At 41.2% G+C, this 121,896-nt stretch overlaps 1 protein-coding gene across 7 annotated transcripts; it reads left to right on the top strand.

Annotated features, from left to right (window-relative positions):
- The first annotated feature begins 7,911 nt into the window (after window positions 1-7,911).
- APTX (aprataxin) lies at window positions 7,912-66,590 on the top strand. 7 transcript variants are annotated; one of them, XM_067744578.1, is made up of 9 exons: window positions 7,912-8,147; window positions 15,214-15,350; window positions 16,656-16,702; window positions 16,924-17,226; window positions 17,830-17,889; window positions 18,719-18,945; window positions 24,684-24,787; window positions 26,100-26,282; window positions 66,494-66,590. In XM_067744578.1, exons 1-8 carry the CDS (start codon window positions 7,927-7,929, stop codon window positions 26,252-26,254), a joined length of 1,254 nt encoding a protein of 417 aa, XP_067600679.1. In that variant the 5' UTR covers window positions 7,912-7,926; the 3' UTR covers window positions 26,255-26,282; window positions 66,494-66,590. The 7 variants fall into 7 exon arrangements, with proteins under 7 accessions (XP_067600679.1, XP_067600678.1, XP_067600680.1 ...); XM_067744577.1 differs by lacking the exon at window positions 66,494-66,590 and adding an exon at window positions 35,789-37,800; XM_067744579.1 differs by lacking the exon at window positions 66,494-66,590 and adding an exon at window positions 35,768-37,800.
- The last annotated feature ends 55,306 nt before the right edge of the window (window positions 66,591-121,896 follow it).

The raw sequence follows: 121,896 nt of genomic DNA, 5'->3' as shown, positions 1-121,896 counted from the left end.
GAAATCGCAGGTAGGTCAGTATCTGAAGGGCACTGACAAGTTCAGGAGAGTAGAAGAGCTCAAAAGTGAGTCTGTGAAAGCTGAGTCTGTGCTGGAACTGAGCTCCCAGCACTGAAAGTTCCTTAAAGGGAGGGGCTGGGTCTGGCTTGTTGCCTTCTCTGTCCTCAACACCTAGCTCACTGCCAAATACAGAGGAGGCACTCCAAGCGGTTGTTGAATGGATATAGACATTGAGGTTTGAAGAAACTGCAGGTTGTAAACCATTCCCTCTCTTTAAGATCCTGGTGCCATAAAATAATTAGAATGACTCTTTAAAAATTATGTACCCTTTAAAAAATATGTCACTCAGGGCTTCCCTGGTGGCGCAGTGGTTGAGAGTCTGCCTGCTGATGCAGGGGACACGGGTTCGTGTCCCAGTCCGGGAAGATCCCACATGGCGCGGAGCGGCTGGGCCCGTGAGCCATGGCCGCTGAGCCTGTGCGTCCGGAGCCTGTGCTCCGCAGCGGGAGAGGCCACGACAGTGAGAGGCCCGCGTACCGCATTAAAAAAAAAAAAATGTCACTCTGTGGTGGTTGGAGGTGGCAGGGCTCAAAAAGTCACTCCTCTGATTAAAATCCTTTGATGGCTTCCCTTCCCACCTAGATATCTACATGGCTTCCTTCCTTCTTTCAGGTCTGTACTCAAAAAAAGGCCTTCAACAATAAACAAAGTATCCTCATCACTTTCTATCCTGCTTTTTCTTTATAACATTTATCCCCACATGACTCGTATATTTCTTCTTTTTTAAAAAAATTTATTTATTTTTGACTGCGTTGGGTCTTCGTTGCTGCACGTGGGCTTTCTCTAGTTGCGGCGAGAGGGGGCTACTCTTTGTTGCGGTGCGCGGGCTTCTCATTGCGGTGGCTTCTCTTGTTGCGGAACACAGGCTCTAGGTGCGCGGGCTTCAGTAGTTGTGGCACGTGGGCTCAGTAGTTGTGGCTTATGGATTCTAGAGGGCAGGCTCAGTAGTTGTGCCACATGGGCTTAGTTACTCTGCGCATGAGGGATCTTCCCGGACCAGGGATTGAACAGTGTCCCGTGCATTGGCAGGCGGATTCTTAACTACTGCGCTACCAGGGAAGTCCCTATCCGTATATTTCTTTTTTATGGCCTGCCTCTCCCCACTAGATTGTAAGCTCCTTGAAAGCAGAAGCTTTGTTTTGTTCACTGTGGTATAGGCCCTGGCACCTAAAACAATGCCTGACATGTAGAAGCTGCTCAAAAATACTTGAATGAATGAAAAAATGTACCAAGCAATGGAAAGCTAGAGCTTCTCTGATTTCATCTGGCTATAGGCCAAGACCCTGGAGAATCTTGGCCTCTAGTGGGATGCAAGTGTCCATGTGGGCTCCTAAATCCATGTCCCTCCTACTTGACCAGAGGGAAGAACTGATCTTGACAGTGCCAGGAGCCCAGGCCCTCCTGTTCTGGAGTTACTGTTAACTCTGTGTAATTGTGAGGTTGAGGGCCTGGATAGTACAGGATTCATATGGTTTGGGAATGGTACCAAGGGCAGCTGCATCAGTCTTTAAGTTAGCTAGAGTACTTTTCCAGCTTCCAACCAGAGAACCTTGACTGAATGGGTTCAATAAATTGAAAGAAACCCCCTGTGTTGGGTATGTGGATAGGCAAGGAAAAAGTGGTAGATAGGATTATGAGGGATAGATAACATCTCATTCAAAAGTAAGACTAAAAGTTACTGAGTTTAGTCAGATTTGTGTTTTGAAATATTTTCTCTAGTTGCATGTAAATGGATTGGAGGGGGCTGGAGTGAATTAGGGAGAAAATAAGGAAGAACATTCCAGAGGAAATAGCATGAACATCAAGGAATGCAATAGAGTATTACAGCTGCGCCAGGGCTTAGCAGGGATAGTTCATCTATCTCTCTAGAGTACTGAGGAGGAGGGGATGGAAGGGTAAGAAGTTCAGCATTGCTCATATAAGGCTGGCAATGAAGAGATGATAGAAGGTAAGCAGGATAAGTTAGAATTAGTATGTTTATAAGAAATTTCAGAAGAGCCCACCACAACATCTGCAATTTACACAAATAAGAATTGATGAATTGAAATGAAAGTTCTAACAGGAACCATCAATGGTATGAATGTTAGTCCTTGGGATTACAGTGACGATCCCCTAAACTCTTGCAAAGTTAGATTCTTGAGAGAGTTAAGCTATGAAGTCAACACATAGTGGGAGAGGTTAACTAGTATTGAAAGTAGGAGTTGAAAACAATAAAGTGTAAATTATAGGTGGAAAATTTTAAAGTAAATTGCAGGGTATAGTTTATGGATACATTAGCATGTTTACTCTGTGATGTATAGAACAGAACTTCTCTACTGGTGCGCCAATTATGGGTGTGACTCTAAGAATTTAAAAAGATTATCATTAAAAACTTAATCAGAAATGACATAGCTATTTCACCATGAAACCTAATGTCAAAAAGGTAATATTCACAGAAACATGGTCAATTTTCTCATGAAAAATTTTAAAATATTTTATTTGGATATTTAGCCAGAATCAATGTTATTTTCTCAAATGGTCTATTTTAAATTTTTATCACATATAATTATAAAGAAAATATAATGATTTTTTTAAACCAAGTTCCTCATAGACCTTAAGGTGACCCCAGTATGATTCGCATATATAATTTTATCTTTGTGCCATGACATCAAAAAGTTGGGAAGCAGTAGGAGTTACTAACTTACCTAAAAAAGAGAAATAGAATATCATTAGAAAATATTTAGGGACTTCCCTGGTGGCACAGTGGTTAAGAATCCACCTGCCAATGCAGGGGACATGGGTTCGAGCCTTGGTCTGGGAAGATTCCACATGCCGCGGAGCAACTAAGCCCGTGCACCACAACTACTGAGCCTGCGCTCTAGAGCCTGTGAGCCACAACTACTGAGCCCGTGTGCCACAACTACTGAAGCCCGCGTGCCTAGAGCCTGTGCTCTGCAACAAGAGAAGCCACTGCAATGAGAAGCCCACGCACCGCAACAAAGACTAGCCCCTGCTCGCTGCAACTAGAGAAAAGCCCGCACGCAGCAATGAAGACCCAATGCGGCCATAAATAAATAAACAAACAAACAAACAAATTAATTAAAAAAAAGAAAATATTCAACAGGAGTGTATAGGTTGTATTCCCCCAGAAGCATACACAAGGCAAGGATTTGAGTGCAATTAGTTTGTTTAGGAGATGATAGCAGGAAGGATCAGTAGGGGAGTGGAGAAGTGAGACAGGGATGGGAGGGAAGTAGTACCCGTGGGTTAATGCACAGGTTACCCCTCTAGACAACTGGGGCTGGAGAGCCTCTGGGAGACAGAGTAGTGTATGCTTCAAAGTTGTTTCGCCCCAGGGGTGTGGAAACAAGTTTACCCATTCACTTCTTTACATCATTTTCACTACTGCTCCCAGGAGTGTAAATCCCATCCCTTCTGGCCTGTATGCAGTCAGAGAAGGCTCTTGGGGCCGGAGGAAGCCTTCAGGCAGAGTCGTAGGTACTTGCAGTGAGAAGTTTTTGGATATGTGAAAGATGCAACTACATGTATAGCTCACTAGGTTTTGGTCCTATCCCCACTAAGTGACTTTTGTTATTTGCCATCTGACCTAGGTTGGCCTACAGAGAAGAATATGTCTTGTCTTATCCAGTTGCTACTGCCTCCAAAATAGCTCTTAAATCAGTCCACTTCTGTATTCTTGTCCAGGCTGCCAACATCCTTTGTGCTACATCAGTAAACTCCTAACTGCTCTCAGCCTTTCTGTTCTCATCCTCCCTTCCAATCTGTTCTTCTTCACAGCAGCCACAGTGATCTTCATAAAATGAGAATCAAATAATATCACTCCCTGGCTAACTCTTTAGGGTTTTTTCATTGACTATAGGATGAGCTTACATACAGTTCCTGAATGGTTTACTATCTGACCCTCACTCATATATCACCGTTTTCCTCTTACGAACTACTCTTGAGCTCCATTGGATTTCTGTCATGCCTGAAAGAATATGCTAAAAGCCCTACTGTAGGGCTTTTGTACATGCCCTTTCCTCAGTCTATATTATAGACCTAGAATATTCTTCTACCAAGTCTTGTCTGTTTCATTTTCATCTTTCTGGACTCAGTTTAATTGTCCTTTCCTTAGATAGGTCTTTCTTGACACCCCTCCCCAACCCCTCCCACTCTACCCTCTCTCCTGCAACAAACAAAATTTCCTAGCTATATTTTCTCTCAGAACTCTGTATTTTTCCTTTTGAGAAAATCTCTGAACCAGACCACTGCAGCCTCCCCAGGTTGGTCCTCTGGCTCCAACAGCCTTACCCTTAGACCAGGAGTCTCAAAGTATCAAAGAAAGAAGGGCCTTTAAGGGACGGGACAGATTATGTAAATGAGTGGGTGGAGACAATGGCAACTAGAGAGCACTTGGCAGCCACTCCAGTTCCAGCTGTTTGTTGCCAGAATTTGCTGGATTTCTTTCCCAAGAGACCAAGAATCCTGATTTTCATGCAAGATTTTCTAATTTCTAACTGTTATAATTAAAAAAAAATTACCCCCCCTGAGCAAAATAGCCAAAACAATCTTAGAAAAAGGAAAAAAAAAAAACAAAGTTGGAGGTCTCACACCTCCTGATTTAAAAAGTTATTATAAAGCTACAGTAATCAAAACAGGGTGGTACTGGACAAATGGAATAGAATAGAAAGCCCAGAAGTAAACCCTTGCATATGTAGTCAAATGATTTTCAACAAGTATTCCAAGACCATTCAATGGAGGCAAGACAGTGTTTTCAACAAATTGTGTTGGGAAAACTGGATATCCACATGCAAAAGGATGATGTTGGATGCTTACTTTATACAATATATTAAAAAAAAACTCAAAATGGATCAAAGACCTAAATGTGAGACCTAAAACTGTAACACATAGGGGAAAAGCGTCCAATGATTTCTTGGATATGATACCAAAAGCATAGGCAGCAAGAATAAATATAGATAAATTGGACTAGATCAAAATTAAAAACTTCTGGAGCTTCCCTGGTGGTGCAGTGGTTAAGAATCTGCCTGCCAGTGCAGGGGACATGGGTTCGAGCCCTGGTCTGGGACGATCCCACATGCCGCGGAGCAACTAAGCCTGTGCACCAGAACTACTGAGCCTGCCCTCTAGAGCCTGTGCTGCACAACAAGAGAAGCCACCGCAATGAGAAGCCTGCGCACTGCAACGAAGACCCAATGCAGCCAAATAATAATAATAATAATAAATTAAAAACTTCTGTGCAGGGCACAGTTGACAGAGTGAAAAGGCAACCTATGAAATGGGAAAAAATATTTGCAAGTCATATATGTGATAAGGGGTTAATATCCAGAAGATTAAAAGAACTTCTACAATGCAACAACAATAAAATAACATGATTTAAAAATGGGTAAAGGACTTGAATAGGTATTTCTCTGAAGAAGATATACAAATGGCCAAAAAACATGGAAAGATGCTCAACATCGCTAATCATTAGAGAAATGCACATCAAAGCCACAGTGAGATATCACCTTACCTCACACCCATTAGGATGACTGCTATTAAAAGAAAAAAAACCGAAATAAGAAAATAACAAGTGTTGGCAAGAATGTGGAGAAATTGGAACCCTTGTACACTGCTGGTGGGAATGTAAAATGGTGCAGCCGCTATGGAAAACAGTAGGTGGTCCCTTAAAATATTAAAAACAGAATTATGAATCAGCAATCCCAATTTTGGGTATATATACAAAATAATTGAAGGCAGGATCTCAAAGAGATACTTGTACAACGATGTTCACAGCAGCATTATTCATAATAGCCAAAAGGTGGAAGCAGAGGAATAGTGTGGTGTATACATGCAATGGAATGTTTTTTAGCCTTGAAAAGGAGAGAGGTTTTGACACTTACAAGTGAATTAACCTTGAGGACATTATGCTAAGTGAAATAAGCCAGTCACAAAAAGACAAATACTGTATGATTTCACTTACATGAGGTATCTGGAGTGGTCAAACTCATTGTAACTTAAAGTAGAATGGTGGTGGTTGCCAGGGATTGGGGGCGGGGGAAATGGGGAGTTGTTTGAGTTTTGGTTTTGCAAGATTAAAAAGTTCTGGGAGGCTTCCCTGGTGGTGCAGTGGTTAAGAATCCGCCTGCCAGTGCAGGGGACACGGGTTCGAGCCCTGGTCCGGGAAGATCCCACATGCCGCAGAGCAACTAAGCCCGTGCGCCACAACTGCTGAGCCCGCGTGCCTAGAGCCCGTGCTCTGCAAAAAGAGAAGGCACCGCAATAAGAAGCCCGTGCACTGCAACGAAGAGTAGCCCCCACTTGCGGCAACTAGAGAAAGCCCGTGCGCTGCAACGAAGACCCAACGCAGCCAAAAAAAAAAAGTTCTGGAGATAGATTTTACTACAATGTGAATATTCTTAACACTACTGAACTATACACTTAAAAACAGTTAAGACGGTAAGTTTTATGTTATTTGTATTTTGCCACAATTAAAAATTGAAAAAAAAATTTTATTTGAAAAAAACAAACCAAACAAAAAAACTCCAAAACTCTGAGTATACTAACAAAACACATTTATCACAGTGTGTGGTTTGAAGCCTTTGCCTTCCATCAATGAATTTCAAATCTAAGCATGTACAATATTAGGATAACCTGGTGGGCTTGTTAAACATATTGCTGGGCCTCGCCCCCCAGAGTTTCTGAATCAGTAAGCCTGGGGTGAGGACTGAGAATTTGCATTTCTAACAAGTTCCCAAGTGTTTTGAGGCTACTCCTACTGATCTAAGGATTATATTTTGAGGGCTACTGCATTAGATAATACCACAGGCTTATTCTCTATTAATCTCTATATATGTGTTTGTGATAAATCTTTGGCTTTGGAGTCCTTGAAAATTTTGTGCCTGCCATGCCCTGAAGCCGTGCATTATGCCATGTGACCCTGCTTCTTGGGCCGGTAGTATGCTATAGAGAAATGGCTAGACCTAATAGGCTGGACATTTTTGCACAGTATATGTTGAATAATCCAACTAGACCTAATAGGCTGCCCAATTTTGCACAATATATGTTGAATAATCCAATTAGAATAATCCAATCCAGTTTTGAATGCAAGACACAGGCAGGTCAGGTTGAAGTAGAGGCTAAGAGAAGCTTAATTCTGAGGAAATAACTGGTCAGGTCACCAGAATAGCCACTCTTTACCTCGAGCAATGTGAACCACATTCTACTGCCATGAGGCCTGCGTGGCTGCTGAGAAGCTTCCTGTGCTCCTCCACTTACTGGTGTGACCCTAATATAAACCTGCATCTTCTCTGCTAACAACTGCCAAGTCTCCCTTCCGTGTTTCCTGGAAGATCCTCCCACTCTGTTTTTATAGCTCTGATATCGCCATCATACCATTGAGTCTCTGCTTTTCTTTGGAAGGAAACAATATTCCAAATGAGAGAGGAGTTTTTCCATCTGCCAGAATGCCTTCGAATAATTGCAATATATGACTCTTAGGGAACATACTGGAATTGCCGTAAAAATCGGTAAACACATTTCATTCCAGCATCCTGCTTCTCCCCTCCCTGACTGCCCCTCAGCCAGTTCATTTAGTGAAGACAGCATTAAAAAATCTTAGCAGGTTTCTCCGCTAAGGTTTCTCCCCTCCAGTCCTTTCTACCCCAGAATAGGAGAAAGCAGATTGTAGCTTTGAAAGGGGGCGGCCACAAGCAGCTACTGTCTACAGCGCAAAAGGTGGCCTTAAAAGTAGTGAGCTTTTCCTTATGAAGGGAATGTCAGAGGCTGGACGGCTGCCTAGAAACGGCCACCGAGAGAAGAGCAGCCTTAAGTCTCTCCCATTTCAGAAACTAAGAGGTGGTGATGGGGTAGCAGCTCTCGCATAGAGAGATGCTGAGAAAGCTCGTCCTCTTTGGGATAACTGCCAAGATCCAAATTTGGACCGTGGCCCAATACAGGTCCAAGTGGGGCGGGCACTTCCGGATCCGGGCATCGGGCGAGATCCTGTCAGCAGGTAATCACTGGTTGCTCTCCAGTCTGTCTCGCGACGTCATCCCACAGCGCCGGAAGTGGAGGAGTAACGTGAGCTTGTCAGCCTCCGCCGTTTCTAGGTAAGGCGGTTATCGGCCTACCTCTTCTGCCTGCCGGGTTGAGAGCCGTGGGAGTGGGCCTCAGGTCGGGTCCGCTGTTGCCTGTTAGGTGATGTGCCCTGAATAACGCTCTCACGGCTTCTTTCCCGGCAGGCGTTGCAGCATCCTCCGGCTCCAGGGCTCTAGGGCTCTGGGCTGCCCATTTCCCGTCTGCCGTGTTTTGGCGGCGCTCATGTTGGCCTCCGTCCCACTTCGCGTTCGTTCACCTGTGCCCCTGACACCGGTACCTAGCTTGGAACACAAGCAGAGGAAAGATTAGAGAATGGGCACTGTCCAACCCAAGGAGGCGGCGCAGCCTGTCAGGAAGGACATTGTTTTCTCCAGAAACGCTCCATGAGAGGAACTTGAGGGCCCTTCACAGCGTCCTCAACAGGCCTTACACGAAGACCAGAAGAAGCAAGCCTTTTCTCATGCAGACCAGTGATAGCGGTTCAACAAAGCAAGGATATAATTTCTATGTGGAATTAATGTGGTCCAGGTTTGGAGCCTTTTGAGAATTTGATTTATATTGGGCGTCATTAGAACACTTGAGACAGGACTCTTCACGTGGGAAGACACAACAGATTTGTGCCCTTTCACCTTAGTTGTGCTCTCGGATGATCTTTTTACATTTCCTTAGCTCCTGCTTTCATCCTACCTTCACTATTAACAAGAATGATAGTAGTGTTGAATGCTTGTTTTTTGCCAGATACTGAACTTTTTCTTCTTAATTTAGCCCTTGTGACAACGCTGTGGTGTAGAGCACTAATTAATATCGTTTTACAGCTGAAGAAATAAAAGCTTAAATAACTGGCCACAAGTCGCACAGTCCGTAGGTGGTGGAGGCAAGATTTGAACTTGAGCAGTTGGATTTCAGAGGCTTGGATGTTATCCACTATTTTATATTGATTTTCCTCAACTGTTTATCAAGTTCTCAAACACCTTACTCTATTGTTGTCTACTATTTTAGGGAGAAAATTGAGGTTGTCAGGTGGGCTCTCCCTCAAATTTCTGCCTCTGCCTTCCCTTCATACAGTCATCTAGCTTTACACCTATCTTTACCTTTCCTTCAGTATCAGAGGATGAGCTGTCTCCTGATCAAAGCAATTTCCTTTATTTTTGCTTCTGACCTTTCTTTTATACTTTCACCTATGAGACCTTGTTTTCATTTGTCTTTTGTGCCCTTGTCTATGTCCCAGTTATGTATAAACAAGGTCAGGTTTCTCATATCCATGTGTGTGTCATCACCCCACCCCCCACGCTCCCAAGCCAGAAAGAAAGAAAAAGTTCCTAGTGATCCATCTTCCTTTGGCTCTCATCCAGTAACTCTCTTCCCCTCTCATCCAAACTTTTAAAAGAGTATTCTAAATTCTGTCTCCAACTCCACCTGCTGTTCCTTTCTGCAGTCTAGCTTTCAGATCTGTCATTCCCCTGAAATTTTATCCTGTAGTCACTAGTGATTGATTATCAAACCAGATAGACATTCTTCAGTCATTACTGGATTCCTTTGCTGCTTTTGAAACTTGATGATACCTTTCACTCCCTACTCCTTTGCTTCTTAGGACAATACACTCAGCTGATTTATTCAACAAACATGTACTGTGATATAGAGATGAACAAGTCAAAGTGCCTCCTTCCTTTAAAGAGCTTACGTTCTGGCTGTTTTTCCATGTGCCTCTCTCACCAGTCATTTCTCCTGTGGATAGTCTTCTTCCTCCTCTCCTAAAATGTTGGGTGTTTACAAGGCTTGTGACTTTGGCCCATTGTTCTTTTCATTCTGTACACACTGCCTAGGTGAGCACATCAACTAGCTTGGTTTTAACTCCCTCCTGCATGTTCCCAAATCGAAGTGTCCGCTTAGATCTCCTCTGAGTTTCGTGCTCACCTCTGACTACCCTGGACAGCTCTGCCTGCGAGTCCCACAGACTGTTCAAATTCTGTCTTCTCTGAACTTACTCTTAGCACATCCATCACTAAATCTTGTTGATTTTGCCTCCTAAATATTTCTCAAATCTGTGCTCTTTTTTCCATCTCTATTATTGTCTTACTTTGGACCTTCTTTCATCTGAAATATGATGGCCTTCTAACTGGTATCCCCCCCTCTAGTCCTGTATCCGATGTTATCTGTTCTCCACACTACCTACCCTCCTCCCCCAAATGATCTTTGAAAACACATCTGACTGAGTCAAAGTCCTGCTAATAATATTTAAGGGGATCTGTCTGTTCATTCATACAATCTTTTCTCTCATTCAGCAAATATTTATTGTTTACTAAATTGCAAAATCCATTAGAGCTTCTAACGTTTGAGCTTTGCAGCTGGTCACCCAGGGCTCTGCTTCATCTGGACCAGCCTGCATCTCCGTCCTCTTTTTTTGCCTCATACTTAGGTTGCAGCAGTCCTGAACTGCTTCTTCATGTGCACTGTGCTGTTTCTTTGTGCACTGCCCTTGCTGTTCCCTTTGACTGGAATCTTCTCTCTGATTCCTTTCTCTTCTTCCTGCTCCTCACCTAATTAGGCTGCCCACTTTCACCTAATTAACCCAGTTAATGTATAGGTCTCATTTTAGGCCCACCTCTTATTGGAAACCTTCCTTGACACTTCCTTTCTCCAAGTCTAGGTTGGATACTCCAGCTTTGTGCTCCCACAACACCCTTTGCATAGACCAATCATTATACTTTCCACATTTGTTACAATTGTTTTTGAGTCTCTCTCCTCCACAAGACTCTGAGCCTTTTGAAGGCAGGTATGATGTATAATACCTGCATCATACAATACAAGTGAGATGTGTTACCTCCTTATTCCCAGCACCAGGGTGGCATAAGGTACATGGTAGACATGCAGTAATTTTGATTGAATGATCAAATGACTGAAGACAAAAAGTATATGATGTAGTGATTATGAACCCATTCTCAGGAGTTCCCTGGTGGTCTAGTGACTAGGATTCTGGCCTTTCACTGCCGTGTCCTGGGTTCAATCCCTGGTCGGGGAACTGAGATCCTGCAAGCCATGCAGTGTGGTCAAAAAAACCCCAAACAAGACAACAACAGCAACAAAATAACCCGTTCTCTGGAATAATTCAAATCCTATCTCTGGCACACATTGGCTGTGTGACTTGAACATGTTACTTTTCTTTTCTAAGACTTAAATTTTCCTTAGAATGAGAGTTGTGAAGATTAAATGAGATGATGTAAGTAAGACATTTAGCAAGTGCCTAGCACACGGTATGCACTTGATAAAAGTATGCTGAAGACCAGCAGATCCACAAGTACAAGACCAGACCTAGCCTAGGCCAGTGACTTCCAGAGATCCTTCCTCCGAGTTTCCTGAATGGATGCAGTCTGTTTACAAGGAGATTATAATCTCATTTGGCCAGTGGGATTACATCCATATTTCATTTTCAGAAAAGGTAAATCCGACCACACGCAATAACAAGATGTAGAGAAGAGAAGAGGAGATGTAGAGGAGAGAAGGCTCTGTGAAGGCCTCAGGGAGGAGGTGGGACTTGGAGGTTGAGAAGAATTTTTTGTTTTTTTAGGAGGAAGGGAAGAGTATAATTCAGTACCAGGAGAGCATATTCATAATGACTTACTTGGGAGACCTGATGTAGTATGTTATACCTGAAGGATGTATGTGAGGGGAAGGAAGGAGAGAGAGGGATGGGTAAATGGGACTAGTTTTATGAAAAGAAGTGGGAGGTGAAATAAGTAACCTCTGTGGGGTTAAAGTATGAGTCTCAACTTCAAGCCTGAGGGATTTGGGATTGATCAGGGCTGTGCTGGACATTATGGTAGCCCTCAGCCACGTGTAGCTATCGTAACTTTAAGGTAAATTTTAAAAAAGCTAAGTAAGAAATTTAGTTCCTCTGTTGCACCAGCTACATTTCAGTTGCTTGATTGTCACATGGTGGCTACGTTAGTGTTTAGAACACTTATATCATTGCAGAACATTCTTCTGGACAGCGTGTTCCAGGTTACCAGATTTCTGGCCTTGTGCGGCCCATCAGATCACATGGGTCCCTTAAGAAATAATCAGAATTTCTTTCTGACCAGTCCCTACAACTCTGGAGTGAAAAGTGTGGGGCTGAAAAGTAGAGAATTAGGATTTACCCACATAAATGTGGAGATGGGGTTGCTCAGAGAGAGTAGCAAAGCACCCCACGTAAGAGGAGCTAGAGGAGGGGAGAGAGAAGGAAGGCAGGAGAACCTGGATAGGATTATTATCTGGTCATTCACTTGCAAATATTTATTATATTCTTGCTGTATGCTAGGTATTAAGTGCTAGGGGTATAGTGGAAGGAAAAATGGCCTTGACTTCTGCTGTCATAAAGCTTGCAGTTTATGGAGTTTTACTGGATGAGTTATATTGAAGATTCAGGAACATCCATCCTTATGTGCTCCCCATATTCTAAAATGCTTCATTCCTAGAAGTTGGAATTGAAGGCTGAAATGGGCGAAGATATTGCTTAAGGTTAGTTACATAAGCATCCTGTAGTCACTGCTTCAGTTTCTCAAGGTGTAGTAAATAGAAACATTATAACTTCAGAACTTTAGAGGGAATGAAGCATGTGAATGTATGTTTGTGTGGGGCAGGAGGGGTAGGTCCTATTATCCTGCAAAAGTCAGCCATGCTCTCAGCTGTCCTCTGGATTCCCTCCTGTCCCTGCTATCCAACTGTTCTCTTTTCAGGCTTCTTTTATTATTACTGTGAGTAGTCAGTCACCAGATGACTTATTTCCCAATGCTTGATGAAGACATACTTCATTTCTCAGTCCATTACCTGCTCATTCATCAGTTTCCAGCAAGAGCAAACATGCCCCTCTGAACACATAGTGTTTAGAAGTGGGACTTGCCTGTAGCACCATCATCATTTGAGGCTCTGGGTTTAGGATTTTAGATTTACAGCTGACTCTTCATGCACTTGCATCAGCTCCCTCACAAAGGAGTTGCCTTTTAGACCTAACTCTGGCCCACATTAAATTTATTAAATGACTCATCTCTGACTCTAGATTTCTCCACTCCAGCCTGCCTATACACAGCATCATTTCACCTCACTCTGCAGCTCAGACCCTGGCAGTTGTCTCCTATGGATTGTTAAATCTCCACTTTTTGGCCTAGTGTTCTTTCAACACCTTTGCCTTCTTTGGGTGGCTCTCTGGGGCAGCTCCTCTGGGTTGGCCAACTAAGGTCTGCTTCTCACCCCTCACCCATGGCTTGTCATTGCTGAAATCTGTACCGTCACTTGTGCTTTTTGAAGTGGAATGTCCACTCCCACTCCTTTTCTTTCTTATCAGTCCCCTTGGCTCTTGGCTTTTTCTACTGGGCAGTTTCCAAAGCCTTTCCTGACTGATCCTATTTCTGTGACTGCATGTCTTCAGCACTCATTTGCTCACTCTGCTTTGCGTTATTCTGTCTTTGCAGATGGTAGTGAAACTCTGATTTTGAAAAATCTGGTTTCTTTTATCTCCCCTTTGGATACAAAGCTTGTGCAGAGCGGCTGATTGAGTGTTGCCTTGCCTGCAAGGGGTGTTTCGCAAGGAGAGGGTATTTGAGGCTTGAGCATTAGTAGGCTTTTGGAGTCTAGGGAGGTGTCCCAAAGATCTAGTCTGTCCCTCCCACAGTTCCCTGTTCTGCCCCTAGGTGATCTCATCCTCTCTTTTTACCCTAACTTCTGTGACATGTTGATGCTTCTCATATATATACATTCAGTTAAGGACAGATACTTCCTTTTTGTGTCAGAGCTGGTCATAATTCTTACAACTTTAACAACCTTGTGGCATTTACCTTTATAAGCCCCTGATTCTTTCTCTCCGCTGAAACACTTTGTTTTACTCGAAACTGTGTCTCCTGAATTGCAATTCCCAAGACTCCAAATAACGCACTTTATAGTCTAAAAAAATACACACACACACACACACACACACACACACACATACTTTCAGTCCCTTCCCCTCCTTGAGCTTCATACCCGTATATCCTAGTGTGACTCTAGGATCTTCTGCAGGCAACTTAATCTAATTGCGTTTCAATCTGAAATCATCTCTTCTTCACTTATCATTTATCCCTAAATTATGTCTCCAGTGTTTTCCTCATTTTGGGTAATGAGTACTTCCAAATTAGAAACCTTCACTCCCTTGTTATTCCCCAAATGCAGTCAGCAATAAGTCTACCTTCACAATTTCTCCTGGCTCTTTTTCCTCTCCATCCTCTTTCTTCAGGCCTCGTCCCTCTCCCGAATTTCTTCTCTTTCTCTTCTACTGATATCCTACATGACCATAAAAGTTGTTTTACAAAAGAATATCAGACCCTCCAGTAGTGTTGTGCAGGTTGTGTATTGCACAAAGGTGCTGCATTCACACTTTAGAAATTGTAGGTTTGTATATTTATTATGACTATCTTCTGGCAGATGGCAGTAAAATGTGTTGTTCTAACATCAGTATGTTTTGACAGTTAAGGAATGGAAACCTTGATGCCTATGGAGAACATCCTCTGTTCTTATGTCCTTAGCTCTCTGCCAGGCAAGCTTCTCACCCTTTAAAACTGAGCGTGAATATCCCTTCCTTGTGAAGCCTTTTTTGATGCTCCCTACAAGAGTTAGTCTTTCCTTTCCCTGGGCTAAGGCCATATTTGGCTACTCCCTTCTTATAGTAGATATTACATTATATTGTAATAATTGATATATGAGTCTGCCCCATTGTACTCCAGGCCCCTGAAGGCTAGGGACAATGTTTCATCATTCTTTGATCCTCAGCAGGTAGCTTAATGTCCAGCACATAGAGTATATCAATAAACATAACAAATATTTGATTACATAGCATGACTGAGGCACAGAAGTAAATACTTTACCCATATTGTTTTATTTAATCCTCACAACACCTTCATGAGTCCTGTCATTATCACATTTTACAGGTGAGGAAATTGAGACTAGGGAGGTGAAGTCACTTGCCTCAAGATGAACAGCTGGTAAATGGCATGTGTGGTGGTGCTGGGGTGTGGTCCTGGAGGACCTGTGCTAGTTTTTCCAGCGATTCTCTTGTGTTTTGTCTCTCAGACTAAAGATGCGGGTGTGCTGGTTGGTGAGACAGGACAATCGGCACCAGCGAATCAAACTTCCACATTTGGAAGCAGTCATGGTTGGGCGCAGCCCCGAGACCAAGATCACTGACAAGAAATGTTCTCGACAGCAAGGTAACTGGTCATAGGATTGTGGAGATTACCATGTTTGGTTCCCTCAGATGGTGATATAATCAAAGATGTACATTTCCTGGATGGTACTGATGGAAAACCTTTTGTGTGCCATAAACAAAACTCAGGAACTGAGCTCTTTTAGCCAGTGCTAGGGCCCCATGCACTCCTGACTCCACCCTCTGAAAGTGGTTAATATTCAGTGTTGGGAGCAGGCAGGTTCTATCCTGTACTATGGGTTGGTGGAACTGAGTTCTGCACTCTGCTTTGCCCAGGGAGATTCCTCTTTGGGCAGTGAGACAATTGAATTCTGGGATTTCCAGTTTGGAACCATGTCTGAGAAGTGATGGGATGGTTTCGTCCTTTACATTTTGCCACACACAGAGGGTGGTATCTTTAAAAGACTATGACATCTAGCTCTTGAAATGCCTTTCATGGGATTTAATGAAATGAAAGTCCTTAGGAAAAATCTTTACCATGTACCTCATTTTTTACCTGTAAACTCCAGACATGCTCACTGCTACCAGGCCTCCCCCTGCAGTGTGTTTGCCATGGTTCCTAAGGCTTGGAGTCTGCAGCACTGATTATGGTTTTTCCCACATGAGTTAATCTAAATGGGAAAAAGAAAAATGCCATGCTTGAGCTGGCTAAGCCAAACATACAGAAGCAGACTCTGCTTCTTGCTCTCTGTCTGCCTTGTCACAGCAGCAGCTGTAGGGATGTGTAAGTCAGCCTGTCCAGAGGCTTTTTGTTCATGTATCTGAACACAAGTATTTAGTGTTACTACTTCCCACATATGCTCAGACTGTTCTGTCCCTGCAATCCTTTTTCTAGAATATTCTTTCTACTCCTCCTACCCAAGGCCAGCTGAACTTCAGTTTTCCAGGAACGTATCTTTTAACTTTTTCTCTGTTGAAGGCATCTGATGGTTTCATACAATAGTGGAAGTCTTGATTTAATCCTGAGATATAAGAGCTTGTGAGAGAAATGGGTCCCCTTTCCTGACTGCAGAGTCTGTGATCCTGAGTGGGCCAAGGGCTCTGGAATAGGGAGACTTGTAGGGATTCAGTGAAGCTGCCTTATAAAGATATTAGCAGTAGCTAAGGGAGTATGTACACTGTTGGGCATTTTATGGAAGGACCTGGAGCCCTAGCCACCTGAATAATGGATGATTTTGCTCTTAGGCCTTTGAGGAAACCCTTGTCACATTGCCTCCTGGAGTGAGGCTTCATTGTCTTGTAGGGAGAACAGGAGCAAGTGCCTGGTTCTTCATGGCATTTGGGTTTAACTTTTTTCAATCTCTTTCAGTACAGTTGAAAGCGGAGTGTAACAAAGGATATGTCAAGGTAAAGCAGGTATGTCTATTTGTAACTTGGATTTCCATGTTATACTTGATGATTTTCTTACACTGTTGACTTTAGAATGTCTGTGCCAGCCAATAAAGGGTTCTCTGTCACGTGTGGAAGTGGCAGAGTAACGGAAGTGAATATTAAGCACAGTGCCTGGCACATAGTAAGTGGTGAACATAGGAGTAGCTATTTGCTATTATTATAATTATTTTCTGATTATTCCATAGGTAGGGGTCAATCCCACCAGCATTGACTCACTCATAATTGGGAAAGACCAAGAGGTGAAGCTGCAGCCTGGCCAGGTCCTCCACCTGGTGAATGAACTTTATCCATATATCATAGAGTTTGAGGAAGAGACAAAGAACCCTGGCCTGGAAACACACAGGAAGAGAAAGAGGTCAGGCAACAGTGATTCTGTAGAAAGGGATGCTGCCCAGGAAGCTGAGGCCAGTACAAGACTAGAACCTGGGAACAACTCTAGCCAGTGCTCTGTGCCCCCAAAGAAGGAGAAAGATGCATCCACCAAAAAGGTGAGGGTAGTGTGCTTGATAGATGATGTGGAGATTAAACGAGGTGTAATGACTACTTAATTGTTTTGTACGCAGTAAAGCCCAGACATGCCTAAGGGGTTATTAACCATGATGAAAGAGTCACTTGTTTGTGTCACCAGTCAGTTGGGTGAATATCCCTTTATGTACTTTTCTCTTGAATTTCTGAGGTAAGCCCCTTGAAGGTAGGGTGATAATGGCAGTGTGCTTAACACTGAGCTGCTAAAATGGGTCAGTGTATATCTATAGAAGGTTAAGATTGGAACATTCTTCATAGATCATGTGATTCACATCCTGATGTCAAAGTGGAAACTTAGGCTGTACATGGAGTGGGAGAGGGCAAAGAACATGCAGTTCACACTCTGGTGTTTCCAGCCTCTGTCTAGACATGCAGCTCTGAATATGGTAAGAAAATGGGGATGGCTTATGATTCATAAAGGAAAAGGTTGAGGTAAAGAGATATAGTTTAATTCTTAAAGACTGACCTTATTTCCAAGTTTGGTTGGACTTTGCTGATGTCCAGTATTAACTACTGACAAATTTAACTATCGCATTTGTGATTTACATTGCCCCTTTTTGCTCTAGGAATCATTGGGCCACTGGAGTCAAGGCTTGAAGATTTCAATGGAGGACCCCAAAATGCAGGTCAGAATAAAATTTTGGCATTGAAATACATTTCACGTTTTAAATGATCACTTCACAGAGTTCATAACTACAAATGAAATCCAAGGAAATTAGTCCTTCTGAGTGAGATTCGTTTTACTGGGCTATTTTGTGAGATCAAGTGGCTTTTCTCATTGTCAGTAAGTTAGCAACTGGAGTTCTTTGGAGAGAAGCCAAGTTTTTCAAATGAATATCCCTTCTGCCTTGTTCCTCCTTCTTCCTTCTTCTTCTGGGTACTATTATTATAAGGGAAGTTGTGTTAACCTTAGTGTGGTCTCTTTCAACAGAGTGTCAGATAATGTATAGTGACTGTAGTTACTGGGCTGCCCTGGGATTAATAGTCAGGCATCATCCTGGGAGGAGTCTGAGTTCTTAAATTACATCCTGGGGTGACAAGGGGCAATCTGATAGGGCTTCTTGGAACACACTTGCATGTATCATGTGGTCTCCTGTGTTAGAGTGAGAATAGTGCATTTGAGTTCATGCCTGCAGGGGTTTTACATCAGATCCTCAGGAACTATGTGCCTCTTCTGTGTGTTCTGTGTAGTGTGGTGACTGAAAACGCAGACTGGGGTCAACTAGATCTGTGTTGGAATTCTAGACTTCCCACTTAGTACTGATAACTATGTGACCTGGCACAAGACACTCAACTTATCTGAGTCTCTGTGCTTTCATTGGTCAAAATCGGGATACTAAGACCTTCTGCACAAGATTGTGGTGGGAATTAAGTGAGTTAATGAATGTGACTGTATCTGGCACACACAAGATGCACTGTAGATGTCCGTTTCCTTCTCTTGTGCCCCTCTGCTAGGTTTACAAAGATGAGCAGGTGGTGGTGATTAAGGATAAATACCCCAAGGCTCGTCACCACTGGCTGGTCTTACCATGGGCCTCCATTTCCAGTCTGAAGGCTGTGACCGGAGAACACCTTGAGCTCCTCAGACACATGCACACTGTGGGGGAAAAAGTGATTGCAGACTTTGCTGGGTCTAGCAAACTCCGCTTCCGATTGGGCTACCATGCCATTCCCAGCATGAGGTAAGCCTTGTGGGGAGTGCTGGTGTGTCCTGGTTCTATCTAGGTGGACAGATGGATTCAGCCTGGGTCTGCTGACTGTGCTCATAGCCCTGAGGTCCAGGGGAGTAGGGTGGGGTGTTTCCAAGGCAGGTGGGCTGAAACTTCAACCCTCCTGCCTGACTTGCTCATAAGCCTTGAGTTCCTACTTCTGCTTATAATTCGATAACTTACAGTTCTTTGTTCTTCTCAAAGTGTAAACTCTGATAGCCTAACTTATGAACTAGATGAAGCAGCTTCATTGCCTTCGGGTGAAGAACTGTGGTCAGTGGCTTTTATCAGATTTTTCAGAAGCATCTATAACCCCTAAATGATTAGGGGCCATTGCTTTGAAGGAGGCAAGCATCACTGAATTCTTTCATGACAGCCTAGTAGATCTAAGATTTAAAATAAAATGAGAAAAAAATGTAGAGCCTGTTTTCCTTTGGCTCATACCCAGAAGGATTCAGAAATTAATGATTGATTCTTTTCAAGGAATGAAAGCAAGGCAGATCTCCAGTTCTTTTGAGCTAAGCAACAAGATAAGCAGAGTGATTGGGTTTCTGAGTCTTTATCTTAGGCTGTTTTTTTTTTTTTTTTTGGTGGTAAAATACACGTAACATAAAATTTACTATTTTAACTATTTTTAAGTGTACAGTTCAGTGGCATTAAGTACATTCACATTGTTGTGCGACCATCACCACCATCTATTTCTAGAACTTTTTTCATCTTCCTGAATTACCTCTCATTCCTTCCTCCCCCTAGCCCTTGGCAACCACGATTCTAGTTTCTGTTTCTATGAATTTGACTTCCCTAGGTACCTCATATAAGTGGAATTATACAGTATCTGTTGTTTTGTGGCTGGATTATTTCACTTAGGATAATGTCTTCAAGGTTCATCCATATTGTAGCGTGTGTCAGAATTTCTTTTGGTTATTTTATCTAACCACCTAACAGTCTTCACAGTTTATTAGGTGGGTAATTATGACTTAGATTACTGGTTACCTTAACAAGTGAAATTTTTGTGCCACATTTTTTCCCCATCAATACTCTTTATTTTAAATTGAGGCATAACTTACATACAATAAAATGCACAATAAGATCTATAGTTTGATCAGTCTTGATGTATATGCCATGTAACTGTCACTGTGATCAAGATACAGAACGTTTCTATCATCTCCCAGGAAGTTCCCTTGTGCTCCTTTCTTGCAGTCCTCCCCTCAATCCCCACGTGTTGTTCTCCTTTCTTTCAGCATAGATTAGTTTTGTCTGCTCTAGAACTTCATATAAGTGGAATCATACAATGTATCCTCTTTTTCTATCTTTTTTTGGTCAGCATAATGGATTTTGAGATTCATGCATGTTGTTGTGTATATCATGGATATACTTCATTTTTTTGCTCTTGTATAAATACCCAGAAGTGGAATTGCTAGGTCACAGGGTGGAAGTTATGTTGTATCTCATTAAAAAAATATTTTTTAATTGTTAAAACCTTATTCAAAAATTTAGGGCAAAAAGTCACCCATAATCCTATTTCCCTAATACTGCAGAGCTCATGACTAACAGCCCTTGATCACAAAGCCCTTTTCACGTAGTAATCATGGTGTCCATACCCTTTTTTAAAAAAAATTTTTAATTGGGGTGCTTCCCTGGTGGTGCAGTGGTTGAGAGTCCGTCTGCCGATGCAGGGGACACGGGTTTGTGCCCCGGTCCGGGAGGATCCCACATGCTGCGGAGCGGCTGGGCCCGTGATCCATGGCCGCTGAGCCTGCGCGTCCAGAGCCTGTGCTCCGCAACGGGAGAGGCCACAACAGTGAGAGGCCCACGTACCACAACAAAAAAAAAAAAGAAAAAAAATTTTAATTGGGGTATAGTTGCTTTACAATGCTGTGTCAGTTTCCGCTGTACAACGAAGTGAATCGATTATATGTATACATATATCCTCTCCCTCTTGGACCTCCCTTCCCCCGCCCCCATCCCACCCATTGAGGTCACCACAGAGCACCGAGCTAAGCTCCCTGTGCTATACAGCAGGTTCCCACTAGTTATCTATTTTACACATGGTAGTGTATATATGTCAATCCTAATCTCCCAATTCATCCCAGCCCCTGCTTCCCACCCTGTGTCCACACGTCTGTTTTCTGCATCTGCTATTGTGCTAAGGAGAATGCTAAAGGCAAGAGCTGTGACTGGTGTGGGTGGGAAGCAAAATGACCAGTAAGTAAAGTTTCCAGTTACATATCCTTTTATGATCACTCTTTTTTTTGCGGTACGCGGGCCTCTTACCGCTGTGGCCTCTCCCATTGCGGAGCACAGGCTCCGGACGCGCAGGCCCAGCGGCCATGGCTCACGGGCCCAGCTGCTCTGCGGCGCGTGGGATCCTCCTGGACTGGGGCACAAACCCATGTCCCCTGCATCGGCAGGCGGACTCTCAACCACTGCGCCACCAGGGAAGCCCTATGATCACTCTTTATGATATCATTTTGAATAAATTAAAGATAGGAAGGAAAAGGTAATAAATTAAATATTTTTTCTATTGTAAAAGTAATATATTTTCAATTTAGAAAATATAAAACTGGAAGTATGAAGTAGAACAAAGATCTTCTATAATATCACCACTAATTAAACTCTAGACCTTATTCAAATTTCAGCCATTTTTCTTTCCATTTTTTTTCTGCTCCAGGATCCCACATTGCATTTATTTGTTGTCTCTCCTTAGTCTCCCTGATCTGTGACAGCTCCTCCTCCTTTTCTGGTTTTCATGACCTTGACACTTTTTATGAGTACTGGCTAGTTGTTTTACGGGATGTCTCTCAATTTGAGTTTGTCTGATGTTTTTTCATGACTAGATTAAGGTTATCAATATACCACAGAAATGATGTGTGTCCTTCTCAGTGCATCATATCAAGGAGTGCATGATGTCAAGATGGTTTGTTGCTCGTGATATTCACCTTGATCACTTTGTTGAGGTGGTGTCTGCCAGGTTTCTCTACTCAAAGTTACTGTTTTTCCCTTGTAATTGATGAATATCTTGGGGGGAGATGTTTAAGACTATGCTACTATATATTTTCTCCTCAAACTTTTGCCCAGTGATTTTAGCATCTATTGGTGGATCTTGCCTGCAACAGTTATTATTATGGTGTTTACCTAAAGGTAATTTTATGTTTCCCTCATTCCTTCTAATTTATTAATTGGAATTACTCTGTGTGGAAGAACTGTCCCTTCTCCCCCATTATGTATTTATTCAATACACGTATGGACTCATGGATATTTATTTTAGTCTATAGGATTTAATTTAATCTATCTCTGTTTATTGCTCAAATTGTTCCAGCTTTGGTCATTGGAAATTCCTTTAGATTGGCTCCTGTATCACTTTGACATGCCCCAAACATTTTTTGAGCTCTTCCTTATTTTCTGACTCCTTATTTTTTGGAACAAGATGTTCCAGGCTTATCTTATATTTTTCCTGTTCTAGCCCTGGAATGAACCACTTTTCCAAAGAGCCCTAGTTCTTTTTAATGGATAATGACATTTATAAGCCAAGACTAGGGCACGAGGTTTCTGTAGAGAGAAGTGGTTGGTTCCAGAGTGTCTTTGCTTCTAGGTTCTCTTAGAAGATGAAGCCAGGAAATACATGCATGAATCCTTACCCACACAGATACATGCACCTCTCTGTTTATTTCTCTGTTTACCTACCTGTACATGTGTATGGAAAGCCATGAGCTCATGCTGATACTTCTGATTCCAGTCCAACTCCACCGGTTCATCCTTGTCTTCCTGTTTCCTTTTTTGTGACTTCTTTCTCCAACAGTGAGAAATTTGGCTCTCTTTAGCTACAATTAGTTCACTTATTTGTTCAGTCCTAGTATACACATAAAATAGTTGCAGAATTGCTAATCCGCACCCAGGTGAGAAAGACATTTTACTCACTAGAGTACAGACTTTGTATATAACGTTCTTTTTATCTTTACAGAATTCAGTCAAAATACTGTTTTCCAAGCTTAACTAGGTAGTTATTTTCTTCCCGACCCCCTTCAGTGTGGTTCCCTTTTTATTTGTAATACAGTTAGGTTTATTTGTTACTGCTTATATTCCATTTTAAATTCCCACACGGCACTGGTTGGTTTTGATGATTTGTTGGGAGAATGTGAAATATTACTGATTCTAAGAGTCAAAGCTATACAAAAAGTCATCCTACTTGGTTTAACAAGTCCAAAAGCAAACTCTTGGTTTTCTTCCTTAAACCTGCTTTTCCTGAAGCTTCTTCATCTTAGCAAGTGGCACCTCCCCAAACCTACATCCAATCCATTAGTTGGTCCCATTGGTTCTATTCCAGAATATATTCAAAATTGGATTGCTTCTTGTCATCTCGACTGCTATAGCTCCTGTCTAAAACATGATTATTTCTGGCCTGGACTGCTGCAGCAGCCTCCTAACTGGTCTCTCTGTATCCATCCTTACCCTTTCTACAGACCTTTCTCCACACAGTAGCCAGAGTGATCTTATCAAGTGTCAATCAGATAACAGGACTCCCCTGCTTAAAATCCTTCAGTGGTTCCCAGTGTAATCAGAATAAAATGCAAACCCTCTGCCAACCTATAAGACCCTTTATGATCTGGCTTCTACCTAGTCCCTGCTCCTTGTTTCCAGCCATTCCAGCCATATTTCCTTTCTGCTCCTTGGTTGCACCAAGCCCTTTTTCAGGGCCTTCACACTTGGTCTCCCCACTCCCTGAAACACTCTTTCAGATCTTTGCTTTCATGACTGCTTTCTCAGCTCAAATCACTGCCTGGGAGAGGCCTTCCCTGGACACCCTAGCTACTTAAAGAGGCAGCCTCTACCCTCAGGCACTCTCTATCCCATTCCCCTGTTTTATTTTTTTCTTAGCAATGTTAACATTTTGAATTTTCCTTGTTTATCTGTTTACTTATTTATTATTTCTCTCCCCTCATTAGAATATAATTTCTGTAAGGGCATAGGCCTTTCCCATTTTGTTCACTGCTAAATTCCCAGTGCTAGTACAGTGCTTGGCCTGAGTAGGTACTTAATGAGCCGTAAATAGTCTTTTTTTTTTTTAATTAGGATATAGTTGCTTCACAATGTTGTGCTAGTGTCTGCTGTACAGTGAAGTGAATCAGCCATATGTATATACATATCCCCTCCCTTCTGGTTTTCCCTCCCCTCTAGGTTACCTCAGAGCATCGAGTAGAGTTCCCTGCGCTATACAGCAGGCTCTCATTGGTTATCTATTCCATACATAGCAGTGTATACATGTCAATCCCAATCTCCCAATTCATCCCATCCCCTTTCCCCTCTCAGTGTCCATGCATTTGTTCTCTACGTCTGTGTCTCTATTTCTGCTTTGCAAATAAGATCATCTATACCATTTTTTTAGATTCCTTATATATGCATTAATATATATTGGGTTTTCTCCTTCTGACTTACTTCACTCCGTATGACAGTCTCTAGGTCCATCCATGTCTCTACAAATGACCCCATTTCGTTCCTTTTAATGGCTGAGTAATATTCCATTGTGTATATGTACCACATCTTCTTTATCCATTCATCTGTCGATGGACATTTAGGTTGCTTTAAATAGTCTTAAGTGAATGAATGAATGAGTGGAGTTAAATGGAAACACTATCAATATTTTACATACCCATACTTTTTGTCATTTTGATTAAGCTAGGTTTAATGGTCAATCTTTGTTTGCTCTCAACTAGCCATGTACACCTTCATGTGATCAGCCAGGATTTTGATTCTCCTTGCCTTAAAAACAAAAAACACTGGAATTCTTTCAATACTGAATACTTCCTCGAATCACAAGGTAAACAGTGTTCTTTGGTTTTTACATTTGTTTCATTTTCTCAGTTGTTCTTTTTTTAAAAAAATTAATTAATTAATTTACTTTTGGCTGTGTTGGGTCTTTGTTGCTGTGCACGGGCTTTCTTTAGTTGGGGTGAGAGGGGACTACTCTTCGTTGCAGTGTGCAGGCTTCTCATTGTGGTGGCTTCTCTTGTTGCAGAGCACGGGCTCTGGGCGCATGGGCTTCAGTAGTTGTGGCACGTGGGCTCAGTAGTTGTGGCTTGCAGGCTCTAGAGTGCAGGCTCAGTAGTTGTGGTGCATGGGCTTAGTTGCTTGGCAGCATGTGGGATCTTCCCCGATCAGGGATCGAACCCCTGCATTGGCAGGCGGATTCTTAACCACTGCCCCACCAGGGCCCTTCTCAGTTGTTCTTATACTTGATTCATTTGTTTCCCAAAATAACCTGGCTTCAAAAACCCATGTACAACTTTGTGTTGCCTGTACAGAGAGCCCCACTGAAAGAAACTGGGTTATTTGGATTGTAGTAGGATTGCCACTTTGCTGTGAGCAGCCTTCTTGGGGGACTTAGAATGCTGTTATGTCAGGGTCTAAAAATGATTGTTTATTTTAACAATGGGGGACTTCAGAGGTTGTCCTGAGAATTATTGGAGTTCATGGATCTGAAAGCTCTAAACAGTTATTTCTTCCTTCTGCCAGCAGCTAGGGGGCTGCCTTCCGTCAAGAGTGGTTACTTAACAGGGAAAGGCTGTGTATACAGAAGGAAGCATTTCCCAGTGTGTATACTGTGGAACTTCATCATGCTGGGATGTTAATGATGACAGCTCCCATTGACCAAGGGCTAACTAGGGGTAAAGCCCTGTGATAATTAGCCTTTGACATAGTAACATGGATTGCTTAGAGTGTATCCTGAAGGAATGTAACCATCTCAGAAATAAGTTGCTCAGATTTAGAACCTGACTGAGCCCATTTTCCCAATAGTGAATGTAACCTCAAGTTTACTAGCTTTAAGGATACCTGGCATATTTGGGAGTCAGATTTTCTTCCTTCCTTCCTTCCTTCCTTCCTTCCTTCCTTCCTTCCTTCCTTCCTCTCTCCCTCCCTCCCTCCCTCCCTCTCCCCTCCTCCCTCCTCTTTCTTTTTTCCTTCCTTCCTTCCTTCCTCTCTCCCTCCCTCCCTCCCTCCCTCCCTCTCCCCTCCTCCCTCCTCTTTCTTTTTTCCTTCCTTCCTTCCTTCCTTCCTCCCTCCCTCCCTCCCTTCCTTCCTTCCTCTTTTTTTTTGTATCTGGCCTCTAAACTCTATTTCCTTGCTTGCAGCTGTGATTGAGATGGTACAAGAGGCTGGCAGAGTGACTGTCCAAGATGGGATGTGTGAGCTCTTGAAGCTGCCCCTCCGTTGTCATGAGTGCCAGCAGCTGCTGCCTTCCATTCCTCAGCTGAAAGCGCATCTCAGGAAGCACTGGCCAAAGTGATTCTGTGGAGCCTGAACTTCTGCAGCAGGTGTGGCTGATTGTTTAGACCAAATTCCTGACACCTGTTTTGGATTGTGTGTGAACTTTTATTTCTTGAATTAAAACATGCAATTTTTTTTTTTTCAAAGCTTGTTCTATTCCTGAGTGGCCACAATATGGGGTGACTTGAATAGTTCAGGAATTAGGAATTAGAGTTTGTCATGGATGTGTTCTTTGGTGAGGGTGGCTGAGATAGACCTGGCCCACCATCTCCAGGAGCCACATCAGGTCTGACTAATGGGAACAAAGCCATGTTCAAACTGATCAAACACAGGATATAGAAGCAGAGGGCTGCTTCTATTTCTGTTTCTTACATTTATCCTTCCTCCTCAGAGGCAGGTGGTACCCTTTCATCAGAGCAGCCAGAATGGTCTCTTATTTATCCCGAAGGCACTGATTGGTCTTGTTCTCTGATCTTAATCTGGTCTGTAATATTCTCTGTCTTTCCCTCCTTCTTAGGGAGACTTAGTTTCTTCTGTCCCCTTCATTGCTTTCTATCCCAAACCACCCAAATGCTCCTTTTCCCAGGAAGTCTGTCTCATCAGTTCTCCTTCACTCTGAGCAAACAGGCTAGGTGAGGGGGTAGAAGGATGGAGTTTTCTTCTAATATCAGGAATTCCTGGATGGTATGGAAATACTCAGCCGTATGTTCATCACAGTTCAACTGTCAAGTCTTCTTGGTGTCTTGCTTAGATCTGTTGTCTGAAAATAAAGTTCATTTGGGGTCTCTCTTAGGTAATTGAAAACTATCAGGAGTTAGCTAATAGTCACAAAGTCAGCTCTGATGCACAAAAAGATAGTTGTTGAATGAAAAGTTGCACAGAACCCCATTGCTTCACCTTTCCCTCAGCACAAATTTGGATGGAACAGTTGGATTAAGTTACTTTTTGGATAACATCAAAACTAAAGGTGAAGGGAAGTCTAAAACATTATTTTTCATCAGTTGTTGATCTATTTGGCGGTGTGACATTTTTTGCTCTTGTTTGTAAAAAAAGAAAAGAACATCTTAACAATAACTTCTTTCTGAAGAGAGAAAAACCTCAATCCACAGAGACCACATTTGACCTGTGTCTCTCACAAATAAACAAGATGCCACAGTGGTTTTTTGGTGAGCATGGGTATAGTCATAATTAGTAGTAATTAGTGATTATAGCAGCTAACGCTTGTCCAGCTCCTTCATTTCTGGTATTATGTTAAGTACTCTATCCAAATGATCTCATTTACTTCTTACTCTATGTAACTCTGGGGTAGCTACTATTGTTATGCCCCTTTAAAGGATGAAGATCTAAGAATCTGTAAAAGATCCTGGGCTCCAAAGTTGGTCTTGGTTCTGGTGCATTGAACTCAATATTTTCCCTCTCAGCTGAACAGTAAAATGCAGTACTAACCAGCAGAAGTCATAGACCCGCAGGGGCCTTGGGCCTGTGCTGACCAAAAGTTTCCATGGCTTTCGTTGATTTCTCTGAGGCTGGTCATTTCCTTTAAAGCCCGTTTGTCCACCATTTTTCGTCTCTGTCCTCTGTTCCTTCTGCATTCCAGGAATGTAGTCCTTACTAGCCCAGCTTATCCATAAATAGTTCCTTATCCAATAAATAGTTCCTTCTGTCTGGCTCAACTCTGGACCTTTGAGCCTGCCCAATTGTCTGCTTCCTCTCCTGCAGTGGTTGCCTCCTTACCCTGTGGCCCATGGCCTTCTCCCTCGACCCTGTGGAGGGGATGTGGCTTCATAGCTTTTCCTTTGGTGTCATCACTATGACTCTTTCTAGAATCATGGGCTTGTTGGTTAAGAACAGACTCTGGATTCAGATCTGGGTTCCAATCCTGGCTCCAGGTACTCAGAGCTGAGGGATCTTAGGCAAGTTACTTATTTTCCCTGAACTTCAGGGTTATAAGCATTAAATAGAATAATCCATGTAAAAGATTTATCGTAGTGCCTGGCACAGAGAAGGGCTCGATAAATGGTAACTGAAAGCTCTGCTTTTATTTTGGTGGGGGGAATGGTGGGGATTGGGAAAGAGGGTTCACTTGATCTATCCCCTTCTTCACATCTGATGCCTTAGAACCCAGAGAAACTCTCTTTCTAAAGGTATACTCCATGGACTCCTGAGACCAGAATTACTAGTTTCCTTTTAAAAAATATAAATACCTGGGTTCTACCCCAGAACTATTGAATCACAATCCCCTGGATCTAGGAATCAGCACTATATAACAAAAATTCAGGGTGATCTTTATTCATACTAAATTTTGAGAACCAGAGTATAAATCAGCCTTTGGCTTCAAAACACCTTGCATTTCTGAAGCTTCCAGATTAGGCTGTGTCTTGCCAGGGCACATACTGTATTTTCTGGTTGGCTTTCTGGGCCAGTTATGGGTCTTCCTTCCCTTTGCAGGGTCAATGTTATTTCAGGATCCAGGAAGACCTTGGGCAGTAGATGAGGGAGAGTGACTGGCTGTAGCCACCAGCCCTTCCTTTCTGCAGGGGTTGGAGGGAGCCCCTCTGGCCCCAGGTTCTTAGCCAAGTTGAGCTGATGACTGCTCCTCTTCAATGGCTCCCATTCCCCTCTTCCTGCCCAGGGGTCAGTTTCAGAGGCTTGGCTTGGGACCCTGATGAATGTAGCTAGCCATAGACTCAGAGCATATATGTTTTTTCCTCTCCTGGGTTTGTCTCTTTGATATCCAGGGATGAATAGTCCCTTCAGGGACCAGGCCATACTTGGGATGGTCATTAAGGGTCTCTACAGGTTCAGTGACATTTCCTGGAGTTTCATCCCATACATTGGATATGCCTAGATATCAGAGATTCAGGGCTCATCTGTGACAGAATTGGCCTAACTGCCTCTCTCTGTCCCAGTAATGCCAACGTGGAGACTTCCACAGAGTTCTTCCATAGACTAGATTAAAAAAAAATACATGATAGGGAAGTCCCTGGTGGTCCAGTGGTTAGGACTTGGTGCTTTCACTGTGGTGGCCTGGGTTCAATCCCTGGTTGGGGAACTAAGATCTTGCAAGCTGTGCAGCGCGGCTGAAAAAAAAAAATTGATGAAAGCCATCAAGCCTACTCCCCAGGATAATGTATATATACACATTTTATATACATTAATAGGGAGTTTATAAAGTCCCTGAAGTGCTTCCATAGACTCCCTAGTGGTCGGGGGACCTCAACTTACGAACCTCTGCTCTGGTGAAAAGGTTCGTCACATGTCTGGGATTTCAGGAGGTGTCTGCAATCACTGCAGAAGACAAGGGGCCAGATCCCATCTCCAGGATGTTTCTGGGATGCTTTCCTTTGGTCTCAGTGCTCCTTCCTCAGCCCTTTAGTACATACACATCCTGGGGGCCTCTGGCTGGAGTTGGAATCCGGACCCAGGAACTGCTGGCTGCAGTTTAGCCACCACACTCAGGCAGGAGTCTTGGGAAACAGGGAAATCCTCAGTGGGTCTGAGGGCTTTGGGAACCTTGGCTGACACTCATCATAGGCTATCTAAAAGGCATTGAATTGGGACTTCCCTGGTGGTCCAGTGGTTAAGACTCCACACTTCCAATGCAGGGGGTGCGGGTTTGATCCCTGGTTGGGGAACTAAGATCCCACATGCCGCACGGTTAAATAAATGAATGAATGAATGAATGATTGGCATTGAATCTGCTTTACCAAAATGAATGTCTAGGGGAAAACTGTACCGATTATCTGCACCATGATTGTATCTCAAGACTGAAGACCCAGTACAGCTTGTAGCAGCTTGTACTGTTAAACTAAGGCAGAGATTTTACTGAGGCCCCAACCAGTGCACTTGAGAATTACAGAACATTTAACTAAATTTCAGATAAAGTGCCTAGTGAACTTTAAGAAATAGATATTGCAGAAGGATTCAATTTAATTTTCCACCTAATGAATAATGTTATATAGTTTAGCATATCAGTATTAAAATCAAGATGAGAATATTTGATAAACTGCAACCAAGGAGAGACTGTATCACAGACAGTATAATATGTGAGAGATAATGAAGGAAAATTTGGAAGTGAGGTGGCCACCTCTAAATTCTTTGTTCAGCCAGGCTACTCAGTGAGCTTGAATAATAGATCTTTTAGAAGAACAAACGTAAATAATGACTTGGAGGGGCCAGAAAAAGGATGCAGAATATTGAGGTGTATAGGCTCCATGTCATCCCCTCCCCCAGGTGGGCTATTGTTGACATTATCACTAGAAAAAATTACCTTTCTTTGCCTGTTTAACCCAGATTTATCACTGCATTGCAATTGGGTGGAGTCTTCTCAAGGTACAGGGCATACTGGCATGAAAAAATAGACTAAAAGCATGTAAATCACATTTGTGATGCCAGGTCGTAGGATTTTCTCCATTAGGACTATCCTCTTTTATCTTGGCCCCATCATAGCCAGGCAAGACAGAAGTTTTATTAAAATAAAGCAGTTTAATATGGATGGATACTTTAAACTCTAGTCAAGAAGGGACATTTACAATTGAGTTCTTCTCTTGCTGAAAGATAAATTAGATAAGATGTGACAGAGCTGAACTGGAACCTGAAACTAATCAAGTGAATGTCTTAAATGGTGGCATGAAGAATAGGCTTTGAACAAATCATAAGTTGGAGCTGGAGGAAAGGACTCTCAAAGTCCATTAGCCTCTCTGAAATGGAGTAATCTATTATTTATATCTTAATCTGTTAACGTTTTTTTTTTTTTTTTAAACAAACAAGCTACCACCAAGGAATGAGCTTTGGGTCTTAGAGTCTCCTAATGAGTAGGGTTCTGATGCTTCCAACTCAGGGAGGGGCTGGTAGGTGAGCAATATGTAAGCAATTGTGAAATGACTCATCAAATCAGTGACATCCTCAAATGCCTGAGAATTCCTCTCTTGGCAGTTGCTATCTACCCAGACCTCAGGGAAGGAAACAGGCTGGGCATGGGGCAGTGGGAAAGGAGTTCTAGGATTCTGGGCCACTCACTACTCAATTCCTTTTGCCTGTTCCATTTTGCAAATTTATTTTGAGACCATCTATTTCAACTTTGTCATTTTTTAGAAGGCTACTGGGACTTGGAGGTTTAAAGGGTTCATTTAGCAATTTAAACCAGATCTTGGCCTGTATTGGAAGTCTTCTTGACTCTTCCCAGATGCGCTCAGGGTACTGATATCTTATTTAAGAATAAGGAATGGCGTCAGTGCTAAATCCCACTTGTTTCTTGTCTTGCATATTTTCTTTATCTAAAGGTAGAGTAGGAATAAAAGGACTTAGGCCTTGCGCTCTAGAGCCCACAAGCCACAACTAATGAAGCCCATGTGCCTAGAGCCCGTGCTCCGCAACAAGAGAAGCCACCGCAATGAGAAGCCCGTGCACTGCAACGAAGCGAAGCTCCCGCTTGCTGCAACTAGAGAAAGCCCACGCACAGCAATGAAGACCCAACGCAGCCAAAAATAGATAAATAAATTAAAAAAAAAAAAAAGGCTTAGGCTTGTATTTGAAGCTCAGCTCTGTCACATGTTAGCTGTGTGACACTGGAGTAATTTAACCTCTCTGGACTCAATTTTATCATCTGTGAAATGGAGTTAAAATGTGTAATCCCCGATTGACTGTGAGGATTAAACAAGTATGAATGTGAAAGGCCCAGGTACAGCACTCATCAATCCTGGTCTTCTCTGCTAAACTAACCCCACCTGACCTGTGAGGCCTCAGTGAGTATTCTCTCCAGCAAATTCTTTTTCCCTTCCAGTCTTGGTTTCTCATATTTAAAACCAGGGCTTTGGACTAGATAATACTTAAAGTCCCTCCCAGTAGTAAGAGGGACTTATAACTTGCTTCAGGCTCCAGCTGGTTAGCTTCTATTGCTGTGTCCCTAAGGTCTCCTTTTTTTACTAAGATCAAAATTGGCAGATGAGCTTTCTAAAATACAGAGATTCTTTACATCCATGCCCTTAACTGTTAAGTAAGTTTTAAAAGAAGTCTTCATCTGCCCCAGTTTATGCTGATTCTGGACCCATGGTGGGGAGCAAAGGGCATAGCTGAATCTAGGGGTTTAAGTGACATCATTAGAACTTTCCTTTTCCATCTCCTAGTTCTGCTTTCCTGTGTTGACTCTCTCCAGGGAGCAACAAAAATAGCCATGGGCCTCAGAGAGAGAGACAGGACAGTCCTTTTCCTTGACATTCCTGCCCAAGTATAGAAAGGACCCTGAGTCTTCTGCTTAGGTCACATACTCATCTCTGGACTAATCAATGTATCTCTTAGGAGGAGACGTACTCTGGCCATTTTGAGGAACAGGACCATCTCGAGGCGAGATGGGTGGAGGGCCACAGGACTGATGGCCCCGCCAGAATTACACAGAACAGGGAAGAGCAAGTTGCAAAACAACAGATATTTACCACTCACATGGACTGCACAAATCATTCCAAAATGCTGGTAGCTCCCTTAGCCCTGTGCCATTGTCATGGGATCTAAGACTAAAACGGAGGCAGACAATCCTGGGCTTCTGGCAGCTACAGGTTGAAAGTTGACACAACCCACTGCCCCGACCCCCAGCCTGTACTGTTTGCCTTGATTGGAGAAAAAACTATCATATTCAAATTGAATAGTTTCTCGCTAAGGACCTTTTGCAGAAACTTCTCCAGAAGCTGTAGGATGCACTCTTACAACACTGGCTAGAGTTGCTAGGGTCCTGAGGCACCTCCATGTCCTGGCTCACTAGTAGACCACCAGCTCTGCTGCTCTTTCATTGGCTGCTCTTTCATTGCTGCTCTTTCATTGGCTGCTCTTTCAGGGGTAGGAGGCCGGGACCAGGGCAGAGGAAGGGGCTTTGGGAGTTGCCTGAAAAGCCAGTTGAGCAGATGGATTCTTTTGTGTGTGTGTGTGTGTATTGATTCCTTCTTTTCTTCCTTCCTTCCTTCCTTCCTTCCTTCCTTCCTTCCTTCCTTCCTTCCTTCCTCCCTTCCTCCTTTCCTCCCTTCCTCCCTCCCTTCCTTCCTTTTTTTAACATCTTTATTGGAGTATAATTGCTTTACAATGTTGTGTTAGTTTCTGCTGTATAACACAGCGAATCAGCTATAAAATGTTCATGACAGAGCAAGGGGAGGAAATAGGTAAAATACTAAAATGTGATCCCTCCAGCTTGTCAGGCATTAGGGAAGAGACCCAAGATTTTGGAGAAAGGCCCCAATAGGCACCCCTATCTGAATACCCCACCTGAGAAGCTGTTAGTGTATGTCTCATGTGAATGAGTAAAAGGCACCCTCTGCAGGTGGATGCTTTTAGCCCACACTCACCCCTGAGTCTGGGGCTCATGTAGGTCACAAATGTGCAACCTTACAGGATGGGGACCCTGTTTCTTACCAGACCATGAGGTTCTCTAGAACAGATGCTATTTTCTTTGGTTCTCTGACATGTACCCAATAAAATTCAGTGTACCTGGAACATAATAGGATCCCAATAAAATTTTGTTTTTTCTCCACTCACAGTGAAACATTTATTGGGTTTCTATTATGTGCCTGGTATCATGCTAGAGGTTGACGGTATGTATTTACATTTTAAACAATTCCAAAAAATGCCTGAGAGAGAGAAGAGTGGAGCTCAAGTATAACGTTTCCTCACAGTATCAGTCATAGGGATCTGTACCTGTTAGAAAAACTATGAATCCTGCCACAAGTGGAACAGCAAAGAACAGCATGTCCTACAGTAGGTCTGAGGGTATAATAGCATACTAAATTCCATTGTTATTTATAATAACAAATGTTTTTTGTTAGTTTTACTTTTTAGTTTCTAATTTCTTCTTTTTTAATGTATTGGAGTATAATTGCTTTACAATGGTGTGTTAGTTTCTGCTTTATAACAAAGTGAATCGGTTATACATATACATATGTTCCCATATCCCCTCCCTCTTGCGTCTCCCTCCCTCCCACCCTCCCTATCCCACCCCTCTAGGTGGTCACAAACCACCTAGCTGATCTCCCTGTGCTATGCGGCTGCTTCCCACTAGCTATGTATTTTACGTTTGGTAGTGTATATATGTCCATGCCACGCTCTCACTTTGTCACGACTTACCTTTCCCCCTCCCCATATCCTGAAGTCCATGCTCTAGTAGGTCTGTGTCTTTATTCCCGTCTTACCCCTAGGTTCTTCATGACCTTTTTTTTTTTTTCTTAGATTCCATATATATGTGTTAGCATACGGTATTTTTCTCTTTCTGACTTACTTCACTCTGTATGACACTCTAGGTCCATCCACCTCACTACAAACAACTCAATTTCGTTTCTTTTTATGGCTGAGTAATATTCCATTGTATATATGTGCCACATCTTCTTTATCCATTCATCTGTTGATGGACACTTAGGTTGCTTCCATGTCCTGGCTATTGTAAATAGAGCTGCAGTGAACATTTTGGTACATGACTCTTTTTGAATTATGGTTTTCTCAGGGTATATGCCCAGTAGTGGGATTGCTGGCTCGTATGGTAGTTCTATTTGTAGTTTTATAAGGAACCTCCATAATGTTCTCCATAGTGGTTGTATCAATTTACATTCCCACCAACAGTGCAAGAGGGTTCCTTTTCTCCACACCCTCTCCAGCATTTATTGTTTGTAGATTTTTTTTTTTTTTTTTTTTTGCGGTACGCGGGCCTCTCACTGCTGTGGCCTCTCCTGCTGCGGAGCACAGGCTCCGGACACGCAGGCTCAGCGGCCATGGCTCACGGGCCCAGCCGCTCTGCGGCATGTGGGATCCTCCCGGACCGGGGCACGAACCCGCGTCCCCTGCATCGGCAGGCGGACTCTCAACCACTGCGCCACCAGGGAAGCCCCTGTTTGTAGATTTTTTGATGATGGCCATTCTGACTGGTGTGAGGTGATACCTCATTGTAGTTTTGATTTGCATTTCTATGAGCATAGTATCTGTTATGGATCGGAATTAGTGGAACATAAAAGTGTTCATATTTTCCCACATAACATTCCAGATTATCAGTCTTTGCTAACAAACAAGGTGATAAAGGCTATTGGGGTTTTCCATACCTTTTCTATGAAGTGTCTATTTTTAGGGGGATTATTATCTTTGGCCACCAGATGGCAACATTTGAACAATAAAGTCTTAATTTGTCCTTTTTTTTGCAGCGGGGGGGGGGGGGGGGGGGAGGGGGAAGAAGTTTTATGTAACTCTTTTATATTTTAGAATCAGTGTTTTAAAATAAAATATAGAGGGGTTTTAAAAAAAAGGTTTATGTGTGTTTAACTGATCTCCTAATTAAGATAGAAGTTTGACAGAAAACCAGGGTGTAGGTAAGAATATAAAACACACATGATTGATAGAGGAGGTCATTTGGCTTGGAGATTAAATAGACTCTAAAATTGGTTAGAGCCATGGTTGAGGTCTGATTCTGGCACTTAACAGTGGAGGGTCTTGGACATGTCAAGTGCATGGTAGGCATTGAAAAATATGCTATCTCGTTTCCTCCCATTTCTTAAGTTGACCCCAAGGTTAGTAACTCTTGTTCCCATCACAGGTATACCCGGAAGCAGCACTGGGAACAGACATTTCTGCTGGGCATGTCTTTGAAAAGTGGCATCATTTTTACATTGACTTAATTGTTAATTTTCTGGTGGTTCGATATTAGAGGAAGTACTGTCAAAGTGAGATGGTGATCCACAGAGAAGGTAAAGGGCTGTGTGTGCATTTTTCATGGGCCAGTTTCCCCCAAAGCCTCTTTCTGATAAAAGAACCTAGCTTCACCTCTGTCCTCCAGCTCTTTCAATGCTTCTCTCTTCTAAACAGGCAGAATAAGCCCCAACCTCAGATAGTACCAGAATATTAGAGCTGGAAAGAACTTTACAAACCAGAGCTCCTGACAGTTTGAAGGAGTCACACAGGTTCTGAGAGGTGAAAACTATGGAGTCTCTCACTGTACATACATTTTCATACACATCAATTATCTATTGATTTCTTAGGGCAGAGGTTCTCAGCTGTTGTGCGTGTGTGTGTGTATGTACATCCCTTTGACCCTGATTATTTTGAACCATCTGGTAGGGCATTTTTCCAAACCACATACAGAAATTAACTCTGCTATCAATGGGAAAACATCTAATACTGTGTTTTGCGGGCAGACAAATGTTTAAACTCTTGCCTCAAGAGTCTGTTAAAGTTCTTTAGTCTGTTAGCCTCTGATATCCCATTGAGTCATCTGGGACACAGAAGTGATTGTTTCAACACGAGTGACAAAGTTAAGTCTTTATTAAACACCAAGAACGCTTATATTCCCAAACTCATGGTGGGAGAATATATACTAAAATGTTAATTAGTGGTTTTTTCTGGATTGTGAGAATGTGGGTAACATAAATTTCATTATGTTATGAATATTTCTAATTAGCTACAGTGAATATGTTTTTGGGAATGTGAGAAAAACCAAGTTTTATTTAAAAAAAGTAATAGGTCACAAGGGAATGCAATCAACATTCAATTAATTTATATTAATAACTGATAAAGCCAAAAATGGCTAATAATTTTAACAAGTCATATCACTTCTCCAGTCCTCTATAGATGGAAAGACATCCTGCAAGTCCAAATTCCAAGCCTTTAACAGGTCCAGTTGGGCCTGAGAATGACACAGATGAAGATAATTCATGTTCTGGATGATTTCCCTATCACTAGATTAGAAGACTAGATTTTCTCTGTTTGCCCACAACCTCAATCTCTGTTTCTTTTACATAGATATCAACTACATTTTGTTCAAAATTGTTGTACACAGCAACTTCCTATTTGTATTTACAAATGTCTTTCAGCAGCCATTGAAGTCCCATGATTTCCCTTGTGTTATGTTGATGTGGCATGTTATATTAGGTTTCCAAATATTGAACCATCCTTGAGTTCTGGGAATGAACCCTCTTGGTTCCTGAGGGCTACTTTTTCAGTGTTCACTTAGACTCCAGGAAACATTTTTGATGGGGTGGGACAGGGAGATAAAGTTTTTAGGTTAGTTCATGTGTGAGTGCTTTGTGGCCTGGAAGCCAAACTTCAGACATAAAGATCAGGAGAAGTGGAGGAGCAAATAGGACCTGAAAATCAGGAGGAGAATGGTCAGGACTTTGGCTTCAGTTATCCTTTGTGGTAGAGAATTCAAGTAATGAGAGAAGTGGAGAGGCAACAAAAAGAAGTCAGAGAAGCTAAACCAAACTACACAGTGAAAAGGGAGGAAGAGAAAGAATATACAGGAGGTGAACATTTGGAGAAGACCTTGAGTCATTTGGGAAGTGGGAACTTTTTTGAGTGTTCGGGAGAATTAGGGAAGGGAGGAGGAGATTTTGGAGAAGGGTTACTCTCCCTAATGTGACCTGGATCCCCTTTAATAATTTTTGAGAGTTGAAAGCAAAGATTATATACGTCATCTTTTTTGGGGGGGAAATTTTGATTTCTGTTATTTTCTTTCCATTTCTCATATCTTGCATTTTGTGTTTCTTCCTTTTTTCTTGATCGCATTTGCTGAATGTTTGCTTATATTATAAAGTGATATTTTTCAGAAAAGTAGTTCTTGCGTTTGTTACTTTCATGATTGAACTTTTTAAATAATGAAAATATTTACTGCTATGAATTGATTGCTGGATTGGATCTGAGACTTAGGATTGGATCTGAGACTTACGGAGACTGCCTTGGCTGTTGATAACAAGGAAATATGTAATCTAATTTTAAGACCTGAACCATCAGATTTCCTTGTGTCCATTGAGAAGGCATATGTTCAAGATGCTAAAGTGGAAGTGGTACGTTTATCCCTAGAATTTGTTCCTTGTACATGTCACATTTCTTATGAGTATTTTCTTATAAATGAGTAGTTGTATTCGGGTGCTCTCATCTCCTTTCTCCTTACCTGTACCACAGCAACGAAACAATATGACCTAGGCAAGGATCTGCCATTAGTCTTTTATACTTTACTGTGATTCTAAACCCCAATATTCTCTCCTTCAGATAGGAATTTGCATTTCAGTTCTATTTGTACAACAAAAAATTTTGTCCCCAGTTAAAGGATTTTTAATTTTAATGAAGTGCAACTTATTATTCATCCCCCCCCACTCCCCCTGCCCCAACTCCTGTTGTAAAGTCATCATCAAACCCATTGTCACCTAGATTTTCTCCCATGTTATCTTCCTGGAGTTTTAGTTTTGTATCTTATATTTAGGTCTATGATCCAGTTTGATTTAATTTTTGTGACAGGTGTAAGGTCTGTGTCTAGATTCATTTTTTTTTTTTTTTTGGTGCATGTCCTGTTACAAGAATTTTTTTAAAATTATTTATTTATTTATTTATATTTTGGCTGCATTGGGTCTGTTGCTGCGCATGGCTTTCTCTAGTTGCGGTGAGCGGGGGCTACTCTTCCTTGCGGTGCGTGGGCTTCTCATTGTGATGGCTTCTCTTGTTGTGGAGCTTGGGCTCTAGGCGTGTGGGCTTCAGTGGTTGTGGCATGCAGGCTCAGTAGTTGTGGCACGTGGGCTCTAGAGTGCAGGCTCAGTAGTTGTGGTGCACGGGCTTAGTTGCTCCGCGGCATGTGGGATCTTCCCGGACCAGGGCTCGAACCCGTGTCCCCTGCGTTGGCGGGTGGATTCTTAACCACTGCACCACCAGGGAAGCCCCTGTTAAAAGGTTTAAAGCATTATCTGATGGGGAAATTTTTTAATATAAAATAAGCATCTCTTTCCTCCCCTCCCAATGTCCCACTTCTCTGATAATGAGAATCTATAATTAGAAGAAATTTCAAGGGAAAAGAATACAACTGCTAGCAGCAAGCCATGTAAATTAGGGAGACTAGAGTGAGAAACCTCCACTCCCCCTCCAGCTGTTTGTTTTTCTTCCTCTGACAGTTGGTGGGGGTGGGGTTTGGAAGCCGCTGCCTTCCTGGGCTCAGTGTGCACAAACATTTCTAACTCCAGCATAACCTTCAGCAGAGGCCCCTCACCTCTTGCCTGTGCCTGTCTGCCAGTTCACAGGTGCCATAGAATGGAAGCAGTGTTCAGAAAACCACGCATTTGCCTCCGTATCGCTGTCCCAAGCTCACTTCAAGATTTTGGGGAAAATGAGCAAGGGCAGCCACCACCCATGTTAAGTGTAAAAAGTCAGTCCTTTGTAGAAGGCATGATTGAATTGTCACAATTTGGAAAGAACTTGTCACAGTGTGTGATCTGCCCAGAGGCACTCTCCAAAACACCGCAAAATCCTCCAGGAATCCTTTTTGAAACTCCAGTTTGCCAGGCTGACCTGCTGAGCATACTGTTCTGTAAAGGCAGAGCTTGTTTTCCAGTTACTGGTGGTGGGAGGAATACCAGAGTGGAGTCTACTTTTTGAGAAAGAGATGACAACTCATTTGTGAAAGGGAGATGGGCATAGGGAGCGTTAGGCTGCCCAGGTGTGTGGGAGAGCAGTGAGGACAGGCATGTCTTTGGGGACAAAAGGAATTCTCAAGCTGGGTTTGCCCTGAGAAATAGAAACTGTTCTCTTCAAGATAAGATTTTTCCCCTCCTCTGGGGCCTGGAAATATGGTCTGCTGGGTATAGAGGGAGGCACTAAATAAACAGCACTGAGGCTCCCTTTGTGACAGTCACCAACCTTGGTAACAATGCCGTAAGGTAGGTGGGTTCAGTTTCACTTTGCTTGAGGAATTTAGTTTCAATTTGCTTGAGTGGTTCTGGGAATTCCCTGGCAGTCCAGTGGTTAGGACGCTGTGCTTTCACTACTGTGGCCTGGGTTTAATCTCTTGTCGGGAGGAACTAAGATCTCGCAAGCCGTGCAGCGCAGCCAAAAAACAAAACAAGAAAAAACTCAGAATGGCTCTGTCCCAGACCAAGGTAGTGGGTGGAGAATAGGGAATTAGAAGCTAGAACTCTTCCCAGGTGCCTCCTTGCGTATTCACACAGAACATCTCCCTTAAACCGGTTACTGAGCTGTAACGTTCAGTCAAAGTATGTTAGAAGGCAAGTTGAGAATGACCAAGCCTGGCTGAGCTGAAGGCAATGAGTGTGAAGGCTGGGCCATCTTATTTGAACAACCTGACTTCTTCCCTCAGTCCCCTTCATAAAAGCATGTGCTTCCCATCTCCATCCTTCCCTTCTAACCCTGTGAACAGAGAAAGGTGAAAGTATAGCTGAAAAATGACTTACTCCAGTAAAACCTCTGCTGCTATTGAGCAAGGGGAGGTGGAAAGGGCAGAGTAGAGAGACCCAGCATGTTTGGCTGTTTGGGTCCTCCCTGCTCTGGCTGGCTTTTCGGAGTCTCAGTTTCCTTTATGGTAAAATCAGGTGTTAAAACAGTGAGAAGTAAGTGAAATAAAGTATCTAAAGTGTCCAGTACAGGGCCTGGCCCCGTGGATTTAAATTTCCTTTTCTTCCCCCCAGCGACGAGGTGGAATGGACGGGCCTGCCTGGAAGTAGGTACCAGGCAGATGTGGACCAAGTCCCCCAGGAGGGGGCGGAGGAGAGTGGGCGGGGTAGGGGCCCGGGGCTGCGCCTCAGCCCATGTGAAGCTCTTGCCCACTTCCTCCCTCCCCTCTCCTCCCATGGAGATGGGCTGAGATAGCAGAGCCACGTCTTTGCACTGAGTGGGGGGAAGGAGCCGAGCCAAGATCCTCACCATGAGAACGCCCCTGGGGCTCTGAGGCATCCTTGGCTTGTTGGTGTAGGCCAGAGGCTACCCATAGGGGCTCAAGCCAGAGGAGGTGGGGAACGGAGGAGACCGTGACCAGGAGGGAGTCCTGGGTCCCAGATGGCTGGGGTTAGAGGAGGGTAAGCCCCAAGCCCTCCCCCAGGCTCCTGCTGGAGACTTTGAGGTCCCCTCACCCCCTTGCCAGGGTTTGGTGTTGGGGACGACCTGGGGCAGGAGTTGCCAGGGTGGTGGTAGTGGTGGTGGTGTGGGCACCTCCCTGGGGTTTGGAGTCATGGAGGGCTCAGAGAGGTCTTCTCAGAGAGCAGGAGCTGCTTGCTCATCGCAGGGACCCTTGGCAAAATACCTGTACCTTTTCTATCCTCAATGACCAGTACTGATTTTTCTTAGTCTCTTGTGTTAACCAAAACAACCCACATCCTAGTCGCTGGGTTCAAATGCCAGATCTACCACTTAGCAGCTGTGTGACACTGGCAAGTTGTTTAACTTCTCTGATCCTCAGATTTCTCACCTGTAAAATAGAGACACAGTAGGTCTACCTTGTAGGATTGCTGTAAAATAATGACAGTTAAACACTTGGTACATGGTCACTAAATAACTATGATGATTATGGCAAATAGTTGTCTTCTAAGGAAACTTTCTTGTAGATTTGGTCTAATCTATTCATTGGAATTCTTGGTTTCTTTTCTGATGTAAGGAACTATACAACATGCAGGTTCTCTCTGCTCTCCTGCCCTTTCCACCTCCCTTGCTCAGTGGCAGCCGGCTTAGGTGAGCAGGTTAAGAAAAGATTCATTTTGGTAGATGCCAAATATATCTTAGGACCAAGTAAACATTCTTGACAAAAGAAGTCACTTTTAATTCAAAAGAATTTTGAGAAAGGAAATAATTTAGCTCCTCCTCCAAAGATAGGAGCTAGCAGGGTAGTTTCTATATTAATTAATAAACTTTTATGTTTTTAAAGTGGAAAAATAATCTGACACATGACAATTTTAGGTGAATTCACTTCACAATTGTTTGGAGCAACAGTCAACTTCAAGATTAAACTTTCACTCACTTGGCCAGGTACAGATTAACACTCCAACTCATTTGTGGTGACTAAGGAAAGTAAACATTTTGTATAATTGTAAACACCTATCATTATCATGGTATCCACCTTCTGGGTCCTTTCCTCCTGTTTTCTGTGTATTCTATCCCTACAAAACCTGTGAGGTTTTAAACCAATGTGACTAATAGCAAGGACAGTCAACAGGGCATCCTCTCTCCTTCTGTGGCTCATTTTTTCCTGGATGGGGCTACTCTATACACATAATATAATTGTGTTTTTCACCTTATCTACTCCTTTAAAATCTGAGGAGGACTTATCAAAATGAAAAGCAAAAGACCTTTGAAGATGAATGATGCAGGCAGATACTTTGGACTTTGTACTGTAATTAAAATTGTTTCTGAATTGCTTTTTAGTTTCTCATCACTGTATTCATATGGCTTCTGTTTCTTGAGAGAAAAAGCTAATTTTTGTCTTTTTAACAGAATTACCTAATTGCACAGTCCTTTTCAACTGTACAAAAGCCCACATTAACAATAAGCCAAGGGAAATAATTATGACTCGCAGACTGGGAAGAGGTAAATGATCTGATATGTATTTCTTGTGCTTGAGGAATTTAATTTGACATCAACAGAAAGAGCATTTTTCTGAAGAAAAAAATCTTCTAACTTAATTCACAGTGTACTTAGCTATAGACAGTTCTATTGACAGAATTTGTTTAATATTTTTCTGATTCATTTGATGCTTAACAAAGGGCTTTAGCTCTTGCCTCTCAATTCATTGTTGTATGGTTGTTTAATCTTAATATTTATTGACTGGTGGGATATATAAAATAATGATAGTGAGAGATTTTAGTATGTATATATCAAAATTGGACATCTCCAGGAGGCAAATAATAAGTAAGGATATAAAGGAATTGAATGCTACAATAAGTAAATGTGTGTGTGTGTGTGCGCGTGCGTGAACACGTGAGCACCCAGGTGTGCACTCATGTATAGAGGAGAAAGACTCACATCCTTTGAATAGAGAAAAGATATACTCCCCCCATATGTTCATGGAACATTTAAAATAGTTGATCCCATATTTGACAACAAAGAAAATTTTGATACATCTTTGTGTTGTTTCATTTTGTGCAACAATCGTGTATTACATTTATAATGCAAAAAAAACACCAAAATAAAAACAAAATTAAAAAAATGTGTTTGTTCTATTTCTAATGTCTAGAACAATGTTTGGCACATATTAGGTACTCAATAAATGTTGGCTGCATAAATAAGCAAATGGCTTTTAACATTCGTTGAATACCTACTATGTACTAGGCACCAAATATCAGGCATTGCCTTTTGGCTGTGTGGCCTAAAGCCATTTGAGTTAAAAGGATTTGGGTATATCACAGAACAAACCATGTGCACTCAAACATAACTAAAAGATCACAAGTCTGCAGTTATTCCTTTAGCCCACACCAGGGGCTCTATTTGTTCTCCAACTGCATCTGCTGAGGTGGTTTACTTTCTATCTTTGATATACAGGTATACATTTCCCACACTTCATGTAATAATTTTACAGAGTGAGGGAGGTGTGATAAGGGCATATGGAGTAGGGAAAGCTCTCTGATACTGAAGATGCTGACTGCATTAGGTAACTCTGACATCCTCTCCAGCTTTACCAAGACTAATTCTTCCATCTCCAGTCACCCTGGCTATGTTATCTGTTTACTTATGATCATTTTTTACTTGTTATCTGGAAATAGGTTCTTTTTTCTTTCATTTAAAAATGCTTCTTTTCAAAATATTGGCTTAGTTGAACGGGCTGAGTTTCTGCTGTAATTGCTGACTTAATTAATTGTAATAGGCACCCCCTACTGAAGTACTGCTCACCATAACAAGCACTTTTTTTTTTTTTCCAATACGCGGGCCTCTCACTGTTGTGGCCTCTCCCATTGAGGAGCACAGGCTCCGGACGCGCAGGCTCAGCGGCCATGGCTCACGGGCCCAGCCACTCTGCGGCATGTGGGATCTTCCCGGACCGGGGCACGAACCCGCGTCCCCTGCATCGGCAGGCGGACTCTCAACAATTGCACCACCAGGAAAGCCCCAACAAGCACTTATTTTTGAAGACATTTTCAATCAAGGAAAATGAAGAGCCCGTAACTGGATTAGGCTATTCACTGTTTTTTTATTAGACGTTTGCTTACAGTTTGGAAATGTTTGCTGCCCATAAGCAAAATTAGCATCAGTATTAAAGGTAGTACCTTTTTCTACCCAATAATGTGTTGTGCATCTTCTTTAATAGTAGGCAGAATAGTAGGGTGTCTGTGTGTTTTTTCTCTTTTTTGTTTTTTAAAAATGATCAGTTATTGAGAGCTTGGTATGTGTTGGGCACTGAACAAAGCTCTTTAATTAAATTATTTTAATCCTCACAACAATCTTATTAATTAGGTGTGATGAAGAAACCAAGGCTAAGTGAAGATAAATAATAAAACTAATGACAGAAATTCTCTCTGGCTTCAAAGCCCATGCTTTTAACCACTGTGCTATGCTTCTCCTGTCTATTGCACGGTCATATTCTGGAACTTGCCTTCTTCTAGAACACCTCCATTTTAGAAGACTCAAGTAAAACTCAAGTATCCTGATCTCAGCCCTCAGTTTTTTCATAGTTTCATTTCTACTATCTCTGTTTTTCAGCATCAAGATTTCCAGTCCCTTGCTCTTTCCACTTCCTCCCAGTTTATCGGTCCCATCTTGGGCTTTGTTTCTTCTCCATGAACCCTCATGTTTGATCACCTAAAATATTCTCCCACAAATACCCCTTTTATTTTTATCCTACTGCTCATCCCACTCTACTGTATCCCAACCCTGGATCAGTGCCACAATTTGCTTCCTTTACTCCTATCTTCAGATTAGTTAATCAATGTTGGAAAAAAATATCAGTAGATCTTGCAATAAACCTTGCAGATTGGCACCCCCCCACATCTATGGCCTTGAACCCTTGTTGGGCTCTCAGCACTCTCCTTTCTTTCTGTTGATTGGCTGTTGTCAGGTTCCTCCTTCATTGTCTTCAATAAATATTCGATGTCACTACCACTGTCCTTAAGTTCTCACTTACCTTACTCTTAGCTGACTATGTTTTCTCCTACTTGATCAAAAAACTGAGGCCAGTAAGAATTATCTTGCTCACTTTCCATCCCCCTCACTACCGCTCGTCTACATGCATACAATTCCTGACTTCTTTCCACAGGATAAGGGGATCCCTCTTCCTGTTCAAATCCAACTCCTCACCTTGACCTCAGGTCTAAGATGGAAGCATCTGCACTCTGGGCAGTAGGATGTAGAGTCAAGGACCCAAACATACTGTTTCTTAAGAAAATTCCTGGACCCTCCTTCATGACCCTTCTCTATAACTCCATGGCCAGCATTCATTCACATGCCATAGGTGACTAAGCTCTAGGGAGGTTGTGAAATATAATCTTTATTTTGTGTAACTACACGCCTCATTAAATAATAAAATTTTATTATTATAGAAGCAGCATAGAATGAGAATTGGAGATATTGAACAGTCTCTGTCAATGTTCCTTTGCACGTGAAAAAAATTGGGTTACCTCTCTTTTTGTTCTTGACATGTTACTTATTTTGCAAATACTTAACAAATTTAGACCTTTTAACTTTGTTTATGGTGTCTCTCATCATACAGAGGTTTAAAATTATGTAGCCAAATCAGGCATTCTTTCTTTTTTCTTCATTGTTTCTAAATTTTATATTTTGCATAAGTAGGCCTTCCTCATCCATATGTTCTCATATTTTCTTTTGGTACTTTTATACTTTTGTTTTTGACTTTAGGTCTTTATTACATTGGCATTTATTTTGTGGTATAGTGTGGGTAGGGATCCATGTTTATTTTTTCAATTTTTAGCTAAATACTACAACTCACTTATTAAACAAGGCTTCATTTCTTATTCACTTGAAATGCCACATTTATGATGAGCTAAATTTTAATACACACGTGAGTCTATTATGGACTCCCTATTCCACTACTCTTGAGCTGTTTGTTACTAAACTCATACCACAATTTTCATTAATATTATTTTGTAGAATTTCTTTATTCTTCCTTCTTTTTCTTCTCCTTTTCCTCCCCACTTCTTCTCTGTTCTCTTCCCTACTACCATTTCATCTAGCCAAGCTTGTATGAGGCTTCTGTGAAGCTGAGGCAAACTGACACAGTATCCAGCTTTATTTCCTTAACCATGGAATCTTTGTCCCTTCCCTACTCATCACTCCCCCATTCTTTGTTGCCCATCATTACCCCTCCTAGGTCTTGCTGAGGTTGGAAGGATTGTGGCTTGAGGTTAAGGCTTGTTCTTTACACTTCCTCTTTCTGATCCTTTGGACCCAGTGTCTGTGTAGAATCTATTTCTCTTTACTGCTGGATTTAAAAACTTTCTCTAAGTTCTCTGAAGATGTGAAAACATCACTTGACCCCAGTATATGTGGATTCACCTCTTCCTTTATTTCCTCTTTTATTTATTTTCTTTGACTGAGACTCTTCTCTGAATTAGTGAGACGTTGAATCTCAGAGTCATGTAGCACATGAATGAGTTTTACATGATGCTCAGTGGTCCCATATGGCCATATGGCCTTGGAAACAGTTTGGTACTCAAAGTTTGTCTGAACTTGTTCTGGGTGCAGATAATATGGAAGTGCTCGTGTTTGTCTCAGATGGATGAGAAATAGGCATGCCTCTCCCTAGGGCTCTCCCTCCTGGGGCTCTATGCACTACTTTGCTGCCACCAACCTTGACTTTCTCTATGGTCATGGCTTGTTTGACCAGTGTTCTTCTTCAACATTTTATTGAGTCTTTAAAAAAAAACCCCAAACCCCAAAACAAAACAAAACAAACCCCAAAAACAAAAGGGACTCCCCTGGCAGTCCAGTTGTTAAGCAAGTTCATTCCCTGGTTGGGGAACTAAGATCCCATGTGCCTGGTGGCACAGCCAAAAATACCCAACATTTTATTGGCTCTTATACAGTTACTGTTCCAGATGAACTTTCTCTCCAACTAGTCAGATTTTATTAAAAAATCTCATTAGGCTTTTGACTTTGATGGTTTTTAATTTATCATTTAATGGGAGGCATATTAACCATGTTAACCATATTGGATCATCAGAACAGATTCTGATGACAGGAGCTGGGGCTCTAGTGGATATTATGAGTGTGTGTGTATGTTTATAGAATGCTGGTGGTGGTGGAAGATAAAACACGGAAGGCTTTCCTTTATAGTGTGATTTCAATAGGAATTTTAGAGGAAAAAGTAAATTTACTCTGTTAGCTCTGATGAATTTTATGAGATAAAACAATCTATATGTAAAAAGGAGTCAAGGCCGAATAAGCCAATACAGTTTGATTTACATCAAAGTGCTAATATATTATAAAGTCACTGAATGCACATTGAAGAGTTGCCATAGTAATAGTGATTTTCATGAAATGATTTTGGATACTAGATTCTTGAGTGATGGCATTCCTTGTTATTTGCTTCAAGGCATCTTTAGCTCTCTGTCCTTCTCTCTCGTCTCCTTTGAGGATAAACACAGGAAAGGGACCAGTACCTGGTACAATTCTTTGATTTCAATTATTTGATTTAAAATTTGAAATCAATTTAAAACTAATCTAAGCAAAAAATATATTTATTGATAGGATTAAAGGATGGTTCACAGAGTTGAAGGAAATGTGGAAGAGGGGTCCTTCAGAGGGGCCAGGAATATGGAGCAACTCTAAGAATGGGAAGCAGTAATCATGACATAGCCTCCTCAGGGCAACCAGAATGGTGAGTGAGCTCGTACTGTTTTCAGTCTTGTATCCTTATATTCAAGGCTCAAATTCTAGGAAGTTTCTGATCTGCTCTGTTTAAAAAAAACTGTACATCTTGCCACTTAGAGATTGGTTCAAGATGGCACAGTAGAAGGACATGCACTCATTCCCCCTTGTGAGAGCACTGGAATCACAGCTAACTGCTGAACAGTCATCAGCAGGAAGACACTGGAACTCACCAAAAAAGATACCCCACATCCAAAGACAAAGGAGAAGCTGCAATGAGATGGTAAGAGGGGCACAGTCACAATAAAATCAAATCCCGTAACCACTGGGTGGGTGACTCACAAACTGGAGAACAATTATACCACAGAAGTCTACCCTCTGGAGTGAAGGTTCTGAGCCCCACATCAGGCTTCCCAACCTGGGGGTCTGGCAACAGGAGGAAGAATTCCCAGAGAATCAGACTTTGAAGGCTAGTAGGATTTGATTGCAGGACTTCGACAGGACTGGGGGAAATAGAGACTCCACTCTTGGAGGGCACACACAAAGTAGTGTGTTCAGTCTCCCATAGGAGACTGAACCAGACCTACCTGCTAGTGTTGGAGGGTCTCTTGCAGAGGTGGGGCATGGCTGTGGCTCACCGTGGGGACAAGGACACTGGCAGCAGAAGTTCTGGGAAGTACTCCTTGGCGTGAGCCCTCCTGGAGTCCGCCATTAGCCTCACTAAAGAGCCTGTAGCCTCCAGTGCTGGGTCGCCTCAGGCCAAACAACCAACAGGGAGGAAACTCAGCCCCACCCATCAGCAGACAAGCGGATTAAAGTTTTACTGATCGCTGCCAAACAGAGCAACACCCAGCTCTACCCACCACTAGTCCCTCCCATCAGGAAGCTTGCACAAGCCCTTAGATAGCCTCATCCACTAGAGGGCAGAAAGCAGAAGCAAGAATAACTACAATCCTGCAGCCTGTGGAATGAAAATCACATTCACAGAAAGATAGACAAAATGAAAAGTCAGAAGACTATGTACCAGGTCAAGGAACAAGATAAACCCCAGAGAAACAATTAAATGAAGTGGAGATAGGCAGCCTTCCAGAAATAGAATTCCGAATAATGATTATGATCCAGGACCTTGGAAAAAGAATGGAGGCAAAGATCAAGAAGATGCAAGAAATGTTTAACGAAGACCTAGAAGAATTAAAGAACAAACACCTATAAGAATTAAATAACAAACAGAGTTGAACAATACAATAACTGAAATGAAAAATACACTAGAAGGAATCAATAGCAGAATAACTGAGGCAGAAGAACAGATAAGTGACCTGGAAGACAGAATGGTGGCATTCACTGCTGCGGAACAGAATAAAGAAAAAACAATGAAAAGAAATGAAAACAGCCTAAGAGACCTCTGGGACAACATTAAATGCACCAACATTTGCATTATAGGGGTCCCAGAAGGAGAAGAGAGAGAGAAAGGACCGGAGAAAATATTTGAAGAGATTATAATCGAAAATTGCCCTGACATGGGAAAGGAAATAGCCACCCAAGTCTAGGAAGCGCAGAGAGTCACAGGCAGGATAAACCCAAGGAGAAACATGCCAAGAAACATAGTAATCAAATTAACAAAAAGTAAAGGCAAAAATTATTAAGAGCAACAAGGGAAAAATGACAAATAACATACAAGGGAACTCCCATAATGTTAACAGCTGATTTCTCAGCAGAAACTCTACAAGCCAGAAGGGAGTGGCATGAGTGGCATGATATATTTAAAGTGATGAAAGGGAAGAACCTACAACCAAGATACTCTGTCTGGCAAGGATCTCATTCAGATGCGATGGAGAAATCAAAAGCTTTACAAACAAGCAAAAGCTAAGAGAATTCAACACTGCCAAACCAGCTCTACAACAAATGCTAAAGGAACTTCTCTAAGTGGGAAACACAAGAGAAGAAAAGGACCTACAAAAACAAACCCAAAACAGTTAAGAAAATGGTCATAAGAACATACATATCGATAATTACCTTAAATGTGAATGGATTAAATGCTCCAACCAAAAGACACAGGCTCACTGAATGGATACAAAAACAAGACCCATATATATGCTGTCTACCAGAGGTCCACTTCAGACCTAGGGACACATACAGACTGATAGTGAGGGGATGGAAAAAGATATTCCATGCAAATGGAAATCAAAAGTAAGCTGGAGTAGCAATACTCATATCAGATAAAATAGACTTTAAAATAAAGAATGTTAAAAGTGACAAGGAAGGACACTACATAATGATCAGGAAGAAGATATAACAGTTGTAAATATATATGCACCCAACATAGGAACACTTCAATACATAAGGCAAATGCTAACAGCTATAAAAGAGGAAATTCACAGTAACACACTAATGATAGGGGGCTTTAACACCTCCCTTACACCAACGGACAGATCATCCAGACAGAAACTTAATAAGGAAACACAAGCTTTAAATGACACAATAGACCAGATAGATTTAATTGATATTTATAGGACATTTCATCTGAAAACAGCAGATTACACTTTCTTCTCAAGTGCACATGGAACATTCTTCAGGATAGATCACATCCTGGGTCACAAATCAAGCCTCTGTTAATTTAAGAAAATTGAAATCATATCAGACATCTTTTCCGACAACAATGCTATAGGATTAGAACTCAGTTACAGGGAAAAAATGTAAAAAACACAAACACATGGAGGCTAAACAATACATTACTAAACAACTAAGAGATCACTGAAGAAATCAAAGAGGAAATCAAAAAATACCTAGAGACAAATGACAACAAAAACACTACGATCCAAAACCTATGGGATAAGCAAAATAAGTTCAAGGGGGAAATTTATAGCAATACAACCCTACCTCAAGAAACAAGAAAAATCTTAAATAAAGAATCTAACTTTACATTTAAAGGAACTACAGAAAGAAGAACAAAGAAAACCCGAAGTTAGTAGAAGGAAAGAAATCATAAACATCAGAGCAGAAATAAATGAAATAGAAACAAAGAAAACAATAGCAAAGATCAATACAATGAAAAGCTGGTTCTTTGAGAAGATAAACAAAATTGATAAACCTTTAGCCAGACTCATCAAGAAAAAGAGGGACAGGACTCAAATCAATAAAATTAGAAATGAAAAAGAAGTTACAATGGACACCGCAGAAATACAAAGCATCATAAGAGACTACTACAAGCAACTCTGTGCCAATAAAATGGGCAACCTGGAAGAAATGGACAAATTCTTAGAATGGTATAACCTTCCAAGACTGAAGCAGGAAGAAATAGAAAATATGAGCAGACCAATCACAAGTAATGAAATTGAAACTGTGATTAAAAATCTTCCAACAAACAAAACTCCAGTACCAGATGGCTTCACAGGGGAATTCTATCAAACATTTAGAGAAGAGCTAACAGCCATCCTTCTCAGACTCTTCCAAAAAATTGCAGAGGAAGGAACACTCCCAAACTCATTCTACGAGGCCACCATCACCCTGATACAAAATCCAGAGAAACATACTACAAAAAAAGAAAATTACAGACCAATATCATTGATGAATATAGATGCAAAAATCCTCAACAAAGTACTGGCAAACAGAATCCAACAACACATTAAAAGGATCATACACCATGATCAAGTGGAATTTATCCAAGGGATGCAAGGATTCTTCAGTATATGCAAATCAATCAATGTGATACACCATATTAACAAACTGAAGAATAAAAACCATATGATCATCTCGATAGATGCAGAAAAATCTTTTGACAAAATTCAACATGCATTTATGATAAAAACTCTCCAGAGAGTGGGCATAGAGGGAACCTACCTCAACATAATAAAGGCCATATTCAACAAACCCACAGCAAACATCACTCTCAATGGCGAAAAACTGAAAGCATTTCCTCTAAACTAGGAAAGAAGACAAGGATGTCCACCCTTGCCACTATTATTCAACATAGTTTTGGAAGTCCTAGCCATGGCAATCAGAGAAGAAAAAGAAATGAAAGGAATACAAATTGGAAGAGAAGAAGTAAAACAGTCACTGTTTGCAGATGACGTAGTTCTATACATAGATAATCCTAAAGATGCCACCAGAAAACTAGCAGAGCTCATCAATGTATTTGGTAAAGTTGCAGGATACAAAATTAATGCACAGAAATACCTTGCATTCCTATACGCTAACAACGGAAGATCAGAAAATGAAATTAAGGAAACAATCCCATTCACCATTGCAACAAAAAGAATAAAATACCTAGGAATAAACCTACCTAAGGAGGTAAAAGATCTGTACTCAGAAAAGTGTAAGACACTGATGAAAGAAATCAAAGATGACAGAAACAGATGTAGAGATATACCATGTTCTTGGATTGGAAGAATCAATATTGTGATAATGACTATACTACACAAAGCAATCTACAGTTTCAATGCAATCCCTATCAAATTACCAATGGCATTTTTTACAGAACTAGAAGAAAAAATCTTAAATTTGTATGGAGACACAAAAGACCCCAAATAGCCAAAGCAATCTTGAGGGAAAAAAACGGAGCTGGAGGAATCAGACTTCCTGACTTCAGACTATACTACAAAGCTACAGTAATCAAGACAATATGGTACTGGCACAAAAACAGAAAGATAGATCAATGGAACAGGATAGAAAGCCCAGAGATAAACCCACGCACCTATGGCCACCTTATTTTTGATAAAGGAGGCAAGAATATACAATGGAGAAAAGAGAGTTTCTTCAATAAGTGGTGCTGGGAAAACTGGATGGCTACATGTAAAAGAATGAAATTAGAACACTCCCTAACACCATACACAAAAATATACTCAAAATGGATTAAAGACCAAAATTTATGGCCAGACACTATAAAACTCTTAGAGGAAAACATAGGCAGAACACTCTATGACATAAATCACAGCAAAATCCTTTTTGACCCACCTCCTAGAGAAATGGAAATAAAAACAAAAATAAACAAATGGGACCTAATGAAACTTCAAAGCTTTTGCACAGCAAAGGAAACCATAAACAAGAGGAAAAGACAACCCTCAGAATGGGAGAAAATATTTGCAAGCGAAGCAACTGACAAAGGATTAATCTCCAAAATTTACAAGCAGCTCGTGCAACTCAATATCAAGAAAACAAAAAACCCAATCCAAAAATGGGCAGAAGACCTAAATAGACATTTCTCCAAAGAAGATATACAGATTGCCATCAAACACATGAAAGGATGCTCAACGTCACTAATCATTAGAGAAATGCAAATCAAGACTACAGTGAGTTATCACCTCACACCAGTCAGAATGGCCATCATCAAAAAATCTACAAACAATAAATGCTGGAGAGGGTGTGAAGAAAAGGGAACCCTCTTGCACTGTTGGTGGGAATATAAACTGATAGAACCACTATGGAGAACATTATGGAAGTTCCTTAAAAAACTAAAAATAGAACTACCATATGACCCAACAATCCCACTACTGGGCATATACCCTGAGAAAACCATAATTCAAAAAGAGTCGTGTACTGAAATGTTCATTGCAGCTCTGTTTACAATAGGCAGGGCATGGAAGCAACCTAAGTGTCCATTGACAGATGAATGAATAAAGTTGTGGCACATATATACAGCGGAACATTTCTCAGCTATAAAAAGAAACGAAATTGAGTTATTTGTAGTGAGGTGGATGGACCTAGAGTCAGTCATACAGAGTGAAGTAAGTTAGAAAGAGAAAAACAAACACCATATGCTACCACATGTATATAAAAAAAAAATTGGTTCTGAAGAACCTAGGGGAAGGACAGGAATAAAGACACAGACATAGAGAATGGACTTGAGGACACGGGGAGGGGAAGGGTAAGCTGGGACGAAGTGAGTGGCATGGACATATATACACTACCAAATGTAAAATAGGTAGCTAGTGGGAAGCAGCTGCATAGCACAGGGAGATCAGCTCGGTGTTTTGTGACTACCTAGAGGGGTGGGATAGGGAGGATGGGAGGGAGATGCAAGAGGGAGGAGATATGGGGTTATATGTATATGTATAGCTGATTCACTTTATTATAAAGCAGAAACTAACACACCATTGTAAAGCAATTATACTCCAATAAAGATGTTAAAAAAGATTAATCTCCAAAATATATAAACAGCTCATGCAGCTCAATATCAAAAAAACAAACAACTCAATGAAAAAATGGGCAGAAGACCTAAATAGACATTTCTGCAAAGAAGACATACAGATGGCCAAGAAGCACATGAAAAGCTGCTCAACATCACTAATTATTAGAGAAATGAAAATCAAAACTACATCAAAACTCACACCAGTTAGAATGGGCATCATCAGAAAATTACAAACAACAAATGCTTTAGAGGGTATGGAGAAAAGGGAACCCTCTTGCACTGTTTGTGGGAATGTAAATTGATACAGCCACTATGGAGAACAGTATGGAGGTTCCTTAAAAAACTAAATATAGAATTACCATATGACCCAGCAATCCCACTACTATGCCTATACCCAGAGAAAACCATAATTCAAAAAGACAAATGCACCCCAATGTTCATTGCAGCACTATTTACAATAGCCAGGTCATGGAAGCAACTTAAATGCCCATCAACAGACCAATGGATAAAGATGTGTTATGTATATACAATGGAGTATTACTCAGCCATACAAAGGAATGAAATTGGGTCATTTGTAGAGACGTGGATGGACCTAGAGACTGTCATACAGAGTGAAGTAAGTCAGAAAGAGAAAAACAAATATGGTATATTAACGCATATATGTGGAATCTAGAAAAATGGTACAGATGAACCCACTTGCAAGGCAGAAATAGAGACACAGATGTAGAGAACAAACATATGCACACTGATGTGGTAAGCCGGGGTGTGGTGGTGTTGGTGGGATGAATTGGGAGATTGGGATTGACATGTATGCACTAATATGTATAAAATAGATAACTATTGAGAACCTGCTGTATAAAAAATAATAAAATTATATTTAAAAAAACCTGTACACACATACACATACACACTTGCACACTTGTTTTTCTTGTAGAAAGGATTCTTACAGAGATATTCTCATAGCGGTTTGCAACCTCTTTCAGATTATGAATCAGGGATGGCCATACAAGAAATGCTAGTTTCAGGGCTTCCCTGGTGGCGCAGTGGTTGAGAGTCTGCCTGCCGATGCAGGGGACACGAGTTCGTGCCCCGGTCCAGGAAGATCCCACATGCCGCTGAGCCTGTGTGTCCGGAGCCTATGTCCCGCAACAGGAGAGGCCACAGCAGTGAGAGGCCTGCGTAACGGAAAAAAAAAAAAAAAAAAGAAATGCTAGTTTCAAATGGAGAAACACATTGTGCTTGAACAGTTTTACTTCTATGTACAGGTTTCTTAAAACTTGTCTTTCTCTGTCGTTTTCTTTTACACTCATAAATCTATGTCTTCCTGCTGTCTTATCTTGTTTTTCTTCATTTCTGAATTTTCATCAGTGAATTTCATTCATGAGGGTGTTCTGTTTTATTATGTTCTCTTCCAGAAACCTCTCCTGTGGCATCTCCCCCAGCCTTTCCTCCCTCATAGGCAGTGTCCAGAGTGCTACGTATTTTTAGACCCCATTTCCCCCCTTCCTCCTGTCCTATTTCCTTAGTGTCCTCCTTTTAAGACTAAGTATGAAAACTATTCCCAGAAGAATCATGGCATGTGGAGCATAGCTGCCTGAACGAACACACACACCCACGGCATGAGGCTGAGCTGTCCCATCACACCTGAAGATTTATGAACACGAGAACAAATGCTTCTTGGTGCATGCCCCTTGGTTTGGGGTCAATCTGTTAAGCAGCATTCTGGGGGCAATAGCTTACTGATACATTACTTTCCTAGCAAATGTATTTTCATTTAAACTGGAGTATTCTGGAGTTCATGCCTTAATTCTTGTGAATGTCTTATAGAGTTTCATGCAGGGTAGAGAGAAAGTGCTGGGCAGAAGGTGTCTTGTGGGATCCCCTCAGTATACACCAAGAGGCAAAAGCCTACTATGTGCATGTTGGTTTCACACACTAAATGATCAATGTTTTGTGAAGTAGATTCTGGAAAACCTTTATAACACAGTGTAGTTATCCAGAGTTTTTTTCCCAGCTGAGTACATTTTCATCATGATTCTAGTATAGGTTAGAGTGTGGCTCTGGTTAGCATAAGCTCCTTTGATGGGCTCTTGAAACTCTGCTTACTATGGTCTCCAGCAGGTTTCCAGGCAGAAGTGTTCCAAGGGGAAAGTCATCAGCACTTTCCTGGAGCCTGCCTGGTCTATGAGATCGACTCTGAGCTCAAGACTCTAGTTTGTATTTTTAGTCTATAAAGATCAGTGTTTATATTAGTGTTTATTAAGAATCCCCTTATTTGTGGCAGTAGGCAGTATATAGAGGAGTGCTTATCTGTCATCCATGACTTCCAGGAGCTTATACTCTGAGAAGACAGTGTGAATTTTAACATCTTTACTGTTTTTTATGCTTACAAAAAATCTGCTTCTTATAAAATATAAAACACATAAATAAATGGCATTGTAAGTAAAATTTGCCACCACTCCCACACCTTAGAGAAAATGACTCCACATTCCTTAAGGTTTTTCTATGCATGTACAAAAATACGCCTTTTTTTTTTTAACAAAAATGGGGTTACACTCTAAATGCTGTTTTGCAGCTTGTTTTTTTTCCTACCTAACAATATATTGCAGACCTCTCTCCGTGTTAGTTACTATTCTAGTTTTGTTATTTTTTATTATTTAGTTTTCTTCACAGTTAGAACTATTTGTAAAGTGATTCTCTTTGAGGCATAATTTTGTTTTCTTTTCTAGGATCATATCCTAAACCAACATACTTGGTTTTTTGTAACTGCTAAAAGCAGTAAAAACTTGGAAGAAAAAATTTCAAAAAGATATTGGATAACAAAAGTCAAGGCTAGCAGGTCCGGGTGATAGAAATTCACAATCTTTACTCAGGAGTGGGCCTCAGTCTGAGCCAACTTTTTGCTTTTACTTCACACTCAATTTTTTTTTATCTTATTATAAATCCTTAGTAGAAGTAGGACATTAGAGGGGAAATGAACTGCTAGAAACCTGTGTGATGACAGCAGCAAGAAGTGACAGGTGCCATTCTGTTCGGAGGAAGGATTCAGAAAAGACATTTCAAATGACCCAAGGGTTTAAAAAAAAAAGATAGTGATCTAGAGCATTTTAGTATAGAGGGAAACTATCAGTAATTCCTCAAGAGTTCCTGACCACAGTCCCAGGAGGAGAGCTGATATACATCATCAAGCTCCTGAGCCATAGGAAAAGTTTCATTATTGCCCCCTCTGTTGAAACAGAAAAATTGTTATGCATCAATATGTGTAAAATTAAAAAATTAACTGTTTAAAGGGGAAGCTCCAGTTATATGAAGAAGATATCAGCAATTGGGCAGCCCTTTCTTTGCCTATGGAATAAACCCAATTGTCCGTTCTTTTAATTGGGGTAGGGAAGCAGTGCGAGCCCCCTTCCTGGGCTCCCTTGCAGTTAGGTTGGCCATGAGACTGAGTTGTAGCTACGGAATATGAGCAGAAGTGAAGGGCACCTCATTCAGAGCTGGCTCATAAACAATATTCTTCTCCATTTTCTCCCATCTGCTGGTGGGACTTTGATGTTCAGGGCAACCCGAAAATTCATGTGTTGAAGATGGCAAGGGCCTTCATCAACCTGGCTTCTCTCCTTTTTCCTTATCCCAGGCTGATTGGACTTCTAAATAAGCAAGAAAGTAGTTTTCATTTTGTTTGGCTATTGAGAAAGTGGGCTTATCTTTCTTTACAGTGGTAAGCATTACTTTTGCTAATATAGAGTAACACAGTCCTACCCCAGGAAACCTGGCAATCCGTGGAGATAGTCCAACTCCACTTGATTGTATTTTTGTGTGTGTGAAATCTCATTACCACTAAAATATGGTGACAGATGAACCTGGTGATGCCTTTGACATAGTGTCTTCCCCATTGTCCAATGACTGATGACTAGAATCCTGCAGGAAGCCTAGTTTTCTAGGTTTGGGTGTCACTAAGTCACTGGTTTTGGTCTTGAATGGGGTCTCAGTGGGCCTGGGTGGACTTCGGTCTTACGGCTCTTGCACTTCCCTGGAAACAATTTGATTCAAATCTTCCTTTATGACTTACAGCATAGTTTTGTAATTTTCTTTCAATCTATATCCTCCACATTTCTTCTTAAGTTTATTCCTAGTGGTTATTCTTTATGTATAATGAGATCCTGTTGCACTTGGAGTGCGATTTATATTTTTCATCACATTTTTGGTCTATTGCTAATATAAAGGAAAGTTAGTAATTTGTTTCATAACTAGCCCCTTAGTGAATAGTCTGATTAGTTCTAATTAGTTCTGATTGATTTCCCAAAGTTTCTAGATAGAGTATCATGTGATAATTCTTTCTTCTTTCTGATAGTTATACTTGTTGCTTTTTATTGCCTTCTTCCCACTCCCATTTGCCAAAATATTCAAGGCAATATTAAATAATAGTTGTAATATTGGATATCCCTGACTTCATCCTAAAACATATCTATATTTGTAAGAGGCTTGATTTCTCGTTTTCTGTTTTTCTATTCAGGGATATGTGAATTTTTTTAAATGAAGGAAATTGTTCTCTAAGTTTAATGCCCTGTGATGGATTACAGAGCATGGAAATTATCTGTGCCTTGAAAATGTGTTATTTTCAGATTATGTCAACTGGGTTGTTAGAAAAACACATAAATCTTTAGAAAGAAAGAAAATTATGATAACAGAAATACATTTTTCCCACTTAATAATAGAAGTCAACTTAGCAGTAAAGTGCTTGTTAGCTAGATTTTGAAGGTTCAAGAAAAGTCTCCAAGACAGATGCATTTGCCTTGATTGAACTATCCTCCAGCTCCTGACACCCAGGGAGAAGATAAGAACATTTTTAGTCCTAAAAAAATCCTGTTAGTTCCTTTCCTGTAGCACACAATAAACCCTTTGTTTAATTATTGTCTCTGGCACTTACGAACTATCGTTTAGATAAATTATGTTGTTTATATAAATTATATTATTTTAAAGTGGTTTTTAGGAAGAGAAACAATGAATTGTTCAGTGTCGTAATGATTCACAGTAAACTTCAAAGACCTTCCTTAAAGGCGAATTGCAACCAACATTTATATAAAAACGTATTCCTCATTTCTTCTACAATAGTAAATTAAAGAAAAAGTTCTCTGGGACTTCCCTGGCGATACAGTAGTTATTTAAGACTGTGCTTCCACTGCAAGGGGCATGGTTCGATCCCTGGTAGGGAACTAAGATTCCACATGCCGCTCGGTGCGGCCAAAAAAAAAAAAAGTTCTCAACGGTTTTGCCCCCTGAAACCTGAAACTTAAACACAATGCATAGGGTGAGATAATTACATGATCATAGATAACCCCAAATTGCAAAGTAAACCAAACTCATTAAGTCAATGTACAAAATGTATTTAGTGTAAGCTTATTTGGCACATGTTAACATTGAGAATTAGGCACACACTTCTGAGTTATGTGCATCACCCACTTTCCTCAGCCCTATGCTCTTCCCACCTCCTTCACTCCCACCCTTCCTCTGAGAAACCCACTCATAGAGGAACCCACTGAGCCTCATCTCCCATTAATTCACTTCCTTGACTTCTTTCTTCTTTTTTTTTAAATTTTATTTTATATTGGAGTATAAGGGTTTTTTTTAAAGGTTTTTTTAAAAAAGAATTAAAAAAACATTTATTTTATTTTATTTTTTGGCTGTGTTGTGTGTGTTAGTTGCGGCACGTGGGATCTTCACTGAGGCATGTGGGATCTCTCATTGTAGCGTGCGGCCTTCTCTCTAGTTGTGGTGTGCGGGTTTTCTTTCTCTAGTTGAGGCACGCGAGCTCAGTAGTTGTGGCCTGTGGGCTTAGTTGCCCTGCGACATGTGGGATCTTAGTTCCCTGACCGGGGATCGAACCCGTGTCCCCTGCATTGGAAGGCGGATTCTTTACCACTGGACCACCAGGGAAGTACCTGGAGTATAGTTGATTAACAATAGTGTGTTAGTTTCAGGTGTATGGCAAAGTGATTCAGTTATACATGTATAGGTATCTATTCTTTTTCAAATTCTTTTCCCATTTAAGTTATTACAGAATATTGAGCAGAGTTCCCTGTGCTATACAGTAGGTCCTTGTTGGTTATCTTCTTTAAATATAACAGTGCGTACATGGCTTGACTTCCTTCTTTTCTCTCTCCACCAGTCACACCCCTGCCCCTCACCCCAGGGCTATGCTATGCTTGAAGGCAGTTGAGGCCACTTGCGTTTAGCCATAAGGTTTTTAATTAGGAGAATAAAAGAAATAGAGGATAGTCTGTTAGGTTTAAGAGAGTGTTCTTCAGTGGACAAAGGGAGTAGTGTAGGTCAGGGCAAGTTGAAAAATCCTCTCTTTTGTTCTGCTGGTGTGCTATGAAGTTCTTCTCAACTCTGTGAGATTGTTTTAACCTGATGTGGGCACTCTGAGGGGCTCCAAGTCAGTGAAGGGTGGGAAAGGCTTGATTCACCCCAACAGCCTCTCTCCCATCATTGAAATTCTTCTCACATATTAATCTGGTTATTTTCTTTTACATTTGCACAGGGCACCTATGGCATGAGTCACAGTAAGAGACTCATCATAAGAATGTGCCAGATTACAAAATAGATTTCCTTTCTCCCACTAATGGCAGATTCAAAATTTTAAAATTACAGTGACTCAGTAGGCTTAAGAGCATAATGTTTGAAGCCCCATACTTTTTTTTTCTGCTAGTGTAAACTGCATTTTTTTTTTCCGGTTGCACCGCGCAGCATGCAGGATCTTAGTTCTCAGACCAGGGATCCAACCCACACCCCCTGCAGTGGAAGCATGGAGTCTTAACCACTGGACCGCCAGGGAAGTCCCTGAACTACATTTTTGACTATAAAATTAATTAAAATTGTTATTTAATTCAGGCATTCTCAAATTTAAAACAATTGTCCCTACAGAGCTGTACACTTCAAATTGAAAATGAAAGGTGCAGTTACACCATAAATGGATGCAGAAAGGGGATCACAAATACAAATAGCACATGCCACTTTACTGCTAGTGTGTGGAGTGTGTGTGTGATTTCTGTGGCATGGGTGTCTTGTAGTATATGTGCATATATGTGGTGGATGTGTGGTTTGTGTGTTGGCTATATATTATATATATGTGTGTGTGGTGTATGTGTGTGTATTTATGGTGTATTTTTTGGTGATAAGTGTGTGTGTCATGTGTGTGTGTATGTTTGCGTGTGGTGTAAGTGCATTGTTTGTGTAGTAGGTGTGTGTGATGAATATGGTGTGTGTGTGTGTGTGTGTTTGTGTGTTCTGCAGGGAGCTGAGACCCAGGGCTTAGAGTTTTTGTTTTTAAAAGTATCTCTGCATTGAGATCAATTGGTAAAGTCTTTTCAAATGTTTCATCTCCCCAGAAATCATTTGGAAGGTGTTTTCTTAAGCCCAAATATTTGTTTTTTAGGAGGAAACTTCAAATGTTATAAACTGCTTTAAGTGAAAACCATTGATGCAATACTTTATCAGCTGATACTGTAGTTTAATTCAACAAACAAAGCCACTTGTATTAAGAGTTGTACTTAGAGCTTTAAGAGGTCCCATCTCCTCTGCGTCTGACGTGAACTCCATTTCCCCTGTTCAGTTGCAACCGCTTCTTTCTCTTTAGAGGCAGTTGTGAGGGACGATGTACCTCATTTTGGCATCTCTCCTTATTGACCCTGTGCCATCACTTGGGAGACAGTGTAGCTTTAAATGCTAAGAATGGGAGCTCTTGAGTGAGGACACATGGGTCCAAATGCCAGCTCCACCAACTGGGTGAGGGCTTAATCTTGATGAGTTTCCTCATCTGTGAAATGGGGTGATAGTGGTACTTACCTTGCAGGGTTCTTGGAAGGCTTACATGAGATGATGATGTAAACATAGTGCTTGGAAGATAGTAAGTGTTCAGCGAACACATGCGTTGATGATGGAGTGGATCTTGTATGGGTCTGGCTGTGCCGCTATAGATATGGGGGGAGTGGAAGCTGCTAGTGGACCATTTCTCCTAAGATTTATTGTGAATTTATTCCATTAGATTTATGAGTGACCTCTCAGCTTTTGCATCAGGGTAGCCTGATTTCTTGGTGGGGTTAATAATGCATCATTTAATGAATGTTCACAGGGGATTTTGAATATGCCAGTGGTTCTAGGTCTGGTCCAATGTTAGGGCAAAAAGTCCTCTGAGCAAAAGTGCTCTCCCTCACATGTTGAAACTAGCTACCATCTGTTTCCTGCTCTGGAATAGGTAAGTGTCTCAGCATCAGATAACTGTATTTTGAGAGCATTAAAACCCCCACAAAACTCTGGCATATTATATAAGTTACTCTGATTAACATGCAGTTATTTGGCACAATTTTCAGATGAAACTTCACATTTTGTCCCTGCTATTTCTGGGCCTCGATGTAGACATTAAAGTTTGAGCAGAGTATCCAGTAGAAGGCTCTGGGTGCTGAAACAGAAGCTGTGGATATGGGGTGTCTGCTTTTCATTTTTGTTTTTTCCATCCTATTTAATGGGGAGGGTCTTGGGCCCTCTCCTGGTGTGAGGAATGCAAGTTGTAGATTCTGGAGGTATGTTGCGGGGGCGGGGAAATACCTACACAGAAATACCTAGAAACTTAAAACCTTGTCTAGCACTGCAGCTGCTCCCAAAGAGTTTTGTGAAGATGTGGAGTGCCTGGGGGCTGGAAAGATGCCAGTGGGGACAGTTGCTGCATCCACCATGCCAGCATCTACTCCTGCCCGCTGGCCTTCATGTTTAGTGCTGGGCTTTTTGCTGAACGTCAAGAATTAATGGTGAGGGGGCAGTCCTGCCAGATTTCTATCAGAACTTTACATCTCCCTCTCTCTCTTTTTTCTGTCTTGTCTCTATAACCTCAGTCTAGACATCAGACATCCCACAGGGTTGTCTCTAGGGTTCCCACCTCCAGGTAGTTCTCAAGCAGTGCCTTTACTGTTTCCATCCCTTTAATCCCAAATTGATCCCGCCTCCCCTCAACCCCCTCCACTCTGCCAAGGGGTCTTCATTATTTCTCTAGCAAGATTTGGATCAATACCTTCACCTTTCTTCAAGGCCCACCTCCAGGCATCCTCAAATTTCTTTCCTTCCCTTACTTCACTTCCCCTCCACCAGGTTTACCAGGGCATTTTCTTGGAGAACCTTTCACCTCTTCTAGGTTTTCTGCCACTAAACTTTGTGTCAGGCTTAGCTGTGCCTGTGATGTCCTCCCAGTCCAGCTTACCAAGTCAAGTTCTCTTTTATATAACATAACTCCTGCTCTCTCACTTCTAACAAATTTTTGTCCACTTTCTGAAAGGGAAATGACAATTTTCTCTAGACCCTAGCTTATTCACTTGTAACCAAAGTGTGGTTGTGCTATTGATCAATCAATGAGTGAAGAAGTCAGTACATTATGAATATTATTGAAACAGATTCACTTTGCTGTACACAAATCAACTATACTCCCATAAAAATAATTTAAAAAAAAGAGTCTTAGGACCTAAAAGGAAAAAAAAAAGAATGTTATTGAGCAAATATAAGTTCTACCCCTTGATATGTGCTTGAGGGCATATGAAGGACAGTTATATATAGGTCAGCTTTCAAGAAACTTAGTCATGTTAGAGAGATAGTATTAACACACATGAATCAAAAAAACAACAGAGGACAAGTATGTATTGATTTTTATAGTCTGCCTACACAAAGGAATCGAGATGGTTTATAATAAAAGATAGCTCTATAAAAAAAACACAAAAAAGATAGCTCTATAAAATGTTGCAATAATGATAAAAGATCAAGATTCATGTAATGGAGAGATAATTAAAAAGGAAACCCAATTTAAGGTAAATTGTTGGGCTTGAGTACAAAATTAAGAATTGGGCTTCTTGGAAGTTAAGAAAAAGGGAAACATGATGAATCATATGATTTCTGTGTCTCATAAGAGGATACGTATCAGTTTGCAAATATTGAATGTTTTTTGGTACTACATACTAAGAAGAATCCACCCATTTATTTATTTATTTATTGTGTACATATGTGTTCCAGACACCATGAATATGAAGATATACAAGAAAAACAAATTCTCTGACCTTATGAGGTTTATAGTTTATTGAAGAGAGAGAGTCAACAAACAAGTAAATAAAGTACCATCAGATAGTAGGTGAATGCTCCGAAGGCAAATAAAGTGAATTAATGTGGTAGATCATGCTAGGAAGTCAGGAGAAGAAAGGTCCGTCAGAGAAGATGGTATCCGAACAGATACCTGAATGAGGAGAGGGAGTGAGCTCTGCAAAGACCATTTCAGGAGAGGGAACAGCAGGCTCCAAGGCCCATAGGTAGGAAAAAACTTGATATATTTGAGAAACGACCAGTGATACTGGAGAAGATCTGCACATAGTGGGGTGGGGGAAATAGCAGTGGTGGGGCAAGTGGCAGGGGACTGGTAGGAGATGAAGCTAGAGAAAGTAGCCATGTATGGCTTCGTAGAGATTTGGATTTTTTCCTCAAGTGTGATTGGGGAACTGTTGGGAAGTTTTGAGCAGGGAGTTATGTCATCTTTTAAAGTGTCTAATTCTAGTTCCCACTGGCTACTGTATGGAGAATAGAACATTGCAGGAGGCAAGAGTGGAAGCAGAGACCAATTGGGAGGCTGTGGGAAAAGTCTGGGTGAGAGATGATGGTGGCTGGTCCAGGAGGAAGCTGGTGGAAATGGTATTAAGTGTTCAGATTCAAGTAGAATCAACAAGACTTGCTGATCAGCTGCATGAAGGAAGTGAGAGAAAGAGTGGATTGAGATTGCTTTAAGTTTTTGGCCTGAGCACATGGATCAATGAGGGTCCATCTTTTGAGATAATGAAGACTGGGCATAAGCTGGTTTGGGGAGCAAAAATAGGAGTTCTGTTTTGGACATGTTCAATTTGAGTTATTTATGAGACAACTCAGTTGAGATGTGAAGTGGACAGTGGGATACATGAGTGTGGAGCTCAGGGAAGTGATATACATTTGGACATCAGCAGCACACTCACGTTGTGTTTAACCGTTTCAGTGGAGCACTTAACATAATAGACAAGGTTTTCAACGGGGGAGAATATAGAAACATCTTTCAAAATGGCCACTTGATGACTGTATTAAGGCTCTTCAGAAAAACAGAACCAATAGGATGTGTATATAAAACAAACATTTAGTATAAGGAATTTGTTCATGTGATTATGGAGGCCGAGAGGTCTCAAGATCTGCATGTGGCAAGCTGGAGACCCAGGAAAGCCAACATGTAGTTTCAGCCTGAGTACAAAGGCCTGAGAATCAAGAAAGCTGATGGTGTAAATTCCAGTCTGAAAGCAGGCAGGCTCTAGACCCAAGGAGAGCTGATGTTTCAGTCTGAGTCCGAAGGCAGGAAAAGGCAAGTGTCCCAACTTAAATACTCAGGCAGAAGGAATTCCCTCTTACTCAGCCTTCTTGTTCTAAGTTCTTCAGTTGATTGGATGAGACCCACCCACATTGAGGAGGGCAATCTGCTTTACTCAGTCTTCCAATTCAAATGTTAATCTCATCCAGAAACACCCTCACAGACACACCCAGAATAATGTTTGTCCAAATGTCTGGGCACCCCCAAGGCCCAGTCAAGTTGACCCAGAAAATTAACCATCGCAGTGACAGTAGAGCATTACATCAAATTATAATTCTATGAGGAATGTGGGTGGCTAAAATAGGGAGTTTTCTGGTGATCTAACTTGTTATAGGGTTAGAACCTTTAAATTCCAGAGGCTTGCCTGGTTTACATGTTAATGGTGGTTTTTCCCGATCACGAAAAAACTTTAGTTTTTTTCTAATAGTACTGTAGATTGTAGACAGAGCTGAATCCCGTGAGCCTGCCATAATGAATACCAGGCAAAATAAACTAATGGACCTAGTGCATGAAGTTAATTAATTAATCAATCAGTCCATTAGGCATTTATAAAGATTTTTAAATTTGCCAGATAATACCATTAGGTCGTAGGCTATTTGGGAGACCACCACATAAACAGATAAATTATGATTCAGCAGGGCTAGTGCCTGGACACGATGAAGGTGTGAGGAAAAGGCTAGGAAGAACAAATGAGGAAGAGACGATTCTGATGGAACAGAGAGTGGTGGCCAGGGAAGGATTCACAGAGAAAGAAAAACCAGGCTTTGCTAAAGGAGATGAAGGAGGCAGAGGAGTGGCATACAGAGAAAGGTGTGGACGTCTGGGAGAGCCTGAAGTGTCTAGGCAAGAGCAACAAGTTCAGTGTGACTGACGTGTAGGGTGCACAGTATAGAGAGGAAGGAACTCAGATCAGCCGGGCCCAGAGGGTGGAGGACCTTGCATTGCTGCCTAAGGAACTTGTCTCCACCTTTTGCGGGCACAAGAATCACCTGGGGAGCTCATTAAAAGTGGGGATCCTTAGGCCTCCTCTCCAAGGAGATGGATGCAGTCACTCTGGGGCTCAGAAAGCAATAGCTTAATGAGCTCCCCAGCTGATTCCCATGCATCTGGTCCACAGACCCCATTGCTATGGGCTATGAAGGCTTTTAAGAACAGGGAGTGACATGACCTGATTTTTTTTTTTTTAGGAATATAATTCTGCCAACTGTGTGGAAAATGGACCGACTTCACCAGCAGGGAAAACATATAGGAGGTTGCTGCAGGCATCCTGGTAAGAGGTGAGGAGGACTGGGGCTAAAGTGTTGGTGGAGATGAAGGAAAGGGCTAAATCTAAGAGACCTATCTGAGTTAGAATACATGGTTGACCTGAGCAGGAGAAGGGCTGAGAATAATGAAGGTGGATTCTCAAGTGTCTAGCTTGGAAAAATGAGTGGTCAATAATCGCTGACCCTTGGTAACTATTTGTTGGATCAGTGAATGAATGAATAAATAATAGGATAAAAAGTAGACGAGGTGGAATAAGAAAGGAAAATTCCATTTTAGATGTGTACATTTGAAGGCAATACAAGAACTATATAGATCTAGTAGTTTGTGAAGAAAGTTCATGCAGGTTTGGAGACATGGATTTGGAAGTTGTTGGGATAGAGATAGTTCTTGAAGCAATAGTAGAATCTGAGACCACTCAGCAAGAAGGTGTAAACCTTAAAGAGAAGAAAGGCAAGGATCTGAACCTTTGGGGGTATTTAAGGGGCAGACAGAGGAAAACTAGCTGGCAGAGAGGGTAAAGTGGCCGAAAAGAGGTTAGAGTATTGAGGGAATTCCCAAGCGGTCCAGTGGTTAGGACTCTTGGCGCTTTCACTGCGGTGGCCCGGGTTTAATCCCTGGTCAAGGAACAAAGATCCCACAAATAAAAAAGAAGTTAGAGGATTGAGAGGAGGTATGTTTTGAAAAGTTTTGAAAATAAAGGGAAGAAACAGTTTCAGAAACTATGTGTGCATGTAATATGTGAGTATGAGTGAATGTGTGTGAGTGTGAATGTGTGTGGGGGGTGGGTGGGTATGTATTTGTGTGTGTGTGTGTGTGTGTGTGTGTGTGTGCGCGCACGCGTGTGTGGTAGAGAGGTATACTGAGAGTACATTGTAAATCTGAATGTTGAAATATGTTCTACCAAACTCTTTTTTCTAACATAGTTTTCCAGTAGATTTGCTCTCTTTTAAGGTCATTCCTTGATTCATGATTGAACAGCCAGGTCAACAGCATAAAGGAAGTTAGTAGTCTTCCTATATGCTATAGCTGGAGGGCAGTACTTATTTCAAGTAAGAGCTATTTCAACTTACTTAGACAGGAGGTGGGCTAGGACATATCAACCCCCATCCCCACAGCATTTGTTTCTTTATAGCATTTAGATTAGAATTAGCTTTGTTTGGATTTCTTTTTTACTGTTAGGCTTCTACAGTTTTGAAGACATATTAACATACCAACCAGTAGATACGAGGGTGCCCATCTCTCTTTTTGTGTGTAAAAATTATTATTTAAAAAAATCTCTGCTAATATGTTTGACAAGACAGATAACTCATTTTAATTTTGATTTCTACCCCAGGCAAACACTTTTCAGGTGGTTATTGAACGTTTGTATTAATATTTTTTTCTGTAAACTCTGTTCAGGATTGTTGCCCACTTGTATTTTGGGTCTTAGAGGTCTTTTGGATTGATATTTGTATGTTCATTACCTATTAAGGGCATTAATAGCACTTTGTTATACTTGTTATAATCATTTTTCCAAACAGTCACTGATGCAGTGGTGGGAGGGGACTGTTAACAGTCTTGAGAGCAGGCTCTCCATCAAATTCAGAGGCTCACCAGCCAGGCTTCTTGACCTCTGGCCCTTGCACTTTTGTCTACATTTCTTAGAGGTTCTCCAACCAGGCCCAAGAAGGTCTCCTTACAGAATCAGTGTCCTTTGGAAACAAGGGTTCTCCTTGAAAATAAACTGAAGGTGAGCTTGTGGATTGTACCAGCTGTATGATTTACCTTCCTTTCTTCTCTCGCAAAACTCAGGCAGATATACCTGGAAATATTGTGGCACCTGGAATGTTGGGTTTCCTTGAAGCCCTGTCTAAAAGGAAGACATGCATGTATTCATGTATGTTGGATAAACAGGAGTTCAGTTATTTAAATATAGACTTTATGACTTCCTCCAAGGTGTTAAATTTATCATCAGATAATTATTTAAAGAAATTAAATCTGAGCTATATTGGGGAGGGGGGAGATGAGAGTTACTATTATATCATTTTTCAAATCTTATTTTCTTATGGTTTATTTTTGGTATTTTATTTTTGTTATATATTGACCTTGTTTACTGGTAAATTTGATAAATTCATTAATTTGTAGATTGTCTTCTCTGATAGAGGTGTTCTTAGTATTGCTGTTTCTTCTTCCTTAAATGGAAGAATTCATCAGTGAAACCAACTAGATATGGAGATTCCTCTGTGGAAAGATTTTAAAATGATAGATTCGGTTTCTTTAATGGTTAAAGCATTATTCAGATTTTATGTTTTTTCCTATATCAGTTTTGATAAGGTTTGTTTTTCTAGGAGTTTGTCCATTTTATCTAAACTGTCAAATTTATTGGCCTAAAGTTGTTCTATAATTCCACTGGCATCTCTGATGTTTGCAAACTCTGTAATGAGGTTTCCATTTTTATTTCTCTTATTGGTAAGCTGTACCTTTCCTCTTTTTTCTTGTTTGGTGTTGCTTAAAAGGATGGCCAGTTTTATTAGCCTTGAGGGGAAATCAGTGAAGGCGAGACTGTCTTCCCTAGGCCTCCCTTCTTCAGGAATCTTGGCAGTTTAAGTCCTGGCTGTGTTGGCAGGCCCCGATTTTATTTTCCCTCCCCAAGTCTATGAGATTACTGGCATCTCTGCCACTAGCATCCATTCTCTGCCTGGCTTCTCATCACTCTCACCCTCCCTCCTGCCCTCCCACCCTCACTCCCTACAGCCTCTACCACCCTAAGAACCATCATTTCCCTGAGGAAAAAAAGAGGTAAACAGAATATTGGACTCACTTTAGCGAGCTTCCCTTTTCTTTGGAATCTTGGCCCTTCAAATCTTGGTTATTTTGACAGCTCTCTGATATCTTTAAACAGATGGCTAAAACCCCATAACCTGTAGCTATCACCCTCCCATTCCACCTTCCCCCCATCCCTAAGCAAACATTAATCTACTTTGTGTACTTATAGAGTTACCTCTTCTGGAGAGTTCATGTTAATGGAATTATATAAGATGTATTGGTAGTCTTCTGTGACTGGCTTCTTTCACTTATTTCAAGTTTCATCCATAGCATGTGTCGGTTCTTTATGCCTTGGCAAATTGTTGTAATCCTTTCTAAGCCTGAATCAGCTTTCAACACTTTATCCTTTGCACTTTCAATGTCATGAAATATCTGAGAGTTCTCTTAACCTGAGTTTTTTTTTGCCAGTGTCACTTCCTCTGGGACATCTTCATGCTTTTGTCACAGTCACTTTCATATTGAAGAGCATCATAACTACCTGCTTTAACTAATCCTTACAACCTGGGTTCAAATTTCACAGCAGCATCCTTATTTGTGCTAACCACTTCATCAGATAGGTTAACATTAATCAATTCATGCCAACATCTGAAATGATGGAACCTTTTACTGGCAGTAAAAGGTTCTTTTTTGGTCTCCCTGTAATTAATGTTTTCTTTCAGTATGGCAGCTAACTTTAACACTTTGGCCGGAACGCTAGCTGACCTGATTTAGATTATTTTTTTATTGCAGCCTTCAATCTGTAGTAGAAATAGTAGTGCTCCATTTCAGCCATAATTGGTTTTCTGTTGCTGCTACAATTTAAACTAAAATATTTGGAAGCAACTTTACCTTGTGTTCTATATTCATTGAATTTTGTCAACACAGTTAAGACCATAGTTTCATGAAAGCCTAGATCTCATCCTACTTTGCTTTTCTTTTGCCATTTTTCAGATCCTCTAGTTGCATCCAGTTTCACTTCCAGCATTACCACTTTTTGTTTCTTTGCTGCACTTTAATCTTTTTTGTAAAATATTTCATGAGTTTATCTCTGGGAGACAAGGAGCTAACACAACTGTACTCTTTACTCTCTGTGAAAGAAATAACAAATGCACAGTGGCCAATTGCTGACGGCCTTGGAAAGAAGTGATGTGAGCAGTCACTGATTGTGATGCCCATCTGTTACTTATGGCATGATTTGTGGACTGAAGGTTAGCAGCAAAGTTTGTATCTTATGTAATTACTCAGGTTAATATACGGTGGTAACTGAAATTTGTACATCTTGGGACTGTGCAAAGCAAGGGATGCCTGTGTTCTATTTCAGTGCATCACTTACCTTTAAACTTCATCTACTTAATACTCTTGGGTCTCAAACTAACTCTGAATGTTTTATTTGTGTCAGAGCCTTGAGGTGGTACCATTCTGACCTTTGGATTTAAAAATTATAGTAGAGAAGACAATTCCTGTGATTATCTTCTCAAAATGAGGGCTCCCCTGGCCTGCTACCTCCACTAATGAGGCCTTGAGCAGCTCTGCCTCTGACATATGTCATTTTCTTCTGTGGACAAGACAGCAAATCCTTCTCTATCTCTGATGTCTACTGTCCTCTGTCTGTTTCTCTACGTTCTTGCGATTTAGAACTGCCCTCTAGAAACACATGGCAGCCCTCACCTGGCTTTATAGCTCTTGCCTTCCAGCCAGGATGAAAGTTTTGCCTGAACACCCACGATGGAAGCCAGCTAGATGCTGCCTTTCTCATGAATAACTCATAAATACCAGAAGCACTGTTTTCCCTGAAGAATGCCCCATAGTGGCTGTTACAACCTCTCTTTCAAACCTCAGGTCAGGGCTTCCCTGGTGGCGCAGTGGTTGAGAGTCTGCCTGCCGATGCTGGGGATACGGGTTCGTGCCCCGGTTTGGGAAGATCCCACGTGCCGCGGAGTGGCTGGGCCCATGAGCCATGGCAGCTGAGCTGGCGCGTCCGGAGCCTGTGCTCCGCAATGGGAGAGGCCACAGCAGTGAGATGCCCGCGTACCGCAAAAAAAATAAAATAAAATAAAAACCTCAGGCCAATCTGTTTTTTCCCCCTTTAAGAATCTAGGATTCAAAAACTCTTCTGTAGTATTAAACATGAGCTTCAAAGGCTCACAAAGGAAAAAGCATTCCTGAAGTTCTCTCTCTCTTTTTCCTTTGGCACCTTTGAGACATTTTCAATGTGACAAAATAGGTTTTAAATGGATCCAGAGAGATTCCTTGTGCTTCTTTTGTGCCTCCAAACACTTAGAACATAGGAAACATTTAACAAATGCTTGTTACTTTATTGGTTGAAATGACAAGCTACAGGCATACTTTGATTTATGCCTAAATTTATTTCTGAAAATTGATTTTTTTGAGGATGGGGAGGGAGACATGATACTGGATTGGCAAGAGGGGAAGAAAACTTGCCCTGAGAAGATTCATAATGTGGATCCTCCTAACAGTGGCAAAATATCTTTTGTTTAAATCCATGTTTTAAATATTTGCTTTAAATGTGATGTCTATCTATTAGTGAAAAACCGTTGCAGTCAGAATAAAAAGATAAGGGCATGAGACTTGGGAAAATGTATTGTGACTTGTTCCCTGGAGGGGAAAAGTGTAAAAACCAATGGGAATTTCTCCTGGAGACATGCTTATGGCCAGGCTGTCAAGCCCTCTAACTTGTTAGACGTCTGGGGTGTTTTCCTGTTCATTTTGTCTCTGCTATGATCTCTATGAATTCAGCAGACACCTAAGTGTGCATGTAGTGAGAGTAGCCTCCTCCCTTCTGCTGTTACTTCTGAGCAGCCCAAGGGCTATTTGCAGGTAGGGACAAATCCACTAGGTGGTCTTGGCTTTGTTTTCTCTAGCGCCTAGCAGAGAAGGGGACTATGCACACAGTGGGTGTCTAGAAGTGTGCAAGGAGTGATTAAATCATGTAAGATCCACTCTGGGAGAATCAAATGTCAGTTAGAAGATCAGTTCAGGGCCCAACAAGGAGGATCTGAGAGCTCATAGTGCCATGTCATGAGACTGGATTCAGGAACAACAAGACTCTAGGAACTTCTTTGTGACATGGTTCATTACATGATTCAGATGGTCTAAGGGTAAACTGGCAGCTGCACACAGGTGAAAGTCACACATAATACCAGGACAAATTCCACCCCAAAACAGCAGAGTTCAGGAGTTCCTCAGTGCTTACTTAATTTGGTTTTTGCTCATTCATGTTAGTTTATGTTTTAGAGGAAGAGTTTCTAGAAAGTAGGGTTCAGAGCTGTATGGGTTGAACTGTGACCCCACCCCCCAAATTCATATGTTGAAATTCTAACTCTCAGTACCTTGGAATGTGACTGTATTTGGACATAGGGCCTTTTAAAGATGTACTTAAGGTAAAATGAAGTCATGTGGATGGACCCTAATCTAAATATGACTGGTGTCCTTAAGAAGAGATTTGGACTCGGAAATGCACGGGGGAAGATCATGTGAAAACACCAGAAAAAGACGGCCATCTGTAAGCCAAGGAAAGAGACTTTGGAATAACTAACCCAGTTGACACTTTGATCTTGAATTTCTAGCCTCTAGAACTGTGAAGAATTAAATTTCTGTTGTTTAAGGCACCCAGTCAGTGGTATGTGTTATGACAGCCCTAGAAAATAAATACAAGGTCTATTTAAATTTCTATGAATAGTATCAAGTCTCAAGACCATATGTAAAATAGTTGCATTTAATGGAGCAAGCAGAAATACAACAGATGGACAGAATTTTTTTTTCCCCCTTTTAATGGCAGGTATGGCATTTAAAGGCTAGGAATTGAATCAGGCAGGGTCAGACAGGATCATAGATTTATTATCTTTTATTTTACATCTGAAGATCTTTCACCTCTCCCAGAAGCAAGTCTTTGGTGGGATGTGGGGAGCAAGAGGGACTTCTGGGCCACTCTGATGCCATTAAGGGTTTAGTAGAAGTTATTTTGAGAAATCACTTTGGAGAGAGGTTTAGAAATGATGATATCTACGATTATTTAGCTAAACAGTGGTTTTAAGTGGCACGGGATATTGCTGCACCTTGATTTTATCAATATCCTGAGAAAAATAAGGTTGTAATAACAGAACACGCATTATGTATCTATTTTTTGCCCCCATTCACTATTGTGGGACCTTTACCCTGCTATCAGTCTCCTTACCCCTCTTCTTTGTTTCAAGTGATTCCCAGGGAGAGATTCTCTCTCTCTTTTTTTTTTTTTGTCTGTATCAGGTCTTAGTTGTGGCCTGTGGGATCTTCGTTGAGGCATGCAGGATCTTTCGCTGTGGCGCGCAGTCTCTTTGTTGTGGCACGCAGGCTTTTCTCTAGTTGTAGTATGCGGGTTTTCTCTCTCTAGTTGTGGTGCACAGGCTCCAGGGTGCGTGAGCTCTGTAGTTTGTGGCACACAGTCTCTCTAGTTGAGGCACATGGGCTCGGTAGTTGTGGCATGTGGGCTTAGTTGCCCCACGGCATGTGGGATCTTAGCTCCCCAGCCAGGGATTGAACCCACATCCCCTGCATTGGAAGGCAGATTCTTTACCACTGGACCACCAGGGAGGTCCTGAGAGAGATTCTCTTATATCCTCTTGAACACAGGCCTCTCATGATCTCTATTACTGTCTATCTAATTATCTATCTTTCTATCTATAACAATTTAAAGACTTGTTTGATATATTTCATAATTTTTAAGTTAGTTTAGATGTTTTAGTTTATTTTTACATATTTTATGAAAAGACTAATATAACCACAATAAAAGAAAGTTTGGAAAGCAGATAAAAGAAAGAAATCACCCATAGTCCCATCATTCTAAGACAATTTTTAGCATTTGATTGATTTTCCTTTCAACCTTTTAATCCTATGCATAGGAACTTTTCTCCAAAAGCTGGAATTCTAATATATATACATGAGTTTCTATGCACCTTAAATTTTTTTTTTTTTTTGCGGTACGCGGGCCTCTCACTGTTGTGGCCTCTCCCGTTGCGGAGCACAGGCTCCAGACGCGCAGGCTCAGCGGCCATGGCTCACGGGCCCAGCCGCTCCGCGGTATGTGGGATCTTCCCGGACCGGGGCACGAACCCGTGTTCCCTGCATCGGCAGGCGGACTCCCAACCACTGCGCCACCAGGGAAGCCCCAAGACTTAAATTGTTATCATGAGGCTTTGTCAATGGTTTAACAGAATTTTCTTAAGCATCATTTTAGCAATATATAATATAGCATTGAGTTGACACAATAGTTTACTTATCAGTTTCTCAATTCTTGGACATTTAGGTTGTTTCAAATTCTTTAAAAATGAAGAACAATAAACAACACAGACTTTTTTTTTTTCAGTACGCGGGCCTCTCATTGCCGTGGCCTCTCCCGTTGCGGAGCACAGGCTCCGGACGCGCAGGCCCAGCAGCCATGGCTCACGGGCCCAGCCGCTCCACGGCACGCAGGATCCTCGCGGACAGGGGCACGAACCCGTGTCCCCTGCATCGGCAGGCAGACTCTCAACCACTGCGCCACTAGGGAAGCCCAACACAGACATCTTTGACAATGGATATGTTTGAACATACTTGTTTTTCCTTTCCTGTTTTGCATTTCTTCCTTAGAACACTCCCATTTGCTGATTTACAGTGGGAAGAGGCATGCTCTTTTTTGTGCAGAAGCTTAGAGTGTGTCCTGCTGTTGGCGGTAGGATCCCTTATAGAGAATTTGTATCTGGGGCGACTCTTTTTAGTTTAACCTGTGCCAAGATCCCCGATGGCTTAGAAGCTCTGCTGCTGCTTTTGGGGAATCACCTTTGTTGTTCACAGCTAGTGCATTTTGCCTAATAAGCTGCAGACTGAATTTCATCAGTCTGATGAAGTTCAAGGATAAATGAATAGATGGAACCAGACAGAGTGTGTTTAAGACTCACACAAGGAGTTGGTTTGTGTCCTTAGACACCTCATATCCTCGGTGACCCTTCATATGTCAGTGAAGAGGAGTGTGAGCACCAGAAATCAGACACAGAGAAGCAGCTCTGTCGCACTGACCAGGGAGGAGAACAGGAGACTGTAGGGACTTAGTAACCGTGTCACTGGGCTGTGGGTCTTGCCTGGGGAACAAGATATCACGTTTTCCTAGAGTTAGGGGAAATGTGTCTCCCCAGCCTGTTACTCTTCCTTTGTTCTGAATAATCTTCTGGTTGTCGTTTGGCTTCTTTGGTATCTTGATACCAGGATGGTGGCAGCACACCATGTAACTCACTGTGTTTGCCTCTTTATTCTGGCTACGAGAAGGCTACTCGAGAAAGAATATCGCACCTCCTGCTATGCTTTGTGGGCTGACTTTACTCCCAAAGCCATCTTGCTTTCTTAATTTTATTTGCTCTTTGCCTCATCTTTTTATTTTGGATTTATTTTCTCTTGTAACATGTTTGCATATTTCTAAGTAGCCTTGAATTTGTTTTGGAATAAGTCATGGTTTGAATGAAGAACTTAAGATTGGCTTTCTGGGTTAGGAATTGGTCTGGTCCATTTAGTATGAGCTTGCCACTGAGAGGTTGCTCATCTTGGGTCCAGTATCTGGATCTGACTGATCCACGATCAGACAGTAGGTCCTGACGATTCAACCTCAGTGCTGTCCTTGAGGGCCTGTCATTAAAAATCCAGCCCCTCTTAGGCTCTACCTTCCTCCACTTTGTGCCTCTTTAAAATGGCAAGAGATAGACCATATTTATTCAAGAGTTAAAAGCCTAGTTAACAGTTAAGCATTCTTACCCCATTTGTCTTTTCTGCTTCCTTATACATTTTACTCCTGTATTTTCAACCTACAGAAACTTTAATTTTGATTGAAGGGGAAAAGTGGATTTAGCTTTTAACCTGGATTATTCTGCTAACTAAATGTTATAATTTAGAATTTTGGAATTTTGGAACTGAGCCCTTTTAATACTTAGTAGCTCTTATACATTGACTTTCCCAGCATTAAAAAAATAATGAATTTACCTCTTCTTCCCTGAGGAAGCTCTTGAAGGTAGGGACCTCTTCATTTTTGAAGTCCTCACAAAACTGAAACCAAGTCTTTGCACAAAGCTGGAGCTCAACATAAGTCTGTTGAACTGAATACTCTCACCTTCAGACAGCCTTGAGAAATAAAGATGTATGGACACTCTATCCTAAGAAACAGAAAACAGTCCTGCTAATAAATATATATAGGATTGATAACCTTTTCCAAAGACTCCTCTCAGCGATTTCAAAGAAAGTCCCACCCACCAAAGGTGTCACACTAGGTTTTGGTTTAAATTCCATTTGCAGTCAGAGGAGCTTTGTTAATTTTAAGATTGAAAGGTATTTGTATGAAGAGTACCATGAAGATTGTGTTTACTTTTTAAAAAATATTTTTTTTATTTGGCTGCTTTGGGTCTTAGTTGTGGCATGTGGGATCTTTTGTAGAGGCACGTGGGCTTGTCTCTAGTTGTGGTGTGCAGGCTTCTCTCTAGTTGTGGCATGCGGGCTCCAGGCGTGTGGGCTCTGTAGTTTGCGGCACGCGGCCTCTCACGCAAGCTCAGTAGTTGTGGTGCGCAGGCTTAGTTGCCCCGAGGCATGTAGGATCTTAATTCCCCAACTAGGGATCGAACCCGCATCCCCTGCATTGGAAGGCGGATTCCTTTTTTTTTTTTTCTTAACGTCTTTATTGGAGTAAAATTGCTTTACAATGGTGTGTTAGTTTCTGCTTTATAACAAAGTGAATCAGCTATACATATACATATATCCCCATATCTCCTCCTTCTTGCATCTCCCTCCCTCCCTCCCTATCCCACCCCTCTAGGTGGTCACAAAGCACCGAGCTGATCTCCCTGTGCTATGTGGCTGCTTCCCATTAGCTATCTGTTTTACTTTTAGTAGTGTATATATGTCCATGCCACTCTCTCACTTCATCCCAGCTTACCCTTCCCCCTCCCCGTGTCCTCAAGTCCATTCTCTACGTCTGCATCTTTATTCCTGTCCTTCCCCTAGGTTCTTCAGAACCATTTTTTTTTAGATTCCATATATATATATATATATATATATATATATGTTAGCATACTGTATTTGTTTTTCTCTTTCTGACTTACTTCAGTCTGTATGACAGACTCTAGGTCCATCCACCTCACTACAAATAACTCAATTTCGTTTCTTTTTATGGCTGAGTAATATTCCATTGTATATATGTGCCACATCTTCTTTATCTATTCATCTGTCGATGGACACTTAGGTTGATTCCATGTCCTGCCTATTGTAAACAGAGCTGCAATGAACATTGTGGTACATGACGGTTTTTGAATTATGGTTTTCTCAGGGTATATGCCCAATAGTGGGATTGCTGGGTCATACGGTAGTTCGATTTTTAGTTTTTTGAGGAACCTCCATACTGTTCTCCATAGTGGCGGTATCAATTTACATTCCCATCAGCAGGGCAAGAGGGTTCCCTTTTCTCCACACCCTCTCCAGCATTTATTGTTTGTAGATTTTTTGATGATGGCCATTCTGACTGGTGTGAGGTGATACCTCATTGTAGTTTTGATTTGCATTTCTCTAATGATTAGTGATGTTGAGCCTCCTTTCATGTGTTTGTTGGCAGTCTGTATATCTTCTTTGGAGAAATGTCTATTTAGGTCTTCTGCCCATTTGTGGATTGGGTTGTTTGGTTTTTTGATATTGAGATGCATGAGCTGCTTGTAAATTTTGGAGATTAATCCTCTGTCAGTTGCTTCATTTGCAAATGTTTTCTCCCATTCTGAGGGTTGTCTTTTCATCTTGTTTATGTTTTCCTTTGCTGTGCAAAAGCTTTTAAGTTTCATTAGGTCCCATTAGTTTATTTTTGTTTTTATTTCCATTCCTCTAGGAGGTGGTTCAAAAAGGATCTTGCTGTGATTTATGTCATAGAGTGTTCTGCCTATGTTTTCCTCTAAGAGTTTTATAGTGTCTGGTCTGGAAGGCGGATTCTTTACTACTGGACCACCAGGGAAATCCCTGTGTTTACTTTTAATTTGGTAAATGTCATTTCTATTTAGTTGTTTGAAATTAAATTTCAAATCTTTATAATAGTGAGAAACAGCCAAAATATTTCACATATAGTGAGAATAAGAGCCAAAGCTTGTAGTTATGGCAGGCCAAGGGTCTATGATTTGAGGTGAAAATATGATTGCTTTGGAAATCCCTCCTAACCCTCCAGTTCGTTTTAATTTCCTCCAGTGACTCAAATGTTCTGAGACCATATGTGGGCCTAGCCATTTGAGCATTTAAAAATAATAACTATATTTTGGGTATCCAGCTCATTACTGTGATAGTCCTTGAGAACAAAAGACACAGAAAAGTGTGTCTTTTTTTAAAAGGTGAATTCCATTCAGTTGCGTTAGATTCTGACTAGGGAGCTAAAATAACCCATTTTCAGAGCTCTTCAGAATGATTAGCCTCTGCATTTGCTGCAGAGTAGCTCTGATCAGGAGTAAGGTTTAAATAATCCCACTCATGATCATTTTTTTCTCTCTTGCTTTTTTGTTCTGTACTAACTATCTTGTCATTATAACTGATGCTTTCTCGCCTCTATCTATTGTTAAAAAAAAAGAAAAAGCTTCTTTTCTTTTGGTGAAGGCGAAAGGTGGGATATGTGGCCCCTGGATTCCTGATGATGGACAAATATTCACTCACACTGTGTCTCTGGCAAAATGACCCAGTGAAACTGGGCGTCCAAGTTATGAGGCATCTGTGAACACACAGCACAGGACATGCACCTGTCAGCCACAGTCACACAGGAAATGCATTCTTTAAGAAAATAAAATTTTATGCCTATGTGTAACCACTAATGGGGCAGTTTCTGTGATTGGAATAGAAAATAATTCTGAGGTGAGACTAGAATGTTAGCTCCACACATGAAATTGATTCACTGTTAACCTAGTATAGGAGAGAATTGAAATCAGAAGGGTGCAAAGTGTCACAGGAGGTCATTGGTGTGGTTAATTTGATAAAACACAGACTTTAATAGTAGAATCATCTCAAACTTTGTAAAAAGAGAGTGACTGTGAAAATCTTTCATATCACAAGAAGTTCTCTGGTCATCTTATGGCAAAAGAATGGTCCTTCTTAAAGATGAGTTATACATTTTTCTTTTTCAACAGCTATTCCAAATTCACTGAACTTTTCTGTGACACACGCATCTATTTTTTTTTTAAGTTTATTTTTCTTCAAGGTAAAGGTGACATTTTATCAATGAGAGAAAATATCTGCCTTTCAAAAGAATTCTTGCTATGGAGAGAACATCTTGAAAATGGATGTTTGGAAATGTTTCCAACATTATATGATTTTGTTGTGGAAAATGATATGCCTCAACCACAAAAATCTTGATAGTTTACACTTCAAAAAACAGAATTGTCTAACTGGCATAAAAATTTCCATCACATAAAAGAGAATAAAATACCTAGGAATAAATTTAACCAGGGATGTGAAAGACCTATACTCTGAAAACTATAAAACATTGATGAAGGAAATTGAAGGTGATACAAAGAAATGGAAAGATATCCCATGCTTTTAGATTAGAAGAATTAATATTGTTAACATGGCCCTACTACCCAAAGCAATCTACAGATTTAATGTAACCCCTGTCAAAATACCTATGACATTTTTCACAGAACAAGAACAAATAAACCTAACATTTATTTGGAACCATAGAGGACCTCGAATTGCCAAAACAATCTTGAAAAAAAAGAACGAAGCTGGAGATATTACCCTCCCAGACATCATACTATACTACAAAGCTACAGTAATCAAAACAGCATGGGACTGGCATAAAAACACACATAGATCAATGGAACAGGACAGAGAGCCCAGAAATAAACCCATGCACACATGGTCAATTAATCTATGACAAAGGAGGCAAGAATATACAGTGGAGAAAAGACAGTCTCTTTGATAAGTGGTTCTGGGAACACTGGACAGCTACATGTAAATCAATAAAATTAGAACATTCTCTAATGCCATATACAAAAAAAATCCCTCAAAATGGGTTAAAGACCTAAATGAAATGGATTAAAGACCTAAATGTAAGACCTGAAACTATAAAACTCCTAGAAGAGAACATAGGCAGAACACTCTTTTACATAAATCATAACAGTATTTTTTGGGTCTGTATCCAAAAGCAAAAGAAATAAAAAGCAAAACCAAACAAATAGTATCTAATTAAATTAAAGCTTTTGTACAACAAAGGAAACCACTGACAAAATTCAAAGACAACCTATGGAATGGGAGAAAATATTTTCAAATGATATGACCAACAAGAGGTTAATATTGAAACTATATAAATAGCCCATACAACTCAATATCAAGAAAACAACCCAATCAAAAATGGGCAGAAGACCTGAATAGACATTTTTCCAAAGAAGACATTCAGATAGCCAACAGGCACCTGAAAAGATGCTCGACATTGCTAATTATTTGAGAAATGCAAATCAAAACACCAATGAGATATCACCTGTCAGAATGGTTATCATCAAAAAGTCTATAAATAGCAAATATTGGCAAGGATGTGAAGAAAAGGGCACCATTGTACACTGTTGGTGGGAATGTAAATTGGTACAGTCACCATGGAAAACAGTATGGAGATTCCTTAAAAAACTAAATTTGGAACTACCATATGATCTAGCAATTCCACTCCTGGGTATATATCCAGAAAAAATGAAACCATTATTTCAAAATGATACATGCACCCCAATGTTCATAGCAGCACTATTTACAATAGCCAAGAGATGGAAGCAACCCAAGTGCCCATCAACACATGAATGGATAAAGAAGATGTGATATATATATATATATATATATATATAAAATGGCATATTACTCAGCCATAAAAGGAATGAAATTCTTCCATTTTCCGCAATGTGGATAGACCTGGAGAATATTACACTTAGTGAAATAAATTAGACAAAGAAAGACAAATACTGTATGATATCACTTACAGGTAGACTCTAAAAAATAAAACAAACTACTGTATATAGCAAAACAGAAACAGACTCACAGACATAGAATACAAGTTAGTGGTTACCAGTGAGAAGAGGGAAGGGGAACGGGCAAGATTAAGGGTATGGGATTAAGAGATACAAACTATTATGTATGAAATAGATAAGCAGCGAGGATATATTGTATAGCACAGGGAATTATAGGCATTATTTTGTAATAACTTTTAATGGAGTATAATCTGTAAAAATACTGAATCACTATGCCATACACCTAAAACTAGTATAATATTGTAAATCAACTATACTTCAGTTGAAAAAAAAACTTCCAGAAGAGAAAGTCAGTGGGTTTCATTAGCTTTGTAAGAACTGATTGATATCAGAGAACATAGGAATTTTTTTATATATCTTTATTGGAGTATAATTGCTGTACAATGTTGTATTAGTTTATGCTGTACAACAGAGTGAATCAGCTGTATGTATACATATATCCCCATATCCCCTCCGTCTTGAGCCTCCCTCCCACCTTCCCTATCCCACCCATCTAGGTTGTCACAAAGCATTGAGCTGATCTCCCTGTGCTATGCAGCAGCTTCCCACTCGCCATCCATTTTACATTTGGTAGTGTATATATTGTCAATGCTACTTTCTCACTTCTTCCCAGCTTATCCTTCCCGCTCTGTGTCCTCAAGTCCTTTCTCTACGTCTGTGTCTTTATTCCTGCCCTGCCACTAGGTTCATCAGTACTGTTTTTTTAGATTCCATATATGTGCGTTAGGATACAGTACTTGTTTTTCTCTTTCTAACTTACTTCACTTGTATGACAGACTCTAGGTCCATCCACCTCATTACAAATAACCCAATTTCATTCTTTTTATGGCTGAGTAATATTCCATTGCATATTCCACATCTTCTTTATCCATTCATCTGTCGATGGACACTTAGGTTGATTCCATGTCCTGCCTATTGTAAATAGAGCTGCAATGAACATTGTGGTACATGACTCTTTTTGAATTCTGGTTTTCTCAGGGTATATGCCCAGTAGTGGGATTGCTGGGTCATATGGTAGTTCTAATTTTAGTTTTTTAAGGAACCTCCATACCGTTCTCCATAGTGGCTGTATCAATTTACATTTCCACCAACAATGCAAGAGGGTTCCCTTTTCTCCACACTCTTTCCAGCATTTATTGTTTGTAGATTTTTTGATGATGGCCATTCTGACTGGTGTTAGGCGATACCTCATTGTGTGTTTTTTTTTTAAAGGAACATTTATTTATTTATTTATTGGCTGTGTTGGGTCTTTGTTGCTGCACGCGGGCTTCCTCTAGTTGCGTTGAGCAGGGGCTACTCTTCGTAGTGGTGCATGGTCTTCTCATTGCAGTGGCTTCTCTTTTTTTTTTTTTTTTTTGTGGTAGACAGGCCTCTCACTATTGTGGCCTCTCCCGGCTCCAGACGCGCAGGCTCAGCGGCCATGGCTCACGGGCCCAGCCGCTCCGCGGCACGTGGGATCTTCCCGGGCCAGGGCACGAAACCGTGTCCCCTGCATTGGCAGGCGGACTCTCAACCACTGCGCCACCAGGGAAGCCCTGCAGTGGCTTCTCGTTGCAGAGCACAGGCTCTAGGCGTGCGGGCTTCAGTAGTTGTGGCACGCAGGCTGTAGAGTGCAGGCTCAGTCGTTGTGGCTCATGGGCTTAGCTGCTCCATGGCATGTGGGATCTTCCCAGACTAGGGATCAAACCCATGTCCCCTGCAATGGCAGGCGGATTCTTAACTGCTGTGCCACCAGGGATGTCCCTGTGATCAGTGATCTTTGATGTTACTATTGTAGTTGTTTTGGGGTGTCACACAGCGTGCCCTTGTAAGATTATTAAGTTAATTGATAAATGTGTGTGTTCTGATTGCTCCACTGATGGGCCATTCCCACATCTCTCTCCTTTTCCTCAGTTCTCCCTATTCCCTGAGACATAACAATATTGAAATTAGACTAATTAAAACCCTACAATGGCATCTAAGTGTTCAAGTGAAAGGAAGTCATACTTCAAGTCTCTCATTTTAATCAAAACCTGGAAATGATTAAACTTAGGAAGGTTGTCAAGTGCCAAGATAGATTGAAAGCTAAGCCTCTTGCACCAATCAGTTAGCCAAGTTGTGGATGCAAAGGAAAAATTCTTGAAGGAAATTAAAAGTGCTACTCCAGTGGACACATGACTGATAAAGTGAAATAACTTACTTGATGATATGGAGAAAGTTTTAGTGATCTGGATAGAAGATCAAACTAGCCACAACATTCCTAAACCAAAGCCAAACCCAGAGCAAGGCCCTAACTCTCTTCAAGGCTGAGAGAGGTGAGGAAGCTGCAGAAGAAATGTTGGAAACTAGCAGAGGTTGGTTCATGAGGTTTAAGGAAAGAAGCCATTTGCACAATATGACAGTACAAGGTGAAGCATCAAGTGCTCATGTAGAAGCTGCAGCAAGTTATCCAGAAGATCTACATAAGAATTAATGAAGGTGGCTACACTAATCAGATTTTCTTGGTAGTTGAAATAGCCTTCTATTGGAAGGAAAATGCCATCTAGGACTTTCATAGCTAGAGAGGAGAAGTCAATGCCTGGCTTCAAAGCTTCAAATGACAGACTGACTCTCTTGTTAGGGGCTAATGTAGCTGGTGACTCTAAGTTGAAGCCAGTGCTCATTTACTATTCCAAAAATCCTAGGACCCTTAAGAATTATGCTTAGTCTACTCTTCCTGTTCTCTATAAGTGGAAAAACAAAACCTGGATGCCAGCACATCTGTTTACAACATGGTTTACTGAATACTTTAAGCCCACTGTTAAGACCTACTACTTAGAAAAAAAGATTTCTTTCAAAATATTACTGCTGTGTAATGTACCTGGTCACCCAAAGGCTCTGTTAGAGATGTACAATGAGATCAATGAGATTCATGTTGTTTTCATGCCTGCTAACACAACATCCATTCTTCATCCTATGGATCAGGAGTAATTTTGACTTTCAAGTCTTATTATTTAAGAAATACATTTCATAAGACTATAGCTGCCATAAATAGTGATTCCTCTGATGGATCTGGGCAAAGTAAATGGAAAACTTCCTGGAATGGCTTCACTATTCTAGATGCCATTAAGAACAATTGTGATTCATGGGAAGAGGTCAAAAATATCAACATTAACAGGAGCTTGGAAGAAGTTTCCAACTCTCATGGATGACTTAGAGGTGTTCAAGACTGCAGTGGAGGAAGTAACCACAGATGTGGTAGAAATAGCAAGAGAACTAGAATTAGAAGTGGAGCCTGAAGATGTGACTGAAAGGCTTTAACAGATGAGGATTGCTTCTAATGGATGAGCAAAGAGAGTGGTTTCTTGAGATAGAATCTACTCCTGGTGAAGATGCTGTGAAGATTGTTGAAGTAACAACAAAGAATTTAGAATATTACAAAAACTTAGTTGATAAAGTAGCAGCAGGGTTTGAGACGACTGACTCCAATTTTGAAAGAAGTTCTACTGTAGGTAAAATGCTATCAAACAGCATTGCATGCTACAGAGAAATCATTCATGAAAGGAAGAGTCAAGCAATGGGCAAACTTCATTGTTGTCTTATTTTAAAAAATTGCCAAAGCCACCCCACCCTTTAGCAACTTGCACCCTGATCAGTCAGCAGCCATCAACATCAGGGCAAGACCTTCCACCAGGAGAAAGATTATGACTAAGTGAAGGCTTAGGTGATGATTAGCACTTTTTAACAATAAAGCATTTTAAAATTAAGATATATACATTGTTTTTTAAGACATAATGCTATTACACTCTTAATAGACTTTAGTATAGTGTAAACATAGCTTTTATATGCACTGGAAAACCAAAAAATTCATGTGGCTCACTTTATTGTGATACTTGCTCTATTGCAGTGGTCTGGAACTGAACCCACAATATCTCTGAGGTATGCCTATAGTTAAACCTTTTTACTGATAGGGATGTACCATCAAAAAAATTGAGATCAGGGCTTCCCTGGTGGTGCAGTCGTTGAGAGTCCGCCTGCCGATGCAGGGGACGCGGGTTTGTGCCCCAGTCCAGGAGGATCCCACATGCAGTGGAGCGGCTGGGCCCGTGAGCTATGGCCGCTGAGCCTGCGCGTCCGGAGCCTGTGCTCCATAACGGGAGAGGCCACAACAGTGAGAGGCCCGCGTACTGCAAAAAAAAAAAAAAAAAAAAATTGAGATCACTGTTCTATACTTATAACTGTGTCTCAATCCCAGAATCCCAAGAAAGAGAAGATAATTGCTTTAGTTGGGTCAGTTATCCATTTCTGGTCCAATCAGCTATGACCCAGGGAGGAGGGTGGCATAACACAGTCATCCTGAACATCTTGAGTGTTCATGATTCCAGTCACTACAATTACGTGATTTCATGGGGAAGCAACACTTATCATCACATGAAAATATTCTTCTACTTGTAAATTTGCCTCCTCTCAAATATCTATCCTGCTTCATGCCAGCACCTGCCTCTCCACCTATCAACATATTTTCCCAGTTTCACTGATGAATATTGTAACCTTTGATAGTATACATGCAAACTCATTTTAAATAGGTTGTGACGTGAAATTGTCACTCCTGCAAACGTTTTAGGATTTCATAAAATTGAAGAAAATGATGTTGGAATATTGCTCAAATCACACACAAATGAGGTTTGGGAAAATCAGATAAGGTAACAATTGAAGAGAAAACCAATAAGGGTTATAGCATGATAGGTTTTCAAAGCAAATGATTTGAATATAGAAGGATATTGACACTGGTAAATTAATATGTCCCTGAGTATTTTTTTTTTTTTTTTTGCAGAAATGACCCTGTTTATTTTGCAAATAAATCACGGTCTCATATTGTAAGAGCTTTTGTGACAGCAAAACACATCCCCACAATCCGTACACATACACTTCAATGCATTCCCCACCCCCCCTACCCCCAACTGCCGAAGCTTGTCATTCAGTGTTGACAATCCAAACAACATTCTTCTTTCTTTAAAGAACAGCAATCAGCAGTCCTGTTCAAGAGGGGGCCGGTGCACAAGACCACCAACTACAAAGGGAAAGTGACGTGGGCGCGGCATGTGGCCACCAGAATCCTAGGAAGCGGACATTATGAATGTTTTAGAGGATGAGATGTCGTATAGATTGGGAGGTGTGATCTGTGTGCTGGAACAAAGAGGGGGAACTCTCTCGTGAAAAATAGCCTTCTGCAAGAGGGAGTGGGGAGGGGGGTCCAGGAGGTAGCAATTAGGGCGCTGGCCCTACTTTGTTCCCTTGGCTGCAGCAAAGGAGGGAAGAAGGGGAAATGACCCTGTTTATGATCTTACTACAAAAATTGACCATGAAGTGAAGGATATTATATAATGCTATTATACTCTTTTGTTTAAAATTTGTCCCCTAACATAAATATTTGAGTTGTTGAAAGACTTAGTACATAATTGTGCCAATTAGAACCTAATTAAAAAGTAAGATAAAACAAACATATTTTCTTAAATTTTAATTTCATTTATTAAAGATAAAGACCTAATCAAATGTTTTCCCCCAGCTGTTTACTAGGAGATTTTGTTCCCTATTGAGGATCTGATGCTCAGTTTACTGGTTTTGGGCTGACCCTCCTGAGAGCTGTGGGTGGGAAGTGGTGTTCTGTACATTCCGGATCATTTAACTCTTCAAACCTGATACAGTTTGAACTCTAATCCTTCAGGGTCTTTCTGGGTGTCTAATTTGTTGATGTGAAAAATTAATTTGAGCCAAGGTGCTTATAAAATACAATATAGCTCAAAAGGTTATTCTTTTTTCAAAATACCTTCATTTGAATAGCAGCCCTCAGTGCCTAAAACCAAGAGGTAAAAATAGTAGAGGTTTGGAGGTTGAGAGAGATGATTATAGGCAGGGGGGCCTTTTCTGCCATATGCCACCAGTAAGTGTTTTGTCTTCACCCTTTGCAGAAGGCCAGCTCTGCTGTTAGTTTGTCTCTGCACCATCAACTCCAATACTACATGTGCCCCTGGGGTGGGATCTTTGCACACTCTTCCCCACATTGACATTTTGGCCCTATCCCTCCCACAGCGAAGGTATGGCAAATACAAATAGATTTCTTTGTTCTAGATTATGCCATGGCAGTGAATATTTCTGTACCACATCAGGGAATTCGTTTATCACCATTTAGCTTTTGACTGTTTACTATGAGTTCTCATGACCCCCAGCAGGTCCCAGTGTGTACCTTATGTATATACCTATGAATGACTGTGCATGTAAGATTAGTAGCAATATCTTGGTGTCCAAAAAATGGCTCATTTCTCCCACTTCTTATGCTAAATACAATTGATTTCATTAAATGGAGTCTTGTTTTCATTAGAGAGCACTGAATTATGAAATTGTTGAGCATCGTGCTCTAGATACAAAGAATATTTCAGATTTGGTCATTCATTCTTTAAAAAATACCTGGAGTAGACATTTCTGTATAGCTCAAGCTTAGGGAAGATATTATCATTTTTTCCCTCTGTCACTTCCAATACGATGTGCTTTTATACCTGCTGTACTGTCAGAGAAATTTGAGCAACTTTCAGAGTTAGGAGCTTCGGGGACAATTCTGTTAGAAGAAAAACCCAGGGGGAAACAGTGAGGGCTAAAGACCCTTACTTTAGCCAATACACATAAGAACATTAGGAAGTAAATATTTGCTGTGGTTTTATTAGATGCTCGTTAGCTGCACCCCTGAGCCCCAAGGTCCCTATAGGAATGAGGTGTGCCTCATCTACATGAAATCTTTTTAAAGCCTGTGCTCTCATGGGGCAGACTCAGAGTGCTATTGTGTTTAAAATAATACAGTCCAGCATTTTTTTTTTTTTTTTTGGCTGCTCTGGGTCTTTGTTGTGGCACGCGGGTTCTTCTTCTTTGTGGTGTGCGGGCTTCTCTAGGTGTGGCGCTCAGGCTTCTCTAGTTGTGGTGAACATACAGTCCAGCATTTAAAAAGTAATTTCCAAAGGTCTTAGCCCTTAACTCCCCTTTCCTGAACTCTTCAAGGGGAGATAAGGAGACCACAGTCATATATCTTTGACATCTCCTTTTCTATCCATTTCCCTTACACTGAAGCAGCTCCCCCCATCTCCCTCACCCCAGTCTCCCTCCAACAAAAACCTGTATCCCACCAGCTCTTGCCCCTGTGCCTCTTGTCATCCTCACCAGCTCCTTTCCTCTGGATTACAAGACCCAAAAGAGCTTATTTAGCAAAGCAGGACCATCCCAGGCTGGCAGGTGGAGTGAGGAGGGTCAAAATGGAATTCTCTTATGCATGGAAGGAAGAGAAAGGCTGGAAACCAACATACATGAACTAGTTCCCTCTTATCAGGTACTTCATGTACACCCCTTAGATATTCACTCTTAGGGTGTCGAATCTTGGGTTTTGTTGTGGTGACTGGGAAAAAGCAGGAATGAATGACAGCTTTCAGACCCTCACCCAGGTCCTTTTGGGATGCCATTGCTCCTGCTGTGTGACTGTGGGTTGAAAACTGTTGCTCTTGGCCACGTGTTTCAGTAACTGGCTCTGGCTGCCTGCCAGTCTGCTCCTGACATGCCTTTGTTATGGCCTTTCCCACTGGCACTAGGGGATGTCCCCTCTAGATGGCACTTTTGGGATGGCTATCTTTCTTTTCCACTCCTCTGATGCCCTCTTCTGGAGTGGGTCTTGAGTTTGCATATTCAGTTGATAATTTAGGTCCAAAGTTTATTTTATTACAGTGTGAGGCAATTCAGGGGCACCAGTACATACGGGTAAACTAAATTAGAGCTACAGAGCTTCACTAATTGGTCCATCGCTTTTACAGCCCCTGCTTTGTGTCATCCCCAGAGCTGCCTTTAAGCCCAACCCTGACCTCACTTTAGGTGCAGCTTCTCAGGTGGATTTTAATGTTTTCTTTGCTTCCTCCATCCCCAGCTTCTTGGTCAAGTCTTCCTTTTATTAGTCTTCTCTTCAAAGGGCGGGGGAATTGCCCTTTGTCTGCTGTTTCTTGATCTCAATTTTTTTCTTTCTTTAAACAAAACGTTTTCTCATTTTATGTGCAAGTCAAAGATGCATACTCACTATAGAAATTAGGAAGATACAAAAAAGTGTGAAGACAAACCATCTATACTCATCCATAACCCTAGAAAGAACCACAGGCAAAATCTGGTGAATTTTCTTTGCTTTTACATAATTGCAAATATTCTGTATATTCAGACCTGTAGTCTGTCTATTCTCCTCATCTTTTCTTCTGATTTACTCTATTTGAAGTCCTACCATAGTCACGATGCTGTCACTGCATTGTTATTTGCATGTGCATGTGTGTGAGTACACACACACACACACACACACACACACACACACACACACACACACACACACTGTAACTGGTGTCTTTGGTTCAGGTGCTGAACTGGCCATTCTGCAACCTGATTCACAACACTCTACATTTTGGCCTCCTTTTACTAAACAGTTACTTTTTTCTTACCTGTTGTGTGCCCCCTTCTTGACTTTTAGGTATATATATGGATTCTGGTTGATTAAAGAAATTATTATAAGATGTCTAAAGCCTAACTTTAAATTGGGTAACAGGTAATACTATGAACACATAGAGGGATTCCCACTTTTTCATAATTGCCTATTGACCTGTGGCATTTGGAACCTCAGTCTCCACTCTCCTCAGCCTAAGCTCAATTGCTTATTCCCAGGAGTCTGCAGCCTCCATCATTTGTTAGGAAAGAAGGTCTGAGCACCCAAGGAGAGTTTCCTGTTATTTTCTTGTAAAGTGATGACAAGGAGATTTGATAAAAGCTGAATGCATTTTTAGTCGAGGATGTTCTGTTCTTAAGCTACAATTGCTGTTTTCCCTTTAACTCTAGAAGTGATTCTGCCAAACAAAAGAAACTTTGATCTTCATATGTGTATTATTATTATTTTATTTAAAAAATTCTCCTTTAAATGTGTAATTTAAAAAAGACTTATGCATCATTAAAGGCAATTTTCTTTTGTCTTGGGACTGGTTATATATGAATGTCAGAGGGGGAAGATTCACTTTAAAAGTGAACCTTCTGGGATGCATTTATTCCACAAAGTGAGATACACCTTGCAGTAAATATAGAGAAGACCATGAAATAGCCAATGTAAAAATAATTTAAAAACGCTAAATCAAACTCTTGGTTTTTAAGGTGTATTACCTAAATGATGTATATTTGATCTTCAAAATTTAACATCACTGAAGGTAGCATAAGAGAGTAAGGATTAGATGGTGTTTTGGAGGGATTTAAGTTAGACATTAGAAGCTTTGCAAAATTCAGAGAAACCAGTATCTGTGGTCATAGACAAGAGAGGCCTTATCTTGCGATCTGTTAATAAGAGAGCAATCTGTCTCCTTGTATTACCCTTCCAGGAATCAACATCGTGATTCAGGAATGCCTCTTTCCAATCAGTCATATGCCCTGTAGGTGACTGTGAGTCTTGGTTTTGAGTATTTTATCTGGATAAGGAATGTTGTTATAAGATTAATAGAAAATAAATATGGTTTCATAAGCTACATTTTTCTTGCTGTCATGTATGCTCCAATAAGCTAAATTAACCTTCAACTTAATTCCAGTGGAAAGATCGGATTCAACACGCACTACACTGAATAGCCATAGGGTGTTTATTGTCTGTCATATTTTCTTCCTTTGCACTAGAACTGCAACTTGACGTGACTGATGGATGTATGCTAGAGGTACCCATAGAGCAGATATCCCAGGGCAACAGTGCACAGACTAGAATGGGAATCAGGTAGAATGGGTGGAAGGAACCTTGGCTGTACTGATTCCTTGCTTTACTGCTATCCCAGGTGGTGTTGGTCCATGAGAGTATACCTTTCTTATTGCCTGTATCAGAATCGGAATGATGCTCTGGAAGCCAAAACTACTGTGCTACCAGCAGTGGGTAAGGACGCAGAATGTCGGCAGGTCAGAAGGTAACTCTAAGCTCTGTGAGGACAGGGCCCAGGTGGGCCTTGTTTTTTGCTGTACCCTGAGTACCTAGCATAGTTCTTATCTAGTATAGAAACCCAATGAGTGTACTGTGGAATTACTAAAGGGAGTTTATTGCTCCATGGCCACACTTGTCCCTCTCCTCAAGGGTCCTGGCTGAGTCTCTACATAGAAACTCTAAGAGATCTCTGCATTAGAGCATCCAGAGTCTTTGTCTGGACAACCAGAGGTCTGGCTCTGCAGCCCTGGCTGGGTTCTGGGGCCAAGGCTGGCTTTGGGAGTACAGACAAAGGACTTCTGCAGACAGCATCGGGGGAAGCCAGGGTCAAGAGCCAAGCTGATTTCAACATCAGTCTGAAGGGCCTGTGCACAGAGGCAAACTCAGGTTTGAGGCACAGAGGTGGAACAAGTGGACTTGGAAGACTGGTAGGAGGCAGCCTCGGACAGACTCTTAAAGTGCTACATGGAGACAGAGTGCTTTTTTTTTTTTTGTGGTACGCGGGCCTCTCACTGCCGTGGCCTCTCCTGTTGCGGAGCACAGGCTCCGGACGCGCAGGCTCAGCGGCCATGGCCCACGGGCCCAGCCGCTCCGCGGCATGTGGGATCCTCCCGGACCGGGGCACGAACCCGTGTCCCCTGCATTGGCAGGCAGACTCTCAACCACTGCGCCACCAGGGAAGCCCCAGAGTACTTTTATGAGGCAAATTCATCCTCACCCAGAACACCGAGGCTCTGAGGACATAGAGTATCTTTGAGTGGAAACTTTTCTACATGCGTCTTCTTGATGCAGGGCCCCATGTCCCCTATCCACCTCTCTCAGGAACTTGCTTTATTTCCTACCTCGGGCAGAAGGACCCAGGAAGTCCCTTTAGAATTCAAATAAGGTTCTGGCTTTTCTTTCCCAAGCAGAGTAGCAAGTTCTAGAATTGGCTGTAGCCTCAGCAGGTACCATCCAACTGTTGCTTCAGTAATCCGGCTCCCCAGAACTCGCAGGGGTCTGAGATTGATGCCAACAGTCCCACGCTCAGCCCTTCAGGAAGGGTTTGGCATCATTACGAGCGCTTGGGATTCATAAGCTGGTCCCCACAGCTTTTCCCCTTGGTGGCTTCTGAGGGCACCAAGGGTAAAGACTTCATGCCAGATGGTCTCACCTTAGGCTCTGTGAAGGCAGCACTCACAGAACTTTTGAGCCTTTAAAGAATTGCCCATTTTTGATGCTGAGCTTATCGCTTCAATGCAAGGAGTTTAACAGAATTAACAGCAGTATCTTGGATGCAAGATGGTTTTTAACCTGCAATATTTTTAGGATCCTGCCGGTGCATCCCAAGGCTCCTTGAGGCAATTAAAACCATGCTCTTGGCAACGTGCAGACTGTTTTGTCAGAGTTAAAATTTTTTTTTAGTGCACTTTCTCATCACATCTGGAAGAGGTTTGACTGGTGCTCAGAGAGATAGCTTCCTAGGGGGGTCCTTTTGAATTCTTGATCTACTGTCTCTGGCACTCCATAGACCATGTTGGTGATGTTGTGGCAGGGCCGCAGGTGCTCCCCAGCACCTTCGTTTCTTCCAGACCAACGAGGTTTGATTAACTGGGCAAATCCAGCAGCTAGAAGAAACTACGTAAACTGTTAGGCCACAGGGAGCCATCTTAACTAAAAGGTATCTTGTTGACTCGCATGCAGAAATTTAGGCAATGGGAGACTCAGGGCCATTTTAAGTTTTCCGTAAATTCTTTTGGAGGCTTCATCACTTAGACCAAACATATTAAAGTGCACCCACATCTCAATTAAATCTAAAGTTTTCCATAAAAATGGTGAAAACATTTTTGTAATTTTGCTTTTAAAATTATTTGCCTATGAATGCCTTATTAAATTTACAGTTGCTTTTGTCTTCTTATCATTGTGCCTACTCAGGAAATCTTAAGGAAATCTTAAGGAAAACAAGAGAACCTAATTCACAGAAATTATTCTTACATGTAATGAAATTTTTTATGAACAATAAATTGATCAATTAAAGAAGGTGACATAATGTTACATTTTGCAGGCAGTTAATTAAATGCTTATTAATTTCAGTTTTCTTTTGTGTACCTTGGAGCCAATTCAATTTTTTCTCCCATTGCCCACTGGAAAACTTGTGGGCCCCAAGCACTGAGCTTTTTGGGCCTAATGGGTAAAACAGCCCTCAGGGATTTGACTTTGATGTTTGGCTCAGGAATAAAGATTTAAAGGTTACAGGATCACTGTTTCAAACGTTAAAGGTCTTTCATGTCAAGGAGGAATAAGACAAACACTGTGGTCCTCCACAGGACTGGAGTGGAAAATTCTCCAGAAGAACATATCAAAGAGGCTGTCCCAGGAGATATATGACCTGGAAGCGTTTAGTGGGAGATGGAGGGATTTTTCATGAGGCTGCGAGGTTGGAGAGGACTAAGGATTTAGAGTTAGAAGATCCAAGTTCCAGTCCTCGTGCCAATCATTACTTATGAGACTTTGAGCAAGTCACTTAATCTTTGTATTTTTTTCCTCATCTTATAAAATGGAGATATGTCCCTGCTTCCCTTATCACACAGGGTTGCTGAAGATCAAAGTGAGATAACTTCAAACTCAAGGTGATAAGTTCTACACAAATGTTAAGCCCCATTCAACCGTTAGAGTTATAAATCCTATTCTAGGATACTAGGGGAATGCCTGTTAGGCTTATGATAGAGTCAAGGCTCTATAAAGGCAACCTAGTATGGACTGTGTGTTTTAGAAATAAAGAATTAGAACAGGATGAGAGCTGAAAGAGATGTTGGAGATTGAGTCCCAAGCTCTTATTTTATACATAGAGAAATGATGTGTAACATAATTGAGTGACTTACAAAATGATTTCTATTTATTTATACCCTGCCTTGTTTCATAAAGGATTTCAAGTGGATTGTTAGAATAGGTACAATGAAATAGGGAAATCTCAAGTAAAAATGAAGTTGTGATGGAGAATAAGTTAAAGTATAATGGCCAAGTAAAAGGCAGAGGGGAGTTACAGTGACAATATATAACTTTTATAGAGTCAATTAAAAATGAACAATAACTTTGGCTTTGAGCTTCCTGGTTAGCCAAAGCAAAACTAGAAACCAAGCTAGTGATAGAACCAGCATCAGAACCCAGTCTTAGACCAGTCTGCTTTTTGTTCCATTTAAAAATTTCTTGTTATTGAATTTACTTTTTTTGGTCTTAAATTTTGTTTGTTTGTTTGTTTTGTTTAGCATTCTTTTTCTTTCTCTCCATTGGTTCAGTATGTGGGGATGGCTTTTGTGAGGAGAGTGAGAGCTGTTCCATGTGCTCAGTTGACTGGGGAAGGTCCACTTCCTACAGATGCCTGGGTGACGATTGCCTTTCCAATCTGTTTGGTCCCTACTGCCTCCACCTTGACCAGTCTGGGATGATTGAATCAACATCTCATGCTGAATTTTCCCGAGCTATTTCTTTCTTATGTTTATTATTCTGTGTTAGGATCTGACATCTTTTTAGAGTTCTCTGCTGTCAAAAGTCTTTGAAATTATATTATCCATTCCTATTACTTTACAAATGAGGAAACTGAGGTCCAGAGCTGTTAAGTGACTTGCCCAAGGTTACACAGCAGCAAATGACCTTTACTGAGCACCTACATTTGTCCTTATTTAATTCTTACTACAAATCTTGATAATTAAATATTATTATCCCTTTTTACAGTTGAGGAAAATGAGGCACAAAAAGGTGAAGTGCTTTGCCCAAGGTTACAAGTGAGAGAACTGGGACTTTAACCCATTCTGTCTAGGTCCAAAGTCCATTTCTTTGCACAACCTTCCACCCAGTGCCACCTCTTAAGATGGTGACAGAGCACTGCTCTGGGCTCTGAGTCTAGTGCTCTTCCCACTTCACTTTAAAGATAGTCTCGGGCTCTAACTCCCTTCGGCTGGAGAGGTGTGCAAGATTAGTCCCAGAGTTTGGAAAGGTCCACAAATCAGTGTCTGGCTCTGCTTTTTGGGGATTATTTTTTTGGCCAGTGGAGTCAATCTCTATAGACAATTCTGATTTTCAAATGGATCCTTTGGTTGTCTAAAGCAAATGGTTTATATCCACGGTTTTCAGCCATTTTATTAAGATGTACTGTGTGGGGCAATGAGTTTTCACGTGCCAGTAATTTATAATAGTTAAAGTAATCTGGGGCTGGTGCACCTGGGGATTACAGAATTGGCAGCTGGGACCTCTCCCACAGCCTCATTGATGGGAATAGGGCATGCAGCACATTCTGCATTGATACCATTGTAGCTAAATGGTCTCAATCCTATCTCTGCATCAAGCAGTAAACTTTTTTTTTGTACTTAAACAGTGTTTAGTTACTTACTGATTTATATACCACCATGTTCCACAAATAATATAAAGCAACTCAATTATGACATTTATATAGTTCTTTACATTTAATGTATTTTAGCAGTTCCATTCAGTTCTAACAAGAAGTTTCTGAGACCAGCGTTAACAGCCCATTTTTATTGTCAAGCAGTAAATTTTAGTAATCATATCCTGCCACACTGTGTATAGAACTCTGTACTTTTTATTCTTATTTTACAAAAGGCAGAGTTGTGATGTCAAAGAGCTTAATGTCTAATAGAGGAGAGCTAACTATGTTAAAAGAATAACACACACACACACACACACACACACACACACACACACACACACACACACAACCATATCAATGATTGCCAGCTAATCTGGCTTGAATCTTTGTTGACACTTGTTATCATGCAGATTGGGAGGGAAAATCATCTTGTAGTCCAGTCCAACATGGAGTCCCATTCAATGAATAACAGTCCAGCAAATAATAATTATAAATAAATTAAGCATTCTTGCTATCTCTCCTGAAAATGCCATAGCAGGGCATCTTAAAAATTCTATCTTTTCTACCTCAAAGTATCTCCCCAACATAGTAGCTGCTCCAAAGTCCCTCTTCTCCACTATAGCAGCTCCTCTGCAAATCTTTACTCAATTGAACTCAAATAACTCGCTTATCTTTTAACTCTTCCTTCTTTGCTCAGCTCTTCACGTAGGTCAGTGTAGCCTTTTTGGTGATTTTAATTTCCTTCTTCCCCCATTATCTTGGTTCCACACAGTACAGAAAGATCTAGGAGCTGATCTGGAAGTTAACTTCCTCTTTATATAGGGATGGGGAGTGGTTTGGGGAAGACATGGGAAACTCATGCATTGTTTTGGTTCCCTATCAAATCAACTTTAAGTGCATCCACTGTAGTAAATTCAAAATCTCAAATTCTTATTAGCTCATGCTCTAATATATGGGCTTCTCTCCTGTCACTTGGTGTGTATCTAGAAAATTAACAAAGTACATCTAAACATTATTCTAGAAACTTTTATTAGAAAGGCCCAGTTACACCCAAAACTTATATTGTATATTCTGAAACTAAAAGTCAATGGTTTGGCATTTTCTATTGTTTTGGATTGTTGATGCTAATGTTTTCCTGCCTGGGATGGATAATAAAGCTTATTGACTCTGGGTTGGAAGCAAAGTGTGTGCGGGTGTGTGTGAGAGAGAAATAGCTCCTTGGAGCCTTTAGTAAGAGAATGGAAAGGAGTTCACAAGATTGCTGAAGAATGACTCTAGAGAAGCAGGGGCAGGGTGGGGAGGAAGAGTACCAATAGCTTTTGGAGGCTAGAAAACCAAGTATTTTCTTTTTTTTTATTTCGAAGCTGAAGTGTACAGTGTATCAAAATTAAGGATTTTAACAAATCTAAAAGTCATGTGACATTTAAAAATTGTTTTTAATTCTCAAATATTTGGCTTTTCATTTATATGTCTTTGTTTTGTTTTTTAAAAAAATTTTTATTGGAGTATAGTTGATTTAAAATGTTGTGTTAGGGAACTCTTCTCAATACTCTGTAATGACCTGTATGTCTTTTTGACTGAAATCCTTGTTAAACCCATTGCAATTGACTTTGCTAATGAGCATCATCATCTTATTGGTAGTCTCACTGTTGCTAGCGATGAATAATTAAGTACTGATTTTGTGCTGAATGCTATTGTTTTGATTAATTTTTACTGTAACATATTTAAATCATATTTCAGTCTTTGTTTTTATTTTCTTTCTTTTTTTCTTTAGTGGTTTCAGTATCAGATACAAAAGATGTTTGGGATGAAAGTTGGATGGTACGTTTCACTCATATCGAAAAAGGTTTGTAAATGACCAGAATCAGAATTTTATTCCCGAGCCCCTCATAACCCATGTTCCCAAATGTGGACTCAAAATTACATGAGATTAGAGGATCTCTGTCTTTGGTCCTGACACTCTAGTGCCTGTGGTTCTTAGGCCAAACTCACATGAGGCTTCTGGAGAATACCACCAAGATGTAGAGAAAGATAAGAGTTGGGCCAGTGTATACTGAGTGCACCTGCTGAGAAATGCTGACTGATGGCAAAGATGAGTGAGAGATAGCCCTTATGCCACATTTCTAACTTTTGCAAGGACATTGTTGAAGGTTATAGATCTTGTTCTCTCTCTCTCTCTCTCTTTTTATAGTAACACACTAAAAAATGGGAGAAAGGAACAAAAGATCAAATCTCCCTTTGGAGGCTGATGAAAATTGTCAGATTAGATGGGCTCTTTGGGAATCATTACTTCTTATAATGCTCTGCATATACCCAGAGAACACAGGAAATCACATGTCAAGGTCACTCTGCTCAGCAGAAAATTTCCTTAATGCTGAATGCAAACAAGTCTTTGACTATCAGCCCACCTCATTAGGACTGTGCATTCTAGCTCTACTTTTCCTACTTATTCTGCCAGCTGTGGAGCCTCAGTTCAAAGGCCCCAGTGCTTTTGACAGTAATGGTGATGGTTGATACTTTTCTGTTGAAATTCTGTCGGTTTAAGCATCCAACCAGGTTCAAGGTTGTTGCCTCCCAGATTAGAGCCCACCCTGCCCTCCACTGCGCCCCCAGAAGGCAGACTAGTTTTCCCCTTGGGATCATGGAAACCTGTTGTACTTAGAAAACCAACAGTGACGGCTCTGCCGTTTCAGTCAGAAATTCTGTCTTGATGCTCAGAATGATCATGTCCCCTAGTTTTGGTTTGGAACTATAATCAGGCTTGCAGCCAAGTTTGAAGAAAAACAGTGCCCCCAATTCATTGCAAAACAGTGAGTGATTGGCGTGCCTCTAGGAAATAAGCCAGGCAAATTCTTACCAAGGAAAGTCATTAGTAAGTTCCAGGTTATTTTACTTGCTACTCTTACGGAAAAGGAAGGGAACATATATTCATTAGGTGATTACTTTGTGTCAGTGCTGTGCTAGATGCTTTATGCATGCATTTTAACCCAAAACATAGCCCTGTCAGATGGGTATCGTGGGTATCATTGTCTCCTTGTAGAATGAAGAAACTGAGGCTCAGAGAAGTTGTCACTTGGTCAGGAGCTTACAAGTAGTGGAGTTAAAATTCTAACCACCTCTGACCTTAAAGCTTTATTCTCTCTCATGACGTTCTTTCTGAAAAAAAGCAAAAATTACAGAATATACCATTGGTCTCTTCTGTACTGCTTGGCGTCCTTCCATAGCTGTTTGACCATTTAGCCGGGAACTAACTCTTTAGGTATTTACAGTGTGTAGAAGGGATTTGTGCATCTGGTAAGGCAGTATATGCCAGTAGTGGTTTATGTGTTATCAATGGGAAATTTTAAAACACTTTAACAGTTGTGTATTTATTTTAATACATATTAGAAAAAAATTAACGAGAATATCAGCTTGTGATTTTAGACAAGTAAATAAAATAAATAAGCTCTTTTACAGAAACATATGAGGTAGACAATAGTGGTTCACAGATATTCCAAAAATTGTGATAATACCATGTGACTGATGGTGTTTGGGAATCATCATGATTAGGAATGGACAAATAATGTCAGTGCCTCTCAACTCTGAGAGACATTGAGCCTAATTAGCCTATGGTCTCTTCTCAATTACCCGGAGACTCTGTTCAACTCTGTCTTCCACCCAGCCCATTCTTGGGGCACCACATCTCACTGCCACCTCATGTAAAATCAGGAATTCAAATTAATTTGAGCCTCAGCCTATCCAAAATCTAATCATGCACATAAATGTAATGCAACAAAAGCAAAAGAAAAGGATTTTTAGTTGGCCCAACTTTTGGGATTCTGAGGATCACAGTTATTATAAATATCCATGTAAATGGCATCTCTTTGCCAAGAAACTTTACCTCTGTTTACTTTTAAATTGTTTTAGACAGTGGTAGCAAGTAGGCAAATTATTTGAACCTAGGTTCTAGACTCAGCCAGGTGTGTGACCCTGGGGGCCTTGTTCTCAAAGGTGCTTTCCCTCTCTAGTGCTGTAGTGAACAACAAGCCATAGGTGACAAGTCCTTCAGCACCTGCAGAGGAGGGTGACTGACAAAGAAGAACAGATGGGTCATGTTTTTCTGGGGACACCTGCTGGCTTTAAGGGTCCGGGGCTTAGCACGGGCTGGGCTCTGTTCAAGTTCCTTTGCTCCGTCAAGCAGGTGCAGGTGGCAGCAGGGGCAGGGGAGCCCAGGGATCCAGGTATGATGCCAGTAGGCGGCTGAGGTAAAGCCTAGATGACAGATGGTAGAGTCTGAGCCCAGAGACCCCCAGAGTCCATATCAGTCAGAAGCCTGCCCTGCTTGCTTCTCAGGAAGGAGTGAATGGTATCTAGAGACCCTGGTCTACTCTGAATGGCTGTATAACTGCTTAGCTATGGAAGGTGGTCTCATTCTTTCTCTGCTTTTGTCTCTTGGTTAAGAGCTCAGAATATGAGTCACATGGGCCCAGAGTAAATTATTTACTAGTTGTGTGACCTTAGGCAAGTGTGACCTTACTTGCTATCAGCTTCAGTCTCCTCAGCTGTAAAATGAAGATACTAATAGTACCGCCTTATAGGGTTGTTGTGAGGATTAAATGAGATAATACAGATAAAGCACAGTGACTGGCTCAATAAGTGTTCATTATTATTGTTATTATTAAGTGATAATACTTACGTGGGATTAAGTCATTCTGCCTCCCAGTGAACTGGACTTATAGCCAGTTATTTCATTTTTTTTTTTTTTTTTTTTTTTTTGCGGTACGCGGGCCTCTCACTGCTGTGGCCTCTCCCGTTGCGGAGCACAGGCTCCGGACGCGCAGGCTCAGCGGCCATGGCTCACGGGCCCAGCCGCTCCTTGGCATGTGGGATCTTCCTAGACCGGGGCACGAACCCGCGTCCCCTGCATCAGCAGGCAGACTCTCAACCACTGCGCCACCAGGGAAGCCCCAGCTATTTCATTTTAATCAACAGTACTATAACATTATTTGAGTTTAATCACAAGTTAATTTGAGTCCAAGTCCTTGCTCATAATTCTCAAATATTGAGGGAAATTATGATTATTATTATATGGTCAAATTCCCCCCTTCCCACCATTCTCCTCCTTTGCACCATCTCACAGCTCAGGAGTGGACAAGGTCTCCATTACTCTGGGCTGTTCCTTATCTCTTAGAGGACAAAGGCCAGCCTGGCTGATGACTCTCCTCATGCCTCCACATACAAATTAGCCTGCAGGCCCCTTCTTGTTGCCTGCCTGAATCTCCAGGGAACATGGAGGGTTATTCATAGTGTTGGCTCTGACCATGGTGCCTGAGGACATGGATATATTTTTAGTGTCTCCTCCCTAGGGTCTGGCTGAAAAGGTCATGCCTATATTTTATGCCTAATGTCAATTTCTGAATAAATAACTTGTTTCTGTTAATAGGGCCCAAGCAATGTCAAGGTGTGGGATCCCCCTCCCACTTTGGAATGTCATTTTGCTAATGACCTGTAAGGAAGGTGCTTTGTAAAACCCAAAGCAGTTTATAGGAGTTCTTATGAAGGAGAATGAGGGACTGTGTCAAAGACTGCCCTGGAGAAGAGGGTTTGGTGCATTCAGGTAGCTTCAGGGGGCTGAACTAGGGTAGGCTGAACTAGGTAGGCTGAACTACTTACTGAACTAAGTAGATACAGGGAAAGGTTTTGCATTCCATGTTTTCTACTCATCAGAGTGAGTAGAAGTGGAGTCAGGAGGGGTGTGCACCCTGACAAACAATGAGCTTCACTCTTGCATGTATTTAAACAAAATGTGGGAGCAGGAGACTGGATGAGATGGGTTGAGGACCCCTCCACTGCTAAGATTCAGTGATTCTGGAGTGGATGGTGGTGGGAACTATTCTGTATGTTGGGACTGGGCATGGAACAAAGTGGACACCAAAAAATAGGTGCAGGAACCTTGAAAATAAACCTATCTATGGCCACATTTTCCAGGGAATGATTCTGTGTTTCAGTCTCTCCATTAAAAATGTGGTTATTGATTTATTTAGGTTACAAAAATTTCTTCCTAAGTCAATTTTGGTAGGTAATATTTTTCTAAAAGTATCATTTTTAAATATATTGGCAGTACACAAGGATTCCCTTTTCTCTACATCCTCACCAACCTTGTTATTTCTTGGGTTTTTGATAATAGTTGTTCTAACAGGTGTGAGGTGATACCTCATTGTGCTTTTGATTTGCATTTCACCAATGGCTAGTGTATTTTCGTGCTCTTTTGGCCATCTGTATATCTTCTTTGGAAAAATGTCTATTCAGATCTTCTGCCATTTTTTAGTCAGATTTTTTTGATATTGAGTTTTATGAGTTGTTTATATATTTTGAATATTTACCCCTATCAGATACATGATTTGCAAATATTTTCTCTTGTTCAGTTGGTTGTCTCTTCATTTTTGTTGATGGTTTCCTTTGCTGTGCAGTCTCCATGTCTTTCTTAATCAGTGAATTTCATTTGTCTGCTGTAATAGTTAAACTAAATAGGACTAACATACATTTTTCATTCTTCCCCCGATATCAGTAATGATTATCCTAGATTCATCTTGTTTGATCTTAACCAGTCAGATGCCTCTTGGCACATGAGAAAACTGAGGTGGGGTGGTTAAGTGACTTGCCTAAATTGTATATGGGGTGAGTGGCAGAGCCCAGACTTAAACCTTCTGGTTCCTGGTCTAGAGCCCTGTCTGGTAAACCAAAAGCTCCTACTGTGGGCATTGAGAAAGCTGTGAAAACCAGGGCTCTTGGCTGAGCAGGAGTGACACACAAGCCCAGAAGGCCACCTCCTGCAGGCGTAAGTCCTTCCTGTCAGGTAAAGCCCTGCACGTGATAGGTGCTCATCAGACGTTCATTGACTTGAACAAAGCAATCCTGTCAGTGCTGGCACCTGCTGCATGCTCTGAGGCCTCCTGCCTTTACCTCCATTCTGGGCTTGAATGCAGATGAATCTTTCTGAGGATGCTTCCTACAAACAAGTATTGAGCCCAACAGGAGCTGCAGGTCATCCAGGTTGAGTCATTAGTAGATGACAAGCTGCCCCCCTCCTGCCATAGCGTGGCAGCATCCCTGGTGTGGGAGCATTCAGTCTCTTTCTGTGATTAACTGACTGTAGCTTAGCTGTGATCAGCAGAGCTCCCAGTCCAGGAGGTGGCTGGGCTCCAAATCCAGCTCCTTGAAAGTTCCTAACTGGGCTCCACCCGTCAGGAGGTAATGAAGAGAGACTTATTGGTATTTTTGAAGTGCAACTTTATACTTTTTGATAACTAGTTAGTAGCATATTGGAGCTCTCTCATTTTGCAGCCCAGTCGCAGGAGGCTTATGAAAGATATTTATAACTTTCCTAACTGTGATCTTACTCCTTACTTATTGCCAAGTAGTCCTCATCTGTTTTCGTCTATGAATCAACAAGTGTGTGTTCAGTGTGGGGCAGGGGCACGATCCCATTATTGTTCTAAGTGTGAGCTGCAGCCAGTGGGCTCCCTGGGGCACTATTCAAGCCAGAGGCAAGACCCTGGTTTCTTAGGCAGAAACTGTAGCCTTGGAGAATTGTCTGTTATCTTTTCTCTCCACTCAGCATAGTTGATGTCCTCTTACTTTTTCTGGGTGAGCCCTTAGACTAGAAATAATAAGGAAATGCAGACTATTCATATTATTGGTGGTATTAATAACTAGTATTTGTTAGGGATCTACTTTGTGCCAGCTATTATGCAAGATGTTTTATATGTATTATCCTTAATTCTTGAACCCTACAAGGTCAGTTTTATTTTCTCAACATTATCTGCAAGGAAACCGAGGCACAGAACTGTTGAATAAACTTTCCCGGGGCTTTCAAATAGAGTAAAGTGGAGTCTAAAGGAGTCTAAAGGAGTCTAATCTAAAGGGTTAGAACCCAAGTCTTTTGGATTCTAAGCACATTCCTATTAAGCCAGGCTTTTCTCAGTGCTGATTAAAAGTAGTACAAATTTAACTTAATAAATGTCTGGATTTCTGGGTCACATGGTGGTAGATTACTCAGTAGAGCACCTGGTATGCTTCCTTCCAACTTCCCAATAACAATTATAATGGTTTTATGGCATCTGTTATATCTTTACCCAGCTTCAAGAAAATACCTAAAAAACAAAGAAAAGGATAAATACTCAGAACTCAAATTGACAGTTTTTAGTATGATTTGAATTTGCTATAGAGACTATTGTATATGGTCAATATTCTGTCAAGTATTGGGGAGGAAGTCTATTCAACTAAAAATATTCTCTTACCCCAACACAAGGCAGTCAAGTTTTTATATTGAAATCATTCACCTAAAAGGTACTTCTGACAAACTTTTCCCTTCAGATTTCTAAGTAATTTTAAGATTGTCTGATTCAAGCATCACAGGCATTGTGATTAAGTAGTGCTATTTCTCAGAAAGCCCAGCCCTTATCATAACATCCAATCCATTCTAACAGGTCTAGTATAGGTTTAGCTAGAACAGGTTTTGCTAAATCCTGCTTGACATGAAAGTAGCTTCTGAAAATATGATTTCCAAAAATTGTAGGAACAGTGAAGTTGGGTTGACAAAAACCATTCGTGGACTACCTTTGCTTCACTGCATATAAAAGCTGGGCTGCTTGCCTGAGAATGAGAAGGGGAGAGGGGAGAAGATAACTTGTTGTTTCCCCATTACCTGGTCCCTGCCTCAGAAGCCTCAGGGCCATGCTAACAAAATGATTCTCAATTTCATTTGAAAAAAATTGATAAATGAGAATGTTCAGGGACTTAAAAAAATAGTACCAAGGGGGAGTATTTTCACTCTTAGATATTAGAAAATAATAGAAAATTAAAGTAATTAAAAGAGTGTTGCTGAAAACTGGGCAAATAGATTTGGAGTAGAATAGATAAGTTTGAAATGGACGAAAGGATATATATGAAATAAATACATGACAGAACTCAAATATCAGTGAAGCAAGTGTAGGGGAGCAAAATTTGCCACCTCGAAATATTTCTTTGGCATGCAGATTATTTTAAGCTGAAAACAATCAAGGCCCAAAAGACTCAGAGAGAACGTTTAACTTTCCCCCTCATTGCCTGAAAGAATGTAGATAGAGGACCTGTTCCAGGAAAGGAACTATCCACCATACGTAGCTATGGTATGAGCTAGGTGTGTGGACAGGGAAGAACTTAGCAAAGTCTGTTTGTTAATATTCCTTTCTGTGTTCCATTGTCTCTGCATTGCCCACCAAACATTCATTTACCAAAGATTTGCTTTTCCATCACTGTGTAAACTGCCTTCCTTCTCTTTGAAGTCCCAAACTACCACCCGCTGAAGATGGTATTTAAGGTGAGGGTTTTGGCCATTTTGGCGAGTTACTCAGTTCTCCTGGGTCTCTTCCATCTATACATGTTATTAAACTTTTGTTTGATTTTCTCCTGTTAATCTGCCTCATGTCGATTTAATTCTTAGACCAGCCAAAAGAATTTAGAAGGGTAGAGGAAAATTCCTTCCTCAAGCAGAGGGGAAGATTATTCAATCAGTTGTGCTGGAACAATAGATTAGTTGTGTGGGTAAAATCAAATTTTATCCTCACCTCACTCTGTTTCCTAACTTAATTCTAGATGGTTTAAATAATCCATTGTAAAAAATGAAAGCGAAATAAATTTTTAGAAAGACGTTTACAAGCTTTGGATAAACTTAAAAAGCAATGGATAAACTTGAAAAGAAAATATTGATAGATTTGTCTGCATTAAAAGATGAAAATACCTTATGCATTTGCTCCTTCTAGGAATATCCAATTAGGTTAATAAGTATTAAAATGCTTTGCACACTGCAAAGTGGAATAATTTAAATATATTTGGAGTAACTGATAGGAGGATATAATCTATTTATTTGGTGATCCCAATTCAAATTCTGCCTTTATCCCGATTTTCACGTGCGCATGCTAGGTTCATGTTCATTAGAGCTGTTTTGTTTTAATAAAACATAACTGGTAATTTACTCCCTACCAAGGTTTCACAGCAAATGTATCCATCACTTTTTTGAGAATGAAAGTATCATCTAATATATATTAATCTATTCTTTTAAATATTTCCTACTTGAGGAACACAGAAATGCTTTGGCATAGATCCTTAGGACTTGGAATTGTAGTAAAACTAATGGGTCTCTGGGTTGTTGGAGAAGCTTTAAGGTTAGGGAGGGAGTTGTGCAGAGTGGAGATAGAGCAGAACCACAGAACCAGGGAAAGGGACTAGGCTAAGTAATATTTTGTTTCTTTTTTTTTAATTACAAAATTTATTTATTTAATTTATTTATTTAGCTGTGCCAGGTCTTTTTTTTTTTTTTTTTTTTTTGCGGTACGCGGGTCCCTCACTGTTGTGGCCTTTCCCGTTGCGGAGCACAGGCTCCGGATGCGCAGGCTCAGCGGCCATGGCTCACGGGCCCAACCGCTCCGCGGCATGTGGGATCTTCGCAGACCAGGGCACGAACCCGTGTCCCCTGCATCGGCAGGCGGACTCTCAACCACTGGGCCACCAGGGAAGCCCTGTGCCAGGTCTTAGTTACCTCACGTGAGATCTTCGTTGCGGCACGCAGGCTCTTTTAGTTGCAGCGTGTAAGATCTAATTCCCTGACCAGGGATTGAACCTGGGCCTCCTGCATTGGGAGCACAGAGTCCCAGCCACTGGACCACCAGGGAAGTCCCTAAGTTGTATTTTCTTAGGGAAAACAGCATGGGCATTGGAACAGGCAGATATGGATTGAATCTTGACTTCTCAGTCGCTAACGGACATCTCTGGGCAAGTTACTTTACTTCTGTTCTGTTCAAAGAAAATCATAATAGTGCCTACCCTGGCTGGGTTCTTATTAGGATTAACCGTTACCCAAGAGGAATGTGTAAAGCAAGGAGTCAGTGCCCTGTGTACTTCTCTTCTCTTTCCCTGCCTTTCTTTCTTGGACTTTCTTTAGCCGTTCAGCCCTCTCTATCTAATTTATTCAACAAACTTACACTGAAATCTTACTCTGTACTTGACTTCTGGAAGGTACAGGGACTACAAACAAGAAAAAAGACATGGTAGTTCCTATTCTCGCAGTATCTGGAGACCTGGATATAAGACCCATATACCAAAATAAGGCAGTAAGAGAGGTTTATACAATTCTGTGCAAGCTCTGAGAAGGCAGTGCCTGGGGAAGCTGGGAAAACAATCTAGGAAATATTACGAAATTTTGTACTAAAGTGGTAATCCCCGCCTCTGCCTCCTCATCTCTTATTCCTCTCAGAGGCTCGAAACTAACAACGGGGACCCAGAGGCAAGGTTTTCAGGAAGAAGGACTACAGCATGTTAATATAGTTGGTACTGCTCCGAATTCCTAAACCCGCCCCACCCCCCATCAAAGAATGTGTCTTCTACATTCTTGAGCAAATTGATGTGCCCATCAAACCAGCTTGTCTTGGGAGGACACTGCTCAGCTTTACCCATGGAGGAGGAGGGAACACAATTCTGACCTCACACAAATAAGAGTCTAAGTGGCATTTCTTAATACAGTGATGGTAGGACTGTGGCCATAGGAAGATCAAGAAGAAGACATTCACTTTCTCCAAGGTGATCCATAGGGAAGTGAAGCAAGTAAGGTAAGCAGAAACATGGGGCTGGCGGCCTTGAGGAATGACCCCTGTTGGGAAACCTGAGCTGTGCAATGGTTGTCTGCTGTTAATAGGTGACCCTTTATCCTATGAAGTGGATTAAGAGTCTTAATCTTGGAGAATAAACCTTTGTTTTTGAACCTCTGCTTCTTGGGTTATCGTTTCTCCATTGCCGTTGTTTTCAGGGCTGTAATTTTGCAGAGCTACAGACTTTCTGTGGAGGTGCCTCTTGCATTGTCGGACAACTCTAAGTTTACAAATCTTCCTTATCCTGAATGCCAGTGGGTCTTCCACCCATTGGTCCTTATGCTGAGTCTGATCTGTCCTCAGCTGCCATGTCACCCACGGAATGCTTTCTATGCATCATTTCTACTCCTTATCTCCAACTACTTACCTCATTTGACGGGTAGGTATTATTACTTGATTTTGCAGAGGAAGAAATTGGGATTCAGAGAGGTTTATCAACTTGCTTGAGGTCACAGAGCCAATAAGGGGCCCAGCCAGAATTTATGCTCTTCTCTGACTGACTCAGTAGCCTATAGTTTTATCACTACACTATGCTATTTAAAAAATAACTTTTTTCCTTATTGTGGTAAAATACATACAGAATAATATTTACCATTTTAACCTTTTTAAAGTGTGCAGTTCGGTGGCATTAAGTACATTCAAATTGTGCAATCATCAGCTATCTAATTTTTAAGCATTTAAAGACAGCAGGCACATCCAAGTCTGTTGGTAGTGGGCCACAAGAGCTTTAATTAAGATAATTAATATACATTTGTGTGGGCCAGTGAATTTCCAGTTGGTAACAATGGCTTGATGAACAATTATTTGGGTGTGACTCACATGCTCATCTGAATTTGGGAGCTTTATTTACATTTATTATCTTCTGTCAGGAACATCATAGTCTTCCAACTTCAGGAAATTAAGCAAGAATATCTCACTATTATGTTGTTAATTATGTTCAGCTTTAATTATAATTGCTAATTGATTCCAGCGTACTGCTTAACATCTGGGTGCAGCAGGCATACCGTAGTAGTGGAAGGCAGGTAAACACACCAGAGAGCTCATATGGGCTACCTATTAGATAAATTAGTGGTGCTGAAGACTCGGGTGGTCCACTTTGGGGGCAGCAGCATGCTAGGTTTCTGGGAAGGATGGGTATCAGGACTTCCTTAAGTTTTCTCTTCACCAGGCTGAACATTCTTGTCTTTCCTCATAAAACTCAGGTTCCAAAGCCCTTTATTGAGTGCACTGCTCTCCAGCCTGTTGACTAACATTTCTTTCTAAGTGTGGCATCTGGAGTGGGACCCACCACTGTCACCATGATCCTGCCAGAACAGAACACACCTCCCTAATTTTGGACAGCATTCCTCCACCAACACCACCCTAGATAGCATCAGCCTCTTGTCACTGCCTTCATGTTACTGGCTCGTATTGAACTTGTAGTAAGTTCAAACTCAACATCTTCTTCATATATATTACTGTGGCACTAGACCTTGCTACTTATGTCTTTGCAAATTGGCCTTTTGGACTCAAGGGTAAGATTCTGTCTCTATCAAGGATGGGAAATATGTGCAATGCCCATGCCCATGGACCTTGTTCACATCCATTGACCTTCTTATTAGAACGTTTTCTACTGGGCCTGGATAGTCCTCAGAATCCTTCTCAACACAGTGCTTCAGTTAGTCATTACCAATCATCTCTCAGAGTTGGCTCATAAATGAAAACCTAATAGCCTTTCTTACTTTTCATTGGTTCATATTATATTTTATTTTATATTTAACTCATCATGGCAAAGGATAGATCAGGATTCATTAAGGGCTGGAAGACTAGGGTGATGACCAATGTATTATAATACAGCTGGGTAGAATTTTTTTTAATGAATTTTTATTGGAGTATAGTTGATTTACAACATTGTGTTAGTTTTAGGTGTACAGCAAAGTGAATCAGTTATACATGCATATATATCCACTGTTTTTTAGATTCTTTTCCCATATAGATCATTACAGAGTACTGAGTAGAGTTCTCTGTGCTATACAGTAGGTTCTTATTGGTTACCTATTTTATATATAGTAGTGTGTATATGTCAATCCCAATTTCCCAATTTATCCCTCCCCCTCTTCCCCTTTGGTAACCATAAGTTTGTTTTCCACATCTGTGACTATTTCTGTTTTGTAAATAGGTTCATTTTTACCATTTTTTTAGATTCCATATATGAGCGATATCATATATTTGTCTTTCTCTTGGATAGAATTAATATCACAAATGTTTAGAGAACTTGAATGTTGTTTGAAGCAAAAGCACATAGTTTTTTATTATTTTTAAAAAAAACACATTTAAGACCTTATTTTGTGAACAGGTTATGCTAGAAACAACTATTTGTAGAAATCGTGATTGCATTTCCCTTCAGTGATTCAGCTCCTTTATACTCCCTGCCACTCCTCCCTGACCCGTGTAGTTGACTTTAGATTCAGGAGAGAAAGGGGAGTGGGGAGTAGGCACATCGCATTTATTTCCTGTTTTCTTACTCCCAAGACTAATGGGGAGTAATATGTCAGCATTCATTTCCCTCTTCAGATTAAAAAAAAGGTAGGGAATGAACAGGGAGACACTGGGCTAGCAGCAGTTTATATTGGTTAGCAGATACTTGGTTGGGTTAAAGTTTGCAATTTTGCAAAATAGTCCTGATACTGAAACTAGTCTTTCAGGCACAGAGTAGCCTGCAGTACCTGGCAGCCTCATGCTGTTGAAATTCCAATTCTTCACCTTTGCAAAGAGCCCTTGGCTTGACAGGGTCAGCAAACCAAAGCATCATTGACTTGAGGTGTATATAAAAAGCATATCATGGATTATGAAGCAGGGAAGAAGTGATGGTTCTTTTAATATGCCATACCTCAGGTATTTTAAATATCGTCTTGCCATCAGGAAGGTTTTCGTTATGTGCCCTTGACTTGGTGTCATTCTAATGTTGATAGAGAGTATTTTCAGAACCTGGTTTCCAAGAACTCTTAGTTGTTAGATGTTCAGCATGCTATTCATCTCTACTTCTCTTTCTGATCTGACCAATGGGAAACACTCGTAAGGGATAATAGACAGGAAATTATCACTTTTTTCTTAGATGGACAAGCTCCTGATATGCAACGTAAACTTTGGTAAAAGCTAGATTAGAGGGACTTCCCTGGTGGTGCAGTGGTTAAGAATCCACCGGCCAGTGCAGGGGACATGGGTTTGAGCCCTGGTCTGGGAAGATCCCACATGCCGCAGAGCAACTAAGCCCATGCACCACAACTACTGAGCCTGTGTGCCACAACTACTGAAGCCCACGCCTAGAGCCCGTGCTCTGCAGCAAGAGAAGCCACCTCAATGAGATGCCCTTGCACCGCAACAAGAGTAGCCCCCGCTTGCTGCAACTAGAGAAAGCCTGCACGCAGCAACAAAGACTCAAAGCAGGCAAAAATAAACAAACAAACAAATAAATAAATTTATATATTAAAAAAAAAGCTAGATTAGAGAACCTGACTCTGGTGTGAAAAGTTGAAGTGCATGCTTCCACCACCCAGCCCAAATCTAAGGCATTAGATTCACATGCTCAGCCCCATGACAGAGTGAGCAAGTGAGAATTGGGCCTGCAGTCACTTCTCTCACCATCCACATGCCAAGACTACAGGCCTGCCACACCCACCTAGTCATAGGTTGAACAAGAAGAATGGCAGGCCTGCCCCACTTAGGAAAGACAGCCCAAGGGGGCTTACCACATGGAGCAGAAACAGAAGGGGCAGTCTTTAATACACTAATGCTGTCCACCATTAATTGTAGCACAGTGAGCATGAACTCTCACCCATCACATGGTCTACCCCCTCAGTGGAAAGTGAATCACAGGTAGGAGATACCCGAGCATTCATCCAATCCTCCTAACAGAGGGGAGAGGGGGCAGAAGGTCCTTTATCTGCTGTACAACCAGCATCAGTATTCCTCCCCTCACCAGAATCAGTTTTGAAGAGTAATGCTCTGTGCTATCCCTTGGAGGATGTCTTGTTTGTGATCTAATCCAAGGATTGATGACTGGGGAAACAAGCTTTAGGCTGAAAAGATGGTGGAATTTTGATTGGAGAAAAATGTTATGCCTAGAAAACTCCCCATGGACAATCTTCAAGTCAATCCTTGGTTTATGCAAAACAGCACCCGTGCCTCCGTGCTGATGGTGCAGATGTAGTAATTAGCCACGCCGAAAAGCCAGCTGCACGCCTGGGATTGGGGGAGAGCTTTCTCCTTCTCCAGGAGTGGGGTACTCCAACTTAAAGAGAAACAAACATATGAGAGGCCAGTGTGGAAAGGCTCTGAAAAATCTGTGACTACTTGGCTTGTGAAAATTACCTTTTGTTTTCAAAGGAACAACATTTTTGAGAAAAATGAAACTTTTCTCAATGTGAGATCTTTCCTCTTTGTATCTGTATTTTATATTGGAATACAGTATGGCAATGTTAAAAAAACATGAATGAATTTTGGAATTAGGCAAAGTCAGGCTTAGGATCTGTCTCTCTTACCTATGGGGGACCTTGGCCAAGTTACTTTGCCTTTCTGAGCCTCAGTTTCCTCATTCAGAGCGGAGATAATCATAGCTACCAGGCAGAGTTTTTGTGCAGAAGAGTGATGTTGGATGTAAAGTGCCTGGCCCAGAATGAATTGTGATGATGAGGTATGTTTTTTTCTAAATACTTTATTCTGCATCACAATGGGTGGATTTGCAAGCTTTATTTGTGCCCAACACTAAATCCAGAAGGATGTTTTTTCCTTTATGGTTCAGAAAAAAATAGGTCAAATTTTAAAGTGGGAATTAGGAGATCATGTTCCAGAAAGATCCTTTCTGGCCTGTATTATTGATTTCCCCAGAGAATTAGATCATCCAAACATTTGCAGATTCATTGGAGTGCCAGATGTGGTTATTGTGACAGAATACTGCCCAAAGGGAAGCTTGATGGATGTTCTGTTCAATGGTGACATTCCTCTCAACTGGGGTTTCTAGTAGGAGCCAGGCATTTGCGTGGTAGGAGACACACTAGTGAAATCCTGCAACCATGCTGTCTTCTTTTTTTTTTTAAACATCTTTATTGGAGTATAATTGCTTTACAATGGTGTGTTAGTTTCTGCTTTATAACAAAGTGAATCAGCTATACATATACATATATCCCAATATCTCTTCCCTCTTGCGTCTCCCTCCTCCCACCTCCCTATCCCACCCCTCTAGGTGGTTACAAAGCACCGAGCTGATCTCTCTGAACCATGCCCTCTTTACATCAACATTTTTTTTTTTGTAGGAATTTAACACAAATTTACTTGCATAGGTTTAAACTGCAGTTTCTATAATAAAAATAGAAAGGTTACATCAACATTCTTAAGGATCTATTGCCATCTGAATGCATTATCTAGGAAGAAGATTTGTGTTATATCTTGGGGCATGAATGGGAATGGGTAGGTCATTATATCTAGACAAGGATGCCTAGAGGGAACAGGATTTTGAACCAGGCTCACCCACTGGTGCTCAGCGGAGACCTGACTGGAGATGCTGACAGAAAGTCCTGTTTAACATCTAAAGAGTGTAGCTACAGGCAAGTAGTAGGCACTTGCTAGGTCTAATAAATTTATATAACAAACACTGTGATGGACAGTGAAGTTTACAAAAATAAATAAGAAATATTCCCTGCCTTCAAGAATGTCTTGGCTTGGTGGGAAAGACAAATAAGCAGAGTTATGGAAGTGTTGATGAAAGTCCTAGGAGAGTGTTAGGTACATGGGGATAGCATCTAGTCTAGACTGGGCATAGGGAATGAATGGACCATGGGAGGTTTCCCAGTGGAGGTGAGCTGAGGAAAAGTGGACGTTTGCCAGGAGAAGGGGAGAAGACAGGTCATTCCAAAAAGAGAGAACAATGTGTGAAATATGTAGGAGAGGATGGTCCAGTCTGGGATTGTAAATCGATTAAGTATGACCAGAGCTTAGAGATGAGGGTGGAGTGGGAGGTAGGAGTGGAGAGGAATGAGGCAGAAAAGTAAGCAGATAGTCCTGAAATGGGCCAAAGTGGATATGATAATTTAGTATTTGGAAAAATGGAATTTCAAATAAGAGAGAAAAGGAGAGATTGTGTGAATAAAGGATTCAGGACAACTGTCTAACCATTTGGCAAATATAACATTAGATTCCTAGTTCACACCTTTAACCAAAATTAATTTGGGGGCAGCTTTAAATTTTCAGTATGAAAAATGAAAGTTTAGAAGTACCAGAAGGAAACACTCAGATATGATTATATAACACCACAATGAAAATGTAACAGGAATATGAGCATCAGGGAAAAGTATTTCTAACATGATCTCTTACCAAGTATAACTAACAAAAGAGTTCAGGTTGATATTCATGGACTAGCAGGTATTAGCAATGTAAGTAGCATAACAAATAACTTCTGGTCTGTAATTATAGATAAGCCTATGAACGTCTAAATTTATTTTCAAATGTGACACGTATGGGCGAATCAAGTTTATTTGGAAGAAACATTCACTTTTTTCTGGATAATTACGACCCCATAGCATTCACAAATGTGTGTATAGCTGAGCTTACCTGAAGCAATGTGTCCACTGTCCCTGCAAACGGTGGCTCTGCATTTCACAGAGCCACACATTAAAAATCTGTGTGGATTTTTAATTTTCTCTGGATGAGGGATTTCACATCAAAATGACCTGTGTGTCTTTTTGCAGCTATGCCATCATTTTGTTGGAGACTGCCACACGAAGAGACCTGGTCTTGGTAAGAGTCTATTGGACATATTTTCAAGTGAACCATCAGAGAGTCTGCTTCTCCATTGCTTAGCAGTGAACAGTATGTCCTACCCTAGCAGAGAACGATGTTGTGTCTGATTTGATCATATATTTTTTGGAGAGAATAAGATATATATTGTCTATCTATCTATGTATGTATCTATCTTTGAATAGCATATACTTATGGTTTGAAAAAGTACTGAAAAAATTCCATATGTAAAGTGTTTCTGGCTATTAGGGTGAGTTCCCCCATCCAAGCGTAGGCAGATTGAGTTGAAGGAGAGCAGGAGTAAAGATTCTCTCACTGCATCTGGAACACAGGGATCCTTTGGGATTTGTTTCTTTTGACCATATTCCAATGGTAATGATGTTGAGTGTGGATTTTGTTCCCCAGGATGTGAATCCTTAAATAAATTCCTCTTATCCTTGGGTTTTGTTTATTTATTTTAAGAAATTTCCCTCCAGGTTTATGATTTCCAATAGATCACAAAAATTATATAGTTTCGACAGAGACCAAAACTGTCACAAAGATATTATCTATAAGAGAAATAGGAGGTGAGTGAGGGTGGGATATGGTTCTTTGAAATAATTTTTCATTTCATTATTTAAAATGTAAAACCCTTGGGAGCTGTGTATGTTGACCAACAGTTTTGTGTGATTCTGAATGCCATTTAACAGATAAATCAGGGATGTGGGAATTTCAACCAGAACAGACAATATCAACTGATCTTGGTACTTTTAAAGAAATGCAAAGAGGAATTGCAGGAGAGATGATAGTATATGATGAGAAAATCTGCCTCAACTCTCAGATCAGAGGAATCGTGAAATGTTGACGGTAGTGGAGAATTTATTTTATACCGATAACTACAGTATTTGGGCTCACTATTCCTATTTCCCCCAATTATATAGTTACTGCCCAATTAACTGGTTATAGCTTTAATATATGATTAAGCAAATTAATTTTCAGCAACAACCATGCAGTTTAAGTGTAATCCCACAGGGACTAAAAACAAAACAAAACAAAACAATGAACTAATACTCTTCGTGGGGATTGGCTCATACTAGTCACCATTTGTCATCAATATCTGAAAGCAGACTTTCTCAGACAAGGGCAGATGAGCAAGGTCATTTCTGTACTGATCAGTAAACATATATGGAACTTGTCAATGGCAGGGGCTAGGATGACATCACTCTGTCCTCTACAGGAGTGAGGTGAGTGTGTGGAGGGCAGGGACAAGGGGTGTGGGTTGTGAGGGGCAGTGAGGAGTAGAGGGCCTAAGCAGCAGTGCTAGAGTCGGCCAGCCCATGGGTGAGCACTGGAATGAATGGATGTCTAGGAGGGGCCCACTGGTGGAGATTCTTACACGCCAGGTTGAGAAAGTCATGTTTGATCAGAAAGGAGCACTGACAGCTTTTAAATGGTGGAAATGACATGGCGGAAAGAAGAGAGAGACAGGGATTGGTGGCACAATTGAATTTTCTTTCCTTCGTGGTTAATTAATGCACTTAGTAAGGGCTCCAGAGTGGATCATATAAAGGAATGCCTAATGCACAGTGTAATTCCAAATGCTGTTTAACAGATAAATTGATATACTTGCTAACTCGATAGTTAGCATTCCCTATGCCCCTTTTTACCTGTCAGATGGAGGCTAAGGGGTTGAATCAATCATCTCAGCTTGTCCCTTTGGGGACATACAAAACTAGAGCTGTTAGGTGGAAGTCACCTTATAGATTGTTTATTTGTGCTAGTTTGTTTTCAGATGTGGCAGCTGAGACCTAGAGAGATTGAGAGAGCTATTCAAGGCTCTAGCTCGCTCCCTTACTCCCATTCAGTTCTCTGGTGGAAGGACACAAATTCAGCCCTGGGCTCCCTGTTTCTCTCTCTCCAATTCTACTTCCTTTATAATTTTGCGTGACCTCAATATCCATGAGTACGATGTGCCCAATACCCGTCAGTTTTTTGACCTCCATCTTCTCTCTTGATCTTGTCCTTTACCTGCCTCAACTACCCATTTCTATATCACACCTGAGATAGCATTATTACCCCACGCTGCATCCCCTCCACAGTATCCATGTCAGTATCTCACTCTTTGACTTCCACCTCCTATTTTTCTAGCAAATTGCCTTTAGTTTTCCAACCTCACCAATGTATCATTCTGGGACGTCCAATCCATTGACCTGACTGCAATTCACTCCCTCTCATACCCTGCTTTCCTCCTCACCTGCATTAGATTCTATGGTCCATCATTGACATAGATTCCTTTGCCTAAATTCTCTTCTGTTGTCTTATCACAAATTGACAAGTTTTGTATGTTTGGTGGATTGCTATCTCTCACTTCAGGACTATAAACTCCTTGAGGGCAGGACCTTTGTCTGCTTTGCTCCCTGCTATATCCGAGTGCCTAGGACATGATTGACACATGTTAGGTGCTCAGTAAATGTTAGTTGAGTGAATGAATAAATAAATCATTGAAAGTGAGTGTAGCTTTCAGAGTGGTTAAATTACATATATATATATTTTTTCTTTATTGGAGTATAAGTTAAATTATATTTTGCTCTAGAGTGTTTGGCACATGCTTCTGTTTTGATTATTTCCAATGCTAAGTTGTTTTTTACTTTTCTTCATTCCTTTTCTCCCCTTTGACAGAAAGAAGAGCCTCATTCTGTGGGGCATCCTTGTGTCTCCCTCTTGAGGAGCTGATTACAGGGAAGACTGAGAATCTCTGTCCTTGCCCTTCAGAGTATGCAGAGGTAAGGGGGTGAGGAGGGACAGGGAACTTGACTCTGAAGCCATTACATCTACTAACCACGAGCTCATGTTATGTCTTGGAAAGAGATATATCAACAAGAGTAGCCTGGGGACTTCCCTGGTGGTGCAGTGGTTGGTAATCCGCCTGCCAGTGCAGGGCACGTGGGTTCGAGCCCTGGTCAGGGAAGATCCCACATGCCTCGGAGCAACTAAGCCTGTGTGCCACAACTACAGAGCCTGCGCTCTAGAGCCCATGAGCCACAACTGCTGAGCCCTCGTGCCACAACTACTGAAGCCCGTGTGCCTAGAGCCCGTGCTCTGCAACAAGAAAAGCCACCGCAATGAGAAGTCCGTGTGCTGCAACGAAGAGTAGCCCCGGCTCGCCGCAACTAGAGAAAGCCCGTGCACAGCGACGAAGACCCAACACAGCCAAAAATAAATAAATAAAAAATAAATAAATGAATTAGCTTATAAAAAAATAAGTGGTAGTTATTATTTAAAAAAACAAAACAAAGCAAGAGTAGCCTGTTGCCTCAAGTAACAATAACAACTTCTTGGCATTTTTCTGGCTTTTCCAAACCCACGTACAGGTAGAGATGACCCAGTAGGCAACTGGAATATGTATCAGGAACTTGAAACAGATGCTCAGATGGAAATAGAAATTTGGGGACCATCACTTTCTTTGCTGTAATGTGGCCATAGATAGGGTGAAGCCTCCCAGGGAGAAGACGTGGAGAGAGAAGAGAAGAGAGAGGGCAGAATCCAAGTTGGGAGCCCAGCATTCCTGCAGAGCTCTGGTGCCATAAAACATAGTGACCAAATGACACATGTGATGATGAAAATAAAGCAAGCATGTTCATATGCAGCACACAGATAGCAGATACAGCTATGGAGCCCTAATACCTGTCACTTTGGGATTTACACATATACATGTGCTTATGATAATTTGTATAATTGATAAGGATTAATTTACCAAAACATGAAATGAGAATTGTGAATTTGAAAGGGTTAGGTGCAGTTCATAGGACAGTGGTGGAGTGGAATGGACCAGCCAGTGATATTACAGAGTTCATTGATCTAGTCCCAGCCATGGCGTTAATTGCCCTTGTGAGCTTAAACCCTCAGGCCTCTGGCATCTGAGGATCTCTGGGCTTTAGTTTCCTTATTACTATTTTTTGCCCGCCCTGCGCAGCTTGTGAGATTTTATTTCCTATGACCAGGGATTGAACCCAGGCCCTCAGCAGTGAGAACGTGGAGTCCTAACCACTGGACCGCCAGGAAATTCCCTTAGTTTCCTTAGCTTTAAGGTAAAAAAGGATACTACATCAGTGAGTCCAAGGGGCAGACACAGGTTGCATATCAGAACTGGGGATGAGCCCCTAAAAGAGCACATATCTTGTGTGATATTATCAAATTTCATATTTGTAAAATGAACAAAAATCATATTGATGTAGCAGTTGTAGCTACTGAATGTAAAGCTCAACCAAATCTTCCTGGCTGGTGGAGCTAAGGTTAAAAAAGTTAGAGAAACCCAGGAATAGATGATTCCAAATTGTTCGTTTCTGTAGTTCTTTTCAGAATATCAGTAAATCAGTGCATGACTGTTCCTCTTGATCACTACAGTTGATTAGGGGGCACAGGAAAACAACCCATCTTAAAGACCCAATTTGAACAAGTAAAGACGCTTTTATACAAGATGAATCCCAGCAAAGTTGTCCAGTGAATCTGATGATGTCTCTGGTAAGCTTGGGTGACTTCCCAGTCCTCACTAACTGCACCCATTCAGGTATGGATTTACCAGAGCAAGTCTCAGTGGTGCACCCCCTCAGAGCTGGCTTGCTTACTGGATCCCAAGGGGATGATAATTATAAGCCAAGGCCCCCTATGGAAATCCCCCTGCCTTCTAGGAGCTTTCAAAGAGTCAGAGATTAATACCCAGGGAGCAAAGTGTTCCCATAAAATAATTTCTCTTCGTGATGGATGCTTAGTTGGAGAAGTACAGGAAACACCCAGAAGTATTTGTGGCAGAAAGGACCCAATACCTAATGCCTGAAAACCAAAAAACGGACCTCCTGCCTTATTGAAGTACGATGTCAATAATAAAGGCTGATTTAGTTAGTTCTTGCATTTACATTTGACTTGTTCTTCTGGAATGCTGTTTTCTGAAAGCTAATTGCTGAAGCCATGGAAATAACAGTTTTACATCTTTGTTTTAAAATCCTGTGTTCTGATTGTATGAATTTTAAAGGATCAGTTCTCATTTGCACTAGAATTTTGATAACTCTTGAGTCCCTTAAAAAGAAGTTAATGTGTGTCTAAGGTTGAAGGGAGAAGACACATCTTTACCTGTAATGCCAAGGAAAGGATTTAATGTCAGCACTGGATTTGGGGAAGCTGTGCATAGGTCTGGCAAGGAAGAGCCCAGCCTAGGGGGAGGTGGAGCTGGAAGAGCAGCCCTACTAGGAAGCTGCAGGGGAGCTGCTCAGGCAGGTAGAGGACTCCAACCCCGGCAGTGGAGTATGGTGTAAGTTTGATGTCGGCATGGCTTAGAGCTTGGGTTCTGGAGTGAGGCAGAGCTGGATTAGTGTCCCAGCTCTGCCTTTTTCTAGCTTTATGATCCTTGGGCAAGTGCAAGTCACTTTATGAGCTTCAGTTTCTTTATCTCATAAAATAGGGATTAAAAGCTGTACCTACTTCAGAGGAGTAGGTTAATTAACTCCTTTAATAAGGAGTTTAACTCCTTTAAAGGAGTTAATTAAATGAGTTAATGCATGTAATGCTCTTAGCAAGTGCCTGGTACAATGAGGAGCTCAATAGATATGATAATGATGATGATGATGATGATGATGATGGTAGACCAGGATCTTTGTTTGAAGGTTCTGCTAAACCAAGCAAGCAAATAGGCAGTTGGGTACCTGGCAGAGAGGGTGACCATTATATCCCCAGGCTTAGGTGCCTAGGCAAGGTCCCCCAGCATCCCAACAAATTGTTCCCATTATCTCAAGGACCAAAGTTTTCTATCCTCTGCCCCGTTGGGTGGGCTAGGGTTGCTAAGTATGTGCCAGGCATGGAGGTTCCCCACGCGGTTATTGTAGAAAGCCTGGTTTCCCCTAGCAAGGGACTTCTCAATCCTGGCTGCACGTTACAATCCCCTGGGACTTTCACAATAAACTCATGCCTGGACCCCACCCTTTGGATATTCTGCTATAATTATTCAGGGGGAAAATTCAGTCATTAATATTTTATTTTATTTATTTATTTATTTTTTGCGGTACGCGGGCCTCTCACTGTTGTGGCCTCTCCCGTTGCGGAGCACAAGCTCTGGACACGCAGGCTCAGCGGCCATGGCTCACGGGCCCAGCCGCTTCGCGCCGTGTGGGATCTTCCCGGACCGGGGCACGAACCCATGTCCCCTGCATCGGCAGGCGGACTCTCAACCACTGCACCACCAGGGAAGCCCAGTCATTAGTATTTTAAAAGCTCACTGGTAGATACTGATTTGTATCCCTGCTTGGAAAACTACTAACTAGCAGTTCAGCAAGTAAACTAAGCATTGTTTTAATGCAATGGAATCAGTTGTAGTAAGATAATTGCCAGACCCATAATTCTTTAATAACCAGTTAGAATAATTGGTTCTTCTGTTTGACCACTTTCCAGCATTGACACCTCTGACTCCTCCCTTCTTTCTGAAGCTCTCTCCTCTCTGGATTTCCCCACTTCCTCTCTCCTCTTCACCCCTTGCTGCCCAGCTGGCTTCCTCACAGTCTTTTCAGCGGCTCTGCAACCATCATGCACACCTTGGCTGTTGACAGTTTCCTGGGGTCTACTCTTGGCGTGTACTTTACTTGTTCAGAAACTCTCTGCTTTAGCTCCTGCTCTCAGCTTCCACCACTACCTATATGCCAGTGACTTTCAAACCTGGAGTTTTAACCCTCCATCTGTCTTGAGATCCAGGTGTGTTAGTTCCAGACATTGACCTGGGTGTTCTCGGCCATGTAGACTACAGCTGTGTGGCAGTCTTTTTATTTATCCCCAGTTGCCTTGATGGTAACTCCTAACATTTACTGCTTTCCTTACATTCCTTCCTAATCTCATCTGTCCTCACTCTCAATGGATCACCTTGTTCCACCATCCCACCTTCCTAATTATGGGCTCTAACGTGTGAAACTGACCCATGTTCCCCACTTCCAACTATTACCAAACTTATCCAATAAAGGCCTATCTCTGCCTTGTTTCTTCTTTTTTCAGAGGAAGGCATATGCCTTCTGCTTTCTGAGGCTAACCTCTCCACTTGGGTTCTGGATCCCATCTTTCTGCCTCCTTTCATTTAGTCATTGACCCAGTACTTATTAATTATTTACTACGTGCTGGCATTGTACTAGGCAGGCAATACAGCAATACACAGGACAGACTGATTCTCTGCTCATGGGGAGCTCAGAATCTAGGGAAGGAAGACAGGAAATGTACAAACTAACAAATAGTTATATAATGTGTCAGGTGGTGATAAGTGCTGGGAGAAAAATAAAGCCATGTTAGAAGTGAGAGAGTGACTGCAGCTGCTGTTTTCTATGGTGTGGTCAGCACCCTGAATGAAGTGAGGGACATTGGGGCATGGTGGACAGGAGGCACACAGGCAGGAGCATGCTTGGAGTAGGAGGGACAGCAAGGGGGTCAGTGGAGTGGGATAGTGGGGCAGAGAAGTAGAAGATAAAGTAAAAAGTAAGAGGCAGCAGGAGCAAGGTTAGTCATGAGCTCTCTGGTCCCTCAATGTTGAGGTCAGGGAGAGAGAAGACAAGCCAGCAAAGGAGACTGAGAAGGAGCAGCTGGAATCAAGGTTAGGTGGTGTTTCAGAAGCCAAGGGAGGAAAGTGTCTCCCGCAGGAGGGAGTGACCGACTGTGTTAAATGCTGCTGCTGGTTGAGTAAGATGAGGTTGGTTCTTTTATTATTATTATTTTTTTAAATTTTATTTTTGGCTGCATTGGGTCT

Source organism: Pseudorca crassidens, chromosome 7 (assembly GCF_039906515.1).
Source record: "Pseudorca crassidens isolate mPseCra1 chromosome 7, mPseCra1.hap1, whole genome shotgun sequence".
In the NCBI taxonomy this organism is placed as follows: domain Eukaryota; kingdom Metazoa; phylum Chordata; class Mammalia; order Artiodactyla; family Delphinidae; genus Pseudorca; species Pseudorca crassidens.
Note: the sequence above shows the minus strand (reverse complement) of the source record. Positions and strands in the feature narration are given on the sequence as shown.

What these genes read in the sequence shown, in the direction of transcription:
- APTX (XM_067744578.1), top strand. Translation starts at nt 7,927, where the DNA reads ATGCTGAGAAAGCTCGTCCTCTTTGGGATAACTGCCAAGATCCAAATT. An exon ending in GATATGTCAAGGTAAAGCAG is followed by an intron (nt 16,703 to 16,923) that starts GTATGTCTATTT and finishes ATTATTCCATAG; the next exon opens with GTAGGGGTCAATCCCACCAG. An exon ending in TGGAGGACCCCAAAATGCAG is followed by an intron (nt 17,890 to 18,718) that starts GTCAGAATAAAA and finishes CCCCTCTGCTAG; the next exon opens with GTTTACAAAGATGAGCAGGT.